Source organism: Taudactylus pleione, unplaced genomic scaffold (genome assembly GCF_031769625.1).
Source record: "Taudactylus pleione unplaced genomic scaffold, aTauple2 ptg001542l, whole genome shotgun sequence".
Lineage (NCBI taxonomy): Eukaryota > Metazoa > Chordata > Amphibia > Anura > Myobatrachidae > Taudactylus > Taudactylus pleione.
The window spans coordinates 656,246-782,360 of record NW_028285939.1 but is presented as its reverse complement, the minus strand read 5'-3'; the positions used below and the strand labels follow the sequence as shown (position 1 = coordinate 782,360).

Genomic DNA, 126,115 nt, shown 5'->3' with positions numbered 1-126,115 from the left:
ACAATTGTGTTAATGGACGCTCAGAAGAATTGCATTGCTGTCAGGTGCCCAAAAACAATTGAATCGCCCCCAAAGTTTGCAGTAAGTCTTTACACGTTACAGAAACTAGAACAATGTACACAATTCAATTGTTACTCCTCTACAGTGGCTTTGGATCGTATGTGGCTTTTTTCAGACCATATTGATCGTCAAATCAGTTGTTTTTAATGCGAGACCAGATGAATTTGATCTGCATATTTTAGATCTAATTGAATTGCTCCGTCTGACGCCCGTTACTTATAGTTGTGCCAAAAAAACGATTGAATTGCCATCGTTATAACAGGTTGTGCAGCCACCTGAGAATTGGTGCGACACATTTGGGAGACGGTTCAGTTCAGCGCGCTGTTGATAGTGCCGGGAAGTAGCTCTTTAGAGTGCAATAAGGAATCAGATTAAAGCAGGGCTTGACAAGTTTTTCTGAAATCTAGGAGCCAGGATGAGTGTAGGAGCCAGATCACTGTCCCCACAAAAAAATTACAGGAGTGAGCGAGGAGCACAGCTGTGTGTGTCATACACACTATACTAGTCCACAAATGGTCACAGTTGAATGGATATAGTAACATGGAGGCCCCCTCACTGCTCTGCACAGCTCCCCTGCTCCACACCCCCCCCCCCCCACCCCACCCCACCCTCCAGTAATAACGGACCACGTTTCATATAAAACAATGGTACCAGAAAGTACAACAAAACCCTCCTTCACTTGTGGTCACACCATAGACCCTACTACCGGGGAGCTCTATGCAGCCGGAGATAGGAGACAGTAGACAGGCGGAACGTACAGGAGGATCAGCGTAGACTGGGAAAGACAGCAGGGATCAGAGCAGGATGGAGAGGAGTCGTCAGTGCAGGCCGGGACGGACACAGACACAGCAGTCACCGCAGGCGACACTCAGCACATGCACTCCTGTGCATGATATGAACACCGCAATACTATAGGCACGAATCTCCGCCTGAGCTGATGAGGATCTGCTTCCCCTCTCACTGCAAAATCTGGTAGCCATGGTGACCTGGCCCCCGGGATTTGTCGAGCCCTGGATTAAAGTGCTGGCTGCAGGCTTAGCACAGCGCTAATGGCCTCGTGGCCGGCACATTAGTCAGAGAATGTCAGTTCTCGCAACCACACACCCAGGTTAAGTCACGAGAACTGTCTCTCTCTGACTTAAGTTCTAGTTGGACTAAACTGCACTGTGGATTGAATGGCTACAGGACCAACTTCCCAGCGCTATTCACCTCGCTCTGAATTGAATCGCCCCCTTGGTACAGTTCAATCATTCGGCTATTGAGCATAATAACCTAATTACAACGGAAGTCAACTATTGCCCTCAGGAGAAACTAATCTTACCCACACTGCATTGCTAAGTGTAATTGATCACTTATCAGTTGCCGGTCTCTGAGGACGTCTTACCCTTATTGGGCAGCTTCCCGGAAGCACGTTACACGCTGCAGTAATTAGAGTATGTGGCTCACGGTTATTTCATGGCTGTGTTGAAAGTGCAAACAAAGCTGAGCGGAAGCTGCTAATTATAGAGTACACTTTACATAGTCCCTCGTCCTATATAGATCTCCCCAGGTGCCCCATAGTCCCTCGTCCTATATAGATCTCCCCAGGTGCCCCATAGTCCCTCGTCCTATATAGATCTCCCCAGGTGCCCCATAGTCCCTCGTCCTATATAGATCTCCCCAGGTGCCCCATAGTCCCTCGTCCTATATAGATCTCCCCAGGTGCCCCATAGTCCCTCGTCCTATTAGATCTCCCCAGGTGCCCCCATAGTCCCCTCGTCCTATATAGATCTCCCCAGGTGCCCCATAGTCCCTCGTCCTATATAGATCTCCCCAGGTGCCCCATAGTCCCTCGTCCTATATAGATCTCCCCAGGTGCCCCATAGTCCCTCGTCCTATATAGATCTCCCCAGGTGCCCCATAGTCCCTCGTCCTATATAGATCTCCCCAGGTGCCCCATAGTCCCCTCGTCCTATATAGATCTCCCCAGGTGCCCCATAGTCCCTCGTCCTATATAGATCTCCCCAGGTGCCCCATAGTCCCTCGTCCTATATAGATCTCCCCAGGTGCCCCATAGTCCCTCGTCCTATATAGATCTCCCCAGGTGCCCCATAGTCCCTCGTCCTATATCAGATCTCCCCAGGTGCCCCATAGTCCCTCGTCCTATATAGATCTCCCCAGGTGCCCCATAGTCCCCTCGTCCTATATAGATCTCCCCAGGTGCCCCCATAGTCCCTCGTCCTATATAGATCTCCCCAGGTGCCCCATAGTCCCTCGTCCTATATAGATCTCCCCAGGTGCCCCATAGTCCCTCGTCCTATATAGATCTCCCCAGGTGCCCCATAGTCCCTCGTCCTATATAGATCTCCCCAGGTGCCCCATAGTCCCTCGTCCTATATAGATCTCCCCAGGTGCCCCATAGTCCCTCGTCCTATATAGATCTCCCCAGGTGCCCCATAGTCCCTCGTCCTATATAGATCTCCCCAGGTGCCCCATAGTCCCTCGTCCTATATAGATCTCCCCAGGTGCCCCATAGTCCCCTCGTCCTATATAGATCTCCCCAGGTGCCCCATAGTCCCTCGTCCTATATAGATCTCCCCAGGTGCCCCATAGTCCCTCGTCCTATATAGATCTCCCCAGGTGCCCCATAGTCCCTCGTCCTATATAGATCTCCCCAGGTGCCCCATAGTCCCTCGTCCTATATAGATCTCCCCAGGTGCCCCATAGTCCCTCGTCCTATATAGATCTCCCCAGGTGCCCCATAGTCCCTCGTCCTATATAGATCTCCCCAGGTGCCCCATAGTCCCTCGTCCTATATAGATCTCCCCAGGTGCCCCATAGTCCCCTCGTCCTATATAGATCTCCCCAGGTGCCCCATAGTCCCTCGCCCTATATAGATCTCCCCAGGTGCCCCATAGTCCCTCGCCCTATATAGATCTCCCCAGGTGCCCCATAGTCCCTCGCCCTATATAGATCTCCCCAGGTGCCCCATAGTCCCTCGCCCTATATAGATCTCCCCAGGTGCCCCATAGTCCCTCGCCCTATATAGATCTCCCCAGGTGCCCCATAGTCCCTCGCCCTATATAGATCTCCCCAGGTGCCCCATAGTCCCTCGCCCTATATAGATCTCCCCAGGTGCCCCATAGTCCCTCGCCCTATATAGATCTCCCCAGGTGCCCCATAGTCCCTCGCCCTATATAGATCTCCCCAGGTGCCCCATAGTCCCTCGCCCTATATAGATCTCCCCAGGTGCCCCATAGTCCCCTCGCCCTATATAGATCTCCCCAGGTGCCCCATAGTCCCCTCGCCCTATATAGATCTCCCCAGGTGCCCCATAGTCCCTCGCCCTATATAGATCTCCCCAGGTGCCCCATAGTCCCTCGCCCTATATAGATCTCCCCAGGTGCCCCATAGTCCCTCGCCCTATATAGATCTCCCCAGGTGCCCCATAGTCCCTCGCCCTATATAGATCTCCCCAGGTGCCCCATAGTCCCTCGCCCTATATAGATCTCCCCAGGTGCCCCATAGTCCCTCGCCCTATATAGATCTCCCCAGGTGCCCCATAGTCCCTCGCCCTATATAGATCTCCCCAGGGTGCCCCATAGTCCCTCGCCCTATATAGATCTCCCCAGGTGCCCCATAGTCCCTCGCCCTATATAGATCTCCCCAGGTGCCCCATAGTCCCTCGCCCTATATAGATCTCCCCAGGGTGCCCCATAGTCCCTCGCCCTATATAGATCTCCCCAGGTGCCCCATAGTCCCTCGCCCTATATAGATCTCCCCAGGTGCCCCATAGTCCCTCGCCCTATATAGATCTCCCCAGGTGCCCCATAGTCCCTCGCCCTATATAGATCTCCCCAGGTGCCCCATAGTCCCTCGCCCTATATAGATCTCCCCAGGTGCCCCATAGTCCCTCGCCCTATATAGATCTCCCCAGGTGCCCCATAGTCCCTCGCCCTATATAGATCTCCCCAGGTGCCCCATAGTCCCTCGCCCTATATAGATCTCCCCAGGTGCCCCATAGTCCCTCGCCCTATATAGATCTCCCCAGGTGCCCCATAGTCCCTCGCCCTATATAGATCTCCCCAGGTGCCCCATAGTCCCCTCGCCCTATATAGATCTCCCCAGGTGCCCCATAGTCCCTCGCCCTATATAGATCTCCCCAGGTGCCCCATAGTCCCTCGCCCTATATAGATCTCCCCAGGTGCCCCATAGTCCCCTCGCCCTATATAGATCTCCCCAGGTGCCCCATAGTCCCTCGCCCTATATAGATCTCCCCAGGTGCCCCATAGTCCCTCGCCCTATATAGATCTCCCCAGGTGCCCCATAGTCCCTCGCCCTATATAGATCTCCCCAGGTGCCCCATAGTCCCTCGCCCTATATAGATCTCCCCAGGTGCCCCATAGGTCCCTCGCCCTATATAGATCTCCCCAGGTGCCCATAGTCCCTCGCCCTATATAGATCTCCCCAGGTGCCCCATAGTCCCTCGCCCTATATAGATCTCCCCAGGTGCCCCATAGTCCCTCGCCCTATATAGATCTCCCCAGGTGCCCCATAGTCCCTCGCCCTATATAGATCTCCCCAGGTGCCCCATAGTCCCTCGCCCTATATAGATCTCCCCAGGTGCCCCATAGTCCCTCGCCCTATATAGATCTCCCCAGGTGCCCCATAGTCCCTCGCCCTATATAGATCTCCCCAGGTGCCCCATAGTCCCCTCGCCCTATATAGATCTCCCCAGGTGCCCCATAGTCCCTCGCCCTATATAGATCTCCCCAGGTGCCCCATAGTCCCTCCGCCCTATATAGATCTCCCCAGGTGCCCCATAGTCCCTCGCCCTATATAGATCTCCCCAGGTGCCCCATAGTCCCTCGCCCTATATAGATCTCCCCAGGTGCCCCATAGTCCCTCGCCCTATATAGATCTCCCCAGGTGCCCCATAGTCCCTCGCCCTATATAGATCTCCCCAGGTGCCCCATAGTCCCTCGCCCTATATAGATCTCCCCAGGTGCCCCATAGTCCCTCGCCCTATATAGATCTCCCCAGGTGCCCCATAGTCCCTCGCCCTATATAGATCTCCCCAGGTGCCCCATAGTCCCTCGCCCTATATAGATCTCCCCAGGTGCCCCATAGTCCCTCGCCCTATATAGATCTCCCCAGGTGCCCCATAGTCCCCTCGCCCTATATAGATCTCCCCAGGTGCCCCATAGTCCCTCGCCCTATATAGATCTCCCCAGGTGCCCCATAGTCCCTCGCCCTATATAGATCTCCCCAGGTGCCCCATAGTCCCTCGCCCTATATAGATCTCCCCAGGTGCCCCATAGTCCCTCGCCCTATATAGATCTCCCCAGGTGCCCCATAGTCCCTCGCCCTATATAGATCTCCCCAGGTGCCCCATAGTCCCTCGCCCTATATAGATCTCCCCAGGTGCCCCATAGTCCCTCGCCCTATATAGATCTCCCCAGGTGCCCCATAGTCCCTCGCCCTATATAGATCTCCCCAGGTGCCCCATAGTCCCTCGCCCTATATAGATCTCCCCAGGTGCCCCATAGTCCCCTCGCCCTATATAGATCTCCCCAGGTGCCCCATAGTCCCTCGCCATAGCTCGGCCCTCCGCCTATATAGATCTCCCCAGGTGCCCCATAGTCCCTCGCCCTATATAGATCTCCCCAGGTGCCCCATAGTCCCTCGCCCTATATAGATCTCCCCAGGTGCCCCATAGTCCCCTCGCCCTATATAGATCTCCCCAGGTGCCCCATAGTCCCTCGCCCTATATAGATCTCCCCAGGTGCCCCATAGTCCCTCGCCCTATATAGATCTCCCCAGGTGCCCCATAGTCCCTCGCCCTATATAGATCTCCCCCAGGTGCCCCATAGTCCCTCGCCCTATATAGATCTCCCCAGGTGCCCCATAGTCCCCTCGCCCTATATAGATCTCCCCAGGTGCCCCATAGTCCCTCGCCCTATATAGATCTCCCCAGGTGCCCCATAGTCCCTCGCCCTATATAGATCTCCCCAGGTGCCCCATAGTCCCTCGCCCTATATAGATCTCCCCAGGTGCCCCATAGTCCCTCGCCCTATATAGATCTCCCCAGGTGCCCCCATAGTCCCTCGCCCTATATAGATCTCCCCAGGTGCCCCATAGTCCCTCGCCCTATATAGATCTCCCCAGGTGCCCCATAGTCCCTCGCCCTATATAGATCTCCCCAGGTGCCCCATAGTCCCTCGCCCTATATAGATCTCCCCAGGTGCCCCATAGTCCCTCGCCCTATATAGATCTCCCCAGGTGCCCCATAGTCCCTCGCCCTATATAGATCTCCCCAGGTGCCCCATAGTCCTCGCCCTATATAGATCTCCCCAGGTGCCCCCATAGGTCCCTCGCCCTATATAGATCTCCCCAGGTGCCCCATAGTCCCTCGCCCTATATAGATCTCCCCAGGTGCCCCATAGTCCCTCGCCCTATATAGATCTCCCCAGGTGCCCCATAGTCCCTCGCCCTATATAGATCTCCCCAGGTGCCCCATAGTCCCTCGCCCTATATAGATCTCCCCAGGTGCCCCATAGTCCCTCGCCCTATATAGATCTCCCCAGGTGCCCCATAGTCCCTCGCCCTATATAGATCTCCCCAGGTGCCCCATAGTCCCCTCGCCCTATATAGATCTCCCCAGGTGCCCCATAGTCCCTCGCCCTATATAGATCTCCCCAGGTGCCCCATAGTCCCTCGCCCTATATAGATCTCCCCAGGTGCCCCATAGTCCCTCGCCCTATATAGATCTCCCCAGGTGCCCCATAGTCCCCTCGCCCTATATAGATCTCCCCAGGTGCCCCATAGTCCCTCGCCCTATATAGATCTCCCCAGGTGCCCCATAGTCCCTCGCCCTATATAGATCTCCCCAGGTGCCCCATAGTCCCTCGCCCTATATAGATCTCCCCAGGTGCCCCATAGTCCCTCGCCCTATATAGATCTCCCCAGGTGCCCATAGTCCCCTCGCCCTATATAGATCTCCCCAGGTGCCCCATAGTCCCTCGCCCTATATAGATCTCCCCAGGTGCCCCATAGTCCCTCGCCCTATATAGATCTCCCCAGGTGCCCCATAGTCCCTCGCCCTATATAGATCTCCCCAGGTGCCCCATAGTCCCTCGCCCTATATAGATCTCCCCAGGTGCCCCATAGTCCCTCGCCCTATATAGATCTCCCCAGGTGCCCCCATAGTCCCTCGCCCTATATAGATCTCCCCAGGTGCCCCATAGTCCCTCGCCCTATATAGATCTCCCCAGGTGCCCCATAGTCCCTCGCCCTATATAGATCTCCCCAGGTGCCCCATAGTCCCTCGCCCTATATAGATCTCCCCAGGTGCCCCATAGTCCCTCGCCCTATATAGATCTCCCCAGGTGCCCCATAGTCCCTCGCCCTATATAGATCTCCCCAGGTGCCCCATAGTCCCTCGCCCTATATAGATCTCCCCAGGTGCCCCATAGTCCCTCGCCCTATATAGATCTCCCCAGGTGCCCCATAGTCCCTCGCCCTATATAGATCTCCCCAGGTGCCCCATAGTCCCTCGCCCTATATAGATCTCCCCAGGTGCCCCATAGTCCCTCGCCCTATATAGATCTCCCCAGGTGCCCCATAGTCCCTCGCCCTATATAGATCTCCCCAGGTGCCCCATAGTCCCTCGCCCTATATAGATCTCCCCAGGTGCCCCATAGTCCCCTCGCCCTATATAGATCTCCCCAGGTGCCCCTGCTCCTCCATGTGCTGTATGTTGTGTGGGGAGACAGATGTTGTGCATTCTCCTTGTGGGTTTATGGACATTGGGTCTGATTCAGAGCCGGACGCTATTTGCGCTTACTCGTTCAGAAAAAGGGGTCGGATATTTAAATTGAGCGCTCGCTCTTTGCGGTCTGTTGGCGCCTCTGAGCGAACGAAAAATGCGCTCGCTATTTTGTAAAGACGCCCCCTGGCCGCTCACATCCTACGTCATCTCCTCTATTTATTAGATTAATCGAGTACATCGAAAGGCGTCTGAACTCCTCGCAGTGCTTGTGGTTGGATTTTCCTACCGCAATCATGCGAACAGTTCAGGCTAAGAAACAACCAAGTGACGTGGTCGATGACGCTGCTTTGTTAATTATGCACACCCTTAAAACGCCCGTTTTGACCGTTTGGCACGCCTGCGTTCGGATCTCCACTCCCCGTTTTCAAGCACTTTCCGCTGTTACCACCCACAAACGCCTCATCCTGTCACTGAAATTAGCAGGCACTCGCTATTTTGCGAGCGCTCGATTTCCGACCGCAATGACTGGTTGGCGCATGCGCATTACGACCCATACGCAGGCGCAGTTGTGCGAACATCGCTCGGAGCGAACGAGCGGCCGCTTACGAGCGGCTCTGAATCAGGCCCATTATCAGTCTAGACAACTTTGGCAGCTTTTGGATGTTACACTAGAATTGTAGTATTCTCCTTGAGGCCGTTGGGGTTAGCTGTGTAACTGCGTGGCTCCATTCTGTCCTGGTCGCCTTATTCTCGCATGACCTGAGCCTTACTAAAGACTGGTACACACTAGACGATATGTCAGAGCTGGCGGATTGGATGACATATCGTCCACATCGAGCAGTGTGTACCCGCTATTCCGTGGACGATGGGATGCATGCAGATCCGACAGACTATATCAGGGGTCTTCAAACTTGGCCCTCCAGCTGCTGTGGAACTACACATCCCAGCATGCACTGCCACCTTTTTGATATAACAGCATGCTAAAACTATGTGCAGTGCATGCTGGGATGTGTAGTTCCACATCATCTGGAGGGCCAAGTTTGAAGACCCCTGGACTATATAGTCAGCGGGGGGGCCATGTTGCCGAATGCATAACACTTAAGCAGCAGGGTGTCAGCAACCAAGTGTTAGTTGCTGTTGTAAATTAAAGTATAAATAAGGGAAGGAGGCCCTGCTTGTGAGCGCTTACACTCTAAAGGGGAGGGGCAGACAAACGGGTGACACAGATGGGCCGGATTGTAAGGAAGGAACAAGGAGTAGTGGGTAAGTATGAGCGCTGGAAAGCTTTAAGGAAGAAAGGGGTCAGGAGCCGGGAAGCAAAGTTATCAAGGAATTTTGGGCTAAGGGCAGGGGAACAGAAAAAGGTAGCTACTCGAAGAATTTGGAAGATGCAAATATGAGCATTGAATGGAGAGTTTAGAAGGTAAGAGTTGGTGGGAGTGACCAGACGATGGAAGTACCCCAACACCGTGGCAACCTCCAGGCCAGGAAGTGAGAGAATGAGGCCCCCAAAGGTGATCGCTGCAAGAGAAGTGGTGTCAGATGGGTAAATCCAGGATTTGGCGATGGCTGGGAGATTCAAGGAGGTGGAAATAAAGCTGACTGGGACCAGTTGATTATAGACAGAAGTGGCTTTCCAGGGGGCACAGGAGAGAGGGACAGAGTTAAGCCGCATAGCCAATTAAACAGAGGTTGAACAATAACTACATAGTTATCGTTTAATTGTTCATTCATTGAGCATGAAAATGTGAAACGACCAGCGATGCGCGCTTCTGCTGGTCTTTTTCGACATCAATCATAGCCTGAACATGCCGGTCAATCTGCTAATAACAACAGATTGGGCATGTACGGGGATGAGGGAGTGTGCCTGCACTGAACGACTGATCGTTCAGTGTAGGCACTACAGGGGAAGAGGAACGACTGATCGTTCAGTGTAGGCACTACAGGGGAAGAGGAACGACTGATCGTTCAGTGGTAGGCACTACAGGGGAAGAGGAACGACTGATCGTTCAGTGGTAGGCACTACAGGGGAAGAGGAACGACTGATCGTTCAGTGGTAGGCACTACAGGGGAAGAGGAACGACTGATCATTCAGTGTAGGCACTACAGGGGAAGAGGAACGACTGATCGTTCAGTGTAGGCACTACAGGGGAAGAGGAACGACTGATCGTTCAGTGTAGGCACTACAGGGGGGAAGAGGAACGACTGATCGTTCTGTGGTAGGCACTACAGGGGGGAAGAGGAACGACTGATCGTTCTGTGGTAGGCACTACAGGGGAAGAGGAACGACTGATCGTTCAGTGGTAGGCACTACAGGGGAAGAGGAACGACTGATCGTTCAGTGGTAGGCACTACAGGGGAAGAGGAACGACTGATCATTCAGTGTAGGCACTACAGGGGAAGAGGAACGACTGATCGTTCAGTGTAGGCACTACAGGGGAAGAGGAACGACTGATCGTTCAGTGTAGGCACTACAGGGGGGAAGAGGAACGACTGATCGTTCTGTGGTAGGCACTACAGGGGGGAAGAGGAACGACTGATCGTTCTGTGGTAGGCACTACAGGGGGGAAGAGGAACGACTGATCGTTCTGTGGTAGGCACTACAGGGGAAGAGGAACGACTGATCGTTCAGTGTAGGCACTACAGGGGAAGATCAACGACTGATCGTTCAGTGTAGGCACTACAGGGGAAGGGGAACGGCTGATCGTTCAGTGTAGGCACTACAGGGGAAGGGGAACGGCTGATCGTTCAGTGTAGGCACTACAGGGGAAGGGGAACGGCTGATCGTTCAGTGTAGGCACTACAGGGGGGAAGAGGAACGACTGATCGTTCAGTGTAGGCACTACAGGGGAAGAGGAACGACTGATCGTTCAGTGTAGGCACTACAGGGGGGGAAGAGGAACGACTGTACGATTACAATGTTGTAATTGTACTGTCGTTCCAATATCTGCAAGTGGATACGCACCTTTAGGAGTAGTGAGGAGGATGAGATTTAGAGTTGATGTAGTGTGGGGTTGAGATTGCTTTATAGCAAGGGGATAAGGATAGTTTGGGTATGTATGTGGTGGGCTTCAAAATGAGGAAAGGGGACAGCAGGTGGTGGGCAAGGTGGATGTTTAGTGTGGGTGGAGGAGAGGTAATTTGGAGAAAAGGGAGGGTGTAGGGCTTAGTGGTGGATTAGGAGTAAATAATGGAGTTATGGGAGATTTGGTGGAGAGTACTAGCTGGGAGGAAGGGGACAGAGGAGGGGGAGGAAACAATGGAGAGAGAAAAAAGATGGGAACTGGTGGTAGAGGAGAGAATTATGCAGCTGCTGAGTGAGGGGGAGCAGAAGAAGAGACGTAGTGTAGATGAGGGAATTGGGAGAGAACCGTTAGTAGTAGTGATGAGAGCGATACAGGAACAGTCCAGTTGAAATGTCTAAAAATCAGCTAAAAGGAAGAATAGTGCTGGTAGATGTAAAGGCACAACTACAATAGTATATAATAAACTAAATGAGTTTGGAACTTAAAGTTGCAGGACTTTAAATTTAGGATAAAGTATTCTTAAAGATGTATAGCTGTTAAGCAATGGTAAATAATAGTGGTATAGAAATAAATTGACAATGATACAGGAATGATTTAAACAGTGTTGAGTCGAAAAACATACATACAAAAATTAAAGTGCAGCAAACTATCTGGTAGTTGCTTGAAATGCTGAAGCTGGGTGTTGGCAAAAGGTGTATCCAGGTTATAATGAAAGGTGGCTGAGTTGCAGGGCCTCCAGAAGATCCTTTTTAATTATTTCCAATTTGTAAAGAGTTTTTGAAATGTTGTCGTCCTGTTTATCTCCTGTCTTAAGTCGGGTATCCACTACTAGATATACAAACGAGAGCACGATTATGACATTGCAATCGTGCTGTCGTTTGTATATCTAGTGATGTGCCTAGACTGAACATTCACCCGTTAAGTCCAGGCACATCCCTCATCCCCTCATATGCTGAACCTGGCGGGATCGTCAGGTTGCCCAGCATGTACGGGCGATGTCTGAAGCAACCAGCGAGCGCACGCATCGCTGGTCGCTTCCGACCAAAACATGCCTGATGCATGCGCTTTTTGCAAGTGATTGCACGATAACGCCGTCGTTATCGTGCAATCGCTAAGTGCATACCCCCCTTTTCTCATTAAATTATGCTGCGCATGTAATACCACTTTAAAAAAATAAAAAAAAACCCACTTTGAAATAAAAACCTATGCAGCATGTACCCTACTAAATATATAGTGAAGCATACATGTGTAGTGACTGATTGCACCCCCCTCCCCCAGTAACCTCACCCACATCAAATGCAAGTCATAAAATTCTAAAACGGACCCTAAACAGCATCCCATGTATCTGGGAGTTAATATATAGTTATGTAGCCAGACCTTAAGTCACTGGATTATGCCGGGCGGTATGCAGTTTTTGCCGGGCGATGCGCCCGCAGAAAATGGCCTGGGGAGAACACTGGACAGGTATTGCAGATACAAGAGGAGGACAAAGAACAAGAGGAAACAAAGACAGACTTTTGATTTTCCAGTCTCGGAAGAGCTAGATTCTCTTCTAACGTCAGCTTGGGAACATCTGGATAAAAAAATCTCAGATGTCCCGGCGGTTATCTTTTTATCCTTTTCCGGCAGATAACAGATAATTTTGTGAGACTCCCCCCTACAGTAGATCCATCAGTTTCACGGCTGTCTAAAAAGACTGCACTTCCAGTTTCTGGGGCCACGTCTTTGAAAGACACATCTGACAGGAGATTGGAAAATACTCTCAAGTCCATTTACACGGCTGCAGGGGTGACTCTGCGTCCAGCGATTGTAAGCTGCTGGACTAACAAAGCTATTGAGCTTTGGCCAAAACAATTGGCTGATGGAATGAGAAAACAGCTGCTAGTGGAGGACCTTATTCCTTTGGTAGAACATATAGGTGAAGCTGCAGCTCTGGTGATTTCAGCACGAAGGGCGCTGTGGCTTAAACTTTGGCAAGCAGACGCAAAATCAGAGAGCGCTGTGGAAGCACCTCTGTTCACGGGAAGTGTAGTATTTGGATCGGAACTAGAGAAGTGGCTTTCTCAGGCTACAGGCGGTAAATCCACTTATCTCCCTTCTGCGGCTCCTCCCCCTAGAAGATCTTACTCAGGACCCTCATTTCGGTCCTTTCGCACCCAGGGTCGTTCACGTGGTCGCTTCAGAGGAGGACCATCATCTTCCCATGGTTTCAGAGCTCAGGGCAGATCCGCAGCTACAACAATCTCTGCTCTGCAGGAAATTAAGTCCACTACCAAGTCCAGTGCATGACGGGCTTTCCTCTCACCTGGGAGACCCCAGAGTGGGAGCGTGTCTTTTGGGGCTTCAAAAAGTATGGATGGAAACTTGTACGGACGCTTGGGTCCGGGATCTCATCATTCGGGGATACAAGCTCGATTTTCAGTTTCAACCTCCACCTCGATGTTGTGGGTTTTTTTGTTTTGTTGTTTTAACAGGTTTACCAGTTTCAAATGACAGGAGTGTCGTTCTACAAGAAGCAATAGACAAGCTTCTATCCACGAGAGTGGTGGTCCCAGCTCCTGTACATCAGACTGGCAGGGGTTTTTAGTCCAGTCTCTCTGTGGTTCCGAAGCTGGACGGCTCGGTCAGACCTATTCTGAACTTGAAGGATCTCAATCCATAAATAAAGATTTTCAAGTTCAAGATGGAGTCTCTTCAGTCATTGATTGCGGGATTGGAGGAAGGCGAATTCATGGTATCTCTAGATACCAAGGACGCCTAACTTCACATCCCTATCTGGCCTCACCAGGTGTTTCTGAGATTCGCAGTTCGGAATTCACATTTCCAGTTTCAGGCCTTACCCTTTAGGCTTCTCATCGAGCCCGAAAGGAGTTCAGAGCCCGAAAGGAAGTTACTTCAAAGCATTACCACCATATTTGGAATGCTTATGTTTCATGGTGTGAACGTAGAGGATCTCCGCATACAGAATTTAACCTAACTAGATTTCTGCTTTTTCTGCAAGCAGGTCTCTCGGCAGGTCTGTTTGGGTTCTCTGAAAGTCCAATTTTCGTCTCACTGTTTTCTTCCAAAAGAAATTGGCCTTTATACCGGATGTGCAGACTTTTCTGCAAGGTGTGCTCAGGTTACAGCCACCCTTTGTTCCTCCTACAGCTCCATGGGACTTGGATCTAGTCCTTTCCTTCTTACAGTCCTCCCTGTTTGAACCTTTGGAGTTTGTGGAGTTAAAATACCTGTCGTGGAAGATTACACTTCTTCTTGCACTGCCATCAGCCAGGAGAGCATCAGAACTGGGTGCTCTATCCTGTCGTCCTCCTTTCTTGGTTTTTTGTTTTTTTTTTTTCTTGAAGATAGAGTTGTACTCCGTACTAGAATGGATTTTTTTCCTAAGGTAGTTTGGGCACTTCTGCGCTGCCGAAGGCACGCACGCCAGAAAAGGGGGCGTCACCAATGGAGAGGGGATGTGTCTTTATGACGCGTCCCCTTTTCGTTACTCTTGGGGGCATGCCCGGCACTTAAGGACATGCCGGGCAGTCCCCAAGCGCCGCGGTCACTGTGATTGGATGCCTGGTGGTGACTGCTGCTCTACCTGTTTCCCCACCCGCGGGACAATGTGGCCTGCGTGTGTAGGAAAGAACCCGCAGGCTGTTTCAGCAGGGTGCCACGCTGGAGGGCAGGGTTCTTTCTGACTTTCAGAAATAGGGTAGGGTGTGGCGCCCCGCTGAAACAGCCTAGTGGGAACGCTATGGCCTCATCTAGAGAGCCTCCACCTTCCATTACGAAAAATAACTGAGGTGGGTCATCTAGACACCCTCAGTTATCCTGGCGCTCAAGAGAACACTATTTTTGTTATTTAAATAGTATAATACTCATTCAATTGATCAAAAATGAAGTACACAGCGCTGCATAACCTGTATGTCAGTTGCTAGTCTGATAAAAAAACTTCACCCAGTGAATAAAAAAGAAAGAGGATGTAATGCGCTGCTGTGGACTATCTATTTAAGAATACTTGATTGATTTAAGGAAGTACTTGAGCCTCTCTGATTTAGAAATATTTAATAACACACTAACATAAAATATCCATAAACAGCTTCTAATGTAGATAAAATCGCAATAATATCTTTGTTGCAACAACTCTGAAGACCATTCAGATAATTTGTGAAAGTGTCTCCGCTAGTATTCTTGAATCCTTTAGCATAATCAATTGATAAAATTCATAATCATATGCTCACCACCGCTCTCACATATACGCTGAAAATATCTGGCAGCACTCTTGTGAGTAATGTCTAGCGGTTACTTGTAGTGCGCCGGAGCTCGTTGGGATCAGTGTGCAGTACCGCTCCCAAATATGTACCTGGATCTTTGGTGATAGTTCGACCGTCACTTATAATGTGCCGGAGCTCGCCGACAATCAGCGTGTGGCTGCACTGAGGTCCCTCAGCCCGGCGTGGCAGCAACCAGTGGAACCGTAGGTATCTCTTGGTACACTGGGGCGGACGGAAACCACAGGTGATCGGTGTTCGCCCGACAGCTGATGGTATAGAGCGGTCTCCTTCTTTCTCTGCCGCAATGGGTAAAACGGCAGATGGTCCCGTCTATGGTGCCGGCTGCTGTAAAGTTCAATCTGATCCGGAGCTCATATGTCAGAGCGCAGAGATGTGACCAGCGGTAAAGTGCAGCAACAATTGGAGAATTGTAGACCACAGCTCACAATGAGTGATTAACTCCTATGACGCGTTTCGCTCCCCTCTTGGAGCTTTTTCAAGATCCACCTTCCATTACAGCACATTCCACTTGCTCAGTGAGTGCCTCGTGGGCGGCTGCTCACGGGGTTTCCATGGAATCTCTTTGCCGGGCAGCCACTTGGTCGGGCCGGCATACCTTTGTTCGCTTCTACAGATTCGTGACCACTGCAGCGCAGTTTGGCCGGTCTGTAATGCAGGGTTCTCAGCGCTTTCCCGTCCATGATGGGAGCTCTGGGACGTCCCCACTGTCTTGATACCTCCAGTGTTCCCTAGTGGATGAAGGAGAAAACAGGATTTTGGTACTTACTGATAAATCCCTTTCTCTGATTCCGTAGGGGACACTGGACTCCCACCCTGCGCTGTTCCTACTTGCCAACCTTGTGGTTTTTTACGTTATGACTATTCGAGCCCTGTTTGTCGTCTCTTGTTGTTGTTCTGTTTTTTCAACCTGTTCAGATGTTTTGTGTACGTTCGCCGCCTCTTCTGTTTTGTCTTTTTTTCTGTGCTCCCCCTCAGGCACAGTTTCCTTAGACTGGGCTTGTAGGTGGGTATAGAGGGGGTGGAGCTAGTCACACTTCAAAAAAATTTAAAGTGCCAGCTCCACTCAGCACAGTCTATACCCCACTGTCTTGATACCTGCAGTGGTCCCTATGGAATCAGAGAAAGGGATTTCTCGGTAAGTACCAAAATCTTGTTTTAACTATCTCCTGTACTGCTTTGCTTTATAGTTCAATTTTTTACCATTCATTGGGGGGAGTTCAAAATCGACATGATTTGCTTTTCCAAAATGGGAGATCACCTTCATCCACATGGCAAGTTTTGTGTCTCACCCCATAGAGCTGTGCAGGAAACCAGCAGGTCTGTCTGTGTGGGTATCGCTGGCAATTGAATCCTCCAATTGTCAGTCATTTTAAGGGAGTGCCAAGTCATGAGGTGTGAGAGCTCCTTTCTGCACTGAGATCTAGATGCCTCAGGACTGCATGTGAGCTGTAACTTAATGGACTACCCCTCTGCGGTGCCAGAATTGTGAGGTCTGGAGAATTTGGATGGCCTTCAGCCTGACCCCCAACAAGCAGATCGGTGTCTGGGACCTTGGTTAAACTGGTCCTGACAATAAGAGCGTCTTAGGCAGCGCCAGCCGCCGTCGTTGTTGGGCGGCGGAGGGGGGTCCGGGCACTCACTGAGGGGTTCAGGCCACATGGTCAAATGTAAATGCTTTATTCTGGTCGTGTACAGTATAACTGGGGCGCCGCATACTGTAGAGATGCTGAATTTATATTCTAGTGACTCCCAATTGATTAAACTTGAATGGAGCCGCTGTAGTAAGTCCGGTATGGACTGTGAATTCTTTTCATGCTTCGTATCTAAACACCGATATTTGGGTTTAGCTATTGTGCAGCTGAGTGATGTCTCCTGTGACGGATTTTTAATGCTGGATGGCTTTGTACATTAGGGCCTCTGGTGTCCAGCCTATACCATGGTGAGATTTGGTGGGGGGTAATTGCAGCCTCTCTCCTTGTTGAAAGGACAGCGTGACTGCCCATCCAGTGCCGTAATGAAGCTGTAGGTAGTGTGTGACTTATCTGCCCAGAATTAGAAGATACCTTGCTACAATCATCCCTAGAAGAAACCTCACAATGACCTGTGTAGTACTGCAGATAGCATTCACTCCCCGAGCTGCACGAGGCACTATCAGGTGTGTTTGTCATGCTTAGACCTTCCAGCAGTCTGGTCAGGGTCAGTTTACATACAGATGTGATGAGTAAAGCAACAAGGTTCCTTTTTTTTTTTTCCTTCATGCCAAACACCACTCCCCAACACACGGTTAGCACGCCTCGATGATAAAAACACTCTGTTGCTTGCAATGACCTTCCCTTATAATTACAGCTAGCTCAGACCCCCAACAGCTATGTGGGTTTATTCTGCTTCCTTAGATGACTAATGTTCATGCTTTATCCTTTTGCGTCTGAATGCATAAAGTAGGAATTACAGCGTGTATTCCATAGATGTCTGCAGCTCAATGGCCAGTAGCTTGGTGATCCCTATACCGATAAATCAGTCCTTAATAACAAGCTGTGTTACTGTGGAGTCCTGTCCTGTGCAGGAGGAGTCTCTCGTTTTGGGTGACGGTAGTTTTTGAAAGTGGTGTAAACGTAACGGCAGCTTTCACTTCTCATATATTTCTTTACCAGCAGATAGCAGTGACTGGAGAATGTGGCTCTGTGTCCACCAACTCTGAGCGCCAGGCTCCGCTTGCTGGAGTTGGGAAGTGACACTAGGCTGGTGCCTGTAATGCCGCTTATCCACTACGTGATTGAACAAAAACGACATCGTTATCATTCAATTGCTTGTTAATTGTCCGCAAATCGGGCAGTTTAATGTCGAAAAACGACCAGCGATGTGTGCGCCGCTGGTCGTTTTTTGACATCTCTTTGCCCAAACATGCTGCTCAACCCTGACGACATCGTCAGTTTGACCATGTTTGGGGATGATTGATGCGCCTACACTGAAAGACTGACCGCTCAGTGTAGGCACATCAGACTGTGAACCGACGGCACGATTACAATGTCGTAGTCATCCACTCGTTTCACAGTCACCTAGTGGATGTGCGGCATAAGTCGCCCGTCTGTCTCGCTGTCCATAGGCCTCTCCTGAGGGTTTGGCGTTTGCAGCTGGCCGGTGATGGACTGTAATAACCCTGTATTTTAACGTTTTCCTTTTTTATAGACAATGCTTAAAATGCCTGTACCAATGGAATACAGCACATTGGGCCTTATTCTAAAGTCTCGCGCCATGCTGATACTCGCTCAGATATGTTTTTCAACCGCGTTCCGCATTTGCGAATGAGAAGCGCTGCATAAGAAACGTAATGGGTGGTGGCTATTCGGACCTGGTGGGATGCAGAAATGGTTCTGAATTGAGACTAAATATAATGACACCAGTAACAAGGGGATTGCTGTACTGCAAGGAAGGCATCACTGGTCTTACTGCGAATTAGACTCGCGGTGATCAGGGCATATATAAAGAGGAGCTAAGAGGCCTGGCTGATTGTGTTCCCTGGAGAGTCTGTGTTACTGGAGGTGTCAGGGTGTATGTAAGGAGGAGCTATGAGGCCTGGCTGATTGTGTTCCCTGGAGAGTCTGTTACTGGAGGTGTCAGGGTGTATGTAAGGAGGAGCTATGAGGCCTGGCTGATTGTGTTCCCTGGAGAGTCTGTTACTGGAGGTGTCAGGGTGTATGTAAGGAGGAGCTATGAGGCCTGGCTGATTGTGTTCCCTGGAGAGTCTGTGTTACTGGAGGTGTCAGGGTGTATGTAAGGAGGAGCTATGAGGCCTGGCTGATTGTGTTCCCTGGAGAGTCTGTGTTACTGGAGGTGTCAGGGTGTATGTAAGGAGGAGCTATGAGGCCTGGCTGATTGTGTTCCCTGGAGAGTCTGTGTTACTGGAGGTGTCAGGGTGTATGTAAGGAGGAGCTATGAGGCCTGGCTGATTGTGTTCCCTGGAGAGTCTGTGTTACTGGAGGTGTCAAGGTGTATGTAAGGAGGAGCTATGAGGCCTGGCTGATTGTGTTCCCTGGAGAGTCTGTTACTGGAGGTGTCAGGGTGTATGTAAGGAGGAGCTATGAGGCCTGGCTGATTGTGTTCCCTGGAGAGTGTTACTGGAGGTGTCAGGGTGTATGTAAGGAGGAGCTATGAGGCCTGGCTGATTGTGTTCCCTGGAGAGTGTTACTGGAGGTGTCAGGGTGTATGTAAGGAGGAGCTATGAGGCCTGGCTGATTGTGTTCCCTGGAGAGTGTTACTGGAGGTGTCAGGGTGTATGTAAGGAGGAGCTATGAGGCCTGGCTGATTGTGTTCCCTGGAGAGTGTTACTGGAGGTGTCAGGGTGTATGTAAGGAGGAGCTATGAGGCCTGGCTGATTGTGTTCCCTGGAGAGTCTGTGTTACTGGAGGTGTCAGGGTGTATGTAAGGAGGAGCTATGAGGCCTGGCTGATTGTGTTCCCTGGAGAGTGTTACTGGAGGTGTCAGGGTGTATGTAAGGAGGAGCTATGAGGCCTGGCTGATTGTGTTCCCTGGAGAGTCTGTGTTACTGGAGGTGTCAGGGTGTATGTAAGGAGGAGCTATGAGGCCTGGCTGGTTGTGTTCCCTGGAGAGTCTGTGTTACTGGAGGTGTCAGGGTGTATGTAAGGAGGAGCTATGAGGCCTGGCTGATTGTGTTCCCTGGAGAGTGTTACTGGAGGTGTCAGGGTGTATGTAAGGAGGAGCTATGAGGCCTGGCTGATTGTGTTCCCTGGAGAGTCTGTTACTGGAGGTGTCAGGGTGTATGTAAGGAGGAGCTATGAGGCCTGGCTGATTGTGTTCCCTGGAGAGTGTTACTGGAGGTGTCAGGGTGTATGTAAGGAGGAGCTATGAGGCCTGGCTGGTTGTGTTCCCTGGAGAGTCTGTGTTACTGGAGGTGTCAGGGTGTATGTAAGGAGGAGCTATGAGGCCTGGCTGATTGTGTTCCCTGGAGAGTCTGTGTTACTGGAGGTGTCAGGGTGTATGTAAGGAGGAGCTATGAGGCCTGGCTGATTGTGTTCCCTGGAGAGTTACTGGAGGTGTCAGGGTGTATGTAAGGAGGAGCTATGAGGCCTGGCTGATTGTGTTCCCTGGAGAGTGTTACTGGAGGTGTCAGGGTGTATGTAAGGAGGAGCTATGAGGCCTGGCTGATTGTGTTCCCTGGAGAGTGTTACTGGAGGTGTCAGGGTGTATGTAAGGAGGAGCTATGAGGCCTGGCTGATTGTGTTCCCTGGAGAGTCTGTGTTACTGGAGGTGTCAGGGTGTATGTAAGGAGGAGCTATGAGGCCTGGCTGGTTGTGTTCCCTGGAGAGTCTGTGTTACTGGAGGTGTCAGGGTGTATGTAAGGAGGAGCTATGAGGCCTGGCTGATTGTGTTCCCTGGAGAGTGTTACTGGAGGTGTCAGGGTGTATGTAAGGAGGAGCTATGAGGCCTGGCTGATTGTGTTCCCTGGAGAGTGTTACTGGAGGTGTCAGGGTGTATGTAAGGAGGAGCTATGAGGCCTGGCTGGTTGTGTTCCCTGGAGAGTCTGTGTTACTGGAGGTGTCAGGGTGTATGTAAGGAGGAGCTATGAGGCCTGGCTGATTGTGTTCCCTGGAGAGTGTTACTGGAGGTGTCAGGGTGTATGTAAGGAGGAGCTATGAGGCCTGGCTGATTGTGTTCCCTGGAGAGTGTTACTGGAGGTGTCAGGGTGTATGTAAGGAGGAGCTATGAGGCCTGGCTGATTGTGTTCCCTGGAGAGTGTTACTGGAGGTGTCAGGGTGTATGTAAGGAGGAGCTATGAGGCCTGGCTGATTGTGTTCCCTGGAGAGTCTGTGTTACTGGAGGTGTCAGGGTGTATGTAAGGAGGAGCTATGAGGCCTGGCTGATTGTGTTCCCTGGAGAGTCTGTGTTACTGGAGGTGTCAGGGTGTATGTAAGGAGGAGCTATGAGGCCTGGCTGGTTGTGTTCCCTGGAGAGTCTGTGTTACTGGAGGTGTCAGGGTGTATGTAAGGAGGAGCTATGAGGCCTGGCTGATTGTGTTCCCTGGAGAGTGTTACTGGAGGTGTCAGGGTGTATGTAAGGAGGAGCTATGAGGCCTGGCTGGTTGTGTTCCCTGGAGAGTGTGTGTTACTGGAGGTGTCAGGGTGTATGTAAGGAGGAGCTATGAGGCCTGGCTGATTGTGTTCCCTGGAGAGTCTGTGTTACTGGAGGTGTCAGGGTGTATGTAAGGAGGAGCTATGAGGCCTGGCTGGTTGTGTTCCCTGGAGAGTCTGTGTTACTGGAGGTGTCAGGGTGTATGTAAGGAGGAGCTATGAGGCCTGGCTGATTGTGTTCCCTGGAGAGTGTTACTGGAGGTGTCAGGGTGTATGTAAGGAGGAGCTATGAGGCCTGGCTGGTTGTGTTCCCTGGAGAGTCTGTGTTACTGGAGGTGTCAGGGTGTATGTAAGGAGGAGCTATGAGGCCTGGCTGATTGTGTTCCCTGGAGAGTCTGTGTTACTGGAGGTGTCAGGGTGTATGTAAGGAGGAGCTATGAGGCCTGGCTGGTTGTGTTCCCTGGAGAGTCTGTGTTACTGGAGGTGTCAGGGTGTATGTAAGGAGGAGCTATGAGGCCTGGCTGATTGTGTTCCCTGGAGAGTCTGTGTTACTGGAGGTGTCAGGGTGTATGTAAGGAGGAGCTATGAGGCCTGGCTGGTTGTGTTCCCTGGAGAGTCTGTTACTGGAGGTGTCAGGGTGTATGTAAGGAGGAGCTATGAGGCCTGGCTGATTGTGTTCCCTGGAGAGTCTGTTACTGGAGGTGTCAGGGTGTATGTAAGGAGGAGCTATGAGGCCTGGCTGATTGTGTTCCCTGGAGAGTCTGTGTTACTGGAGGTGTCAGGGTGTATGTAAGGAGGAGCTATGAGGCCTGGCTGATTGTGTTCCCTGGAGAGTCTGTGTTACTGGAGGTGTCAGGGTGTATGTAAGGAGGAGCTATGAGGCCTGGCTGATTGTGTTCCCTGGAGAGTGTTACTGGAGGTGTCAGGGTGTATGTAAGGAGGAGCTATGAGGCCTGGCTGATTGTGTTCCCTGGAGAGTCTGTGTTACTGGAGGTGTCAGGGTGTATGTAAGGAGGAGCTATGAGGCCTGGCTGGTTGTGTTCCCTGGAGAGTCTGTGTTACTGGAGGTGTCAGGGTGTATGTAAGGAGGAGCTATGAGGCCTGGCTGATTGTGTTCCCTGGAGAGTGTTACTGGAGGTGTCAGGGTGTATGTAAGGAGGAGCTATGAGGCCTGGCTGGTTGTGTTCCCTGGAGAGTCTGTGTTACTGGAGGTGTCAGGGTGTATGTAAGGAGGAGCTATGAGGCCTGGCTGATTGTGTTCCCTGGAGAGTCTGTGTTACTGGAGGTGTCAGGGTGTATGTAAGGAGGAGCTATGAGGCCTGGCTGGTTGTGTTCCCTGGAGAGTCTGTGTTACTGGAGGTGTCAGGGTGTATGTAAGGAGGAGCTATGAGGCCTGGCTGATTGTGTTCCCTGGAGAGTCTGTGTTACTGGAGGTGTCAGGGTGTATGTAAGGAGGAGCTATGAGGCCTGGCTGGTTGTGTTCCCTGGAGAGTCTGTTACTGGAGGTGTCAGGGTGTATGTAAGGAGGAGCTATGAGGCCTGGCTGATTGTGTTCCCTGGAGAGTCTGTTACTGGAGGTGTCAGGGTGTATGTAAGGAGGAGCTATGAGGCCTGGCTGATTGTGTTCCCTGGAGAGTCTGTGTTACTGGAGGTGTCAGGGTGTATGTAAGGAGGAGCTATGAGGCCTGGCTGATTGTGTTCCCTGGAGAGTCTGTGTTACTGGAGGTGTCAGGGTGTATGTAAGGAGGAGCTATGAGGCCTGGCTGATTGTGTTCCCTGGAGAGTGTTACTGGAGGTGTCAGGGTGTATGTAAGGAGGAGCTATGAGGCCTGGCTGATTGTGTTCCCTGGAGAGTGTTACTGGAGGTGTCAGGGTGTATGTAAGGAGGAGCTATGAGGCCTGGCTGATTGTGTTCCCTGGAGAGTGTTACTGGAGGTGTCAGGGTGTATGTAAGGAGGAGCTATGAGGCCTGGCTGGTTGTGTTCCCTGGAGAGTGTTACTGGAGGTGTCAGGGTGTATGTAAGGAGGAGCTATGAGGCCTGGCTGATTGTGTTCCCTGGAGAGTGTTACTGGAGGTGTCAGGGTGTATGTAAGGAGGAGCTATGAGGCCTGGCTGATTGTGTTCCCTGGAGAGTGTTACTGGAGGTGTCAGGGTGTATGTAAGGAGGAGCTATGAGGCCTGGCTGGTTGTGTTCCCTGGAGAGTCTGTGTTACTGGAGGTGTCAGGGTGTATGTAAGGAGGAGCTATGAGGCCTGGCTGATTGTGTTCCCTGGAGAGTCTGTGTTACTGGAGGTGTCAGGGTGTATGTAAGGAGGAGCTATGAGGCCTGGCTGATTGTGTTCCCTGGAGAGTGTTACTGGAGGTGTCAGGGTGTATGTAAGGAGGAGCTATGAGGCCTGGCTGATTGTGTTCCCTGGAGAGTCTGTTACTGGAGGTGTCAGGGTGTATGTAAGGAGGAGCTATGAGGCCTGGCTGATTGTGTTCCCTGGAGAGTCTGTGTTACTGGAGGTGTCAGGGTGTATGTAAGGAGGAGCTATGAGGCCTGGCTGGTTGTGTTCCCTGGAGAGTGTTACTGGAGGTGTCAGGGTGTATGTAAGGAGGAGCTATGAGGCCTGGCTGGTTGTGTTCCCTGGAGAGTGTTACTGGAGGTGTCAGGGTGTATGTAAGGAGGAGCTATGAGGCCTGGCTGATTGTGTTCCCTGGAGAGTCTGTGTTACTGGAGGTGTCAGGGTGTATGTAAGGAGGAGCTATGAGGCCTGGCTGATTGTGTTCCCTGGAGAGTGTTACTGGAGGTGTCAGGGTGTATGTAAGGAGGAGCTATGAGGCCTGGCTGGTTGTGTTCCCTGGAGAGTGTTACTGGAGGTGTCAGGGTGTATGTAAGGAGGAGCTATGAGGCCTGGCTGGTTGTGTTCCCTGGAGAGTCTGTGTTACTGGAGGTGTCAGGGTGTATGTAAGGAGGAGCTATGAGGCCTGGCTGATTGTGTTCCCTGGAGAGTGTTACTGGAGGTGTCAGGGTGTATGTAAGGAGGAGCTATGAGGCCTGGCTGATTGTGTTCCCTGGAGAGTGTTACTGGAGGTGTCAGGGTGTATGTAAGGAGGAGCTATGAGGCCTGGCTGATTGTGTTCCCTGGAGAGTCTGTGTTACTGGAGGTGTCAGGGTGTATGTAAGGAGGAGCTATGAGGCCTGGCTGGTTGTGTTCCCTGGAGAGTCTGTGTTACTGGAGGTGTCAGGGTGTATGTAAGGAGGAGCTATGAGGCCTGGCTGATTGTGTTCCCTGGAGAGTGTTACTGGAGGTGTCAGGGTGTATGTAAGGAGGAGCTATGAGGCCTGGCTGGTTGTGTTCCCTGGAGAGTCTGTGTTACTGGAGGTGTCAGGGTGTATGTAAGGAGGAGCTATGAGGCCTGGCTGATTGTGTTCCCTGGAGAGTCTGTGTTACTGGAGGTGTCAGGGTGTATGTAAGGAGGAGCTATGAGGCCTGGCTGGTTGTGTTCCCTGGAGAGTCTGTGTTACTGGAGGTGTCAGGGTGTATGTAAGGAGGAGCTATGAGGCCTGGCTGATTGTGTTCCCTGGAGAGTCTGTGTTACTGGAGGTGTCAGGGTGTATGTAAGGAGGAGCTATGAGGCCTGGCTGGTTGTGTTCCCTGGAGAGTCTGTTACTGGAGGTGTCAGGGTGTATGTAAGGAGGAGCTATGAGGCCTGGCTGATTGTGTTCCCTGGAGAGTCTGTTACTGGAGGTGTCAGGGTGTATGTAAGGAGGAGCTATGAGGCCTGGCTGATTGTGTTCCCTGGAGAGTCTGTGTTACTGGAGGTGTCAGGGTGTATGTAAGGAGGAGCTATGAGGCCTGGCTGATTGTGTTCCCTGGAGAGTCTGTGTTACTGGAGGTGTCAGGGTGTATGTAAGGAGGAGCTATGAGGCCTGGCTGATTGTGTTCCCTGGAGAGTGTTACTGGAGGTGTCAGGGTGTATGTAAGGAGGAGCTATGAGGCCTGGCTGATTGTGTTCCCTGGAGAGTGTTACTGGAGGTGTCAGGGTGTATGTAAGGAGGAGCTATGAGGCCTGGCTGATTGTGTTCCCTGGAGAGTGTTACTGGAGGTGTCAGGGTGTATGTAAGGAGGAGCTATGAGGCCTGGCTGGTTGTGTTCCCTGGAGAGTGTTACTGGAGGTGTCAGGGTGTATGTAAGGAGGAGCTATGAGGCCTGGCTGATTGTGTTCCCTGGAGAGTGTTACTGGAGGTGTCAGGGTGTATGTAAGGAGGAGCTATGAGGCCTGGCTGATTGTGTTCCCTGGAGAGTGTTACTGGAGGTGTCAGGGTGTATGTAAGGAGGAGCTATGAGGCCTGGCTGGTTGTGTTCCCTGGAGAGTCTGTGTTACTGGAGGTGTCAGGGTGTATGTAAGGAGGAGCTATGAGGCCTGGCTGATTGTGTTCCCTGGAGAGTCTGTGTTACTGGAGGTGTCAGGGTGTATGTAAGGAGGAGCTATGAGGCCTGGCTGATTGTGTTCCCTGGAGAGTGTTACTGGAGGTGTCAGGGTGTATGTAAGGAGGAGCTATGAGGCCTGGCTGATTGTGTTCCCTGGAGAGTCTGTTACTGGAGGTGTCAGGGTGTATGTAAGGAGGAGCTATGAGGCCTGGCTGATTGTGTTTCCTGGAGAGTGTGTTACTGGAGGTGTCAGGGTGTATGTAAGGAGGAGCTATGAGGCCTGGCTGGTTGTGTTCCCTGGAGAGTGTTACTGGAGGTGTCAGGGTGTATGTAAGGAGGAGCTATGAGGCCTGGCTGGTTGTGTTCCCTGGAGAGTGTTACTGGAGGTGTCAGGGTGTATGTAAGGAGGAGCTATGAGGCCTGGCTGATTGTGTTCCCTGGAGAGTCTGTGTTACTGGAGGTGTCAGGGTGTATGTAAGGAGGAGCTATGAGGCCTGGCTGATTGTGTTCCCTGGAGAGTGTTACTGGAGGTGTCAGGGTGTATGTAAGGAGGAGCTATGAGGCCTGGCTGGTTGTGTTCCCTGGAGAGTGTTACTGGAGGTGTCAGGGTGTATGTAAGGAGGAGCTATGAGGCCTGGCTGGTTGTGTTCCCTGGAGAGTCTGTGTTACTGGAGGTGTCAGGGTGTATGTAAGGAGGAGCTATGAGGCCTGGCTGATTGTGTTCCCTGGAGAGTCTGTTACTGGAGGTGTCAGGGTGTATGTAAGGAGGAGCTATGAGGCCTGGCTGGTTGTGTTCCCTGGAGAGTGTTACTGGAGGTGTCAGGGTGTATGTAAGGAGGAGCTATGAGGCCTGGCTGATTGTGTTCCCTGGAGAGTGTTACTGGAGGTGTCAGGGTGTATGTAAGGAGGAGCTATGAGGCCTGGCTGATTGTGTTCCCTGGAGAGTGTTACTGGAGGTGTCAGGGTGTATGTAAGGAGGAGCTATGAGGCCTGGCTGGTTGTGTTCCCTGGAGAGTGTTACTGGAGGTGTCAGGGTGTATGTAAGGAGGAGCTATGAGGCCTGGCTGATTGTGTTCCCTGGAGAGTGTTACTGGAGGTGTCAGGGTGTATGTAAGGAGGAGCTATGAGGCCTGGCTGATTGTGTTCCCTGGAGAGTGTTACTGGAGGTGTCAGGGTGTATGTAAGGAGGAGCTATGAGGCCTGGCTGGTTGTGTTCCCTGGAGAGTCTGTGTTACTGGAGGTGTCAGGGTGTATGTAAGGAGGAGCTATGAGGCCTGGCTGATTGTGTTCCCTGGAGAGTCTGTGTTACTGGAGGTGTCAGGGTGTATGTAAGGAGGAGCTATGAGGCCTGGCTGATTGTGTTCCCTGGAGAGTGTTACTGGAGGTGTCAGGGTGTATGTAAGGAGGAGCTATGAGGCCTGGCTGATTGTGTTCCCTGGAGAGTCTGTTACTGGAGGTGTCAGGGTGTATGTAAGGAGGAGCTATGAGGCCTGGCTGATTGTGTTTCCTGGAGAGTGTGTTACTGGAGGTGTCAGGGTGTATGTAAGGAGGAGCTATGAGGCCTGGCTGGTTGTGTTCCCTGGAGAGTGTTACTGGAGGTGTCAGGGTGTATGTAAGGAGGAGCTATGAGGCCTGGCTGGTTGTGTTCCCTGGAGAGTGTTACTGGAGGTGTCAGGGTGTATGTAAGGAGGAGCTATGAGGCCTGGCTGATTGTGTTCCCTGGAGAGTCTGTGTTACTGGAGGTGTCAGGGTGTATGTAAGGAGGAGCTATGAGGCCTGGCTGATTGTGTTCCCTGGAGAGTGTTACTGGAGGTGTCAGGGTGTATGTAAGGAGGAGCTATGAGGCCTGGCTGGTTGTGTTCCCTGGAGAGTGTTACTGGAGGTGTCAGGGTGTATGTAAGGAGGAGCTATGAGGCCTGGCTGGTTGTGTTCCCTGGAGAGTCTGTGTTACTGGAGGTGTCAGGGTGTATGTAAGGAGGAGCTATGAGGCCTGGCTGATTGTGTTCCCTGGAGAGTCTGTTACTGGAGGTGTCAGGGTGTATGTAAGGAGGAGCTATGAGGCCTGGCTGGTTGTGTTCCCTGGAGAGTGTTACTGGAGGTGTCAGGGTGTATGTAAGGAGGAGCTATGAGGCCTGGCTGATTGTGTTCCCTGGAGAGTGTTACTGGAGGTGTCAGGGTGTATGTAAGGAGGAGCTATGAGGCCTGGCTGATTGTGTTCCCTGGAGAGTGTTACTGGAGGTGTCAGGGTGTATGTAAGGAGGAGCTATGAGGCCTGGCTGGTTGTGTTCCCTGGAGAGTCTGTGTTACTGGAGGTGAGGGGGAAGCCCTACACCTCAGACGTGGCAAAGTAAGGATGGGTAACCTATACAAATCTGTACCACCTGGCGGGGTAAGGCCATCTGGCCACAGTCTGTGTTGACGCCTACAACAATTGCTGGCATTGGCCATAGCGCTGACAATGTGGAGCAGACTTTAGGGGGTGAACATTTTACCACCAAGTAGGTTTGCGGATTTTCTTTTGCTTTTGTATTAATGTTTACCTGGGAGCTCTGATTTGTGTAAACCACGTCCCCAGTGACATGGATATAATGGTCACATGAGTGGTAGCTGGCATTGGATAATGCAGATGTCGCAGCACAAGTTCCTGACCTGTTTGTACACGACGACCCGCGTCCTAGCTCTGTACATGAGGCTGCTCGCTTCTGTCTTCATACTCAGTAGTGGCGCTTGTGTTGCTAACTGACTGGTATATTTGTCATGGAAAATAATTCTGCAATATAAAACTATACTTAATGTGAGAAATATTACATAGTAAAAGTATAAACCGGTTAGAGTTTAGGTCAGGTGATTTAGATTTACATATTTTTAAAGAGCAAGTTAAAGCCTCTCCTAATCTATAGCAGCTGTTGTGCATTGTTGCTGTAATAACTGACCTACATGTCCCCATCACACGCGCCCAGTTGTGCAGCAAGCTGCCGTGTTGGAGGGGGGCTCTTCTCTAGTACAGAAAACAATATGGCCTGGCCAGTGACATTGCAGCTGCTTAAATGACTGTGGTTTAGGCTATTGGACTAGCATGGAATCCCATCAGTGTCCAGCTGATATAGGAGGGAGGGAAGTTACTATTGTACCACAGCAGTAATGGAGTGTTATACCCCTTTTACACCAAAATCCTGGGTCCGACCCTGGAATATGAACACTGGTCAATCCCGGGTCGAACTCTGCTTCAGACCCCGTTTACACTGCAACTCGACCTGGGTTATTCCCGAGTTTGCCCCGTTTACACTGAACCCGGGTAATCCCTGCTTTTCTCTATAGAAGTCATTTAAAATGGTCTGTTTTAAGGTCTGACAAAGATGGTCACTAAAGGCAACAAAAGAGAGGGGTGGGGACTGATTACAGCATTGCTACAGGCTGCAGTTCTGGCTGTGGCAGGCTGTGTATCAGCCTGTGTTTGTGGCTGCTGGTCAGGCTGTGGTGCAGGGTGCTGTTCTGGCTGTGGCAGGCTGTGTATCAGCCTGTGTTTATGGCTGCTGGTCAGGCTGCTGTTCTGGCTGTGGCAGGCTGTGTATCAGCCTGTGTTTGTGGCTGCTGGTCAGGCTGTGGTGCAGGGTGCTGTTCTGGCTGTGGCAGGCTGTGTATCAGCCTGTGTTTGTGGCTGTGGTGCAGGGTGCTGTTCTGGCTGTGGCAGGCTGTGTATCAGCCTGTGTTTATGGCTGCTGGTCAGGCTGCTGTTCTGGCTGTGGCAGGCTGTGTATCAGCCTGTGTTTGTGGCTGCTGGTCAGGCTGTGGTGCAGGGTGCAGTTCTGGCTGTCGGAGGCTGTGTATCAGCCTGTGTTTGTGGCTGCTGGTCAGGCTGTGGTGCAGGCTGCAGTTCTGGCTGTAGCAGGCTGTGTATCACCCTGTGTTTGTGGCTGCTGGTCAGGCTGTGGTGCAGGGCGCAGTTCTGGCTGTGGCAGGCTGTGTATCAGCCTGTGCTTGTGGCTGCTGGTCAGGCTGTGGTGCAGGGTGCTGTTCTGGCTGTGGCAGGCTGTGTATCAGCCTGTGTTTGTGGCTGCTGGTCAGGCTGTGGTGCAGGTTGCTGTTCTGGCTGTGGCAGGCTGTGTATCAGCCTGTGTTTGTGGCTGTGGTGCAGGCTGCTGTTCTGGCTGTGGCAGGCTGTGTATCAGCCTGTGTTTGTGGCTGCTGGTCAGGCTGTGGTGCAGGGTGCAGTTCTGGCTGTGGCAGTCTGTGTATCACCCTGTGTTTGTGGCTGCTGGTCAGGCTGTGGTGCAGGTTGCTGTTCTGGCTGTGGTAGGCTGTGTATCAGCCTGTGTTTGTGGCTGCTGGTCAGGCTGTGGTGCAGGTTGCTGTTCTGGCTGTGGCAGGCTGTGTATCAGCCTGTGTTTGTGGCTGTGGTGCAGGCTGCAGTTCTGGCTGTGGCAGGCTGTGTATTAGCCTGTGCTTGTGGCTGCTGGTCAGGCTGTGGTGCAGGCTGTGGCAGGCTGTGTATCAGTCTGTGTTTGTGGCTGCTGGTCAGGCTGTGGTGCAGGGTGCAGTTCTGGCTGTGGCAGGCTGTGTATCAGCCTGTGCTTGTGGCTGCTGGTCAGGCTGTGGTGCAGGGTGCAGTTCTGGCTGTGGCAGGCTGTGTATCAGCCTGTGTTTGTGGCTGCTGGTCAGGCTGTGGTACAGGCTGCTGTTCTGGCTGTGGCAGGCTGTGTATCGGCCTGTGTTTGTGGCTGCTGGTCAGGCTGTGGTACAGGCTGCTGTTCTGGCTGTGGCAGGCTGTGTATCAGCCTGCGTTTGTGGCTGTTGGTCAGGCTGTGGTGCAGGGTGCAGTTCTGGCTGTGGCAGGCTGTGTATCAGCCTGTGTTTGTGGCTGCTGGTCAGGCTGTGGTGCAGGTTGCTGTTCTGGCTGTGGTAGGCTGTGTATCAGCCTGTGTTTGTGGCTGCTGGTCAGGCTGTGGTACAGGTTGCTGTTCTGGCTGTGGCAGGCTGTGTATCAGCCTGTGCTTGTGGCTGCTGGTCAGGCTGTGGTGCAGGGTGCAGTTCTGGCTGTGGCAGGCTGTGTATCAGCCTGTGTTTGTGGCTGTGGTGCAGGCTGCAGTTCTGGCTGTGGCAGGCTGTGTATCAGCCTGTGCTTGTGGCTGCTGGTCAGGCTGTGGTGCAGGCTGTGGCAGGCTGTGTATCAGTCTGTGTTTGTGGCTGCTGGTCAGGCTGTGGTGCAGGGTGCAGTTCTGGCTGTGGCAGGCTGTGTATCAGCCTGTGCTTGTGGCTGCTGGTCAGGCTGTGGTGCAGGGTGCAGTTCTGGCTGTGGCAGGCTGTGTATCAGCCTGTGTTTGTGGCTGCTGGTCAGGCTGTGGTACAGGCTGCTGTTCTGGCTGTGGCAGGCTGTGTATCGGCCTGTGTTTGTGGCTGCTGGTCAGGCTGTGGTACAGGCTGCTGTTCTGGCTGTGGCAGGCTGTGTATCAGCCTGCGTTTGTGGCTGTTGGTCAGGCTGTGGTGCAGGGTGCAGTTCTGGCTGTGGCAGGCTGTGTATCAGCCTGTGTTTGTGGCTGTTGGTCAGGCTGTGGTGCAGGGTGCAGTTCTGGCTGTGGCAGGCTGTGTATGTGGCTGCTGGTCAGGCTGTGGTACAGGTTGCTGTTCTGGCTGTGGCAGGCTGTGTATCAGCCTGTGCTTGTGGCTGCTGGTCAGGCTGTGGTGCAGGGTGCAGTTCTGGCTGTGGCAGTCTGTGTATCAGCCTGTGTTTGTGGCTGCTGGTCAGGCTGTGGTGCAGGGTGCAGTTCTGGCTGTGGCAGTCTGTGTATCGGCCTGTGTTTGTGGCTGCTGGTCAGGCTGTGGTACAGGCTGCTGTTCTGGCTGTGGCAGGCTGTGTATCAGCCTGCGTTTGTGGCTGTTGGTCAGGCTGTGGTGCAGGGTGCAGTTCTGGCTGTGGCAGGCTGTGTATCAGCCTGTGTTTGTGGCTGTTGGTCAGGCTGTGGTGCAGGGTGCAGTTCTGGCTGTGGCAGGCTGTGTATGTGGCTGCTGGTCAGGCTGTGGTACAGGCTGCTGTTCTGGCTGTGGCAGGCTGTGTATCAGCCTGTGTTTGTGGCTGCTGGTCAGGCTGTGGTGCAGGGTGCAGTTCTGGCTGTGTATCAGCCTGTGTTTGTGGCTGTTGGTCAGGCTGTGGTGCAGGGTGCAGTTCTGGCTGTGGCAGGCTGTGTATCAGCCTGTGTTTGTGGCTGCTGGTCAGGCTGTGGTACAGGCTGCTGTTCTGGCTGTGGCAGGCTGTGTATCGGCCTGTGTTTGTGGCTGCTGGTCAGGCTGTGGTACAGGCTGCTGTTCTGGCTGTGTATCAGCCTGTGTTTGTGGCTGTTGGTCAGGCTGTGGTGCAGGGTGTGTATGTGGCTGCTGGTCAGGCTGTGGTACAGGCTGCTGTTCTGGCTGTGGCAGGCTGTGTATCAGCCTGTGTTTGTGGCTGCTGGTCAGGCTGTGGTGCAGGGTGCAGTTCTGGCTGTGTATCAGCCTGTGTTTGTGGCTGCTGGTCAGGCTGTGGTACAGGCTGCTGTTCTGGCTGTGGCAGGCTGTGTATCAGCCTGTGTTTGTGGCTGCTGGTCAGGCTGTGGTGCAGGAGGTTAGGTAGGCAAGCAATGGCTTCATGTGCGTCTCTCTCTGCAGGGAACTGACAAATTACATCATCTGCCAGTGCCCCAGAAGCTCCAATCAGCATCTTTCAGAGCTAGCCGAGTCAATTAATCAGGGTAGCACCCGTTTACACTGCCTCATGACCCGGGAACAACCCGTTTTCAACCCTGCTCTCAACCCGAGTAAGATTGCCGGGTAAATCAACCCGGGTTATTTTTTTGGGAGCCGTTCACACAGAGCCTCAACCCGGATCGACCTGGCAATAACCCGGGTTATTTGTTTGGTGTAAAAGGGGTATTAGACTAATGCACAATGATTTATGTTGTGCTTGGGAAATGGACTATATAGTATAATGAAATGAGTGGCATGAAGCCATTAACTAAATTATTATTGCATAATCGAATGCCATTTGTGTAACTAAATGAGAACACAGTTTGTAATTGTAATTGCTAATAGTGTAAATCAATGGTTCTCCACTTCAGTCCTCAAGTACCACCGACAGGTCAGGTTTTGTGGATTTCTTAAACTCACTCGTGCATTATTATTGTTGCTGGGTCAGTAATTGTACCACTTCCATGCACAGAATTCCTGAAAACATGAAGTGTTGGGAAAACTTGAGGGCTGAGGTTGAAAACCACCTGCTGTAAATAAAATCTGGTAGTATCCATTTCAACTTTGAATGAAATGAGTTTTGGTGACATGATTTAGGTAGAAATACAAACCATAACCAGGTGCAGAAATTAAATATATATATATATATATATATATATATATATACACACACACACACGCAGTAAATGCGGCGCTCTGGTTTCAATAAGACTGGTAACACTAAATTTCCTCGGGTCATTGTTTCTGTGCATTTTCGTCAGGACGGACATTGAAACGTTGACGCCAGGAAATTTGATTACTTTACTTAAAGCATTACATTATATGTGGTCTTTGAGGTCTGAATAAGCGCACCCTAAGGTGAGTAATCATTTTCAGTTCACCAAAATGACCTGATTTAGGTAGAAGCATGTATCCCTCCTTTTCCTCCCCCTCTGTATTCCCAGGCCCCCCACAAACTTTTCACGCCATCTTCCATAGCTACACAATGGTGGTTACTAATGGGTGTGATGTTGGGCTGCATGTAAGTCACAGGAGACGGCTGTATGTGTGTCTCCAATACTTGTAAGTCATATTTGTCAGTTCTGTTAATTACAGGGCAGATGTCTGTGCTCTAATTCCCCATACTGAGCCCTCATATACACGAAGCCTTGCACAATTCTCCTCCGTTCTATAAGAATAGGAATGTGGAATGCTGTCTCCTGGTAATGGAATGAGCAGGAAAGCTGAACATAATCTCTCTCCGCAGGTCTGATCCGCATGCCGAGTGGAGATGGGCAGTGGAGCGAGCTGCCATTATCTGCCGCTGGACCTGGTTACAGGCTCAGGTGTCTGATCTAGAGTTCCGGATACGGCAACAGACTGAGATCTACAAACAAATCCGTTGTACCAAGGTGAGAGCTGGAACTGACTTCAGAAGGATTCCTAGAGGCCGTGCCTAGCACATGGTGTACTGTGCTCTGTATAGTGAGTTAGTATGTGTCTAGCACATGGTGTACTGTGCTCTGTATAGTGAGTTAGTATGTGTCTAGCACATGGTGTACTGTGCTCTGTATAGTGAGTTAGTATGTGTCTAGCACATGGTGTACTGTGCTCTGTATAGTGAGTTAGTATGTGCCTAGCACATGGTGTACTGTGCTCTGTATAGTGAGTTAGTATGTGCCTAGCACATGGTGTACTGTGCTCTGTATAGTGAGTTAGTATGTGTCTAGCACTTGGTGTACTGTGCTCTGTATAGTGAGTTAGTATGTGCCTAGCACTTGGTGTACTGTGCTCTGTATAGTGAGTTAGTATGTGCCTAGCACATGGTGTACTGTGCTCTGTATAGTGAGTTAGTATGTGCCTAGCACATGGTGTACTGTGCTCTGTATAGTGAGTTAGTATGTGCCTAGCACTTGGTGTACTGTGCTCTGTATAGTGAGTTAGTATGTGTCTAGCACATGGTGTACTGTGCTCTGTATAGTGAGTTAGTATGTGCCTAGCACTTGGTGTACTGTGCTCTGTATAGTGAGTTAGTATGTGCCTAGCACATGGTGTACTGTGCTCTGTATAGTGAGTTAGTATGTGCCTAGCACTTGGTGTACTGTGCTCTGTATAGTGAGTTAGTATGTGTCTAGCACATGGTGTACTGTGCTCTGTATAGTGAGTTAGTATGTGTCTAGCACTTGGTGTACTGTGCTCTGTATAGTGAGTTAGTATGTGTCTAGCACATGGTGTACTGTGCTCTGTATAGTGAGTAGCACTTGGTGTACTGTGCTCTGTATAGTGAGTTAGTATGTGCCTAGCACTTGGTGTACTGTGCTCTGTATAGTGAGTTAGTATGTGCCTAGCACTTGGTGTACTGTGCTCTGCATAGTGAGTTAGTATGTGTCTAGCACATGGTGTACTGCGCTCTGTATAGTGAGTTAGTATGTGCCTAGCACTTGGTGTACTGTGCTCTGCATAGTGAGTTAGTATGTGCCTAGCACTTGGTGTACTGTGCTCTGTATAGTGAGTTAGTATGTGCCTAGCACATGGTGTACTGCGCTCTGTATAGTGAGTTAGTATGTGCCTAGCACTTGGTGTACTGCGCTCTGTATAGTGAGTTAGTATGTGCCTAGCACATGGTGTACTGTGCTCTGTATAGTGAGTTAGTATGTGTCTAGCACATGGTGTACTGTGCTCTGTATAGTGAGTTAGTATGTGCCTAGCACATGGTGTACTGTGCTCTGTATAGTGAGTTAGTATGTGTCTAGCACTTGGTGTACTGCGCTCTGTATAGTGAGTTAGTATGTGTCTAGCACTTGGTGTACTGCGCTCTGTATAGTGAGTTAGTATGTGTCTAGCACATGGTGTACTGTGCTCTGTATAGTGAGTTAGTAGGTGCCTAGCACTTGGTGTACTGTGCTCTGTATAGTGAGTTAGTAGGTGCCTAGCACATGGTGTACTGTGCTCTGTATAGTGAGTTAGTATGTGTCTAGCACTTGGTGTACTGTGCTCTGTATAGTGAGTTAGTATGTGCCTAGCACATGGTGTACTGTGCTCTGTATAGTGAGTTAGTATGTGCCTAGCACTTGGTGTACTGTGCTCTGTATAGTGAGTTAGTATGTGTCTAGCACATGGTGTACTGTGCTCTGTATAGTGAGTTAGTATGTGTCTAGCACTTGGTGTACTGTGCTCTGTATAGTGAGTTAGTATGTGTCTAGCACATGGTGTACTGTGCTCTGTATAGTGAGTTAGTATGTGCCTAGCACTTGGTGTACTGTGCTCTGTATAGTGAGTTAGTATGTGCCTAGCACTTGGTGTACTGTGCTCTGTATAGTGAGTTAGTATGTGCCTAGCACTTGGTGTACTGTGCTCTGCATAGTGAGTTAGTATGTGTCTAGCACATGGTGTACTGCGCTCTGTATAGTGAGTTAGTATGTGCCAAGCACTTGGTGTACTGTGCTCTGTATAGTGAGTTAGTATGTGTCTAGCACTTGGTTTACTGTGCTCTGTATAGTGAGTTAGTATGTGTCTAGCACTTGGTGTACTGTGCTCTGTATAGTGAGTTAGTATGTGTCTAGCGCATGGTGTACTGTGCTCTGTATAGTGAGTTAGTATGTGTCTAGCGCATGGTGTACTGTGCTCTGTATAGTGAGTTAGTATGTGTCTAGCGCATGGTGTACTGTGCTCTGTATAGTGAGTTAGTATGTGCCTAGCACTTGGTGTACTGTGCTCTGTATAGTGAGTTAGTATGTGCCTAGCACTTGGTGTACTGTGCTCTGTATAGTGAGTTAGTATGTGTCTAGCACTTGGTGTACTGTGCTCTGTATAGTGAGTTAGTATGTGCCTAGCACATGGTGTACTGTGCTCTGTATAGTGAGTTAGTATGTGTCTAGCACTTGGTGTACTGTGCTCTGTATAGTGAGTTAGTATGTGTCTAGCACATGGTGTACTGCGCTCTGTATAGTGAGTTAGTATGTGTCTAGCACTTGGTGTACTGTGCTCTGTATAGTGAGTTAGTAGGTGTCTAGCACATGGTGTACTGCGCTCTGTATAGTGAGTTAGTAGGTGCCTAGCACTTGGTGTACTGTGCTCTGTATAGTGAGTTAGTATGTGCCTAGCACATGGTGTACTGTGCTCTGTATAGTGAGTTAGTATGTGTCTAGCACTTGGTGTACTGTGCTCTGTATAGTGAGTTAGTATGTGTCTAGCACTTGGTGTACTGTGCTCTGTATAGTGAGTTAGTATGTGCCTAGCACATGGTGTACTGTGCTCTGTATAGTGAGTTAGTATGTGCCTAGCACATGGTGTACTGTGCTCTGTATAATGAGTTAGTATGTGCCTAGCACTTGGTGTACTGTGCTCTGTATAGTGAGTTAGTAGGTGTCTAGCACTTGGTGTACTGTGCTCTGTATAGTGAGTTAGTATGTGTCTAGCACTTGGTGTACTGTGCTCTGTATAGTGAGTTAGTATGTGCCTAGCACATGGTGTACTGTGCTCTGTATAGTGAGTTAGTATGTGCCTAGCACTTGGTGTACTGTGCTCTGTATAGTGAGTTAGTATGTGCCTAGCACTTGGTGTACTGTGCTCTGTATAGTGAGTTAGTATGTGCCTAGCACATGGTGTACTGTGCTCTGTATAGTGAGTTAGTATGTGCCTAGCACATGGTGTACTGTGCTCTGTATAGTGAGTTAGTAGGTGTCTAGCACTTGGTGTACTGTGCTCTGTATAGTGAGTTAGTAGGTGCCTAGCACATGGTGTACTGTGCTCTGTATAGTGAGTTAGTATGTGCCTAGCACTTGGTGTACTGTGCTCTGTATAGTGAGTTAGTATGTGCCTAGCACTTGGTGTACTGTGCTCTGTATAGTGAGTTAGTATGTGCCTAGCACATGGTGTACTGTGCTCTGTATAGTGAGTTAGTATGTGCCTAGCACATGGTGTACTGTGCTCTGTATAGTGAGTTAGTAGGTGTCTAGCACTTGGTGTACTGTGCTCTGTATAGTGAGTTAGTATGTGCCTAGCACATGGTGTACTGTGCTCTGTATAGTGAGTTAGTATGTGCCTAGCACTTGGTGTACTGTGCTCTGTATAGCGAGTTAGTAGGTGCCTAGCACTTGGTGTACTGTGCTCTGTATAGTGAGTTAGTAGGTGTCTAGCACTTGGTGTACTGTGCTCTGTATAGTGAGTTAGTAGGTGTCTAGCACATGGTGTACTGTGCTCTGTATAGTGAGTTAGTAGGTGCCTAGCACTTGGTGTACTGTGCTCTGTATAGTGAGTTAGTATGTGCCTAGCACATGGTGTGCTGTGCTCTGTATAGTGAGTTAGTATGTGTCTAGCACATGGTGTGCTGTGCTCTGTATAGTGAGTTAGTAGGTGCCTAGCACTTGGTGTACTGTGCTCTGTATAGTGAGTTAGTATGTGCCTAGCACATGGTGTACTGTGCTCTGTATAGTGAGTTAGTATGTGCCTAGCACATGGTGTACTGCGCTCTGTATAGTGAGTTAGTATGTGTCTAGCACATGGTGTACTGTGCTCTGTATAGTGAGTTAGTAGGTGCCTAGCACTTGGTGTACTGTGCTCTGTATAGTGAGTTAGTAGGTGCCTAGCACTTGGTGTACTGTGCTCTGTATAGTGAGTTAGTATGTGCCTAGCACATGGTGTACTGTGCTCTGTATAGGGAGTTAGTAAGTAGCGATGTGCTGCGCTCTGTATAGGGAGTTAGTAAGTAGCGATGTGCTGCGCTCTGTATAGGGAGTTAGTAAGTAGCGATGTGCTGTGCTCTGTATAGGGAGTTAGTAAGTAGCGATGTGCTGTGCTCTGTATAGTGAGTTAGTAAGTAGCGATGTGCTGCGCTCTGTATAGTGAGTTAGTAAGTAGCGATGTGCTGCGCTCTGTATAGTGAGTTAGTAAGTAGCGATGTGCTGCGCTCTGTATAGTGAGTTAGTAAGTAGCGATGTGCTGTGCTCTGTATAGGGAGTTAGTAAGTAGCGATGTGCTGCGCTCTGTATAGTGAGTTAGTAAGTAGCGATGTGCTGCGCTCTGTATAGGGAGTTAGTAAGTAGCGATGTGCTGCGCTCTGTATAGGGAGTTAGTAAGTAGCGATGTGCTGCGCTCTGTATAGTGAGTTAGTAAGTAGCGATGTGCTGTGCTCTGTATAGGGAGTTAGTAAGTAGCGATGTGCTGCGCTCTGTATAGTGAGTTAGTAAGTAGCGATGTGCTGTGCTCTGTATAGGGAGTTAGTAAGTAGCGATGTGCTGTGCTCTGTATAGTGAGTTAGTAAGTAGCGATGTGCTGTGCTCTGTATAGTGAGTTAGTAAGTAGCGATGTGCTGCGCTCTGTATAGGGAGTTAGTAAGTAGCGATGTGCTGCGCTCTGTATAGGGAGTTAGTAAGTAGCGATGTGCTGCGCTCTGTATAGTGAGTTAGTAAGTAGCGATGTGCTGCGCTCTGTATAGTGAGTTAGTAAGTAGCGATGTGCTGCGCTCTGTATAGGGAGTTAGTAAGTAGCGATGTGCTGCGCTCTGTATAGGGAGTTAGTAAGTAGCGATGTGCTGCGCTCTGTATAGTGAGTTAGTAAGTAGCGATGTGCTGCGCTCTGTATAGTGAGTTAGTAAGTAGCGATGTGCTGCTGATGGGATTGCCAGTGCGCTTTGCAGCTGGTTTAGGTACTGTAATGGAACATAAGATCCTTTCGCATGAGATTACTACTTTATAGGACAAATAAACTCTTCTGCTTATTATGAAATCAATTTGCCCTTTTTTTTAAGTTTTGGGCACTGATCTAGCTGCTTCTGGGACTGTCCAGTTTAGAACATGGGTATTAGTCCTTGCACACAGTACTCCATATATGCCAGTTTTAAACTTTTGGAGCAGAGGCCCACCTTTCTTTGACTTAGTTTTTGCCAAGCACCCGGATAAAACTAAGGACAGTCACACAATGTATAGCAGCTGAGTGATAGAAGTTACATAACTTGCGTCTCCCTGCGCTGCGCCTCTGCCAGCAATGAGATCTTCTATACATCAGGGAGCCCTGCCCTGGGGACATGGCATTGCCCTCACAGACGAGGCTCCTTCACAGCCCTTCTCCCTATTAGTTAGATTAGCAGCTGTGTGCTCAGACTCCTATATATTTATACAGTGGTTTAGTGTTCACTCTAGGTCTGGCGCCGGACCTAGAAAGGGCATTCTCTCGTGCCCGAAAAGGGCAGTATTTTTAAGACTTGCCCCCTTTTCTTCACTTTTGGGGGCGTGCCAGGTACTTACGGACATGCCGGGCTGCCGCCAAGCTCTCCTCACTGTGATTAGCTTCTGGGCACATGTGCACGGTATCTTTTCACCGGCAGTGATCCCTGCACCGCTATTTTCTTCTACCTGAGGGGCACTGCGGTCTGCGGGTGGGGACGGCGCCCTCCAGGTGGTTCTAACTAAACCAGCCTAGCAGGAACGCTAGTGGGTGATAACTGCTTGTCTGGGTTTAGGAGAATTTTTGGAGTAAAGAATCGCAAAGTGTTGTGATCAGTGTTTGTAGTAATTGTCAGGCAGGATGAATGTTTTGCGGTTTGTTTTACACGTGTCATCCGTGTAAACGCTAGAAACAAAGTGAGATGTAAGAATTCTGTCTGGGGTGAGTAACAAGCCTGAGTACCCTGGTCATGGTGCGACTGCTGAGGAGTCATGAGGTAATCCCCCCCCCCCCCCCTCCATCTGTCCTCTGTCTGATTCCTGCCACCGCGTCTAATTATAGACTACACCTTTCATTCCATCATTTTATTCTCCAATAATACTGCAAGTTCTCAGGGCTAAATGTAACACTTTGCCTAGAATCTCTCCTGCCTGGAATAAAAGCCTGGTCCAGACAGCCGACGGTGACCTGCACTGTTTGTGCTTAAACCCCTCTGTTTACGGGTATGAGACAGTGTATAGCGGGTCCAGTCATATAAAGCCCCCCAGTGTCACAGTAAGGAGAAGCTGGTGTACAGGTATGTAGTCATATAAAGCCCCCCAGTGTCACAGTAAGGAGAAGCTGGTGTACAGGTCTGTAGTCATATAAAGCCCCCCAGTGTCACAGTAAGGAGAAGCTGGTGTACAGGTATGTAGTCATATAAAGCCCCCCCAGTGTCACAGTAAGGAGAGGCTGGTGTACAGGTCTGTAGTCATATAAAGCCCCCCCAGTGTCACAGTAAGGAGAAGCTGGTGTACAGGTATGTAGTCATATAAAGCCCCCCCAGTGTCACAGTAAGGAGAGGCTGGTGTACAGGGCTGTAGTCATATAAAGCCCCCCAGTGTCACAGTAAGGAGAAGCTGGTGTACAGGGCTGTAGTCATATAAAGCCCCCCAGTGTCACAGTAAGGAGAAGCTGGTGTACAGGTCTGTAGTCATATAATGCCCCCCAGTGTCACAGTAAGGAGAAGCTGGTGTACAGGTCTGTAGTCATATAAAGCCCCCCAGTGTCACAGTAAGGAGAAGCTGGTGTACAGGTCTGTAGTCATATAAAGCCCCCCCAGTGTCACAGTAAGGAGAGGCTGGTGTACAGGTCTGTAGTCATATAAAGCCCCCCAGTGTCACAGTAAGGAGAAGCTGGTGTACAGGGCTGTAGTCATATAAAGCCCCCCAGTGTCACAGTAAGGAGAAGCTGGTGTACAGGTATGTAGTCATATAAAGCCCCCCAGTGTCACAGTAAGGAGAAGCTGGTGTACAGGTATGTAGTCATATAAAGCCCCCCCAGTGTCACAGTAAGGAGAGGCTGGTGTACAGGCTTGTAGTCATATAAAGCCCCCCAGTGTCACAGTAAGGAGAAGCTGGTGTACAGTTCTGTAGTCATATAAAGCCCCCCAGTGTCACAGTAAGGAGAAGCTGGTGTACAGGGCTGTAGTCATATAAAGCCCCCCCAATGTCACAGTAAGGAGAAGCTGGTGTACAGGTCTGTAGTCATATAAAGCCCCCAGTTTCACAGTAAGGAGAAGCTGGTGTACAGGTCTGTAGTCATATAAAGCCCCCCAGTGTCACAGTAAGGAGAAGCTGGTGTACAGGTATGTAGTCATATAAAGCCCCCCAGTGTCACAGTAAGGAGAAGCTGGTGTACAGGTCTGTAGTCATATAATGCCCCCCAGTGTCACAGTAAGGAGAAGCTGGTGTACAGGTCTGTAGTCATATAATGCCCCCCAGTGTCACAGTAAGGAGAAGCTGGTGTACAGGTCTGTAGTCATATAAAGCCCCCCAGTGTCACAGTAAGGAGAAGCTGGTGTACAGGTCTGTAAATGAGCAATGTACCGATTGCAGATAACGCACGTTCCGTGTATCATAATGTAGGGACCTCCGCTATTAGACATTGCTAAACATTTTATTTTTCTTCGTTAATATCTTCTGCTTGCTTTTAAGTCTTGGCTATTGATGATCCCTTTATCCTGTAATACAAATTGTCTGGGGACCTACATGCCCCTGGCAGCTTGTCGTGCACATATCGCCATTGATCGCATTGAGCGCGTATCAGTTGCCCCGCCCCCTTTCTGCTGTAACTGTTGGGGAATTGTCTGATTCTATTCACATAGTAAGTCTGGTGTACGGGCCATCTCATAGGGCGGTCGTTATTACTCCCTCACCAGCATAGGGCGGTCGTTATTACTCCCTCACCAGCATAGGGCGGTCGTTATTACTCCCTCACCAGCAGTGGGCGGTCGTTATTACTCCCTCACCAGCAGTGGGCGGTCGTTATTACTCCCTCACCAGCAGTGGGCGGTCGTTATTACTCCCTCACCAGCAGTGGGCGGTCGTTATTACTCCCTCACCAGCAGTGGGCGGTCGTTATTACTCCCTCACCAGCAGTGGGCGGTCGTTATTACTCCCTCACCAGCAGTGGGCGGTCGTTATTACTCCCTCACCAGCAGTGGGCGGTCGTTATTACTCCCTCACCAGCAGTGGGCGGTCGTTATTACTCCCTCACCAGCAGTGGGCGGTCGTTATTACTCCCTCACCAGCAGTGGGCGGTCGTTATTACTCCCTCACCAGCAGTGGGCGGTCGTTATTACTCCCTCACCAGCAGTGGGCGGTCGTTATTACTCCCTCACCAGCAGTGGGCGGTCGTTATTACTCCCTCACCAGCAGTGGGCGGTCGTTATTACTCCCTCACCAGCAGTGGGCGGTCGTTATTACTCCCTCACCAGCAGTGGGCGGTCGTTATTACTCCCTCACCAGCAGTGGGCGGTCGTTATTACTCCCTCACCAGCAGTGGGCGGTCGTTATTACTCCCTCACCAGCAGTGGGCGGTCGTTATTACTCCCTCACCAGCAGTGGGCGGTCGTTATTACTCCCTCACCAGCAGTGGGCGGTCGTTATTACTCCCTCACCAGCAGTGGGCGGTCGTTATTACTCCCTCACCAGCAGTGGGCGGTCGTTATTACTCCCTCACCAGCAGTGGGCGGTCGTTATTACTCCCTCACCAGCAGTGGGCGGTCGTTATTACTCCCTCACCAGCAGTGGGCGGTCGTTATTACTCCCTCACCAGCAGTGGGCGGTCGTTATTACTCCCTCACCAGCAGTGGGCGGTCGTTATTACTCCCTCACCAGCAGTGGGCGGTCGTTATTACTCCCTCACCAGCAGTGGGCGGTCGTTATTACTCCCTCACCAGCAGTGGGCGGTCGTTATTACTCCCTCACCAGCAGTGGGCGGTCGTTATTACTCCCTCACCAGCAGTGGGCGGTCGTTATTACTCCCTCACCAGCAGTGGGCGGTCGTTATTACTCCCTCACCAGCAGTGGGCGGTCGTTATTACTCCCTCACCAGCAGTGGGCGGTCGTTATTACTCCCTCACCAGCAGTGGGCGGTCGTTATTACTCCCTCACCAGCAGTGGGCGGTCGTTATTACTCCCTCACCAGCAGTGGGCGGTCGTTATTACTCCCTCACCAGCAGTGGGCGGTCGTTATTACTCCCTCACCAGCAGTGGGCGGTCGTTATTACTCCCTCACCAGCAGTGGGCGGTCGTTATTACTCCCTCACCAGCAGTGGGCGGTCGTTATTACTCCCTCACCAGCAGTGGGCGGTCGTTATTACTCCCTCACCAGCAGTGGGCGGTCGTTATTACTCCCTCACCAGCAGTGGGCGGTCGTTATTACTCCCTCACCAGCAGTGGGCGGTCGTTATTACTCCCTCACCAGCAGTGGGCGGTCGTTATTACTCCCTCACCAGCAGTGGGCGGTCGTTATTACTCCCTCACCAGCAGTGGGCGGTCGTTATTACTCCCTCACCAGCAGTGGGCGGTCGTTATTACTCCCTCACCAGCAGTGGGCGGTCGTTATTACTCCCTCACCAGCAGTGGGCGGTCGTTATTACTCCCTCACCAGCAGTGGGCGGTCGTTATTACTCCCTCACCAGCAGTGGGCGGTCGTTATTACTCCCTCACCAGCAGTGGGCGGTCGTTATTACTCCCTCACCAGCAGTGGGCGGTCGTTATTACTCCCTCACCAGCAGTGGGCGGTCGTTATTACTCCCTCACCAGCAGTGGGCGGTCGTTGTTACTCCCTCACCAGCAGTGGGCGGTCGTTGTTACTCCCTCACCAGCAGTGGGCGGTCGTTGTTACTCCCTCACCAGCAGTGGGCGGTCGTTGTTACTCCCTCACCAGCAGTGGGCGGTCGTTGTTACTCCCTCACCAGCAGTGGGCGGTCGTTGTTACTCCCTCACCAGCAGTGGGCGGTCGTTGTTACTCCCTCACCAGCAGTGGGCGGTCGTTGTTACTCCCTCACCAGCAGTGGGCGGTCGTTGTTACTCCCTCACCAGCAGTGGGCGGTCGTTGTTACTCCCTCACCAGCAGTGGGCGGTCGTTGTTACTCCCTCACCAGCAGTGGGCGGTCGTTGTTACTCCCTCACCAGCAGTGGGCGGTCGTTGTTACTCCCTCACCAGCAGTGGGCGGTCGTTGTTACTCCCTCACCAGCAGTGGGCGGTCGTTGTTACTCCCTCACCAGCAGTGGGCGGTCGTTGTTACTCCCTCACCAGCAGTGGGCGGTCGTTGTTACTCCCTCACCAGCAGTGGGCGGTCGTTGTTACTCCCTCACCAGCAGTGGGCGGTCGTTGTTACTCCCTCACCAGCAGTGGGCGGTCGTTGTTACTCCCTCACCAGCAGTGGGCGGTCGTTGTTACTCCCTCACCAGCAGTGGGCGGTCGTTGTTACTCCCTCACCAGCAGTGGGCGGTCGTTGTTACTCCCTCACCAGCAGTGGGCGGTCGTTGTTACTCCCTCACCAGCAGTGGGCGGTCGTTGTTACTCCCTCACCAGCAGTGGGCGGTCGTTGTTACTCCCTCACCAGCAGTGGGCGGTCGTTGTTACTCCCTCACCAGCAGTGGGCGGTCGTTGTTACTCCCTCACCAGCAGTGGGCGGTCGTTGTTACTCCCTCACCAGCAGTGGGCGGTCGTTGTTACTCCCTCACCAGCAGTGGGCGGTCGTTGTTACTCCCTCACCAGCAGTGGGCGGTCGTTGTTACTCCCTCACCAGCAGTGGGCGGTCGTTGTTACTCCCTCACCAGCAGTGGGCGGTCGTTGTTACTCCCTCACCAGCAGTGGGCGGTCGTTGTTACTCCCTCACCAGCAGTGGGCGGTCGTTGTTACTCCCTCACCAGCAGTGGGCGGTCGTTGTTACTCCCTCACCAGCAGTGGGCGGTCGTTGTTACTCCCTCACCAGCAGTGGGCGGTCGTTGTTACTCCCTCACCAGCAGTGGGCGGTCGTTGTTACTCCCTCACCAGCAGTGGGCGGTCGTTGTTACTCCCTCACCAGCAGTGGGCGGTCGTTGTTACTCCCTCACCAGCAGTGGGCGGTCGTTGTTACTCCCTCACCAGCAGTGGGCGGTCGTTGTTACTCCCTCACCAGCAGTGGGCGGTCGTTGTTACTCCCTCACCAGCAGTGGGCGGTCGTTGTTACTCCCTCACCAGCAGTGGGCGGTCGTTGTTACTCCCTCACCAGCAGTGGGCGGTCGTTGTTACTCCCTCACCAGCAGTGGGCGGTCGTTGTTACTCCCTCACCAGCAGTGGGCGGTCGTTATTACTCCCTCACCAGCAGTGGGCGGTCGTTATTACTCCCTCACCAGCAGTGGGCGGTCATGCGAGATGACTCCATTGTAATGGACAAGTTTTAAGCGTCTATAGTTGCACGGAGCGTCATTGTTACTGTTGGGAGTGTAAGTCCTGCTTCTCTTCCCGTGATGCAAACCTAGAATTGTCATTAATTACCACACGTCTATATTTTGGGCTGCAGTTATTGTCGCCCCACTGTAAGGCTTCTGTGAAGGGGAATCATTAATAAGGGTTTTATTTTAGGTGAAAGGTCGTGGATTTGATTGTGTAGAGTTTGTATATTCTCTCTGTGCTTGCGTGGGTTTCCTCCCACACTCCACATATATACTGGTAGGGTAATTGGCTCCCCAAAAACATTAACCCTAGTGCGTATGTGTTTGCATGTGGTAGGGAATATACATTGTAAGCTCCACCGGGGCAGGAACTAAAACAGTCTCTGTGAAGTGCTGTGGGCTCTGTGCGCTATATATAACTGGTAATATAAAAGGAACTGTTTTGCTGTCTATAAGAGGCCTCACACACATGAGCTGCAGATGGTTTTATGTCCTTTATCATTTCTTGCAGGGAAGTGTTGTGCTCGGAGACTCCCCACAGTGTGAAGATGCAACAACGCGACCGTTCCCCGGAACCTCAGCTGTGCTGAATACTAGAGGCAACCGGTTGCCTTCTGCCGTAAAAGCCCCATTAGGGGACAATCTGCGTGAAGTCACATCTAGCACCCCCACCCCTTCTCCACAAACCTTGGACAAACAGGTGAGAACTCTTTAGCTTGTACTTTGCTCAAAAACGGTTTCAATGATATTTAATTTTTTTTTTTTCAGAAGAGGGAAGGGGAGAGTAAATTAAGAGGCCAGAGTAGGGTAACTATCTTGACTGCAAGTGCGGATGGCTCAAAGGGAGGGCATAGGAAGCTGTAAACAAACGTAAAAGCTAATATACAGTGTCAGAGTTGCTGTCTAGGACTAGAAACACTGGTGGCATGGGGTAGTGCTAGGGGACGGATGTGAGGAAGGAGGGCATTATCACTGCTGGCATGGGGTAGTGCTAGAGGACGGATGTGAGGAAGGAGGGCATTATCACTGGTGGCATGGGGTAGTGCTAGGGGACGGATGTGAGGAAGGAGGGGCATTATCACTGCTGGCATGGGGTAGTGCTAGGGGACGGATGTGAGGAAGGAGGGCATTATCACTGGTGGCATGGGGTAGTGCTAGGGGACGGATGTGACGAAAGAGGGCATTATCACTGGTGGCATGGGGTAGTGCTAGGGGACGGATGTGAGGAAGGAGGGCATTATCACTGCTGGCATGGGGTAGTGCTAGGGGACGGATGTGAGGAAGGAGGGCATTATCACTGGTGGCATGGGGTAGTGCTAGGGGACGGATGTGAGGAAGGAGGGCATTATCACTGGTGGCATGGGGTAGTGCTAGGGGACGGATGTGAGGAAGGAGGGCTTTATCACTGGTGGCATGGGGTAGTGCTAGGGGACGGATGTGAGGAAGGAGGGCATTATCACTGGTGGCATGGGGTAGTGCTAGGGGACGGATGTGAGGAAGGAGGGCTTTATCATTGCTTTTATCGTAAGCTTTTCCATACATTATCAGGATTATTTACCTTAATCTTGTTTAAAAATTATTCCCGAGTGCTAGAATTTTTCTCTATTTATACTGTGGCTGAGTAACGGCTCCTTATAGGAAAGACGGCGGATGCAGCACAGGAAGGGTTAAACCTCAGCACTGGGGCGCCAGTTTGGGTGAATATCTGGGCTCGGATACATTTGTTTTAGATGTTATTTAAATGTGTTAATCAGTTTGGCACCGCAAATACCTCAGTGGCTGAGCCTCTCCGCACATTCCACCCGCTGCATCCGTGCCCAAACAGCACCAATTGAATTGCACCTTCGGGTGTCTATTAGTAGCAGCCGTGGGTGAAAAGATTGAATCGCCCATACAGATGCCAAACCTTACTTAGTCCATTTGTGCTGTAGGGATCTCCCCACCCTTCCTCGCAGATTCCTGCAGCTCAGCAATGTTAGGTGCCCTGAATGCTCTGCCGACAGGCTCCCGCTCTCTCCCCAGACTGGGTACAGTAAGAGCCGCTGTAAAGCTTTAATCTTTCAATTCCTACAAGCACCTCATGATTTTAAGTTGTCTCTGATCATTGTGTTGCTGAAATATAAATAATTCTGTCAGCTTAAGTGTTTTCACTGATACTTGGAATATAAGGTATATTTAGTTTCAGCCGTTCTTTACACCCAGACAATATATATTGTACCTCAGGATAACTTGCCACACCAATACCTTTTTTTTTTTTTTTTTTTTTTTTTTTTTTTTTAGAATTTTTTTAGAATTTTTTTTTTTTTTCGTTTTGGCTAAGAAATCGACGGTTTTATGAGTCCCTGAGTATTGTTACTACCTGCAGACAGAGGCTTGTGTTGGTCACAGAGGTTTATGTGGGGAGTCCTGGGCACCAATACACTCTTGTAGTCTTTCTGCAAGACCAGGGCAGTGATATTTGGGTTCGGCTTTACATGTCCCACCAGATTACAGCCGCTCCGTCGGGTTTTTCAGTTTTTGTCCTGTCCTCAACAGTTCCTTCAACGTCATTTATTAATGAATATTCCGGTGGTAGGAATATTTTTGAACGGTGATTAACCCTTATTCACAATTACCCCTGTTTCCAGGAACGCTGGCTGCCCCCGCACCGCCCCTTATAATGCCTCTGTTTCTACTTCAGGGTCCATAAGGGGTCCACAGGGTTGACCTTGGGGTGTATAGCTGGATCTGGATCCACGGACACCACGCAGTTAAAGCTTTGCTGCTCCCAGGATGCACTTGGGTCCGTCCTCTATACCCCGCCCCCGAGCCACAGGCACCTCAGTTTTAGTTGGTGCCCGGCCGGAGTCGGGTCACCCTGCGCAGTGGGGCTGCATAAGCAGCCCCTAAGCTTAATTTTTAAAAGAAGATTTTATTTTATTATTTTTTTTTTTTTACTCTAGAGTGGCAGCAATGGACTGTCCATCTGGACGTCCACGCTGCCGCTCCAACAGCCCCGCTGGCACTGCGACGCCGGTACTGATCCGGGGATCGCAGCGGGACCCAGGAGTCAGTACTAGCGTGGCTCCGGGAGCTCCCACTGACTGCTGCCGGACACAAGGGGCCAGGTAAGCCGCGTGCAGTGCTTCGCGCTGCGCTCGGGGACAAGTGCAGTCTTTTAGCCGCCGGTCTCTGGGGACAGACCTGCGGCGCTAGTAGCGGCGGCGGGCTCCCACCTCTGTGGATTATCCCGCGTGTCCGCTGGACCACCAGGGTGTAAGGCCGGCAGGGAACGTCCTTGGGGTTTCATACTAGCAGGGGAGGTAGCCTTCCCTGCTTGTGCGGCTCCTCCCCTCAGCCCAGCGCGCCTTCTCTCAAGCGTGCTGGCGTCACTGGGCTGTGCTCTCTCGGCCACTCCTCCTCAGAGCTCTCTGGCGGCCATCTTCATAGGCAGCAATGCAGAGCTCCCGGGCAGGCTTCCAGTGGACCGGTCCCCCTGCGTACCTCTCCCCTGAACAGGACAGTGTTCGCAGCGCTATAGCCCACCCAGACACTGAATCTGGGAGGTTGATTGTAGCGGAAGGTGCAGTGAGTATAACTTCCTGCATTGTATGTGACTATTGCTAGTGCTGCTGTCTGTGCTTTTTCTACTTACTGTCAGCTTTTTACCTATCCCTTTCCTTCTCCTACGGCCCGCAGGTGCGTGGGGGAGGGGTGTTCTTTCTGTGTAACCTCACTTATATAAATCTACGTATTTGTGAGGTCCGTCAGTACCAGATTGTGGGCTGTTTGTGTTGCATACTTGGGAGTGCGTGTGTGTTATATGCCTTACCTCGTTTCGGTGTTACACTTTTATTGCGAAAAGTTTGTGTCATGTCTGATGAGGAGAATGAGCACTCTGTGGCTCCTGTGTTGTTTTCCTGCCGACGCTGTGGATTTGTCTCAGGACGGTCTGTGCGGGCGGTGTCAGCTGGTACCTGGACCCTCTAAACTCCCGGTGGCGCAGGATCCTCCGGATGTTTACGCAAGTGCTGGCGTCGATCACGGGCCGGCTGGCGGTCCCGACTGCGGCCCCTTCTAGGACGTTGCCCCAGCCTACCATCCCCTGTTCCCCGGGTGTGACGCGTTTGGTGCAGTCTCCTCCCGGGTCTCAGACTGTGGGTCCTTATGCGGGTTTGCCTGTATTTGTGCAATCCCCCACGGTGCTGCAGCAGTCGATGGTACCTTTTCAGGGGTATCCTCAGGAGGTACCCCCCCCATGGGTGGATGTCCTCTCCAGCTCTGTTCAGAGCCTGGCGGCTTCGTCATCGGCCTTTCAATCAATGTTGCAGTGATTTGGCCCCACGGGCGTCCAAGCGACCCGTTCCGGCTTCACTGGTGGCTCAGTTCACTGACACGGACGTGTCTTCAGATGACGGGGAGATCCATGAGGACTCTGACTCGGATGCCGGGGCCCAGGAGGTGGAGGCTAAGTCTTCCATTAATGTGCCGGCTTTGGTTAGGGCGGTGCGGGCCATCCTTCACATTGAGGATGTGCTGGCCCCCAGGTCAAAGTACCCAAATTTTAAGAAGGCCAAAGTAGCTTCGACTGTTTTCCCCTGTCCGATCAGTTAACGGATCATATGGCAGGGGCCTGGCAGTTGCCCAGCAAGAGGTTCTGCGGTTGGCTTCAAACTATCCTTTTCCTGAGGCTCATTGCAGGAAATGGGAAACTCCGCCTGCGGTGGATTCCCATGTTACCCGCTTAATTAAAAGCGCTACGCTGCCTTTGCCGTCCATCTCCTCCCTGAAAGATCCCACGGACAGGAAAGTGGAGACTTGTTTAAAGTCGATCTACTCTCTCTCGGGGGCGGTGGCCCGTCCGTCCATGGCCATCTCTTGGGTGGCTAAGGCCATCGAGAGCTGGGCCAACGCTTTGGAGGATACCTTTCCGGAAGATGCTCTGGAGATCCAGAGAGTGTTGATAGGACAAATGAGGGATGCGGCTTCCTACATTGGGGAAGCATCGTTAGATGCAAGCCTGCTGACCTCTCGGGTGTCGGCTGCAGCTGTGTCGGCGCGTCGGTCCTTGTGGCTGAGGTCTTGGAGAGCTGACGCTGATTCCAAAAAGGGACTTACCTTTTAATGGGGAGTTGCTTTTTGGTCCAGACTTGGACAAAATTGTGGATACTCTGGCTAAGTCTAAATCAGCCTTCCTCCCTTCGGCTTCTGCACCTACCAAGGTACGGAGCTCTGCCTTTCGGGTTCAGGGCAAGGCCAAAGGTCAGTCCTTCCCGAGGCAGTCAGCGACCAAGGCCGCTTCTAAGCCCAAGAAGCAGGCCTGGAGTGCCAGGCGCCCTTCTTCCAAGCAGGAGGATAAACCTTCTGCCTGATGGGACGGGCCTCCCTCTGGGGGATCCCAGGGTGGGAGGCCGACTTCTTCTATTTGCCCAGTGCTGGCACAATACCACCACGGATGCCTGGGTTCGAGAAGTGGTCTCCCAGTGGTACGCCCTTTCTTTTCAGCACAGACTGCCCCACCAGTTTTTCTGCACGAGTCAATCTCAGGATACGACCAAGACTTCACAGATTCAGGAAGCTATAGAGTCCTTGCTGAAAGCAGGGGTCATTGTTCCCGTTCCTCAATTACAACGAGGGACGGGGTACTATTCTTCTCTCTCTTCTGGTGCAGAAACCCAATGGTTCTCATCGCCCTATCCTCAACTTGAAGTCTCTGAACAAATTCCTCAGGGTTCCCAAGTTCAGGATGGAAACGTTACGTTCCATCATTCTGGCGATGGAACCGGGGGATTACATGGTGTCCCTGGATATCCAGGACGCCTACCTCCCATGTTCCGATAGCACCTTCGCACCAGTGGTATCTGAAGTTCGCTATCCGTCAACATCATTTTCAGTTCCGGGCGTTACACTTTGGCCTCTCCACGGCACCGAGGGTGTTCACGAAGATTATGGCGGTCATGGCCGCACATCTTCGGAACCAGAATGTATGGCTGCTGCCGTATCTGGACGACCTCCTGTTGCTGGCGAGCTCCCCGGAGGTACTGCTTCAACATCTCCACCTGACGAAGCGCACGGGTGGCTGATAAATTGGAAAAAGTCCTCCCTGATTCCATCACAGCGGATGGTTCATTTGGGAGCCCTGCTGGATTCTCGTCAGCAAAGGATCTTCCTGACTCCGGAGAAGGTCTCCTCCCTGCAGCTGCGGATACACAGTTGCCTGAACAGTTGCCGCCTGTCTTTCCATTCGGCTATGAGAGTTCTGGGGTCCATGGTGTCGACATTCGACATGGTGGAATTTGCCCAGTTCCATTCTCGGCCCCTGCAGGGGCTGATTCTATCGGAATGGAACGGGTTACCTCACCGGATCCGCTCTCAGATGCTGGTGTTGTCCCCGGAGGTCCGGCAGTCTTTGGCTTGGTGGCTTCAGACAGCTCATCTGGTCGAGGGGCGCCCCTTTTGGATCCCGGACTGGGTCCTGCTCACAACGGATGCCAGTCTCCGGGGTTGGGGAGCAGTGACCGGCTCATTGTCGCTTCAGGGTCGTTGGTCTGCGTAAGAAGCACTTCTCCCCATCAACATCCTGGAACTGCGGGCAGTATACAGGGCCCTGCAGACGTCCGACACCACTCTTCACGGAAGGGCGGTTCAGGTGCAGTCCGACAACGCCACCACGGTGGCATATATCAACCACCAAGGAGGAACTCGCAGTCGGGCAGCGATGTTGGAGGTGTCTTGCATCCTTGCTTGGGCGGAGTGTCACATTCCAGCGATCTCGGCAGTCTTCATTCCCGGAGTCCTCAATTGGGAGGCGGACTTCCTCAGCCGTCACGACGTGCATCATGGGGAATGGTCGCTTCACCCAGAGGTGTTTCAGCTACTCGTGGACAGGTGGGGGCTGCCGGAGCTGGATTTGATGTCCTCCCGTCACAATCACAAGTTGCCCGTTTACGGGTCAAGGACAAGAGACGCAGGCGCCAGTCTGGTAGAAGCGCTGTTGGTGAAATGGACGTTTCACCTGGCGTATCTGTTTCCTCCAATATCCTTACTTCCTCGGGTTCTGCGGAAATTCAAGCAGGACGGCGGCACGCTCGTGCTGGTAGCTCCGGCGTGGCCCAGACGTCCTTGGTACTCCGATCTGAGGTGCCTCTCCATCGACGCTCCGTACCTTCTTCCTCAGCGTCGAGACCTGTTGTCTCAAGGGCCCTGCCTTTACCCGGATCTGGGTCGGCTGTCTTTGACGGCGTGGCTCTTGAGACAGCCGTCTTGAGGTCTAGGGGTTTCTCCAGTTCGGTCATTGGTACCATGCTTAGGGCACGCAAGCCTGCTTCCGCACGGATTTACCACAGGGTGTGGCGCACTTATTTTCAGTGGTGTGAATCCAGAAACTATACCCTCAGGTGTTCCGGGTTTCTAGACTCTTGGAGTTCCTTCAATCGGGTTTGGACCTCGGCTTACGCCTGGCCTCTCTGAAGGTTCATGTGTCTGCTTTGTCCGCGTGGTTTCAGCGACGGATTACTACACTACCGGATGTTCACACCTTTTTCCAGGGTGTTCTCAGGATCCAGCCTCCCTTCGTGCCTCCTGTGGCTCCTTGGGACTTGGCGGTGGTACTACGGGTCTTGCAGGGTCCTCCTTTTTGAGCCTCTTGAGTCGGTGGACCTAAAGTGGCTGACGTTCAAGACCGTTTTTCTCCTGGCGATTGCTTCTGCCAGGAGGGTGTCCGAGTTGGGGGCGCTTTCCTGTCGCCCCCCTTTTCTGATTTTTCACCAGGACAGAGCGGTGCTCTGCACTAGTCATGAATTTTTGCCCAAAGTGGTCTCAAAGTTCCACATTAATCAGGAACTTGTGCCAGCTTTTCAGTCACCTGATCTTCAGCTGGTGAGGCTTCCTTAGATGTAGTCCGGGCACTTAAAAACTACGTGGACCGGACGGCTTCGGTTAGGAAGTCGGATTCATTGTTTCACAAGGTTTTCACAAGAGGGGTTGGCCTGCCAACAAGCAAACGTTAGCCCGTTGGCTTCGTTCAGTTATTTGTGAGGCTTATGCACAGGAGGGTTTACTTGTGCCAGCCTCTGTTAAGGCTCATTCCACTCGTTCTGTGGGTCCCTCTTGGGCTGCTAGACGTGGCGCTTCTGCTGTTCAGCTGTGTAAGGCGGCCACTTGGTCTTCAATTCAAACATTTTTGAGGTTTTATGCGTTTGACACCTTCGCCTCTCAGGATGCATCCTTTGGGCGCCGGGTACTCCTTTCAGCACAGGAGCGTCCCCGCCCTTAGTTGAACTGCTTTGGGACATCCCCAAGGTCAACCCTGTGGACCCCTTATGGACCCTGAAGTAGAAAACAAGAGATATGGTAAGAACTTACCGTTCTCTGTTTCTACGAAGTCCATAGGGTCCACAGGGCGCCCGCCCTCATGCACCTGGCTTCAAATGGGCCGTGTGGCTGGTCACCGGTTTTCCGTCTCCCATTTCTGTGAGTATGGTTTCTTGTGTGTTCCAGTCTTCCTTCTCTCTGTTTAGTCTCCTCCTCCGGCCTTGGCTGCTTACCAACTGAGGTGCCTGTGGCTCGGGGGCGGGGTATAGAGGAGGACGGACCCAAGAGCATCCTGGGAGCAGCAAAGCTTTAACTGCGTGGTGCCCGTGGATCCAGATCCAGCTATACCCCAAGGTCAACCCTGTGGACCCTATGGACTTCATAGAAACAGATAACAAAGGTAAGTTCTTACCATATCTCTTGTTTTGTCAGTCAGGCAGAGGCATAGCAGGGGCTGTGTGATCACACAGGACCCGTTCTGTACATGCGCATATTTCCAATATTCTGGAAACTGCGTTCAGCATTGCACTAGCGCACAATGCTGTATTAGCCTCTTAGGGGCATATTTAATTGGGGCCAAGGTTTAGCGAGATATAAAACCTTGCGCCCAATTTTGGATTACAGTGGGTTTGCGCTCTCCCAATATCCGCTGTATCCAATTTGATAAAAATGTTTGCGGTGTTTTCACATCTGAAAACCCTGCGGCAACTAAAAAAAAATTACTACCCAGCCTCCGCTGCTCCCGGTGGCCTTCCCTCCATCTTGTCACTGGGAGGCACAAGGGCTGCTGGGAGATGTAGTTCTACCAGCGCTGGCTATACACTCACACGGAGGTAGGGTCACTCACACCGGGGGCTCACGCTTACTCGCACTGCTACAGAAGACCCAGCTCCCGATGCTGGAGGAAGACCACACCGCTTCGTAAGGTGAGTAATTAAGGACTAAGCGAATTGGACACTTCCAAATTAACTATTTTAGGATCTATCAGACTTGCTCTGGAGGTGTGAGAAAGACTCACTGCGTCCCATTTTGTCACCTTGTTGAATAGCAAAACCCCGCAGCTGCGTTAAAAATCCAGCGCCCGCAATTGGATTCCCCCCCTTAATGCGATAGGTGGTATCTGGAGATCACAGATTATTTTTGATCCCATTGGATCTTGGAACATTACAGCCTGTTACTAATTTAGTCTGGAAATGCTGGTTAGCACGCCTTAAGCCTGGTATTTAGGTGCGCTAACCGGTATATTCTGACTAAAGTGCCGGCCGCAATGTTGTGAGAAGAAAACATTTATTCAGGCTGACAGTGCAGCTAAGTAGCTTTGGGAGCCCCTTCCTGGTGCTGTTCACATTGCGCTTAAACGGCCCCCGTTGAGTCGGTGCCGGGGAATTAATTTCCCATTTTTGAGTTTTGAACATCTTACTGAAAACCGCAATCAAGGTAACTGCATAGTCAGTGCTGGAGCAGACGCCCCTGGACACTGCAACACTTGGGCGATTCAGATGTTCTGTGTGCCGGCAGGGGACGTCTATACGAAGAGGCGCCCGATGGAGCCCATTAGTTCAGGCGCCCATTAGTATTTACCGCGATTAAAAGCACCGGACGTGGCTAAAACTGTCTAAAGAAGTGGTTAGGGCCAAAAAACGGCATTTGCACGCAAGTCTTCACGCACCTCAGGCGGCTGCGAGAAGAAATGTCCCCTGCAGCTTTAGGTGTCTGAATGGAGCAACAATTGAATTGCTCTGTCGGCCGCCTATTCGTGTAGACACCCGGCGGGCGGCTTCTAAAACAACTGCATCGTCCCCTTAGAGACCCCTGATGTAGTTGGATAAGATCAAAAAAGATCAGTCGTAGGTTACACCTCTATACGGTGTTACTAATGCAGCAATACTATGGTGCTGGATGTGTGGGAACACTATACAATGCTTGTCATTTCCAGGGGAGTTACACTTGCCACCACTTTCCCTGCTCAGCCACGTTTTCAATGGTCCATGTGCCATACACACCATGGCCCCTTCTACAGTCTGATAGTGTGAATGGAGGTGCAGGACCTGTATATACACAGGAGTCATTTTGCTGGAGCCTCATTGAATCCTATGGAACAGTCTACATCAAAATGTCCTTCGGTTTGCAGGCAGTTAAATGTTTGCATTGAATATTAGGGTCATTGCATGGTAACTCGCAGTACAAAGTGACATAAATTCCTGTATACAGGTTTTTTGTTTTTTTTTTTGAAAGCATTACCTTATTATTTTCTCAGCAAATAAAATTAATTTAAAAAATTCCTTTTGCTGTTGATTTGCGGTATACAGTCTGTCACTTTGTAACGTGAGTTACCATGGAATGACCCGTTAGTTATGTAAAGAAAAATCTAGGATATCCTGGCTTTGATTCTGTGTCTACAGTGATGCCATGACGTGTTAGTACAATGCAGGGGGCTTACTGGATTGTAGAGTATCTTGAGTATATACCACATTTCATGTTGCGTTCTGAAATCTTTACTTCCTCTCTTATAGTGTTCCCGCCTTACACAGTCTGTTGAAAATGTTGCGTGTCAAAATCCACTCACCTCACCAGTGTGTGCATCCCCCGGATCCCAAAAACCATCCCGTCAAGTCAACGGATTCTTAAATTGGTTGGTGCCTTCAGGTTCTTTCTTACCCTTGAAAGTTACAATGTAGTTGACAATAGTAGCTGGCCACGGCTTGTGTTTGTCTCACTTGGGGGGTGACAATGGGGGTGATTAAATTCACCGGGAGTTGAACAGCGCCGTGAGGGAGCTCCCAGAGCTATTCATTTCACCGCAATTCTTCATCGCAGTACTTCAAAAAAGTACTTTCATTTTTGGGGCGAATAAGTAAAAAGTGGGGGGGACAAGCATAAAAACTAGCAGAATAGACTTCTTGGGGGTCTGCAAGGATGGGACAGGTGATTTTGGGATTGCAGGTGCATGCCTCAAGTGCGTTTTTGATGTTTTTTAAAAGATCACTTTAGAGACCTAAAAATATACTAGCGCCCATTTTCAAGTACCCCAAATTTGACTGGACTACTTATATTCACCGAAAAATACTGCTCTATGCCATTCTTCACCACTTTTACAAAGACGCTAATAGCAAGCAATTTAAACTACTTAAGTACCCAAAATAGTTTTATTATGGGGGTTAGTACACATCTATATTGATTCCCTATGTTATTAGGGCTATTAGTACACATCTATATTCATTCCCTATGTTATTAGGGCTATTAGTACACATCTATAGTGATTCCCTATGTTATTAGGGCTATTAGTACACATCTATATTCATTCCCTATGTTATTAGGGCTATTAGTACACATCTATAGTCATTCCCTATGTTATTAGGGCTATTAGTACACATCTATAGTCATTCCCTATGTTATTAGGGCTATTAGTACACATCTATAGTCATTCCCTATGTTATTAGGGCTATTAGTACACATCTATAGTCATTCCCTATGTTATTAGGGCTATTAGTACACATCTATAGTCATTCCCTATGTTATTAGGGCTATTAGTACACATCTATATTCATTCCCTATGTTATTAGGGCTATTAGTACACATCTATAGTGATTCCCTATGTTATTAGGGCTATTAGTACACATCTATAGTGATTCCCTATGTTATTAGGGCTATTAGTACACATCTATAGTGATTCCCTATGTTATTAGGGCTATTAGTACACATCTATAGTGATTCCCTATGTTATTAGGGCTATTAGTACACATCTATAGTCATTCCCTATGTTATTAGGGCTATTAGTACACATCTATATTCATTCCCTATGTTATTAGGGCTATTAGTACACATCTATAGTCATTCCCTATGTTATTAGGGCTATTAGTACACATCTATAGTCATTCCCTATGTTATTAGGGCTATTAGTACACATCTATAGTGATTCCCTATGTTATTAGGGCTATTAGTACACATCTATAGTCATTCCCTATGTTATTAGGGCTATTAGTACACATCTATAGTCATTCCCTATGTTATTAGGGCTATTAGTACACATCTATAGTCATTCCCTATGTTATTAGGGCTATTAGTACACATCTATAGTCATTCCCTATGTTATTAGGGCTATTAGTACACATCTATAGTCATTCCCTATGTTATTAGGGCTATTAGTACACATCTATAGTCATTCCCTATGTTATTAGGGCTATTAGTACACATCTATAGTCATTCCCTATGTTATTAGGGCTATTAGTACACATCTATAGTCATTCCCTATGTTATTAGGGCTATTAGTACACATCTATAGTCATTCCCTATGTTATTAGGGCTATTAGTACACATCTATAGTCATTCCCTATGTTATTAGGGCTATTAGTACACATCTATAGTCATTCCCTATGTTATTAGGGCTATTAGTACACATCTATAGTCATTCCCTATGTTATTAGGGCTATTAGTACACATCTATAGTCATTCCCTATGTTATTAGGGCTATTAGTACACATCTATAGTCATTCCCTATGTTATTAGGGCTATTAGTACACATCTATAGTCATTCCCTATGTTATTAGGGCTATTAGTACACATCTATAGTCATTCCCTATGTTATTAGGGCTATTAGTACACATCTATAGTCATTCCCTATGTTATTAGGGCTATTAGTACACATCTATAGTCATTCCCTATGTTATTAGGGCTATTAGTACACATCTATAGTCATTCCCTATGTTATTAGGGCTATTAGTACACATCTATAGTCATTCCCTATGTTAGTGCATCTTTGTTTGGGGTACTGACTGATTTCCCCACTTCTGACAGTACTTTCCGCATTCAACGCTTTCAGTTTTCATGTGTTTAGGAATTGAATAGGGCAAAAAGCTGGGACGCGCACTAAATGTTTTTCCCTCTGAAACAGGTGGAAAGTCAGACGGGCAAATCTTGTCCGACACTTCACCTCTAACTGAATACGGCCCTAAGTCGGAGAATGCCGATTATCGCAACTAAAGTATCGGCTTTGAGGCTGTTAGTGCCTCGCTATGCCAGAAATCTGCCTCGCCGCCGGCACTTTAGTCACCGAGGGTGCGAGGAAAAATCCGACTAAACAGCGCCCTGAATTTAATGGCTCCCAGCGAGACAAACCTTTCCCTTGTATCCGTTCAGATAAGTCAGCTGGTCTGTTGTGCACATGCCCACTGCACCACCTCCTGCATAGTCTCCAGGTTCACGTCAGTTGTCCACTGTTGATATAAATGTGAATATTATACCTTCCCCGCCAAACCTCAGAGGTTTTATGTAGAGGTTGGCCTATGCTAATGGTGAGTACACACTGGGCGATATTACTGAGCAACTGCACAATTACGACATCGTACTGGTGCAATCGCTCAGTAATCGTACACAATTCATGCACTCTTAAGTCGGAAACGACCAGCGATGCGCACTCCCGCTGGTCGTTTCCGACATTGTCCATCGCCTGAACACGCAGCACAATCTGACGACCTCGTCAGATTGCTGCATGTTGGGGAATGGGGGAGAGAGCCCGGCGCTGAACAATATCGTTAATGATATCGTTCAGCGGGTGTGCTCAATGTCATGAACGACATTGAGCACAGCCTGCCGGGGACAACACTACACGATATCGCTCAGGGAGCATATCGTGTAGTGTGTACGCACCTTAACTCTCAGTACCACTCTGAATTCCACTGCATGCTGCCATATTTCTTTCTGTTTCACATTACACAAGTCTGCATAAATATCCAGTGTGTGTCCCTGTTTTACCCCTGGAATATTTGGTAATTCAACATCAAAAGTATTTTTACCAGATGTGACTACCGGAGTGGCGAGCTGTCTGGCATATTGTAGCAGGAGAGCATGTGTTGGCTGTGTAGCATAGAATGGGACAGAATGTATGTTCTGTATAACGTCATTGCAGGGTCTGTGTATCGGCCTCATTGGAAGATCTCGTACTCTGGTTTCAGGCAGAAAACGCAGATTTGCTACATATGCTGATGGCTTTTCCCCAACACCTAACCAGCTGCTTTCCTCCCTTCACATTCCTGGTTTTTGGAAATTATTTCTAGATTACAGATGAGATAAGTGGTTCGGTTCTGCTCGGTTCTTTTCGCCAAATTAAAGCAAGTTCCGATTTATTCTATTGGCTATCCAGAACACCTGAGAGCTGGATAGCCAGTAAGATGCCATTTCTCAGATCCAAGCGTAACAGTGTAGAACCGAACCGCTCTCCAGATTACAGTGTACAGTGTGACCAGACTACAGAATGATGATTATTAAAGTGAATGTGATGTTCTGTGTGGCGCGTAGAACAGGGACTCCGTATTCCAGCGCTCATTGGTGCTGTTACAGACCAGATTCTCGCGTATAATGATGAGTTATTGTACCTGCATATCGGTCATCCCAGCAAGTGCTGTGCGGGTATTTCTCGGCTGTACAATTTATTATTACAACTTCTTACCCCAGGCGCTGCTCTTTCTGTGGGAATTTGTCACGCTGTGTGAGGCAGCACAGAAAGCAGGTAGACCAATATGCTATAGCTTTCTCTGCAGCAGCATACCTGCGGTTATAGGATAACTGATATACATGTATCCACTATGACTCTTTTGGGCATGTTGTCCCAGGAATTTACAATCTACAAGTGTAACCTGTTGTGGCAACTGGGTGCAGGAGACTCCCTGTACAATGAGACTCTGACCCTATGTATAGTCGCTGTGTGATTGCAAAGGTGAAATGTCTCCCCTCACCTGGTGATGCAGTGTTCACTCTACCACATTATAGCAATTCCAGGGAGGCTCTACCCTGGGACCATTCCTTTTATCAGCAGGAACTGGCCAGATGACCCTGTCCACTAGGGCAGATGTCTGGTGCCCGCTGCACTGTATTACATGGCTGATGTCTTAGTGTTTATGGTAAGGCACAGCTTTATTAGCAAAAATAAAGTACTCTAAAGGGTGTAGGTCTGCCCAGTGGGGAGCGTAAAATATTGGGTGTACTAAATGCGAATACCCTGAACGGAGGAATGTGCAGCCATTACAACTGTTAAATAGATATACACCCATCAGCCATAACCGTAAAACCACTGACAGGTGAAGTGAATAACATTGATTATCTGGTTACATTGGCACCTGTCTAGGGGTGAGATAGATTAGGCAGCAAGTGACCAATCAGTTCTTGTAGTTGCTGTGTTGGAAGCAAGAAAAATGAACAAACATAAGGATCTGAGCGACTTCCACGATGGTTAGATGACTGGGTCACAGCAGGTCTTGTGGGGTGCTCCTGGTATGCAGTAGTTAGTACCTACTAAACGTGTCCAAAGAAGGACGATCTGTGCTGGCGACAGGGTCATGAGCGCCCAAGGCTCGTTGATGCGTGTAGGGAGTGCAGGTTAGAACGTCTGGTCCAATCCCAAAGAGGAACTGCTGTAGCACAAATTGCAGAAAACGTTAATGCTGGCTGTGATAGAAAGGTGCCAGAGCGCACAGAGCATCGCAGCTTGCTGCGTAGCCGCAGACCGGGCAGTGCCCATGCTGACTTCTGTACATTGATGAAAAACTACAATGGGCACATGAGTGTCAGAATTGGACCATGGAGGAAGGTGGCCTGGTCTAATGAATCATGTGCACAGCTGGGTGCGATTGCGTTGTTTGTGACAGAGATGCACTATTGGAAGAAGGCAGTGTGATGCTGTGGACCCTTGTCCTGCCATACATGTGGATGTTACTGTGACATGTATCACTTACCTAACCATTGTTGTAGACCAAGTACCCCCCTTCATGGCAGCGGTATTCCCTGATGGCAGTGCCCTGTGTCAGCAGGATAATGCACCCGGCCACACTGCAAACACTGCTCAGGAATGGTCTGAGGAACATAGCAAAGAGCTTCCAAATTCCCCCGATATCAATCCGCAACCAATGGCATAATCCCCATAGGGGAAGCAATCGGGGAGCCGACTGCCTATATACCGGCTGCCGGCTTCCCGACACTCTTATCCCGGCAAGGGTGAAATGCCGGGCGTCTAGATGTAGGCTAGGGTTAGGCTAGGGGGTGGGAGGGTTAGGGTTAGGCACCCCCGGGGGGAGTTAGGTTTAGGCAGCGGGGAAGGGGGTGGTTAGGGTTAGGCACCCCTAAGGAGAATTAGGGGGGTTAGGTTAGTAGATACTCACCTATCCACGATCGGGATTTCCAGCGCTGTCGGGCTTCCGCTGCTCGGAACTCTGCTGATGTCGCGCTGACGGTATTTCATACCCATTCCTCCCCCTAGAATTAGAATGCCGCCTTCCTTTAGTGCTAAGAGGGGTAGGAGGCAGACAGTGACATGGATGTACAGCACATGTATGGGTTTACATTCCAATAAGAGTCTATCATTGTAGGAGCATGTTTGATACCAGACACAAGACATGTAGGTAATGTCAGTGCCTGTGTGTCACGCTGGTGGTTTAGCTGGGTCTGCTGCACTCAAGGTAATAGTTGTCTTCAATATAATTGATGTTTGAGACTCCAAACAGGGCTGCCAGGAGATCTCGTGCCCTGGTATTGGTAGCATGGTGGCCCCAAATTCCCACCCCCCACTTTTTGTTTTGGCTTCCTTGGGTTCAAAACTAAAGAGAGAGGCCCCGGTTTGGTCGCCCAAAGTGCTGACTTATCTCACATTTCTCACACCCAAAAGGAGCAACAATTGAATTGCTCCGTCGGGCGCCCCCAAAAGAAATATTGAATTGAAAATTGAATCGTCCCTTATATCTCCCTTATATAGAACTATAGTATAGAACTTTAGGTATCTGTCCCATCTTTAATAGGAGGCATCGTCCTGCCCCTGACCTTGCCTGTAAGCGGAATAAAGCACAGTAAAGGCACCCAGTGTAACTTGGCGTGGTCCCTTACTACTTATGATGTAGGATAATCTGGTTCCGAGGAACTCGCCGCCTTCCTAGTATTGTCCCGCTGTGACGCAGCCCATATAAAGCATCAAAGGTTGGACTTTGACAAATTCACTATTGTTTAAAAAGTTCCATGAAATGATTAGTTCAGACATTCGTGCGTGTGCGCGCGGTGGCCCAGAAATGGTGCATTGCTTTGACTGGTACGTATTCAAAACCAATAACCGTGAAACCTCTTGAGCTTAGAGATGGTTTATTCCTAGAGCAAAAAGATGGGGTGACCCCAGCAGATCCCCCTCCCCCACACTTAAAGCAAGGATCATAAGTAGCCATTTACCCTGACTTGGTCAGTGTAGACGGTCCATGTACCCACTTCAAAACCTGTAACCACCTCATGATCTCCTGCAGAGCAGGACCTTCAGTAACGCTGGGAACAGTCTGAATAAAAGCAGATAGGTCAGGCAAAGCCTTTGCTAACATGGCATTTACCAGGCTAATGGAAAATGATGATTACAGTGTCGTCATCTCCCCCCTCCTTCCAATGTAGCAGAGCCTTCCCGAGCATTGTCCCACCCTGCGGGCCTTTATCGCTCAGTAAGATCTGTAAGGCTGCCCTGCTGTGTCCTGCCCTTGGCTTACCCCGGTAGCTCTCCAGTGTTGTCGGTGCAGTGCGGGCAATTTGCCGGCCCTTTTCCCTTGCTCAAACAATCTCTGCTGTTAGTGGTTTGTTGCCATTTATCGAAAGCTTCTTAGTGTGGTGCTGCCACATCTGCCAGCTGCCGGCCGCCTTACACGCTTCTCACCACCAGCTAACGAGGAATCCTCACTGGTATGTTCTAGGTGTGTAGATATACCTAAGAACAGTCTGTGTGCGCGCACACGCGTGCATTCTGGTGGTATAGTCACCCATGTACACTGTAGAGAGTACGGAGCTGTCCAACATGTATTCAGCTCATTTCAGAAGAAATATATGATGTAATGTTGGCACGGCAGGAATGATTATTGCCCCTAATTAGTAAGCATTGTATGTCTGGCATGGTAACTATACCTGCCACAGGAGCTCGTCGCTGTCAGGGAGGCAGGGTACCTCTGGTGGTGATATACCAGTCTGTCCCTTACATTACAGGCTGTAAGTGTGAGGGTATGGATAGCCTTTATGTTTACCTTCTATCCGAGGTTCTTCTGGTTGCTGACAAATGTTGCTCACTAGATTATTTCTGTAGAACAAAGACTATAAGACTATAGTAAGATAACTAGTGACAATATGATGGTATCCGCACTTATGCAATGTGGGAGGTGTGGTATAGGTATCTTGGGGTAACTAGTCTATTGCACCTTCCAAATAGAAAGAGCGAGGTTGTATTTGTTGACTGTGGTAATCAGGATAGAGGGTCACCATACTTGATGAGCCTGATTGAAAACAAATAATTTACATTACCATGACAATAGCATTAGGGATTAAGGGACAAGCTTCTGTCTCCATGTGCACTTTTAATTAGTATCCAGCCTCTGGGACACTGTTCATGGCGGGCTTCAGCATAGTATACCTCAAGGTGACCCGGTATGTTTTGCATGTACATCCAATGGAAAGCGTCTCAGTGGCCACTGGGGTCTTCTGCAAAGGTGTGAGCAGGATAGGCTACACTGCGATGCCACCATAATGTATGAAGATTGGCAGCTGCCTACCTCCATTTTGAATTTGGCCATTGCTAGCTGTTGGTGTCCCCCGTGCCGGGGTTGTGTGATGTGCGGATAAGGGAGAACTTTGAAACTGGTTAAATGTGTAGTCAGAGGCGCCAATTGCACACACATCACTGGTCAGGCCGCACTCGGAGTATAACCTTGTTTACTGGGTGCGTTACTTGATAATGGTCTGAGACACCGTCATGGGAATACTGAGAGAGGGTTAGTGCACCAGCTGTTATATTTAGCATTGTCCTATTCTCTGCTCTGTTGTATATGTTGTGCATGGCCAGCGTTCCTGGAAGCGTGTAATAAGTTAGCCGAGTATTTATAGTTTCAGGATTTTTTGGGCTGCCGTGACTTCATTTGTTGCTATTCTTGCAGTGTACGTTCCAATCTGTCTTGTAATGGTTCCAGTGAGGATATGGATTCAGAGGATGTGCTGGGCAAGAAACGGCGCGTGGATGCTCTGTCTACATTACCAGCGGTCATTGACTCCACCTGCACGGCAGCCAGAATCCGACCCCTACGTGGACACAAGAAACGCCGTTTAGTCAGGTCCAGCGATGTATCATCTCTCAGTAGGAAGGTAATGCTCCATTCTGGCTTCTAACCAATGCATGGGAGCAGCAGGTGAAATGGGAAAGGGTAGAAACATAAACAGCAATTCCTCATAGTGCGCTGGGGTGCCGACGTGTGGCCGGGCGGTGCCTCTGGGGTGCCGACGTGTGGCCGGGCGGTGCCTCTGGGCTGTAGTGGCCGGGCGGTGCCTCTGGGCTACCGACGTGTGGCCGGGCGGTGCCTCTGGGCTGCCGACGTGTGGCCGGGCGGTGCCTCTGGGCTGTAGTGGACGGTGCCTCTGGGCTGCCGACGTGTGGCCGGGCGGTGCCTCTGGGCTGCCGACGTGTGGCCGGGCGGTGCCTCTGGGCTGCCGACGTGTGGCCGGGCGGTGCCTCTGGGCTGTAGTGGACGCTACTCTCCCTAACAATCTGCAGTCTCTTCTATGCTACTTATTGTGGTTACCCAGGCTGCGGGACCACCGTTGACCAACACCCCTTAATGCCACTTAAAATGCAATTATGGGAGAATTAATTTTTTATTTTTTTGTGGCGTTCTTAGTAATGGGCGCATGACTTAGCAATTAAAGTTGTTTCTCCGATTGGGTGTGAATGGCGCGAGCTCCCACATTTATGCTCACGGCCTCCTGATGTGGCGAGCAGAAATGAGGGAAAAGTCCAGCTTTTGGGCGCCCAAATAGCACTTTTTGCGTTGCGCCCATTAGTTTAAACAGGTTTAGCCTTTTTGCGCAGCTAAACCAGGTACTTTTAGGTGCAACAAGCGCAATAATTAATGGCCGCTCCCGAGACCCCCACTTCATTTATTACCGGCGTCCTTTCTCATCATTGTAAGTGTGAGCCTCTGCTGCAGAGTGACAGGTCTCTACTGCCGATAGTATGCCACCATTCCATCATAGCGCTCAATGTAGCCTACCTGCTGCGGGGTAGAACTGTATTAACCAACCAGACATAGTGTACCATGGGTGTAGCATGTGAAATAGTTCTTAGACAATCCCTTATTTATCCTGCAATAACAAACCAATCTGATCTTATTTAGCCACAGAAGCAGCTATCTACCAAGTGTGGCTGCGAGCCTCCCACTGCGTGTATCCTATGCGGGTGCAAGACTTCTGCGAAGGCCACACACCCCAGCACCATGACGCTGAGTGAGCGTATCGCACTAATAGATTCCAGCTACCATCCCATCCTCTCCTTCCCCTACGGTAAGATCCGACGTGAGAGTATCAGCAGTTATACTGGTAAACATGTCATTTATACATCTGTAGAAACTGGGAATGAGTGTTATGTGGTCCCAAATGGGACAGATCCTAGTTAGACTATAATACAAGCCAAGTTATCCTTGTCAGTGTTTGTGTCCTAAATGGTGACTCCTCATTTGCCCCCTGACAGACACCCCTCTTAACTTGCACTTTGAAGCGTTGCTGAAAGAAGACAGACAGTTCCGACTCTCTCACAGACTCAAGGCCATTAAACTCTCTCAGCTCGGCAGGAAACCACTGGAGCGAGTGCGGAGAGACTGCTCGACCCCGTCGTCAGACGTCACAGGCAGTAAGTGCCGCCGGATCCCGCTCTGTGGAATTTACATCTCTGCCTGGCTGCATCTTTCTGCGGATGTTTTCAAATCCATTAATTGTCGCTTGTTTTTCTGACTTTTTTTTTTTTAATTCTGGTTACTTGCCAATAAAATCCTCTAGCTTTTATACATTGCAAGGATACTGCATAGAATATGGTGCGTGGCTCTTTTCTTAACCTTTGTTTTTAAGAGGCAACTTGCTTGCAAGTCTTGGTTTCACCGCTAGGAGCTGAGCCATGTTTTCTTCATTGTGCAGCAGGTTGTGCTTATGGTAGGAATGACCCAGAGAGATTAAATCTGTATCGTGCGGAGGCTTGGCAGAGAAACGTCAGACTAATACCTGACTCGCAGCTGCGAAGGACACCTCCCAATCATTCAGGTGAGTGAGGCCCATCCTGCACAGGTTCTGGGCCTTATAAGGCCCCTTCTGCAATACATCCTAGGTGTATTGCCCTGCTTCCACCCTCCTGGCCAGCACTGAGTAGTGGATGTACCCCATGGGCTGCTTGCGCCTTGTCTGTGTGTCAGTGCTGATCTATAGTCTCTCTCCATCCTCCGTGTGAAGTCTGGCAACTTGTGTTGGTTTCAGGGCTGTACAAATATTTCTATTTTCTTTGTATAGAATTTCCTGGTGTATATTTTAATGTCTTTAACACTACGTCTTGTGCCAGGTAGGAGGTAATGTCTATTTCAGTGATGTTGTGAGGTGTGGCATTCTCTGTCCGTGTTTATAGTAGTTCTGTTCATGTCCCAATAAATTGTTTGTTTGCCATGTTGTACGACCTATGGTGGTTAATGGGCCTCTGTCCCTAATTTCTTCAGTAAATCTCGTGCGATCGCTGCCTGCGGATATTGTACGGAACTGAAAATTCCCTTTATTCTAATCCTTCAAAACAAGTACAAATCCTCTCTCATTGGTCACGGACTGCAGGGGGCGGGAGATGTCTCTTGTACGGGTTTCCTTGTGTTAGTTGGAATTTCCAGTAAAGTTTCACATTGATTCTGTGTGATCTCGGGACTATTTGTTGTGCTGTATCCATGTGCTTGGAAGATTTAATTACATTGTCGGTGCAGAGGAAAACGCTAGATGTTTAGTAAGAGTGGCAAGCGAATGGCTCAGGGTGTAACTTGTTTCTCTGAAGGTGGAAGCCCCTTTCAGGTTTCTTCTCCATGCTCTTTCTGATTCACCCCCCTCTTCCCCCTAGGTTACATCATTGTATTCTCATCACAATACATATCACTGGCTTAATGTTCTGATCGCAACAGTGTTAATCATGAAATCATTCACTGTTATGCACCCTGGCGCTGGTACATTATCTAGTAAACATTTCCTGCCTTGTTGTTTAGACAATTCCTATTAGTCTTGTTTGTTGCAGACTTGGATAAGAGCAGTAAGCTTGGCAGGGTCCATCCTTCCCTGTTAGACAGCTCCGTGTTAGACCTTCCCTGTTAGACAGCTCCATGTTAGACCTTCCCTGTTAGACAGCTCCGTGTTAGACCTTCCCTGTTAGACAGCTCCGTGTTAGACCTTCCCTGTTAGACCGCTCCCTGTTAGACCGCTCCCTGTTAGACCGCTCCCTGTTAGACCGCTCCCTGTTAGACCGCTCCCTGTTAGACCGCTCCCTGTGTGCCATCACCATGAAGCATCCGCAGAGCTTTTCACCTGCGCGGTGCTGACATTTGGTGCTAGGACGCCACCCTGGGCTGAGTGTGCATAATTTATGTATGTGTTTTTGGCTGCAGGGTTTCTGTTTCGAGAGGACAGGCAATACAAAGGCGTTCTGAGCCCAGTATACATGTGCCCACCTCTCTTACTCCAAGACCGAGCCCTCTGCTCCATCAGCTTCTTCCCTCACGGAGACCTCCCCTGCCTCATCGGTCAGCCAGCAGAACAGTGCCTCTGCGGTGAGTGTGCTGCTCCTCTTAGCTTCAATGTTTCCACTTTAGTTACGTTAGAAAAAGAAAAAAAAATGTAAGTAAATTTCTTCACTGCAATATTTTCACACACGTTTCAAGTGACATGTTACAATTTGCCTTGTGTGTAAGGCGTGCGCTAACCATCTGTCTCCTTGGGTGGCAGCGCTTGTCAGTATGGCTGTAATTGGCCACAACAGCAGAGCGAGGAAGAAGCGTGACGCGTAATCGGCGGTTCTTCCTTTTCTCTCCAGCTTGTGTCACAGTAACGCTCTACGCTCTGCCATCATTATTGTTTTTTTTTTTTTTTAGGCTCTTAAGCGGAGAAGATTGAAAACTCTTATGACATTGATAACATTGTCATTCCTATGTCTATGGCAGCGGTGGCACGGGTGGAGAAACTACAGTACAAGGAGATCCTGACTCCAAGGTAATGCTCCGTCCATCCCAAGCTCCAACACTGCCAGACTTCTACCATATAAGTGATGCAGATGTGGAAACCGTAGGACCCAGGCAGCTATTTCTGTTGCCTTTCCAAGTTACTTTAGTGATCCTTTATGAGCCATTAAACGGCGTGTCTGCGCCCAGCGCAGTCCTGTAGCCTGATCTTAGTGGGTTTATTTCATGGGCTTTCAGGCGACGGGTTGGAGCAAGTTCCTGTGTATGTAAAACATTATGTGAGCAGTAATGGAGGCCTTTGTTTCTTCCCCTTGTTCTGTCCTCAGCTGGCGCATCCTGGACTCTGTGGAGCGAGAAACTATCCTGAAAGATAACCCGCAGGTGAGTGACCGTGACCTCACTCCACCACGCCTGCATTTTCCTGCTAGATGCGTGTTTGTGCCGCTGGTGTGGATCCGCCATGATTCGTTAATTCCTATAAATTGTAATATGCTCTTCCTACTACCAGCAGCGGGATCTGAATGGCCGAATGTTCTAACTGTAGCATCGTGCATTTCCCTGCCATTAACAACCTGTAGTGCAGGAGTATCCAACATGCCGCACTGCAGCTGCTGTGGAACTACCTGTCCCAGCATGCCCTGCCACAGCTTTTCTATCAGGGCCTGCGGAAACTGTGGTAAAGACATGCTTAGATGTGTAGTTCCACGGCAGCTGGAGGGCCGCATGCTGAATACCCTGCTGCAAAGCACATGTGGCCAGAAGGGCTACCAGTGCGGAGTTTCCAGACTGCTGGCAGCTGACTGGAGTGAATGGGAGAAGCTTTCTACATGTAGCGCACAACTCCACTGGAATGAATGAGCCATAGAACAGGAAAACCTATAGCACAGTGCTGGCAACCCCTAGCGGCTGCCTGCCAAACACCCTGCCATAGAGACGGCATGAAGGCGGAGACAGGCCTTAAACGCACACACTGAACAAGCAGCGCCAATTAAACTGTCAGCAGTGCAACCTCAGCAAGGGAGGGGGGGGGGTGTGCATGTCCTCCTGGCTTTATTTTATCAGACGTGACTTAAAGCCAGAGGAGGCGTCTGAACACCCCTGGGTAGTAATCCTTACATATGCTATAAATGTTTTCTGGGGTAGGTGCGAATGATCTGTTACCAGTCAGTCTCTGTCTCCCAGAGCAGCTGGTTGCAGTGCGGTGACGTCAGTTTGTCACATGAGCTCCTGGTCGGTCGGCTTTGTTACTCATTTACCGTCTTAATGTCTCTCCTTAGTTGGAAGACCTGTCTGATGAAGCATATCTGAACCGTCACAGTACAAACGAGGAGATTGAGCGTTCCCGATGGGATTACTGGTCTTCAGCTGCCCCCCAGAGGCGAGGGAGCAGGTACATATATAATATATAGGCTCATGTTCTAGCGCACTGCGGGTCTAGTGTGATTACTTATATGGCACTCTGTTTTGCTACATTGTATTTCTGTTAATGGTGAGTATGTTTTTGTCTCTGTAATGGTGCGTACACACGGTACGGCGGGGGGATGATCAGATAGCGATAACCATCTGTGTCCTCCCTGCTGTGGGGGAATACCTCTCCTGCTCTCATCTGTGTCCTCCCTGCTGCGGGGAATACCTCTCCTGCTCTCATCTGTGTCCTCCCTGCTGTGGGGGAATACCTCTCCTGCTCTCATCTGTGTCCTCCCTGCTGCGGGGAATACCTCTCCTGCTCTCATCTGTGTTCTCCCTGCTGCGGGGAATACCTCTCCTGCTCTCATCTGTGTTCTCCCTGCTGCGGGGTATACCTCTCCTGCTCTCATCTGTGTCCTCCCTGCTGCGGGGAATACCTCTCCTGCTCTCATCTGCCTTCTCCCTGCTGCGGGGAATACCTCTCCTGCTCTCATCTGCCTTCTCCCTGCTGCGGGGAATACCTCTCCTGCTCTCATCTGCCTTCTCCCTGCTGCGGGGAATGCCTCTCCTGCTCTCATCTGCCTTCTCCCTGCTGCGGGGAATGCCTCTGCTGCTCTCATCTGTCCTCCCTGCTGCGGGGAATACCTCTCCTGCTCTCATCTGTGTCCTCCCTGCTGCGGGGAATACCTCTTCTCCTGCTCTCATCTGTGTCCTCCCTGCTGCGGGGAATACCTCTCCTCCTGCTCTCATCTGTGTCCTCCCTGCTGCGGGGAATACCTCTCCTGCTCTCATCTGCGTCCTCCCTGCTGCGGGGAATACCTCTCCTGCTCTCATCTGTGTCCTCCCTGCTGTGGGGGAATACCTCTCCTGCGCTCATCTGTGTCCTCCCTGCTGTGGGGGAATACCTCTCCTGCGCTCATCTGTGTCCTCCCTGCTGTGGGGGAATACCTCTCCTGCGCTCATCTGTGTCCTCCCTGCTGCGGGGAATACCTCTCCTGCGCTCATCTGTCTACTCTCTGCAGCAGGGAGGAGACAGAGGAGAGCAGGAGAGGTATTCCCCGTAGCAGGGAGGACACAGATGAGCGCAGGAGAGGTATTCCCTGCAGCAGGATGGGTGATGTGCAACTTGTTATAATACAACATGCCAACTAGCCCCTGCTCAGGACCCCCCTGGGCTTCCTTCTCACAGGTGTTAGCTACAATTGTGGACCGCCAAGCAGTCCCATCAGTAATTCCTCGGTACAGGCGATATCTTTGCCTCCTCCATGGGTAGACATGCTTTCTACCTCAGTGCAGAGTCTAGTGGCTACTTCTACAGCTCTTCAACAATTGTTGCAAAGTAAGAGACCCCTACCCAGTAAAACTACTAAGCGTACAATGCTATCCTCACAATCTACACCGCTGTTAGATTCCGAGGTATCATCTGGGGAGGCAGAAGACTCAGATCTCTCTCGCAGTCCCCCTCAGGGGGAGGAGGAGCCTCAGTCTAAAGTGAATGTACCTGCACTAGTGAGGGGCTGTCGGGCTGTCAAATCAATTCTTCAGATAGAAGATGCTGAGCCCACTCCTAAAACAAAACAGACACTTTTTAAGAGACAAAGTGGTTTTAGCGCAATTTCCTCAATCTGATCAGCTTTCTGAGCTCATGAGTGAAGCATGGAATACGCCAAGTAAATTTTTTTTTTTTTTTTACCCTATTCCAGCAGCTGATTGCGCTAAATGGGAAGCTCCCCCAGCAGTAGATTTTCATGTGACACGTCTAGTTAAAAGCTCTACCTATCCTTTACCTATCCTTTACCTATCCCTACGGCATCTTCGTTAAAGGACACGACAAATGGGAAGATTGAAGCTTTCCTCAAATCTATGTATTCTCTTACAGGAGCTATTACTCGTCCAGCAACGGCCACTGCCTGGGTGGCAACAGACATTGAGAGCTGGGTAGAAGCTCTAGAGGACACATTTCCCTCTGATGCCTCCCAGGAACAGCTGACCTATATCTCCCACATCAGGGATGCAGCCTCCTATTTGGGAGAAGCTGCTTTGGATTCTGGTCTCCTGGCTTCCAAGGCAATTGCTATTTCGAGCTCGCCGTATCATTTGGCTTTATTCATGGAAGGCCGTCACAAACTAGTCCTTGGAATCACTGACTTACACTGGGGAGATCCTGTTTGGCCCAGAGTTGGACAAGATTGTGGCTACCTTAGTGGCTTCTAAGACTGCTTTTCTGCCCTCAGCATTTACACCGAGGCCTCCGATGTCATCCTTTAGGTCCTTTTGTCCCCAGGGAAAATCTAAATGTCAGTCCTTTCCTCGGCAGTCATTATTCACAAAGGCCTCCAAGCCCGGGACCAACCATTCCTGGGCCACCAGACGTCCGGCTGCTAAATCGTTGGACAAACATTCAGCCTGATGGGGCGGGCCCACCTAGAGTGGGAGGCCGACTTCTTCAGTTCACCCAATTCTGGCGTCAGACCACCACAGGCGCCTGGGTACAAGAAGTGGTCTCTCATGGTTATGCCCTCCCATTCCTGAGAAGTTTTTTTTTGTTTTGTTTTTTTTCCCCCCCACCCCAGCAGTTTTTACACAGGCCCTCCATCAGACCCGAGCAAAGCCCTGCTCCTCCAGAAGGCCATTCAGTCCTTGCTGTGCGTGGGGGTAATAATTCCAGTCACAGCGTGGGAGCGGTGATTATTCCTCCCTTTTCTTGGTTCAGAAGCCCAATAGGTCTCATCGGCCAGTCCTCAACCTCAAGTCTCTGAACAAGTTTATCAGGGTTTCGTATAGCAATCATCAGCTCTATTGTCCTAGCTATGGAACCTGGGGACTAAGGTATCTTTGAACATTCAGGACGCTTATCTACATGTACCTATAGCGCTCTCCCATCAGCGGTATCTCTGGTTTGCTGTCCCTACAGCAACATTTCCAATTTCAGGCACTGCCCTTTGGGCTTTCTATAGCTCTGCGGATCTTTAATAAAATCATGGCAGTTATGGCAGTCCACCTGCGTCACCAGGGAATCGGGCTATTCCCATACTTGGACGACCTCTTGCTCTTGGCACGCTCTCCGGATGTCATTCACCGCCATCTTCAGGAAGCCATTGCCTTTCTACAGAGGCACAGCTGGTTGATGGAGCCTCTGTAGAAAGCCTTCTTGGACTTCTTGTCAATGAAGTGGACCTTCCATTTGGCGTACCTTTTCCTCCAGTGTCCTTCTTCCTCTGGTCCTTCGGAAATTCAAGCAAGAAGTGGGCCCGGTCCTGTTTGTAGCTTCGGCTTGGCCCAGACTCCATTGGTACTCCAATCTTCAAAGTTTCTCCATAAATGTCCCTTTCCAACTTCCTTAACGATTGGACCTCTTGTATCAGGGTCCCTGTCTACATCCGGACCTGACCTGTCTGTCTTTGACAGCGTGGCTCTTGAGAAATCCCTGCTAAGGTCCAAATAGATTTCTCCCTCTGTGGTCCAGACCATGCTCTGAGCGCGTATGCTGGCCTCCGACTCGATCTATCACCTGGTGTACTACCAGAAGCTTTGACACTCAGGTTTTTCGGGTTTCTGGAATCTTTGCCTTTCTACAAGCTGGTTTGGATTTCTGACTCCACCTGGCCTATCTGAAAGTACACGTCGCTGCTCTGTCCATCTGGTTCCAGTGCAGAATTGCTTTACTACCGGGTGTTCATGCCTTTCTTCAGGGAGTCCTCTGTATTCAACCCCCCCTTTGTCCCTCCTGTGACTCCGTGGGTTATGTCAGATGTTCGCCAAGCACTTCAGAACACTCCGTTTGAACCCCTGGAATCAGTAGACATCAAATGTCTCATTGCAAAGACTTCCTTATGGTTATCGCGTCTGCCCGTAGGCTGTTGGATTTAGGAGCGCTTTCCTGCTGCTCCCGATTTCTGATCTTTCATCAGGACAGTGCTGTTCTTGGACTCACCCTGGCTTCCAAGGTAGTTTCTCGTTTCCACTTTAAGGAGGAAATTTTAGTTCCAGCCTTCTTATAACCAGACCCCTCTGCATGTGAGACCTTGTTGGTTGTGTCCTTGCTCTGAAGATCTACGTGGATCTTACAGGTTCCATCAGGAAAACTGATTCCCTCTCTGTCCTATATGGATTGCATATGAAGGGTTGGCAAGCTAATAAACAGATGGACCAGATGGCTTCGCATGACTATTTCACAGGCTTACTCGCAGGCTGGTCTTCCTGTGCCAGCTGTCTCTGCTCATTCTACTCACTCTGTGGGTCCCTCGTGGGCAGCATGCCGTGGCATGATAGGCCACGTGGTCTCCTGTCCATATCTTTCTTAGGTTCTATGCCTTTGATACACTTGCCTCTCGAGATGCCGTATTCTACTCAGGAGCGTCTTCTCCCTTGAACAGCTGCTTTGGGACATCCCCATTGTCTCCCATGTGGAGCCATATGGCCCCTGAAGAAGAAAAGGAGAGTTACGGTAGACTTACTTCGAAGTCCATAGGGTCCACAGGGCACCCGCCCTGATACACCTGGCTTCTATGGGTTTCTTCTTTTGGTCACTTGTTTCCTTCTCTGTTGTGTGAGTGTGATTCTTCAGTGTACCAGTCTTCCTTCGCACCTGTCCTTCTCCTGCCTTGGGCTTGTTGACAGAACCGATTGCTGTGGGCGGGGTATAGGGGGGAAGGACCGGAGCATCCTCGGATAGCAAAAGCTTTGCAGTTTGGTGTCCGGTCCTCTTATCCACCATCTACACCCCATTGTCTCCCTGTGGACCCTATGGACTTCGAAGAAAGAGTTAATATAGGTAAGTCTACCATAACTTTTTATTTATTTTTTTTTATTTTATTTTTTTATTACCATTGTTAACTTTCTACCTGTGCATTATATATTGAGAAATAAACAAATATTCACTTATTTATGATTTTGTTTCTCTTTTTAAACATTTGAGCAAATATCACCATTTTTTCCCCCTCTGCAAATGGTATTCCTGCATAGGTTTCAAAGTGCACGTATTTTAACATTTGGTCACTTCCGCGTCATAAGAAAAACACAACTTCCTTCTGGTTTTTATTGTTTTGTGGTTTCCTCCCAGTCACTGGCGGCAGCAATGGCTGATATTGCTCTTCAAAGTTGCCCAGAAATCTGTAGTGCCTACAGTCTCTCTGTAATGGCCACAGGGCACAACACTGTAGGGACAGGTGGCGGCCGCCATAAGTTTCATAAAGTGCCACATTGGTATAAGGCAGAGGTTCCCAAACGTGGTCCCCAACAGTTCAGGCATTAGAAATATCCATGGTTGAGCACAGGTGGCTTAATTAGTAGCTCAGTCATGGATATCTTTAAAACCTGAACTGATGGGGAGCCTCGAGGACCGCGTTTGGGAACCCCTGGTAGAAGTCTTATGATAGGATTAAGGCAGCTGCTTGTTTTATCAATTTAAATAATTTGATCCTTTGTCTGATAAATGACCCATTCAGTACAATTTAATGAATTCAAGCAAAATGTTCTTAACAGATCCTCCAACAAATCCGATGGTCGATGGACGCCGCAGCCTCCTACAAACAGCCAAGGGTCCCTGCAGCCAGCCTCTCCAGACTTTGGATGCCACAGCCTTAATGATGTCCCACTATCCCTGTCATCTGCTGCAGCTGACAACATGGAGCCTTACAGCACAGTCCAATGCCTCTCTGTCCACAGCCGGCAGCGGGTGTTGTCCTGGAGCGAAGACACCAGATCTTCCACACCCGAGCTCCCTGATGAAGAGGAACGGGTATGTGGTCTCCCATACATTCCTCCATTTCAGTTGAATACTGTGTATCATTGTACTGACATTGGAGCGTTTTTTTTTCATTAGACTGGTCCCTACACTGCTTAAACATGCTCATTTTTTTTTTTTTCCATCTCCTCTTACAGACTGTTCCACCATGGGATACCCGCTCGTTTCCCCTTGCAGACAGAGACCATCGAGCTCTTCAGACCTTGCCAGTCACACCCAGCAGAGGCAGGAACAAACCACACCAAGATGTCTTGTGGCATACAGCAAATAAGCTTGGTGCACGAACTGAGAGCATAGACTTTGGCATGTCAACAGAAAACCTCGCCCCCACCTCCAAAGAGCCCCCTTTACCCAATAGCATTTCAGTAGTTCGATTCCGTGCACACAGTGGTGAGAAAATTGCAAGCCTGGAGTACTTTCCAGCTAGGTCGGTCAACAAGAGATGAAAGCTCCCCCCTTCGATCACAATGTGTGTGACCAGAGAACACAAACCCATATACTTTATTCAGTATCAAGTGCTTGGCTGGCTTGCAGGCCCGAGTGGAGCAGTAGGGTGCACCATAACGTAGGGGGTCCTGGGCTCAGCAGCACGCTGAAGGCCTGTGGCGAGGTACAGCACAGCGCACATGCTGAACCTCACGCACTGAGCAAGGGCCGTAGGAAAGTCTTACGCGGATGACGCAGGTTTCCTATGGGTTCCTGAGGTGTGACGGCTGTGTAGGTACATGGAGCCGGCTTGTGTAGCTGGATGGAAGGCGAAAGATTTGGAAATATTGATAGCGTATTCTAAATGAAAATATTATGAGTCTGAAAGTTGGGGGGGAAGGGAGAAAAAATAATCAGGTTTAGACCCTTGACTGCCAGAGGAACGAGCTCGCGGAATTGGAGGCTACGTCTGGCAGCGAGGTTACAAGACACTGTTCGGGTGTCCAGTCACTAATTCTAATAACTCATCACTGTGTATTGGTTGCAAGAGGATAAGCAGGGTAACCCGGCATCTGTAGTATGATGCACAGGACTGGTGTTTCTCCCCATGAATGCACAGAGTTTGCGTAGGATTGTGACGTCTGTTTTTTGTAAAGATCCCGTGGTCTGAAAAGATTAAATGTTGCAACCGGACTGATTTCCTCACCCCCTCCTCCCTTTCCCCCGGGAACAAATTCTGTAATTATTTAATGAATGGGAAGAAGTCTGAGAATAGCCTGGTGTATATGGATATATGGAGTTAGATTGCTAAATAAATTCTAAATCATATTAGACAACCTGGTGTTTGTGTTGATTTGTGTGGTCTCTGGATGTTACTAGATGAACCATATACATGTCCCAACCATTCTGACCAGGTCTGCGTTAGAAGGTTGGAATTTCATCTCTAAATTCATTCACTAAATGTAGCACTTAAGTGTTGTGTTTTATAGGTGGTTTCCGCCTTCAGGTAATGAATGTACACTTACTGTGACAGGATGGGCTTCTCTGCTTCCAGTGGTTGTACAGATTACACTTGAGGCTTGGTTACCTGCCATAACTCACCACTCCTGTTGTTTCTACTTCAGGGTCCATAGGGGGTCCACAGGGTTGACCTTGGGGTTATAGCTGGAACAGGATCCATGGGCACCACACAGTTAAGCTTTTAGCTCCCAGGATGCACTTGGGTCCTCTATACCCCGCCCCCGAGCCACAGGCACCTCAGTGTAAGCTGGTGCCCGGCCGGAGTCTGTCACCGCGCAGGGGGGCTGCAGGAGCAGCCCCCAGAAGCTTTTTATTTTAAGTTAGATTTTATTTATTTTAATCTTTTTACTACAGACGGCAGCGAAGGGCTGTCTGTACAGACGCCCACGCTGCCGCTCTGATCCCCGACTGGCGCCGCGACGCCAGTACTGATCTGGGGATCGCGGCGGGAGGGCAGAGTCCGTACTAGCCGGACTCTGTCTACCTCCCAGGACTGCTGCCGGAGTCGCCGGGGATTCAGGTAAGCCGCGCGTCGCTGGCTAGCGGCGGCGCGCGGAATGCCTTAAATGCAGTCCTTTAGCCTCCGGTCCTGGGGACAGACCGGAGGCTGCTGGCAGTGGCTGCGGGCCCCCCCCATAACCCGTGGGACCACTAGACCACCAGGGATAAAGGGGCAAGCGGGAAGCCAGCATCCCTGGGGTTATGGCCAGCCAGGGGAGGAAGCCTTCCCTGTCAGCGGCTCCTCCCCTCAGCTCAGCGCGCCTTTCAGCACGCATTCTGGCGTCGCTGAGCTGCAGTTACACGGCCACTCCTCCTCTGAGGTCTCCAGCGGCCATTTTCCCAGTGGCAGCGCAGATCTCAGGGAGCACGCGGACCGGTCCCCCTGTGTACCTCTCCCCTGATTAAGGACAGCGTACACAGCACTATAGCCCTCCCAGACACTGAATCTGGGCAGGTTGATTGTAGTGTAAAGGTGCAGTGAGTATATCTTCCTGCATGGTATGTGACTATTGCTAGTGCTGCCGTCTGTGCTTATTTTCTACTTACTGTCAGCTTATACCTATCCCTTTACTTCTCCTACAAGCCCTACAGGTGTGTGGGGGAGGGGCGTTTCTACTGACCTCACTTATATAGATCACGTATTTGTGAGGTCCGTCACATACAGTTGTGTGCTACTCAGTGCCATATTGTGGGCTGTTGTTCAGCACACCGGTGAGTGCGTTTTACTTCTACCCTGGTGCCAGATATATAATATATTCTGTCATGTCAGACGAGGAGGTTGAGCGCTCAGTGGCTCCGGTGTTGGCCTCCTGCGGACGCTGTTCTGCAGGAGTGGATAGGGAGGATTTGTCACAGGATGGCCTGTGTAGTCGATGCCAGGTGGCTCCTGGCCCATCCAGACCTTCTCTGGCGCAGGAACCACCGTGGGCGATGTTTTCTCAAGTGCTGGTGTCTATTGCGGACCGTCTGTCGGTCCCGACTGCTCTCCCTACTAGGGCGGTGCCCCAGCCGACCATCCCCCGGGTGTCCCGCAGTTATTGCGGAGTCCTCCTGGGTCTCAATCAGTAGGTCCCTATGCGGGGTTGCCTATGTATATACAGGCTTCCCCTGTGCCGCAGCAGCCTGTGGTACCTTTTCAGGCCCCTATGGCGACTCCTCCACCATGGGTGGATGTGCTCTCCAACTCCGTGCAAAATTTGGCAGCCGCTTCCTCGGCTTTTCAGTCAATGTTGCAGACTGACATGCCTTCTAGGATTTCAAAACGCCCACTCATGACACGGGCTGCTCAGGTATCGGACTCAGAGGGTTCCTCAGATGATGGGGAGGTCCCTGATGACACTGACTCGGACGCCTCGGTCCAGGAAATGGATACCAAGTCGTCCATTAATGTGCGAGCACTAGTTAGGGCGGTGCGAGCTATTCTTCTTATAGAGGATGAGGCACTGGTTCCTAAGTCGAAGTTTCCTAGTTTCAAAAAAACTAAGGTGGCTTCTGCGGTGTTTCCCCTGTCGGATCAGTTCACGGATCATATGGCGGTAGCTTGGCAGGCGCCCAGTAAGAGATTCCTTCCTCAGAAGCGGTTGGCTTCTAATTACCCCTTCCCTGAGGCACATTGTAAAAAATGGGAAACTCCACCGGCGGTGGATTCCCATGTCACCCGTTTAACTCGGGGCGCCACCTTACCATTACCGTCGATATCCTCGCTGAAGGATCCCACGGACAGGAAAGTTGAGACTTGCTTAGTCTATTTACTCCCTCTCCGGGGCGGTGGCCCGACCGTCCATGGCCATCTCCTGGGTGGCCAAGGCCATTGAGGGGTGGGCCAATGCATTGGAAGATACCTTCCCAGACGACGCTTCGGATGTCCAGCGGGCGTTGTTGGGACAAATGAGGGACGCTGCTTCTTACATTGGTGAAGCTTCTTTAGATGCTAGTCTGCTGACCTCGCGGGTATCGGCTGCAGCGGTGTCTGGCCGCCGATACCCGAGGGTCTGGAGGCCTTACCTTTCAATGGGGAATTACTATTTGGTCCGGACTTGGACAAAATAGTGGACACCCTGGCTAAATGCAAGTCGGCCTTCCTCCCTTCGGCGGCACTGCCGGCTAAGGTTCGGAGTTCGGCTTTTCGTTCCTTTCGGGTTCAGGGTAAGGCGAAAGGTCAGTCCTTCCCGAGACAGTCTGCGAGTAAGACGGCCTCTAAACCCAAGAAGCAAGCCTGGAGTGCTCGGCGCCCTTCTTCCAAGCAGGAAGATAAACCTGCGGCCTGATGGGACGGGCCTCCCTCTGGGGGACCTCAGAGTGGGAGGCCGACTTCTTCTATTTGCCCAGTGCTGGCACAATACCACCACGGATGCCTGGGTTCGAGAAGTGGTCTCCCAGGGGTACGCCCTGTCTTTTCGGCACAGACCACCCCACCAGTTTTTCTGCACAAGTCCTTCTCAGGACAAGACCAAGGCGTTACAGGTTCAGGAGGCTATAGAGTCCTTGCTGAAAGCAGGGGTCATTGTTCCCGTTCCTCTATCACAACGAGGGACGGGGTATTATTCGTCTCTGTTTCTGGTGCCGAAACCCAATGGTTCTCATCGCCCTATCCTCAACTTGAAGTCTCTGAACAAATTCCTCAGAGTTCCCAAGTTCAGGATGGAAACGTTACGTTCCATCATTCTGGCGATGGAACCGGGGGATTACATGGTGTCCCTGGACATCCAGGACGCCTACCTCCATGTTCCGATAGCATTTTCACACCAGCGGTATCTGAGGTTCGCTATCCTTCAACACCACTATCAGTTCCGGGCGCTACCCTTTGGTCTCTCCACGGCACCAAGGGTGTTCACGAAGATTATGGCGGTCATGGCCGCACATCTTCGGAACCAGAATGTACGGCTGCTGCCGTATCTGGACGACCTCCTGTTGCTGGCGAGCTCCCCGGAGGTACTGCTTCAACATCTCCACCTGACGATCGCTTGCCTGCAAGCACACGGGTGGTTGATAAATTGGAAAAAGTCCTCCCTGATTCCATCACAGCGGATGGTTCATTTGGGAGCCCTGCTGGATTCGCATCAGCAAAGGATCTTCCTGACTCCGGAGAAGGTCGCCTCCCTACAGCTGCGGATACACAGTTGCCTGAGCCGTTGCCGTCTGTCGGTCCATTCGGCTATGAGAGTTCTGGGGTCCATGGTGTCGACATTCGACATGGTGGAATTTGCCCAGTTCCATTCCCGGCCCCTGCAGGGGCTGATTCTATCAGAATGGAACGGGTTACCTCACCGGATCCGCTCTCAGGTGCTGGTGTTGTCTCCGGACGTTCGGCAATCTTTTTGGCTTGGTGGCTTCAGACAGCTCATCTGGTCGAGGGGCGCCCATTTTGGATCCCGGACTGGGTCCTGCTCACGACGGATGCCAGTCTCCGGGGTTGGGGGGCAGTGACCGGCTCTTTGTCGCTTCAGGGTCGTTGGTCAGCGGAAGAAGCACTTCTCCCCATCAACATCCTGGAACTGCGGGCAGTATACAGGGCCCTGCAGTTGTCCGGCCCCGCTCTTCACGGAAGGGCGGTACAGGTGCAGTCCGACAACGCCACCACGGTGGCGTATATCAACCACCAAGGCGGAACTCGCAGTCAGGCAGCGATGTCGGAGGTGTCTCGTATCCTGACTTGGGCGGAGGGTCACATTCCGGCGATCTCGGCGGTCTTCATCCCCGGAGTCCTCAATTGGGAGGCGGACTTCCTCAGCCGTCACGACGTGCATCCCGGGGAATGGTCGCTTCACCCAGAGGTGTTTCAGCTACTCGTGGACAGGTGGGGACTGCCGGAGCTGGACTTGATGGCCTCCCGTCACAATCACAAGTTGCCCGTTTATGGGTCAAGGACAAGAGACGCAGGCGCAAGTCTGGTGGACGCGCTGTCGGTGAAATGGACGTTTCACCTGGCGTATCTGTTTCCTCCGCTATCCCTGCTTCCTCGGGTTCTGCGGAAATTCAAGCAGGACGGCGGCATGCTCGTGCTGGTAGCACCGGCGTGGCCCAGACGTCCTTGGTACTCCGATCTCAGGAGCCTCTCCATCGACGCTCCGTACCTTCTTCCTCAGCGTCGGGACCTGTTGTCTCAGGGGCCCTGCCTTTACCCGGATCTGGGTCGGCTGTCTTTGACGGCGTGGCTCTTGAGACAGCCGTCTTGAGGTCTCGGGGCTTCTCCAGTTCGGTTATTGGTACCATGCTCAGGGCACGCAAGCCTGCTTCAGCACGGATTTATCACAGAGTGTGGCACACTTACTTTCAGTGGTGTGAGTCCAGACATTATGATCCTCAGGTGTTCAGAGTTTCCAGGATCTTGGAATTTCTTCAGTCAGGATTGGATCTCTGCTTACGCCTTGCATCTCTGAAGGTTCATGTGTCCGCCTTGTCCGTGTGGTTTCAACGGCGGATTGCAATACTACCAGACGTTCACACCTTTTTCCAGGGTGTTCTCAGGATCCAGCCTCCCTTTGTGCCTCCTGTGGCTCCTTGGGACTTGGCGGTGGTGCTACGGGTCCTACAGGGTCCTCCGTTTGAGCCTCTTGAGGCGGTGGAGCTCAAGTGGCTGACATTTAAGACAGTTTTTCTCCTGGCAATTGCTTCTGCCAGGAGGGTGTCTGAATTGGGGGCGCTTTCCTGTCGCCCTCCTTTCCTGATTTTTCACCAGGACAGAGCGGTGCTCCGCACTCGTCCTGAGTTTTTGCCCAAAGTGGTCTCGAAGTTCCACATTAATCAGGAACTTGTTGTGCCAGCTTTTCAGTCCCCTGATCTTTCAGCTGGTGAGACTTCCTTTAGATGTGGTCCGGGCGCTTAGAATTTATGTAGACCGGACGGCTTCGGTTAGGAAGTCTGATTCCTTGTTTATCCTCTTTGGTTTTCACAAGAGGGGTTGGCCTGCCAACAAACAAACGTTAGCCCGTTGGCTTTGTTCGGTTATTTGTGAGGCTTATGCACAAGAGGGTTTACCTGTGCCAGCCTCTGTTATGGCTCATTCCACTCGTTCTGTGGGTCCCTCTTGGGCTGCTAGAAGTGGCGCTTCTGCTGTTCAGCTGTGTAAGGCGGCCACTTGGTCTTCTATTCAAACGTTTTTGAGGTTCTATGCGTTTGACACCTTTGCCTCTCAGGATGCTTCCTTTGGGCGCCGGGTGCTCCTTTCAGCACAGGAGCGTCCCCGCCCTTAGTTGAACTGCTTTGGGACATCCCCAAGGTCAACCCTGAGGACCCCCTATGGACCCTGAAGTAGAAAACAGGAGATATGGTAAGAACTTACCTTTGTTATCTCTGTTTCTACGAAGTCCATAGGGTCCACAGGGCGCCCGCCCTGACGCACCTGGCTTCAAATGGGCTGTGTGGCTGGTCACCGGTTTTCCGTCTCCTATTGCTGTGAGTATGGTTTCTTGTGTGTTCCAGTCTTCCTTCTCTCTGTTCCATATTCTCCTCCGGCCTAGGCTGCTTACCAACTGAGGTGCCTGTGGCTCGGGGGCGGGGTATAGAGGAGGACCCAAGTGCATCCTGGGAGCTAAAAGCTTAACTGTGTGGTGCCCATGGATCCTGTTCCAGCTATAACCCCAAGGTCAACCCTGTGGACCCTATGGACTTCGTAGAAACAGAGATAACAAAGGTAAGTTCTTACCATATCTCCTGTTTTCTCAGCTGTCAGGAATTCAGACTCTGTACCAGTTGTAGGAGAATAGTCGTTACCACCACCTGTTTCTGCTTACTTCTGGGTGTTGTATTTAGCTGACGGCTGAGACTGGAGAGCCTGCCTCACTGCTTACTTTCTACCAAGGTGCAGCATAGCAGGCAGAACATTGAGTGGACACACAGTTAAAGCTTTTGCTATCCCAGGATGCTTCGGTGACCTGTGCTTAAATAGCCACAGGTCTCCGGGAACGCTGGGTCCAGTCTCCTCACATACCTTTCCTAGGAGCCAGGTTATGTAGCGCTATTTCCTACCAGCCACTGTGGTCTGTGTAGTTGAATTTAGTGCCCATTGCAGTTCTATTTATTTTATGCATTGTATATATGACTTCTGCTAGCATTGTTGTCTGTGTTTTTCGCTCTGTCAGCTTATGCTTTTCCCTTTTCTTTTCCAATAACCCTGGAATACCGGTCTATAAGGGGGTTCACTGTACTTCACATCTATTTGTTTTTGTGAAGGGCTGTCACATACTGTGGTTGCACGCTGCTCAGTGCCATATTGTGTGCTATACTCCGTGATCTCGCTGAGCCAAAAAAAATGTTGGTCCCAGGGACCCCTCACTTTCAACAATTGGGGTCCTACTTGACTTTTTCTTGGTCCCATCTAAATGAAGGTTTTCTGTAAATCTAACAATTTAGCAGAGAAGGAGCTGGGCGCACCGCTACTTTTATACATTGCAGCGGCCAGTGAGCGGTAGGCAGTCAGTGGTGGCGGTGAATACACGCTGTTTCTACTTCAGGGTCCATAGGGGTCCACAGGGTGACCTTGGGGTATAGCTGGATCCTCGGGCACCACGGAGTTAAAGCTTTCAGCTGCTCCCAGGATGCACTTGGGTCCAACCTCCCCTATACCCCGCCCCCGAGCCACAGGCACCTCAGTTTTAGATGGTGCCCGGCCGGAGTCGGGTCACCCTGCGGGGTGGGCTGCTGGAGCAGCCCCCTAAAGCTTTTAATTTTTTATTTAACTTAGTTAAATTTATTTATTTATTTTTTACTATAGTTTTTCTACAGAGCGGCAGCGCTGGGCTGTCTGTACAGACGCCCACGCTGCCGCTCCTTCTCCCTGCTGGCGCCGCGACGCCAGCACTGAACTGGGGATCGCGGCGGGGGAAGCCAGAGTCTGTACTAGCCAGACTCTGGCTTCCCCCGGGACTGCTGCCGGAAGACGCCGGGGAGATCAGGTAAGCCGCGCACCGCTGATTAGCGGCGGTGCGCGGGTTCCTTTCAAATGCAGTCCCATGCCCCCGGTCTAGGGGACAGACCGGGGGCGCTAGCGGTGGCGGCGGGCCCCCCCTCCAGCGGAGGCATACCCCACTAGACCACCAGGGTAAATTAAGCGGCAAGCGGGATGCCGGCAACCCGGGGGTTAAATATGCTAGCCAGGGGAGGAAGCCTTCCCTGTCTAGCGGCTCCTCCCCTCAGCTCAGCGCGCCTTTCAGCTCGTAGTCTGGCGTCGCTGAGCTGCAGCTACACGGCCACTCCTCCTCTGAGGTCTCCAGCGGCCATTTTCTCTGTGGCAGCGTGGATACTCTCAGGGAGGATGTGGACCGGTCCCCCTGTGTACCTCTCCCCTGCAAAAGGACAGTGTACACAGCACTATAGCCCTCCCAGACACTGAATCTGGGCAGGTTGATTGTAGTGGAAAGGTGCAGTGAGTATATCTTCCTGCATGGTATGTGACTTTTGCTAGTGCTGCCTGTCTGTGTCTTTTTTCTACTTACTGTCAGCCTGTACCTATCCCTTTCCTTCTCCTACAAGCCCTACAGGTGTGCGGGGGAAGGGTGTTTCTACTGACCTCACCTATATAGATCACGTATTTGTGAGGTCCGTCACATACAGTTGTGTGCTACACGGTGCCATATTGTGGGCTGTTGTTCAGCACACTGGTGAGTGCGCACGTTTTCTTCCTAAGTCATGTCTGAGGAGGAGATTGAGCACTCCGGGGCTCCAGCATTGTTCTCCTGCAGGCGCTGTTCTGCAGGAGTGGATGGGGAGGATTTGTCACAGGACGGCCTGTGCAGACGGTGCCAGGCGGTCCCTGGTACGTCTAAACCTCCCATTTCGCAGGAGCCACCATGGGCGATGTTTTCCCAGGTGCTGGTGTCCATCGCGGACCGTCTGTCGGTCCCGACTGCCGCCCCTACTAGGGCGTTGCCCCAGCCTGCCATCCCCCATTCCCCGGGTGTCCCACAATTATTGCAGACTCCCCCGGGGTCTCAGCCTGTTGGTCCCTATGCGGGGTTGCCAATGTATATTCAGTCCACCCCTGTGGCACAGCCGGCTGTGGTGCCGTTTCAGGCTCCTGTGACAGCTCCTCCACCCTGGGTGGATGCGCTTTCCCACACTGTCCAAGATTTGGCGGCAGCATCTTCGGCTTTTCAGTCGATGTTGCGCAGTGACGTGCCCTCAAGGGCGTCTAAACGCTCAGTCATGGCACAGGCTGCGCATCTTTCGGATTCTGAGGGGTTCTCGGATGATGGTGAGGTACAGGATGACTCAGCCTCAGATGCCTCAGTCCAGGAGGTAGACACTAAGTCTTCCATCAATGTGCGGGCTCTGGTTAAGGCGGTGCGGGCTATTCTTCTGATTGAGGATGAGGCACCCGCTCCCAAGTCAAGGTATCCTAGTTTTAAAAAAGCTAAGGTTACTTCTGCAGTGTTCCCCTTGTCTGATCAGTTGACTGATCACATGGCGGTGGCCTGGCAGACGCCCAGTAAGCGTTTCCTGCCACAGAAACGCTTGGCGTCCAATTATCCATTCCCGGAAGCGCATTGTAAGAAATGGGAAACTCCGCCTGCAGTCGATTCCCATGTAACACGCCTCATCAGGAGTGCTACTTTGCCATTGCCGTCTATATCCTCGCTGAAGGATCCTACGGACAGGAAGGTGGAGACTTGTCTAAAGTCTATTTATTCTCTCTCAGGGGCTGTAGCCCGGCCGTCCATGGCCATCTCCTGGGTGGCCAAGGCCATTGAGGGGTGGGCCAACGCCTTGGAGGACACGTTTACGGATGAATCTCCGGACGTCCAGAGGGCGTTGTTAGGACAGATGAGAGATGCCGCCTCCTACATTGGAGAAGCATCTTTGGATGCTAGCCTGTTGACCTCTAGGGTTTCGGCGGCAGCAGTGTCTGCTCGTAGATCCTTGTGGTTGCGGTCTTGGAGAGCAGACGCGGATTCAAAGAAAGGCTTGGAGGCCTTACCTTTTAATGGGGAATTACTATTTGGTCCGGACCTGGACAAAATAGTAGATACCCTGGCAAAATCCAAGTCAGCCTTCCTCCCTTCAGCTACTACACCTGCTAAGGTCCGGAGCTCGGCGTTTCGTTCCTTTCGGGTTCAGGGCAAGGCAAAGGGTCAGTCCTTCCCGAGGCAGTCCGCACCCAAGACCGCCTCAAAGCCAAAGAAGCAAGCCTGGAGTGCTAGGCGCCCTTCTTCCAAGCCAGAAGATAAGCCTTCTGCGTGATGGGACGGGCCTCCCTCTGGGGGACCCCAGAGTGGGAGGCCGACTTCTTCAATTCGCCCAGTGCTGGCACAATACCACCACGGATGCCTGGGTGCGAGAAGTGGTCTCCCAGGGGTACGCCCTGTCTTTTCGGCACAGGCCGCCTTGCCAGTTTTTTTTGCACAAGTCCTTCTCAGGACAAAACCAAGGCCTTGCAGGTTCAGGAAGCCATAGAGGCCTTGCTGACAGCGGGGGTCATTATACCCGTACCACAGTCTCAACGTGGGATGGGGTATTACTCTACGCTGTTTCTGGTGCAGAAACCCAATGGCTCTCATCGCCCCATCCTCAATTTGAAGTCCCTGAACAGGTTTCTCAGGGTTCCCAAATTCAGGATGGAAACTTTGCGTTCCATCATACTGGCGATGGAACCGGGGGATTATATGGTCTCCCTGGATATCCAGGACGCCTACCTCCATGTGCCTATAGCAACATCGCACCAACGGTTTCTGCGGTTTGCTATTCTCCACAACCACTACCAATTCAGGGCTCTACCCTTTGGTCTCTCCACGGCACCAAGGGTATTTACCAAGGTGATGGCGGTCATGGCGGCTCACCTTCGGAGCCAGGGGATACGGTTGCTACCGTATCTAGACGACCTCCTCTTGCTGGCAAGCTCCCCGGAGGTACTGATCCAGCATCTCCACCTGACGGTCGCTTGTCTACAGGCGCACGGCTGGTTGATCAACTGGAAGAAATCCTCCCTCATCCCATCACAACGGATGGTTCATTTGGGGGCCCTGCTGGACTCTCGTCAGCAACGGACTTTTCTGACTCCAGAGAAGGTCTCCTCCTTACAGCTGCGGATTCACAGTTGTCTGAGCAGTGGCAGAGTGTCGGTGCACTCAGCGATGAGAGTTTTGGGGTCCATGGTGTCGGCATTCGACATGGTGGAGTTTGCCCAGTTCCATTCCAGGCCCCTGCAGGGGCTGATTCTTTCAGAATGGAACGGATTGCCACACAGGATCCGCTCTCAGATGCTGGTTTTGTCCTCGGAGGTGCGTCTGTCCCTAGCCTGGTGGCTGCAGACAGCGCATCTCCTGGAGGGGCGCCCCTTTTGGATCCCGGAATGGGTTCTGCTCACGACAGATGCCAGTCTCCGGGGTTGGGGGGCGGTGACAGGCTCCTTGTCACTTCAGGGTCGTTGGTCGGCGGAGGAAGCGATTCTTCCCATCAACATCCTGGAACTGCGGGCAGTATACAGAGCCCTGCAGTCGTCCGGCACCGCTCTTCACGGAAGGGCCGTTCAGGTGCAGTCGGACAACGCCACCACGGTGGCGTACATCAATCACCAGGGAGGGACTCGCAGTCGAGCTGCGATGTCGGAGGTGTCCCGCATCCTGGCTTGGGCGGAGCGCTATCTTCCAGCTCTCTCGGCAGTTTTCATCCCAGGAGTCCTCAATTGGGAGGCAGACTTCCTCAGCCGTTACGATGTGCATCCCGGGGAATGGTCGCTTCATCCAGAGGTATTCCAACTACTCGTGGACAAGTGGGGGCTGCCAGAGCTGGACCTGATGGCGTCCCGTTACAATCACAAGCTGCCTGTGTACGGGTCAAGGACAAGGGACGCAGGCGCAAGTCTGATAGACGCGCTGTCGGTGAAATGGCTGTTTCAACTGGCTTACTTGTTCCCTCCGATATCTCTGCTGCCTCGGGTCCTGCGCAAGTTCAAACAGGACGGAGGCACACTGATCCTGGTGGCCCCAGCGTGGCCCAGAAGGCCGTGGTACTCCGATCTGCGGAGCCTGTCCATCGACGCTCCGTACCTCCTACCTCAACGGCGGGACCTGTTGTCTCAGGGGCCCTGTCTTCACCCGGATCTGGGTCGACTATCTTTGACGGCGTGGCTCTTGAGACAGCCGTCCTGAGGTCTCGGGGCTTTTCTAGCTCCGTTATTACCACCATGCTGAGGGCGCGCAAGCCTGCTTCCGCGAGGATCTATCACAGAGTGTGGCACACTTACTTTCAGTGGTGCGAGGCCAGAAACTATGATCCCCAGGTGTTCCGAGTTTCGCGTATTCTGGCTTTCCTTCAGTCCGGTTTGGATTTAGGATTACGTCTTTCTTCACTGAAGGTACACGTGTCTGGTCTGTCGGTGTGGTTCCAGCGCAGGATCGCTGCTATGCCGGACGTGTACACCTTTTTCCAGGGTGTTTTGAGAATCCAGCCTCCCTTTGTGCCACCTGTGGCCCCGTGGGATTTGGCGGTGGTTCTTGAGCCCTTGGAGTCAGTGGAGCTCAAGTGGCTAACTTTTAAAACTGTTTTCCTCTTGGCAATTGCTTCTGCCAGGAGGGTTTCAGATTTGGGGGCGCTTTCTTGTCGTCCCCCTTTTCTGATTTTTCATCAGGACAGAGCGGTGCTTCGCACTCGTCCTGATTTCCTGCCTAAGGTGGTTTCCAGGTTCCACATTAATCAGGAAATTGTTGTACCAGCCTTTCAGTCACCTGATCTTTCGGCTGGGGTAGACGTTGTAAGGGCACTCCAGGTTTATGTGGACCGGACTAGTTCTGTGAGGAAGTCGGATTCTTTGTTTATCCTCTTTGGTTTTCACAAGAGGGGTTGGCCTGCCAACAAACAGACTCTAGCCCGTTGGCTTCGTTCTGTTATTATTGAGGCTTATATGCAGGAGGGTTTACCTGTTCCAGCCTCTGTTAAGGCTCATTCCACTCGGTCCGTGGGCCCTTCTTGGGCTGCTAGCCGTGGCGCCTCTGCTGTTCAGCTCTGTAAGGCGGCCACCTGGTCTTCCATTCAGACCTTTTTGAGGTTCTATGCGTTTGACACCTTTGCCTCTCAGGATGCATCCTTTGGGCGCCGGTTTCTCCTATCAGCATAGGAGCGTCCCCGCCCTTAGTTGGACTGCTTTGGGACATCCCCAAGGTCACCCTGTGGACCCCTATGGACCCTGAAGTAGAAAATAAGAGAGATGGTAAGAACTTACCTTTATCTCTGTTTCTACGAAGTCCATAGGGTCCACAGGGCACCCGCCCTGACGCACCTGGCTTCATATGGGCTCTGTGACTGGTCACCGGTTTTCCGTCTCCCATTTCTGTGAGTATGGTTCTTGTGTGTTCCAGTCTTCCTTCTCTCTGTTTCGTCTCCTCCTCCGGCCTGGGCTGCTTACCAACTGAGGTGCCTGTGGCTCGGGGGCGGGGTATAGGGGAGGTTGGACCCAAGTGCATCCTGGGAGCAGCTGAAAGCTTTAACTCCGTGGTGCCCGAGGATCCAGGATCCAGCTATACCCCAAGGTCACCCTGTGGACCCTATGGACTTCGTAGAAACAGAGATAACAAAGGTAAGTTCTTACCATATCTCTTGTTATATGCTGGGAAATGTCCTCCATGTTATAACACTTACAGGCCCATTTATTAAGGATCGCATTTTGCAATGCGATCAGGGCATGCAGTACCGCCCATGATCGCATTGCAAAATGCGATCATACCGGCCGAATGTATGACCCGGCACATGCACGGAGACGGGCTCCGAAAAGAGCCCGTCCCTGCGATGTGGCCGGAGCGCATTCCGGGCTGCTGCGCAGTCCCACGGACTGCACATGAACGGCGCCCATTGCCGGCGGAGGGATCTGGGAGATCCCTCCGACGGCTGAAATGCAGGTAAGTGCCCATAGGACACAGCGGCTAACGCTATCTGCAGATGGCGTTAGCTGCTGGGTCAATATCGGGAATGCGAAGCATTACCAATATTGATACATTTGGCAGCATCACATCCCCCATAGAAACCAGTACAGATCTGGGGATCGTGGCGGAACCCCAGAGTCTCTACTCTGGGGACTCCCACGAATGCTGCCTGAGCGCCGGGGATCATGTAAGCCACGGGTCACCCGCGTGTATATGCAGTCGCATGCCTCCGGTCTCTGAGAACAGACTGGAGGCGCTAGCAGTGGCGGCAGGCTCCCCCTCTCCGGAGGAATACCCCGCGGGACAACTAGACCACCAGGGAGTAATTTGCCGGCAGCGGGAACCGGCGTCCCGGGGATTAAATGCTACCCAGGGGAGGCAGCCTTCCCTGTCTAGTGGCTCCTCAGCTCAGCGCGCCGCTCTGCTCTGGCAACGCTGAGCTGCTTCCTCCTGCGGCCACCCCACCGAGGTCTCCAGCAGCCATCTTCTCTCCAGTGGCAGCGCATATCTCGCAGGCAGTGTGCGGTCGGTCCCCCTGTTAGGACAGTGTACACAGCACTATAGCCCTCCCAGGCACTGACTCTGGGCAGGGTGATTGTAGTGACAAGGTGCAGTAAGTATAACTCTCTGCATGGTATGTGACTATTACTAGTGCTGACTGTGCTTTATTTCTCGTTACTGTCAGTCTATACCTATCCCTTTCCGTCTCCTTCGACCCTGACAGGTGTGTGTGAGGGAAGGGCTTTTTTCATACCTCATATAAATTCACGTATTTGTGAGGTCGGTAACATACAGTTGTGTGCTACACTGTGCCATATCTTTGGGCTTGTGGGTGCGCAGGAGTCGAACACTGAACTTCCCTATTGTGTTATATAGATTTGTATAATATATATTTTGTCATGTCTGATGAGGAAGATGAGCGCTCCGCGGATCCTACTTTGTTTTCCTGCCGACGCTGCGTCCTAGGAGTAGATGAGGAGGATTTATCACAGGATGGGCGCTGTGTGCGGTTCCGGCAGTTACCTGGTCCCTGTAACCCCCCAATTTTGCAGGATCTTCCTTGGGCGATGTATTCCCAGGTGCTGGCTTCCATCGTGGCCCGTCTGGCAGTCCCCCATAGGGGGTCGCCCCAACCAGCCATCCCCCCATTCCCCGGGTATACCACATTTATTGCAGTCTCCCCCTGGGTCTCAGACTGTTAGTCCATATACAGGGTTACCTATGTATATTCAGTCTCCTCTGGTGACACAGCAGTCATTCATTCCCTTCCAGGGTCTCCCTCAGGCGACTCAATCACCATGGGTGGATGTGTTTTCCTGTTCAGTCCAGAGTTTGGCGGCCTCATCTTCGGCCTTTCAAACTGTTACGTAGTGACAAGCCTCAGGCGTCTAAACGCCCTGTTATGTCAGCCCAGTCTGCGCAAATATCAGACTCGGAGGCGTCCTCGGATGATGCAGAAACGTTTAGCGTCTAGTTATCAGTTTCCTGCAGGTCATTGCAAAAAGTAGGTAACCCCGCCCACGGTGGATTCTCATGTTACTCGCTTAATCAAGAGCGCTACCTTGCCTTTGTCGTCCATTTCATCCCTAAAAGATCCCACAGACAGGAAAGTGGAGACTTGTTTAAAATCGATCTATTCTCTCTCAGGGGCGGTGGCACGTCCGTCCATGGCCATATCTTGGGTGGCAAAGGCCATTGAGAGCTGGACCAATGTACTGGAAGATACTTTTCCAGAGGATGCTCCGGAAATGCAGAGAGCTTTAGTGGGACAGATTAGGGATGCCGCTTCCTATATATGGAGAAGTGTCTTTGAATCCCAGTCTTCTGACTTCGAGTATCGGCTGCAGCGGTGTCTGCTCGCCGGTCTTTGTGGCTGCGTTCTTGGAGAGCGGACGCAGATTCCTTACCCTTTAATGCTGTTGCAATACAACCACGGTTGCCTGGGTATGAGAAGTAGTCTCTCAGGGGTACGCCCTTTCCTTTCGTCACAGACCTCCCCCTCAGTTCTTCTGCACAAGTCTTTCTCGGGATAAGACCAAGCCTTGCAGATTCAGCTCCAAGGGTATTCACTAAAATTTTGTCTCATAGCCGCCCATCTACGGAGCCAGGGTATACGGCTTCTGCTGTATCTGGACGACCTCCTATTGTTGGCAAGGTCTCCAGAGGTACTTCTACATCATCTACACCTGACTATCGCTTGTCTGGTAGTGCATTGGTAGCTGATAAATTGGAAGAAGTCCTCCCTGATTCCATCACAACGGATGGTTCATTTTGGGAGCCTTGCTTTTGTCTTGCTTTAGTCTCATCAGCAAAGGATCTTTCTGACTCCGGAAAAGACTTCCTCCTTACAACTGTGGGTGCGCAGTTGTCTGAAGAGTTGCTGAGTTTCTGTTCACTTGGCAATGAGGGTTCTGGGGTCCAAGGTGTCTGCATTCGAAATGGTGGAGTATACCCAGTTCCATTTCAGGCCCCGGCACGGGCTGATTCTTTCCAAATGGAACGGGTTATCACACAGGATCAGGACTCAGATGCTTGTGTTGTCTTCGGAGGTGCGCCTGTGGCTAGCTTGGTGGCTTCAGACATCTCATCTCTCAAAGGGTCGCCCCTTTTGGATCAAGGACTGGGTTCTGCTCACGACAGATGCCAGTCTCCGGGGTTGGGGGGCAGTGACAAGTCCACTTTCACTTCAGGGCCGATGGACTACGGAAGAAGCTGTCCTCCACATCAACGTTTTGGAACTTCAGGCCGTGTACAGTGCCTTCCAGTTGTCCGGTCACGCTCTTCAAGGATGGGCCGTGCAAGTTCAATCCGACAACGCCACCACAGTGGCGTACATCAACAATCAAGGGGGGGACTCGCAGTCAAGCAGCGTTGTCAGAGGTGTCACGCATCCTGGCTTGGGCGGAGTGCCACCTTTCGGCCATCTCGGCAGTCTTCATTCCAGGAGTCCTCGATTGGGAGGTGGACTTCCTTAGCCGTCACGACGTGCATCACGGGGAGTGGTCGCTTCACCCAGAGGTATTTCAACTACTCGTGGACAGGTGGGCCTCATGGCCTCCCGTCACAATCACAAGTTGCCCGTGTACAGGTCTAGGACAAGAGATGCAAGCCTGGTGGACACTGTTGGTGAAATGGACCTTCCAGCTAGCGTATCTATTCCCTCCGATATCCCTGCTGCCTCGGGTCCTTCGGAAATTCAAACAGGACGGCAGCATGCTTCTGCTGGTGGCTCCGGCTTGGCTCAGATGTCCTTGGTACGCCGATCTTTCCATCGACATCAGAAACTGTTGTCTCAGGGGTCCTGCCTTTACTCTGATCTGGGTCGTCTGTCTTTGATGGTGTGGCTCTTGAGACATCAGTCTTAAGGTCCCGGGATTTTTCCAGCTCTGTCATCAGCACGATGCTTCAGGCGCGCAATCCGCCTTCCGCCAGGACTTACCACAGAGTGTGGCATACTTATTTTCAGTGGCGAGTCCAGAAACTACGATCCGCAGGCATTTTGTGTTTCTAGGCTTTTGGCATTCCTTCAGTCTGGTTTGGAACTAGGCTTACGCCTAGCGTCTTTGAAAGTTCGTGTCTGCACTATCTGTGTGGTTCTAGCGTAGGATCGCTACTCTGCCAGATGTCCCCACCTTTTTCCAGGGGGTTCTCAGGATTTAGCCTCCGTTTGTTCCCCCTGTGGCTCCGTGGGATTTGGCAGTGGTGCTTTGGGCCCTACAGGGTCCTCCTTTTGAACCTCTTGAGTCGGTGGAACTCAAGTGGTTGACGGTTAAGACTGTTTCTCCTGGCAATTGCTTCGGCCAAGAGGCTGTCGGAATTGGGGGCGCTTTCCTGTCGTCGTCCTTTTCTGATTTTTCACCAGTGCTTCACACTCGTCTGGGTTTTCTACCTAAAGTGGTTTCTAAATTCCACATTAATCAGGAAATTGTTGTACCAGCCTTTCAGTCACCTGACCTCTCGGCTGGTGAGGCTTCTTTAGATGTCGTCCGTGCTCTGTTTGGTCCGGACTAGTTCCATTCGGAAGTCTGATTCCTTGTTCGCCCTCTTGGGCTTTCACAAGAGGGCTTAGTGTGCCGGCAAACAAACTTTGGCCTGTTTGCTTCGTTTTGGTTATTTGTGAGGCTTATGCACAGGAGGGTTTTCCTGTTCTGGCCTCAGTTAAGGCTAATTCTACTCGGTCTGTGGGTCCTTCATGGGCTGCTAGCCATGGCGCCTCGGCTGTTCAGCTGTGTAAGGCGGCCACATGGTCTTCCATCCAGACTTCTCTGATGTTCTATGCGTTTGGCACCTTTGCCTCTCAGGATGCATCCTTCTGGCGTCCCCGCCCTTAGTTGAACTGCTTTGGGACATCCCTAAGGTCAACCCTGTAGACCCCCTATGGACTCTGAAGTAGAAAACAAGTGAGATGGTAAGAACTTACCTTTGTTATCTCTTTCTACGAAGTCCATAGGGTCCACAGGATGCCCACCCTGAAGCACCTGGCTTCATATGGGCTATGTGGTTGGTCACCGGTTTTCCGTCTCCCTTTCTGTGAGTATGGTTCTTGTGTGTTAGTCTTCCTTCGCTCTTTTTTTCCTCCTCTGACCTTGGCTACTTACCAACTGAGGTGCCTGTGGCTTGGGGGCGGGGTATAGATAAGATGGATCCAAGTGCATCCTGGGAGCAGCAAAAGCTTTAACTGCGTGGTGCCCGTGGATCCAGATCCAGCTATACCCCAAGGTCAACCCTATGGACTTCTTAGAAATAAAGGTAAGTTCTTACCATATCTCTTGTTTTTCTTCTCCTTTCCACATCCCACACTGTGCTCCCCTTCCCCTATCCACATCTCACTGTGCTCCCCTTCCCCTATCCACATCTCACTGTGCTCCCCTTCCCCTATCCACATCTCACTGTGCTCCCCTTCCCCTATCCACATCTCACTGTGCTCCCCTTCCCCTATCCACATCTCACTGTGCTCCCCTTCCCCTATCCACATCTCACTGTGCTCCCCTTCCCCTATCCACATCTCACTGTGCTCCCCTTCCCCTATCCACATCTCACTGTGCTCCCCTTCCCCTATCCACATCTCACTGTGCTCCCCTTCCCCTATCCTCATCTCACTGTGCTCCCCTTCCCCTATCCTCATCTCACAGTGCCCCCCTTCCCCTATCCTCATCTCACAGTGCCCCCCTTCCCCTATCCTCATCTCACTGTGCTCCCCTTCCCCTATCCACATCTCACTGTGCTCCCCTTTCCCTATCCACATCTCACTGTGCTCCCCTTCCCCTATCCACAGCCCATGCACTGTGCTCCCCTTCCCCTATCCACAGCAATTGTGTTGTGTCAGTCCACTGATCATTGAAGCAATGCTGAAGATTTTATTCCTCGTTGCCAGGTTTAAGTCTGTGACTTATATTTTAATAAGGGTTTCTTAACAACTTAGACACTGAGTGAGCATGCTTCTTTACTGAAACACTGCAGAAACCCAAAGACAAAAACTAGAGCTTCCTACGCCAACTAATACAAACAAATAATAAGATCCGTTGTAACCTTACACCAGAATACATACACAGCAATGAGAACTATATACATCACAACAACGTGACCCCAACACCCACTCCAGACAAAGAGGTGCATGATCAGACCTCGTCATAGGAAGTATAACTGCCTTCCGGACCTGTTGTAAAGTCCATTAATCTGCCAAAGCTAAATCAATACTGGAACATGACCTGTGGACATGTGAGTAAAAAGTATAGTCCCGTACTCTCAGGTGTTTTGCCCTCCAAATATCAAACAAATCATATTCCATTAAAAAAAGGTAGCCTTCACCCTAATCGTGGGAGAAGATCGATCAACCTTGTGATCAAGAACCATATTAAAATCACCTCAAACCATAACCGCTCCCTTACAACATTTTTGCACAGCAGTACGGAAGTGTCTACAAAATGCCACCTGCTTAGTATTAGGGATGTAGACAGATGCCAAAGTGACCAATTGGTCTTCTAAATTGCCAATTAAAATCAAATAATGCCCATACACCTCCGTATATTGAGATTGTAGAGTAAAATTACAGGAGCGAGAAATTAAAATAGCTACTCCAGCCTTTTTCTCCGACCCGTCTCCAGTGTAACAGTGAGGATAAGCATGGTCAGAGAACCTAGGCGGAGAAGATGCAGCAAAATGGGATTCCTGTAGAGCTGACACATGGCCTTAGCCTTTGCAAAGTATCGCAAGGCAAGATGTTTTTTATTTGGGGAGTTTAAACCCTTAACATTCAGTGATGTATAACCATAAACAATAGCAATTAAGATATTGCATATCAGTATATAAAACAATACATACAAAATACAATGGGGTCGTTCCTATTAGCCGCGATGATCGCACTTTACGGCAGACTGGATTTGTGGGATTTTGTTCGCTGCCCCATAGGTCTGCGAGCAAAATTCCGCAAATTCGGGCTCAGTGGTCCGCAAAGGGTGTGAGGTGCCGGTCCATTGCCGGCGTTTTAATGCCGTTGCTATGGCAACTCTCACCCCTCGCGGCTAATTGGATTGACCCCATTAAATGTACCCAATAAAACAAAACAGGAAAAAAGGGGAAAGGAAGAATTAAGAAATAAAAACAAAAAGCAATACACAATAAACAAACTGAAATAGCTCCCATGGGTAACTAGAGGAGGCCACCAATTAGGATGGCACTAACTAGAAAGGGGGGGTAGAGGCCCCTCTTCCACCACTCCTAACATAAAAACTACACATTTAAATTAAATTGTGTAATAGCACTATTATTCTGAAAAAAACAAAGGTAAATGGGAATTCGCATTAATTGAACACACACAAATCACTGAGTCCTGGAAACCCATTGAAAACTACCCGCTTAAAGGACTTAACCTCTATAAATGCATCTTACCAGGACAGTCCATAGTCCCATGGTCACTGATACCCATAGAGTGACAGTCCAGTAAACAATAGAAATAAAACAGCAAATCATGCAGAAAGAAAGCTGGCCCTCAATCATTCGACCCCACAAGGGACCGTTTCTTTTGGATACGAGGACTTCTGTACTGGGTTGTCAGACAATGTTCCAAGAGCAAAGTAATTGAAGACCGTCATCTGTTGTAGAAACCGTAACTGGATCCATTACGAGATATGATCAGCTTTGTTGGGAAGCCCCATCGGTACAAGACCTCTGCCTTCCAGAGAGCACTTGTAACTTGATGAAACAATCGGCATTGAGCTAAAGTGGTTGCAGAGGTATCTCCAAATATTTGTAGATCTCTCAGCACTACAGCGGAAGAGTCAGTCGCATGTGCAGCTCAAAGTATGGCCTCTTTGATGTGGAAATAATGCAGTCGCATTAGTGTGTCCCGAGGTACCCCAGCCGGGGCATTTTCTGCACGAGGCAAATGATGGATACTGTCACAAAACTAGGAGTGATAATTGTAGCTGTGGAGTTAGAAGGTGGGAGTTTAGGATGAGGAAGGTACCGGAGGTGAAGAACCTGTATGTATGTCTTCATCCACTAGCACCAGATGTTGACAAAACCTGGTCAAAGGCGCGAAGTCTAACCTATCAGGAGGTATTCACCAGTGACCCCTCAAATCAGGATATGGGTTTTTAGCTGCACCCGATAGGCAGGTTGCTGTCCTTTGGTCAGGTGTCTGATGCTAATGGGGACAAATGGAAGAATGTATATACAAGCTAGAGGACACAGGTGGACGTGCTGGTAATTGTAACTTGATCCGTGAAGAGAGCTGAGAACACTGGGAATTAATGAGAGAATTCACTAGTACTAGTATCAGACACAGAAATAAAAATATCCTCAGTGATTCAAAGTGGAATACAGGTAGAGAGTGTGATCGAATCTAGTACTAAACTTTTTCTTATACTCCTGGCAATTTCCTTAGCTGCAGTAGTTATGGTTGCTAGCCAATGACGTACAGAAAAAAAGGGAAGAGCTATCGCGGTTACAGGAAATGTCAGATAGGAAACGATAAAAACAAAGGGATAAGTACCACATCAAATGTAAAAATAAGACAGATGTTAATTTCTAATATTTAAAGTAGAAGTGTTATAAAATCAAAATGGTAGGGTGGGATGCCAGGAATTATTTGTTTCTTTGTTTGATTTGTCAGTCGGTTTTAGGAAGCTAGGGGCCAATAGATTCTTTAGATTCTGATTCTTCTTAAAAATGACTAATGGTTCATCGGCAATGATGCCTTCAGAATAGGGTCTCTTGTTAGTAATGGATAATTCTTCTTGATTCAATTTTTTTATCAGATAAGCTGATTTATTATATTTACATATATAGGGTATATTCAGTACCCCTCATCTTTATCTGGTTAATATTTTGAAGATTTATTTATATTATTTATTGATGTCGATTTTAAGAGATCTTTCCTATCCAGTTATTTTACTTTCAATAGAGGTTTCTCTAATAAATCCATGGGATACCACCTTTCCAAAAAATTTCATTTCTCTGGATTGCTCTAAGAATGTTTATATCAGCGACAGTTACGTGTCAATCTCATGAGTTGCCCCTTTGGGATATTGTCTCTCCAAGGTTTGTAATATGCACTTTTGTAGTGTAGAAAAGTGTTGGTATCAGATTTTTTACAGTACATTATTATCTCTATGTAAGTTAAGGTCCAGGAAGGAGATGGAGGTACTGTGAAATTGGTGAGTAAATGTTAAATTATAAGAATTATTATTAAGTGAATCAACAAAAAGAAATGCTTGTGCTTCATTCCCAATCCAATTTATAAATAAATCGTCGATGTAACGGCCATAGAAGACGAGGTCCATGCCAAAGTTACCACCCCAGATAAGTTGGTCTTCTAAGTCACTCATACAGATTTGCCTAACTAGGCACGAACTTCGTCCCCATGGCCGTTCCCATTATCTGTAGAAAATGTACACCATCAAACAAAAAGTGAATGAGGATAAACCAAATACTGTCTAGGATGAATTTTTGATTAGCGACTGGTAATGTACTGTTCTTTGTTAGAACTTTAGACATCACAATGAGTCCTTTCTTATGAGGAATATTAGTGTAAAGAGATTCCACATCTAGTGTTAAACACTTTTGAATGGAAATCAAATAATTTTTTTATTATAATAAGTATAGTAGTGGAATCCCTGATATAAGATTTAAGGGAAAAAATTAAAGGTTGAAGGTGAGAAACAATAAAGTGAGACAAATTACTAGTGAGGGAACCTATACCTGAAATAATGGGATGCCCCGGGGGTGCAGTGAGGGATTTGTGGATTTTGGGCAAATGATAATATATGGGAATAACAGGGAAAAAAAAATATATAGAAACAGCCACTCCTCCCTGGAAATCACACCATTTGTAGTAGCCTGATCAAGTAGATGTTTTAACTCTTTTTGATAGAGGGAGGGGAGGGGCTGTGACTCAGCTTAACATAGAACTTGGTATCTAATAATAGCCTATGGGCCTCAGTTTTGCCATCTTCTATGTCTTGTATCACAACCCCCCTCCCTTATTGGCAGGTTTAATAATGATGGAGGGGTTTTCTTTAAGTCCTCCTATGGCTTTCCTTTCGCCAAATGACAAATTATGATGTGGATCTGTTTTTTTTCTTTGTGCAGACAGTTTTTAGACCTTCTAGGGTGCTTTTTCTTTTAGAGGAAAAAATTCAGATTGTACTTTGAATTTTTTAGTCTGTTCATGTGGATCATTAATATTAAACAAAGGAATAGTTGGGTTTTCCTGTGAGGAGATTCTCTCTCTCTCTCTCTTTCTCTTTCTCTCTCTCTCTCTCGTTATCCAATAAAATGGGGATTGCAGTTTCATCTAACGTCTTCAGTTTTTTCTTTGCAAAATATTTTTTTCGACAAAGTGTACAAGTAAATCTGTTAAGCTCCACAAAGAGATAGAAAATATTTGCTTCTGTCGATGGAGCAATAGTAAGTCCGCTGTTAAGTAGCCTAATTTGAGAAGAATTTAATACTTTTTTTTGAAAGATTGAAGACCCCTTTTTGGACACCTACCACCTTTTTACTTTTTGTCCTCCCCTCTTTCCTCTATAGTTTCTCTTGGTCTTTTTGTGTACCCTGGTGACAGTGGTTGATATGGGTTTGGATGTTGTTATTGATTTAGATCTAATTGTGGGCCCTGTTCTAAAAAAAAGGGGAAGTGGTCATTCCTATTGAGACTTTTCTCATAGTTTGCTCTAAGGGGTAAATTTACTAAAGTGAGAGTTTTTAGAAGTGATGTTGCCCATAGCAACCACTCAGATTCTACTTAACATTTAACTAGCACCTCCGAGAAGTTAATAGCATTTTTAAAACTCACTTTTTTTTTTTTTTTTTTTTAAACATATGTTTATTGTTTTTTCAAGTAGAAATAACATATATCAAGTAAATCAGATATACATGTTAAAAAAAAAAACTTTTGCATTTTTCTTAGTTAAAGCCAAATACAATAATCATCTGTTTAGATTACATATACATTCCAACATGTAGACCATAATCAAATATATTGTAAGTATAGAGTATAGGGGAGACATCGACAAGGGAGAGGAGGGGAGGTTAAGGAAAACGAAATCAAAAACAAAGAAGGAAGATATTGAACATATTCAACACAGGTCTAGTCAGGTTTCCTGGGTTTCTTAATTTGGAGTTGACGGAGTATTTAGGTCTAATTGTCGAAGTAGGAACCATTCGGTGTTTTAAAAAAATTTAAACACATTGGTTTGTAGTTCTGGGTCTAGTGTATCTATAAAGACTCCCCATCTACGATAGAAACGTCGAATCCCAGTCTCTACTTCTGGAATAGAGGAGTACCGATCAAAATACATTAATTGGAGTAGGGCTTGTTTCACCTCGGAGACAGAAGGTTTGGAACTAAAGATCCAATGTCTTAAAATCACTTTCTTTGCCACCATTACTGCAATAGGGAAAAATGGGGTTAGATGTGTAATAGTCGACCCAGAGGTCCAGGAGGCAAAGTTCACAAACAAGAGTGCTATTGGATCGGGGTAAGTTTTAAGCCAAATAATCTGTTGAAATATGAAATGAGCTTGTTCCAAAATTTCTTTATCACCCCGCATTCCCAGAAACAGTGTATAAATGTTGCTCTGGAGTGAGTACATTTCTTACAGACTCCAGTATCGGAGGGAACCATAAATGAACGTTGATGAGGAGCAATGTATGCTCTGTTAATAACCTTAATATGTATTTCTTGTAATGAGGAGGAATTTAAGATCCTTAATGTGTTATCAAGCTTATGAAGAAAAACATTCTCAGATTCAACAACAGCCAGGTCTGAGCTCCATGCTTCTACTGATTTACTCCATAGTTTAGGAGATGAAGCGGTAATCAGTTCTTTATATAGACTGCCAATCTTATAGGCCTTTTTGGTCGCAACCTAATCAGTGTCATCAGGACGTCTGGACTCCCCGGGACCTCGAAGGGGGGAGGTATCGATTGTACAAAGTGTTTGATCTGGAGAAAACTGAAGAAATAAGATTGAGGAATATCAATCCTGCTTCTCAAATCTGAAAATGTGAATAAATTACCCCCAGGGTTGAACACATCTGCTGTCGAACATATTCCCTTACTCTTCAGACGAAGGAAGGTCGCGTTTTCCATGGCTGGTATAAATTGTGGGTTTCCCCAAAAAGGGATATAATCTGAATGTCTAGGATTTTGTTTAAAGATTTTATTAATCGCCCACCATGCTAAATAAGTGTCGTGAAACAGTATATTTTGTAGAATATTCAGGGGTATACTTTTCTTGGGAGAATGTAATAAGGCTTCCGGAGAGTAAGGAGATAAGAGGGCACAGTCGATGGGGAAACATGTATAGACATTGCGGTTGAGTAGCCAATCTAGAATATACCTGAAATGAATAGCGTTAGTAAAATGAGTCAAATCAGGAAACTTTAGCCCGCCCTGTGATCTCAAGGATCGTAGTTTATAAAACACTATCCTAGGCTTCTTTTTGGACCATATAAATTTACTAAACAGTTTTGAGAGAAGCGCAGTGTCTGTTCTAGTTAACCTAACTGGGAGCATTTGGAGAACATATGAATGTTTTGGGAAAATGACAGTTTTTATTATTATTATTATTATTAATTTATTTATATAGCGCTTTTCTCCCATAGGACTCAAAGTCACTTTACAGACATCAGAAAACATGGTACATTGTACAAGGATTTGGTGTTGCAAAAAAAATAGAAAACCACACCGAGATAATTACAATCAACCGAAACCTAGAGAGCACAATAAGCATATTGCAGGGTTGGTGCAGACATTTTGGGAAATAACTTCCATGGGTTATATATTCCACCCACACAGGTACCAAATGAGGCAGCCGTCTTGGACGCACTACGTAGGATTACCCTGGGTGGAATAAGTTACGCCTAGAAGAGACGACACAAAATGGGTGGTTGCAGCATCCTGATGCTAGGAGTAGGGTCCCAACATAATAGTCAGGTCCATGTATTTTTCATTCCATCCACAAGTGTACCAGGTGAGGCAGCCATGGTGGGCGCACTATTAAGGTTGCACTGTGAGTGATGAACCATACAAGGACCCAAGGAATAAACATGGCGCCCTAGAGTATCAGCATTGTTTTCACGGCACCCCTAAGCCAAAAATGTTTTATTGAGAAATTCAGAAAATTTTTATAAAGTAGTAAAGTGAAGTAAATTGTGCTGGACTGCAGCATAGATGTATAAGGACACATCTGTATGAACATTAAAAGGAGATTCTCAAATTCAGGCCTGGAAATCAGGGAACGGTGCCAATGAAAGTGGTGGAGTCTTATTTCCCAGTCACAATCAAACAAAATGCTGAGACCAGAGCAACCTTTGCTGCCCCTTCATTTGTACTCCTGGTTTTAGGTAGCCTTTAATGTCTACATTACGCTCAGTGGGAGTCATTACTTACCTTTCCAAACAAATGATATTCAAATTCATAAATCTTGTTAAACTTTAAAGCTACCCTTCCCAATAGCGAGAGAGGCAATAACATCCATCTATCTAACATGTTACTTATTGTTTGAATTATAGGGGAATAATATAGAGTGTATAACTTAGAAAGTTTTGCTGGGATCTGGATTCCCAAATATTTAATATGGGTCGACAAAATTTTAAATTGAGTTAGCGAGGGGTCTTGCGATGTAGAATGTATGTCACCTGAAATAACTAATAACTCTGATTTGGAAACATATATTTTGTACCCTGAAAATATCCGAGATTATGGACATAATTATGCGAAGAGTTATGGATGGAGACGACAGAAAAAGCAGCATGTCGTCTGCAAAAAGGGCAACTTTCAGGTCAATTTTAACCACCAGTATACCCCTAAATATGGGAGAGTTACGCAATGCAATTGCGAGTGGCTCAAGAGCAATCGCGAACAATAATGGCGAGAGTGGACAACCCTGTCGAGTCCCTCTTTTAATCTGAAAAAGGTTTGATATATACCCACCCGAAGCAATTTGAGAGCTAGGATTGGTAGAAAGTGTATTAAGTATTCCTATGAATTTGTCCCCAAATCCAAATCTCCTCAAAGTTTCATATAGATGAGGCCACAAGACCATATCGAAGGCCTTCTCGGCGTCCAATGATAATATTGCCTTATCCAATAAATCCTTCGATGAACTTGCAGCTATAATAGTTGACAAAAATCTGCGGATGTTGACCACCGATTGTCTGCCAGCTATGAAACCAGTTTGGTCTTCGTGGATCACTGAGGGCAGCACCTGTTTTAAACTCTCCTCGATTATCTTAGTTAGGATTTTGTAATCTAAGTTTAAAAGCGATATAGGTCTATAAGAACCTGGATCACTTAGGTCTCGATCCGGCTTTGGTAATACTTTGAGAATAGCTGAATTAAAATGGGCAGGCATAAGATCAAAATGTAATATATGGTTTAACGCTCTTGTAAGCGACGGGTAAATCTTTTTATTTAGAATGTGGTAATAGTCCGCCGATAAGCCATCAGGCCCCGGGGCCTTACCTTTTTTCATAGCTTGGATAGTTTTCTCCACTTCCAGTTCAGTTATAGGGGCTGTCAAAAGGTCAACAAAGATCGGGGAAATCTGTGGGACAGGCAGATCCTCCCAAAATGTATTGGACTCTTCCGGGGAACTAAGAACCAAGGTTTCAGAATATAATTTCTTGTAAAATGCCCTCATCAGCTCCACCACCTCAGCTCCATTCGAGGTAAGAGGACCATTGGGGAGCCGGAGAGGGTGGATCAGCGAAGGGGGTCTACTGCCATTAAGAAGGTTAGTTAATAACGCCTGACTTGTTCCCAAATCTGTGAAATCTGTAATTTTTTTTTAAAAGAATATCTACTTTCCATTTTAGCAAGGGTACCTTCAAAATGGGTCAGCCTTCAAATAATCATTTTTAAGATGGGGAGACGGAGCAGAAGAGTATGTCTGGTAAGCATTAGTAAGGGACTGTTGGGCCTCTAAAAAATTCTTTGGCTATTTGTTTCTTATGTGAAATAGAGTAAGAGATGATGAAACCTTTAAGTACTGATTTAGAAGCTTGCCAGAATAAGGATGGGTCTGTTTCCATATGTTCTGAGTTGTTTACTCTGTAGTCTTCCCATGCTGCTTCCAATTTTGCTCTAAATTTCAGGGATTGAGCTAGATATGATGGGAATTTCCAGACAAAACTCCTACCTTGATCGCAATCTGATTTCATATCAAACCATACCAAAGCGTGATCTGAAATGGCAATCGACTCCATCTCTGTTTGTATTATCTTGGGAAGTAAAGTGGCTGAGGTCAGAAGATAATCTATCCTTGAGAGAGATCCGTGCGCTGCTGAAAGGCAGGAGTAAGATTTCTCTAAAGGATGGAACACTCTCCACACATCTGTCAAATTGAAACTAGAAGCAAACGAGGGTACCCCAAATTTTGGCGGTTTGCGAATCCTCCCAGTTGTACCCAGAGAGTCCAGACCCCCCGAAGATATCAAATTGAAGTCTCCACACACCAACATGGAGTCTCCCTGAAAAGGGCTAAGCAGTGCCGTAAGTTGTTGCATGAAAGACCTCGAGTAAGTGTTTGGGGTATATGCATTACAAAGGACATATTTTTTCCCAGCCAATAAGATCTCACAAAAAAGATATCTGCCTCCTGGATCACTTTTCGTGGATATTAATTGAATCTGCAAATGTTGCTTGACAAGAATAAGGACCCCCCTAGCTTTGGAGTTATAGGGTGCTGAGGCTAGTACCTTCCATTTTAGTGTGTTTAATTTTTCTATCTCCGAGGGAACCAAATGAGATTCTTGTATAAAGACCAGGTCGACTTTTAATTTATTTAAATATAAAGTATTTTTTTCCTTTTCTGGGGTGACTTAAAGCCTCCGACGTTCCAGGAACCTATCCTACATTCCGAACCCATAGATCATTAGAAAATAAGATATGACATATTTTCTCCTTCGCTTCAAAATAAACATAAAAAATTAGGGATGAACAAGAGGAAAAGGGAAAGACACCAACAGGGGAAACAAAAGGTAAAATTCCAAATAATGAGGAAAACAGCAAGACTATGCAGAGAGAGCAATGTCACATTTTGGGATATCGGAACCAGTGCAAAGTAGCACCAGCTGCGATATAGACTTCCTAAAATTTAAACAGGATAATAACTGAACATAATATAGACGTTCAAGCTCCTAACCGAACCCGATATTGACATAATAAAGACATCAAGTGGAGCACCCCCGTCTCGCCCAAATAGAAAAACATCAACAGCATGGGCCAATCTTAAACAGAGTGAGGGTCAAGCAGTATTAACCTACATATCATGTGCATTCCCTCCCACCCCACTGCACATAGCGTAACATCATGGAAATAACATTGTAGATCATATCACGTATAAAATACAGTTATGTGTTCCATACGACCTGCCACTGGGGACCTAAAACCAGATTCCACAGCCAGGATTGCCTGGAGTCACTTTAGTAGAGAAACAAGTTTAAGACTATGGCAAAAGTAATTCTCCATCATCTTGAGAAGATCTTCTTTCTTTATTCTGTCCTTGCAAGAAGATTTCTGCCTCGGACACAGACGTAAAATCTTTAGACGACATCCCATCAAACAGGCGCAGGCGAGCAGGGTAAAGTAGGGCGAATTTCTTGCCGTCCTTTGCCAGTCTGAAACATAATGCAGAGAAATTCTTCCGGGCTCTTGATAAATCAGCAGAATAATCCTGGAAAATAAATAGCTTGTTGGCTTCCCAGGTCAGGATTTTCTGCTTTCGATATGCCGACCATATGGCTTCCTTTATGGAGGTAATTAAGGCATCTGAATATGACCACACGTGGACGCATCACTTCGTCTGTGCGTTGGGGACCTATTCTGTGTGCGCGTTCTATGATTAATCCCTGACACGCATCTTGAATGTTTAGTAATGAGGGGAGAGTGTTACAAACGAAGTCGTATAGCCCAGGTCCTTTAACTGATTCCGGAAGACCTACTATACGGAGATTATTCCTCCTCGACCTGTTTTCAAGGTCATCCATTTTGTTCCAGAGACGTGACTTCTCCATTTCTCCCACTGATTTTTTAAGGTTAGCTACATCGTGGAAAATCTCTCCTAGCCTCTGTTCAGTGTGAAGAACTCTGTGGGTTAGCTGAGATATCTGTGCTTTAATGTCAGCAGTCTGGGCTTGCAGTAATGGACCCATCGCTTCTCTTACAGCCTGGACCAGGGCACTGTAGGGAACAGAAGTGTCACCAGCAGCATGGTGCTCAGCGCCATTAGTGTTTTGTGAAGGAGCAGTGTGCTCTGGAGGATAGTCGCGGCTCTCTGTTGTTTGCGTGGAGGGACCATCTGTAGTCTCCGTTTCTCTAGCGCCCCCGATCAGAGGAGCACCAGAATCTGGGAGTGCAGAGGCGTTGCCCACAGCAGCCGGCGCCATGTAATCGCCCAGCGTGCGGCGATCTGTGCGCTGTTTTTGCGTTTTCCCCGGCGCAGGCGTCATGAGAGGCCTCCTTCCGCGTGCCCGGCGATGCACCTGATGCTGGGGGGGCGAGAAGCGGCTGCAGAGAGGCTAAAATATAGCCGTGAAAGCGGTGATTGTCGGGGGGATACGGAGCCGCTCTAATCAGTGTCCGCTCATGCCCAAGCCGGAACCGGAAGTCTAAAACTCACTTCTAAAAACTCTCACTTTAGTAAGTTTACCCCTAGGTCTAGCCCCTAATTCTCGCGGGAGAATTCGTTGTTTGTATGGTTTTTGCTTTCTGAAGTTCTCATTTATTGAGGGAGAAAGATTTCTCCGTCCAATATAATGTATTATAGGTCTATATTTAGGTGTATTATAATTGTTTTGATATTTATAGTTTGAGTGCCAGGGTCTCCTGTGAGTTATTAGGGCTCTTCTTCCATTTTGTGGTTTCACTTCTCCTTGTTGAAACGGTTTATTGAATGTGCGTACATGGTTTGTTTTGTAATCATTTATATTGCTTTTAAATTTCTGGTTCTCTTTTGTATTATTGATTTCCATTTGCTTCACCAACGATTCTCTCTCTTTAAATGAACTAACGTCTTTAAGTATCTATTGAGAACTGTTTAGGAAAGAAAGAAAAAGAAAACAATACTTTGGATCATTTATTATTATGTTTTAAAGAGCCAGATACGGCTACACAAAATCAAAAATGAAAAACCTTATGGTTTTCCACTATTAAAGACCTCACAGTGGCAACTGTTGAAATGTGATTGGTTTATATAAAAAGAGAAACATTTTGCTTATATACAAGAAGAAACATTGGCCCTGATTCAGAGCCGGACACTCTGACCAGAGCGCTCGCTCTGAATCAGGGCCCACCTCCATTAAAATGGAGACCACCCACAGCATATACGAGCGTGCAAAAAGATGGTCGCGACCATCGGAACTGCGAGTGAAAGCCTGCGGCCCAACCGCAAGGCCAGGAGTGATTTTGGCTCGATCAGAGCCAAAATCACTCCCACTGACATCACTAGTGATGTCAGTGGGGCCGGCTTCAGACGGTAGGCGTTCCCTTGGGAATGCCTCCGTCTGGCAGGCACGCCCACCAAAGGGGGTGTGCTGTCAGCCACCATCGACAAAACGCCCCCTTTCATGAGACACTCCGAGCGAAGGAAAGTCCTTCGCTCGCCGGGTCTTGCGCATGCACACGACGGAGCTCCCTCCGTCGTGCGCATGCGCAGTGGGGAACATCGACCCACTTGCGAGCGTACTGCCGCTCGCGAGTGGGTCTGAATGACCCCCATTGTTTTTACACTGTAACCAGAGAGTCTTTAGCAGCTGTTTCTGAGCTGTGATTCAGTTTATCTTTAAATAATCCTGCCAGGGCCGGACTGGCCATCTGGCAGTTCTGGCAAATGCCAGAAGGGGCGATGCCAAGATGGGCCGGTCCGGCTACTGAGATGCCCGGCGAGCATGTCTACACACCAAACAAAAATCCCTCCCAAAATGGCCGCAATGTACTAACCAGGGGGAGCTCTTGTGGGCTCTTGTGTCTGTACGAGAGGTGGAGCTATTCCCTCGGTGCTGCAGATCACTGGTGCACCCCCCCACAGTCACAAGAGCGCCAACTCGCCCCACGATCACAACACCCCCAGCCGCATGTACACCCCCCCGCGATCACAACAGCTGCTGGTAACACCCCCTGCGCATGCCTGCTGCTGCTACCACAACACCCCCCTGTGGGTATCCCCCCCTATGATTACAACAGCCCCCGTGTGTTCACCCCCTACCGCAATTACAGCAGCCTCCCCACGAGATCACAGGAGCACCCTGTCCGATGATTACAGCTGCACCGACCTGCAGGTAGGTACTGAGGCTGGAACCCTAGTGCAGTGCTTAGTTGATTGAATATGTATATTTGTATATGTGTATGTATGTATATTTGTGTATATATATATATATATATATATATATATAATCAGTGCTTGACAATTTTTTCTAAAATCTAGGGGCCACGGTGAAAGTGTTGAAGCCAGATCACTGCAACAAAAAAATACAAAAATGACAGGATTAAGGAGCACAGCTCTATGTTTTATGCAACTGCTACACACACTCTGCTAATCTACAAAATGGCCAGTTGGATGGACGTAGCAAAATTTTATAAAATGGAGGCCCCCCCACTCTTCACAGCTCCCCTGCTCCACCCCCACCCCAGAAATAACAGACCACGTTTGTACATATTCAAAAGTGCAAGAAATTACTACCCCCGGCAAACCCCCCCCCCCCCCTCCTCATCCCCGGGGCCACATTACTTCGCACCTACCCCCCCTGGCAACCACATGGCGCACAACTAAGGGGGTACACTCAGGCAAAACACCCCACCGCACCACCCCCCCTAGGGCCACACCACTACCCCCCGAAGCCGCAATCCCTGGCCACGCATAGACCCTCTTACTGGAGAGCTGCAGCCGGAGTTAAGTGACAGCAGACAGCCGGGACGGACGGCAGAAGGCAGCGCCGACCGGAACGGACAGGAGGAGTCAGCGCCAACCAGGACACACAGGCACAGGAGGAGTCAGCGTCAGCCGGGACGGACAGGAGTCAGCGCAAGCCGGGACACACAGGCACATGAGGAGTCAGCGCCAGCCAGGAAGGACAGGAGGAGTCAGCGCCAGCTGGAATGGACAGGCACAGGAGGAGTCAGCGCAAGTCGGTACACACAGGCACAGGAGGAGTCAGCGCAAGTCGGGACACTCAGAACATGCACATCTCTGCTGGGGCTGACAAAGATCTGCTTCCTCCCTCCCTCTAAAATCTGGTCGCCAGGCAGCAAAATCTGGTCGCCATGGTGACCTGGCCGCCGGGATTTGTCGAGCCCTGATATATATATATATTTATTAGTGTGTATATCGAGTAAATGATCCCAGCACCGGAACAACAGCAGCATATTACTGTATGGATATGTGTCCCGCTTGGGACACATCTCTAATCTGTACTGAGGAGCATCGGGTTCCCGGCGCGGCCAGGGTTGAATGCGGCATCCCCCCTTGCCTCTGCCATGGGCTTCTTCGGAGCTGAACAAAGTCTCTGGACATCGTGCTGAACAATGTGGAGAGCCACTGGTGGGAGGAGCATAATACGGAGCACAGCTAGAAGGAGAACACGTTTTTGGTTAGGTTACTGTCAGCCTGCGGAGCCAGGGCAAGTGACTGGAGCACTCGGGCCTGAATGTCAAACAGGGCCGGCTCCAGGTATGTTCGAGGCTGTGCGATCGCATCGGGGCGCCGGTGTCCGGCAGTACGATAGCCCCGTTCCCTTCCCTGACTGTAGTATTGCAAAATGTAAGCACAAGGGGAAGGGGCGGGGAGGGACACGGGACGGCGCAGGGTGCCGAGACACCTAGCGCTGGACCTGATGTCTAGTTCATGGGGCATATTGGTGAGATGGGGTCGGCCAACTACTTACTGCGGGATGGAGGAGGGGTCACTTCGGAGAATGGCTTCTCAGCAGTGAGCAGTGGTAGTCCCAGCAAGCAGGATGCCTTGTGGCATAGGATGCACTACAAGTGCCAGCAAGCATGACAGAACTTGTGATACCCTACAAGTCCCAGAGTTTTGGCATTTGCTCTAAACACACGTAGTAGTTCACATGGCTAATCTGCCCAGGACATCGGGCAGGTGGGCTTGGGTGTCTCCAGTAGTACAAAGTTATACCATAGGTTATAGAGGTGCATGTAGACTATTGGTAAGTCCCGTTTGCTCGTGTACCGGCAGTCAACCAGAAGCAGCAGCTTCTCATTGGCTAATGGTCCACTTAAGTGGACCGGCACCTAATTCAAAAGACCACCTGTCTAAGTTTAAACTGCAGTGCCGCTGCATTCTGCACTGGCCAACACTAGGACCCAATGCTTCTTACCAGCGCAGATCAGAGTTGTATCCCAAGTGGGACACATCTCCAAGCAATGCCATAGCTGAGGGTGAGAGAGGGAACCAGTTAGTGAGAGGGGCAGAGGGATGGTAGTTAGTGGTGCAGGGGGTGAGAGATGGAATCAGTGAGAGGGGCGGGGGGTGAGTAACTGCCTAGGGGTATTTAAGTCTGTCTCCTGCAGCAGGCAGTTGCCTGCACAACTTCATTCTCCAGTGATTACTACTGTGTCTGCTTCCTGGCTTCACTATTGTACAATCCATTTCCCAGGCTGTCTCCAGTTCTCAGTGAGGATCACCTGTGAGCTTTCATTGGACACCATTGTACCCAGTATTATTTAAGCCAGTGTTTCTCAACCTCGGTCCTCAAGGCACACTAACAGTCCTGGTTTTAGTGGTTGAACACAGATGTTAAATCAAAATAACTGAATACTAATTAAGTCACCTGTGCTCAAGTTTGACTAGCCTTAAAACCTGGACTGTTAGTGTGCCTTGAGGACCGTGGTAGGGAACCCCTGATCTAGACTGTCTCCAGTCCTCAGTGTGGTTTATTCCTTTACTCTTCAGCCTTCAGTTGTTTATAGTGAGCTATTCAGTTCCCTGACTTTTTCCTTGTGTTGCTGTGGTGTCAGCTTTCATGCTAATTGCTAATTAACTCTCAGCTGGAGCTATAGCATTCCTAGTACATGTCTGCATTCACAGCTCTCTGCTTCTCTATACAAATGCTCAGTATCCTACTGTGTTTAGCTCCAGCCTCCACGGCAGATACCAGTGCTCCGGTCAATTATCTTCGTAAGCATCTAATTACTAGTATTATTCTTTCCATATACGATTGGTTATCTGTATTTATTACCATCTCCTATGTTTGGATACTAGTGCCAGTGAAATCCTATCAATATCTCATGCATCTGCATACCAGCTTTTATTAGCATTCCATGTTACCAGGATTCTAGGTTTATTTTAGTCTTCTGCGTCTGATAAGAGGGAAGAGCTACCACACTTACAGGAAATGTCAGATAGGAAATGATAAAAAAAAAAGGGTAAGTACCACATCAAATGTAAAAAAACGATGTTAATTTCTAATAAAGTAGAAGCCATAAAAGTATAAAAAAACTGCAAAATCTTTTAATAATAATAAAATTAGTATTAAAGACAATAATTACCCATTATATCACAGTACTGCTTACTTTAGATCAGGGCTGGACTGGGACTAAAAATAGGCCCTGGCATTTAAAGAACACACAGGCCCACCTTGGCGTCAGCATTTGGCCCCAAGCATTGACTCCTCCCCTTACTATTTCTGACTCCTCCTACTTCTTAGTCTATGCTTTTATCAATATAATATCATTAATAATTAACAACATACAAGTATACATCATTCTCTGTATTAAAATATATACAACACACAGCTTTTCCTGCAGAGGATTCACTGTAGGAATTTTTTAGGGTAGGGGAGCTGAACACGAAGGAGGACACATCTGTGCCACCAAAGCAGAGCCGAAAGTACATATTTTGGTGCTCTGTGTGCATAAAGAGCATTGGTGCCCACCTCCACACCTAAAGGAGGGAAAGAGCATTGGTGCCCACCTCCACACCTAAAGGAGGGAAAGAGCATTGGTGCCCACCTCCACACCTAAAGGAGGGAAAGAGCGCGCACCGAAAAAAAACAGGATGTAGTCTCGCTTGGTGCCCGAAGTGGGGGTATGGAAATTTTAGTTCACCCTCCCCCGAAACTGGAGGGATTTTGAAAATGAGTTTGATTCCATCTGCTTATCTGTGTCTGATCATCAGCAACTCTCTCACCATACCTACCCCTTGCACCTCTCACTACATGCTACTCTTTCAGCCCCTGCTATCTCAGCCCTTGCACTTCTCAGTCCCTGACACCCCCTACCCATCTCACCAATTCCATCTCTCTTCAACTGCCCCTCACCCCCTGCACCACTAACTACCATCCCACTGCCTCTCTCACTAACTGATTCCCTCTCTCACCCTCTACCCATCTCACTGATTCCCTCTCACACCCTGCACAACTAACTACCATCCCACTGCCCCTCTCACTGATCCCTCTCTCACCCCTACCATCTCACTGATTCTCTCTCACCCCCTACCCATCTCACTGATCCCCCTCACCCCCTGCACCACTAACTACCATCCCACTGCCCCTCTCACTGATTCCCTCTCTCACCCCCTACCCATCTCACTGATTCCCTCTCACCCCCTGCACCACTACCATCCCACTGCCCCTCACTGATCCCCTCACCCCCAGCACCACTACCATCCCACTGCCCCTCTCACCCCCTACCCATCTCACTGATTCCCTCTCACCCCCTGCACCACTACCATCCCACTGCCCGTCTCACTGATTCCCTCTCACAACCTGCACAGCTAACTACCATCCCACTGCCCCTCTCACTGATTCCCTCTCTCACCCCTACCCATCTCACTGATTCCCTCTCACCCCCTACCCATCTCACTGATCCCCCTCTCACCCCCTGCACCACTAACTACCATCCCACTGCCCCTCTCACTGATTCCCTCTCTCACCCCCTACCCATCTCACTGATTCCCTCACCCCCTGCACCACTACCATCCCACTGCCCCTCTCACTGAACCCCTCTCACCCCCTGCACCACTACCATCCCACTGCCCCTCTCACCCCCTACCCATCTCACTGATTCCCTCTCACCCCCTGCACCACTACCATCCCACTGCCCGTCTCACTGATCCCCTCACCCCCTGCACCACTAACTACCATCCCACTGCCCCTCTCACCCCCTGCACCACTACCATCCCACTGCCCCTCTCACTGATCCCCCCCTCACCCCCTGCACCACTACCATCCCACTGCCCCTCTCACCCCCTACCCATCTCACTGATTCCCTCTCACCCCCTGCACCACTACCATCCCACTGCCCGTCTCACTGATCCCCTCACCCCATGCACCACTAACTACCATCCCACTGCCCCTCTCACCCCCTGCACCACTACCATCCCACTGCCCCTCTCACTGATTCCCTCTCTCACCCCCTACCCATCTCACTGATCCCCTCACCCCCTACCCATCTCACTGATTCCCTCTTTCACCCCCTACCCATCTCACTAATCCCCTCACCACCTGCACCACTACCATCCCACTGCCCCTCTCACCCCCTACCCATCTCACTGATTCCCTCTCACCCCCTGCACCACTACCATCCCACTGCCCGTCTCACTGATCCCCTCACCCCCTGCACCACTAACTACCATCACACTGCCCCTCTCACCCCCTGCACCACTACCATCCCACTGCCCCTCTCACTGATCCCCCCTCACCCCCTGCACCACTACCATCCCACTGCCCCTCTAACTGATTCCCTCTCTCACCCTCTACCCATCTCACTGATTCCCTCTCACCCCCTACCCATCTCACTGATTCCTTCTCACCCCCTACCCATCTCACTGATTCCCTCTCTCACCCCTACCCATCTCACTGATTCCCTCTCTCACCCCCTACCCATCTCACTGATTCCCTCTCACCCCCTGCACCACTACCATCCCACTGCCCCTCTCACTGATCCCCACTCACCCCCTGCACCATTACCATCCCACTGCCCCTCTCACCCCCTACCCATCTCACTGATTCCCTCTCACCCCCTGCACCACTAACTACCATCCCACTGCCCCTCTCACCCCCTACCCATCTCACTGATTCTCTCTCACCACCTGCACCACTACCATCCCACTGCCCCTCTCACTGATTCCCTCTCACCCCCTACCCATCTCACTGATCCCCTCACCCCCTACCCATCTCACTGATTCCCTCTTTCACCCCCTACCCATCTCACTAATCCCCTCACCACCTGCACCACTACCATCCCACTGCCCCTCTCACCCCCTACCCATCTCACTGATTCCCTCACCACCTGCACCACTACCATCCCATTGCCACTCTCACTGATTCCCTCTCTCACCCCCTACCCATCTCACTGATCCCCTCACCCCCTACCCATCTCACTGATTCCCTCTCTCACCCCCTACCCCTCTCACTAATCCCCTCACCCCCTGCACCACTAACTACCATCCCACTGCTCCTCTCACTAACTAATGCCCTCTCACCCCCTACCCATTTCACTGATTCCCTCTCACCCCCTACCCATCTCACTGATTCCCTCTCACCCCCTGCACCACTACCATCCCACTGCCCCTCTCACTGATCCCCTCTCACCCCCTGCACCACTACCATCCCACTGCCCCTCTCACCCCCTAACCATCTCACTGATTCCCTCTCTCACCCCCTACCCATCTCACTGATTCCCTCTCATCCCCTACCCATCTCACTGATCCCCCTCTCACCCCCTGCACCACTACCATCCCACTGCCCCTCTCACCCCCTGCACCACTAACTACCATCCCACTGCCCCTCTCACTGATTCCCTCTCACCCCTACCCATCAACTACCATCCCACTGCCCCTCTCACTGATTCCCTCTCACCATCTACCCATCTCACTGATTCCCTCTCTCACCCCTACCCATCTCACCGATTCCCTCTCACACCCTGCACCACTACCATCCCACTGCCCCTCTCACTGGTTCCCTCACCCCCTGCACCACTAACTACCATCCCACTGCCCCTCTCACTGATCCCCTCTCACCCCCTACCCATCCCACTGATCCCCTCACCCCCTACCCATCTCACTGATCCCCCTCTCACCCCCTGCACCACTACCATCCCACTGCCCCCCTCACACCCCCTGCACCACTACCATCCCACTGCCCCTCTCACCCCCTGCACCACTACCATCCCACTGCCCCTCTCACGCCCCTACCCATCTCACTGATTCCCTCACCCCCTGCACCACTACCATCCCACTGCCCCTCTCACCCCCTGCACCACTACCATCCCACTGCCCCTCTCACGCCCCTACCCATCTCACTGATTCCCTCACCCCCTGCACCATCATCTACCATCCCACTGCCCCTCTCACTGATTCCCTCTCTCACCCTCTACCCATCTCACTGATTCCCTCTCACACCCTGCACCACTAACTACCATCCCACTTCCCCTCTCACTAACTGATTCCCTCTCTCACCACCTGCCCCTCTCACTGATTCCCTCTCGCCGCCTACCCATCTCACTGATCCCCTCACCCTCTACCCATCTCACTGATTCCCTCTCACCCTGCACCACTACCATCCCACTGCTCCTCTCACTGATTCCCTCTCTCACCCTCTACCCATCTCACTGATTCCCTCACACCCTGCACCACTAACTACCATCCCACTGCCCCTCTCACTGATTCCCTCTCACCCCTACCCATCAACTACCATCCCACTGCCCCTCTCACTGATTCCCTCTCACCATCTACCCATCTCACTGATTCCCTCTCTCACCCCTACCCATCTCACCGATTCCCTCTCACACCCTGCACCACTACCATCCCACTGCCCCTCTCACTGATTCCCTCACCCCCTGCACCACTACCATCCCACTGCTCCTCTCACTGATTCCCTCTCTCACCCTCTACCCATCTCACTGATTCCCTCACACCCTGCACCACTAACTACCATCCCACTGCCCCTCTCACTGATTCCCTCTCACCCCTACCCATCAACTACCATCCCACTGCCCCTCTCACTGATTCCCTCTCACCATCTACCCATCTCACTGATTCCCTCTCTCACCCCTACCCATCTCACCGATTCCCTCTCACACCCTGCACCACTACCATCCCACTGCCCCTCTCACTGGTTCCCTCACCCCCTGCACCACTAACTACCATCCCACTGCCCCTCTCACTGATCCCCTCTCACCCCCTACCCATCTCACTGATCCCCTCACCCCCTACCCATCTCACTGATCCCCCTCTCACCCCCTGCACCACTACCATCTCACTGCCCCCCTCACACCCCCTGCACCACTACCATCCCACTGCCCCTCTCACCCCCTGCACCACTACCATCCCACTGCCCCTCTCACGCCCCTACCCATCTCACTGATTCCCTCACCCCCTGCACCATTACCATCCCACTGCCCCTCTCACCCCCTGCACCACTACCATCCCACTGCCCCTCTCACGCCCCTACCCATCTCACTGATTCCCTCACCCCCTGCACCACTACCATCCCACTGCCCCTCTCACTGATCCCCTCACCCCCTACCCATCTCACTGATCCCCTCACCCCCTACCCATCTCACTGATCCCCCTCTCACCCCCTGCACCACTACCATCCCACTGCCCCTCTCACCCCCTACCCATCTCACTGATTCCCTCACCCCCTGCACCACTACCATCCCACTGCCCCCTCACCCCCTGCACCACTACCATCCCACTGCCCCTCTCACTGATCCCCCTCTCACCCCCTGCACCACTACCATCCCACTGCCCCTCTCACTGATCCCCTCACCCCCTACCCATCTCACTGATCCCCTCACCCCCTACCCATCTCACTGATCCCCTCACCCCCTACCCATCTCACTGATTCCCTCTCACCCCCTGCTCCATCAACTAACATCCCACTGATTCCCTCTCACCCCCCTGCACCATCAACTACCATCCCACTGCCCCTCTCACTGATTCCCTCTCTCACCCTCTACCCATCTCACTGATTCCTTCTCACACCCTGCACAACTACCATCCCACTGATTCCCTCTCACCCCTACCCATCTCACTGATTCCCTCTCACCCCCTGCACCATCATCTACCATCCCACTGCCCCTCTCACTGATTCCCTCTCTCACCCTCTACCCATCTCACTGATTCCCTCTCACACCCTGCACCACTAACTACCATCCCACTTCCCCTCTCACTAACTGATTCCCTCTCTCACCACCTGCCCCTCTCACTGATTCCCTCTCGCCGCCTACCCATCTCACTGATCCCCCTCACCCTCTACCCATCTCACTGATTCCCTCTCACCCTGCACCACTACCATCCCACTGCTCCTCTCACTGATTCCCTCTCTCACCCTCTACCCATCTCACTGATTCCCTCACACCCTGCACCACTAACTACCATCCCACTGCCCCTCTCACTGATTCCCTCTCACCCCTACCCATCAACTACCATCCCACTGCCCCTCTCACTGATTCCCTCTCACCATCTACCCATCTCACTGATTCCCTCTCTCACCCCTACCCATCTCACCGATTCCCTCTCACACCCTGCACCACTACCATCCCACTGCCCCTCTCACTGATTCCCTCACCCCCTGCACCACTACCATCCCACTGCTCCTCTCACTGATTCCCTCTCTCACCCTCTACCCATCTCACTGATTCCCTCACACCCTGCACCACTAACTACCATCCCACTGCCCCTCTCACTGATTCCCTCTCACCCCTACCCATCAACTACCATCCCACTGCCCCTCTCACTGATTCCCTCTCACCATCTACCCATCTCACTGATTCCCTCTCTCACCCCTACCCATCTCACCGATTCCCTCTCACACCCTGCAGCACTACCATCCCACTGCCCCTCTCACTGGTTCCCTCACCCCCTGCACCACTAACTACCATCCCACTGCCCCTCTCATTGATCCCCTCTCACCCCCTACCCATCTCACTGATCCCCTCACCCCCTACCCATCTCACTGATCCCCCTCTCACCCCCTGCACCACTACCATCCCACTGCCCCCCTCACACCCCCTGCACCACTACCATCCCACTGCCCCTCTCACCCCCTGCACCACTACCATCCCACTGCCCCTCTCACGCCCCTACCCATCTCACTGATTCCCTCACCCCCTGCACCACTACCATCCCACTGCCCCTCTCACGCCCCTACCCATCTCACTGATTCCCTCACCCCCTGCACCACTACCATCCCACTGCCCCTCTCACTGATCCCCTCACCCCCTACCCATCTCACTGATCCCCTCACCCCCTACCCATCTCACTGATCCCCCTCTCACCCCCTGCACCACTACCATCCCACTGCCCCTCTCACCCCCTGCACCACTACCATCCCACTGCCCCCTCACCCCCTGCACCACTACCATCCCACTGCCCCTCTCACTGATCCCCCTCTCACCCCCTGCACCACTACCATCCCCCTACCCATCTCACTGATTCCCTCACCCCCTGCACCACTACCATCCCACTGCCCCCTCACCACCTGCACCACTACCATCCCACTGCCCCTCTCACCCTCTACCCATCTCACTGATCCCCTCACCCCCTACCATCCCACTGATCCCCTCACACCCCTGCACCACTACCATCCCACTGCCCCTCTCACCACCTGCACCACTACCATCCCACTGCCCCACTCACCCCCTACCCATCTCACTGATTCCCTCACCCCCTGCATCATCAACTACCATCCCACTACCCCTCTCTCACCCCCTGCACCACTACCATCCCACTGCCCCTCTCACTGATTCCGTCTCTCACCCCCTACCCATCTCACTGATTCCCTCTCTCAACCCATGCAAGATGGCGCTGCACGTGACACGCTAGGACCGGACAGGTAAGCAACGCAGCTTTACAATGCTGTGATTGTTTATTATATTAATAATAATGTTTTTTGTCACATTTTTAGTCACTTATCTTGAAAAAAGGGCCAGTGAGCTAGGGTGACATATCCTGACCACACATATCTATTCCACTCATCTTATACTGAACACCCGGGTTTCACTCTCAGTGTAAATACAGTGGAAGGATTGTTTTCCATCTGGTATGGATATGTTTTCCCAAATTTTAATTGTGTAATAATAAATATCTTTTATAACATCTGATATATACATTGTGAGCTCTCTTTATTCTCATTTGCATGCTCACATATGGGAAAGAGAAATTTATGAGGACAAAGATACCTTTTATACTCTTCTATCTAGCCTTACCTATGTAAGCATACAAGTAAGCAGACATATCTGCCTCTATTCATAACACGGGTGTTGCCATTTCTCTTCAGCCACCTTCTGGGCGTCTCAATGGTGAACATTAAAGGACTATTGCTATCTTAAAATGGGATTTTGGTACCTACCGGTAAATCCTTTTCTCTGATTCCACAGGGGACACTGGAGGTTGCTTACGCTGGGTATAGAGGCGTGGATAACTGGAGCTGGCACTTTAAATAATTTTGAATTGTGAAGCTCCTCCCCCTCTATGCCCCATCAGCCCTCCAGTTTAGAAAATGAAGACCGAGAGGAGATGGAGAACAAGCGGAGTAAAAAGGAGAGAAGAACACACAATAACCAAATCATACGGAACAATCCGAACAGGCAGGCTAAGAGCGCAGAGGTGGGCGTCCAGTGTCCCCTGTGGAATCAGAGAAAAGGATTTACCGGTAGGTACCAAAATCCCATTTTCTCTTTCATCCACTAGGGGACACTGGAGATTGCTTACGCTGGGGACGTCCCAAAGTTTTCCTCCACGGGCGGAAGCGCTCTGCAGAACAAGGCAGACAAAATGTGATGCCGAAGCAACGTATCAAATTTTGTAAATTTTACAAACGTGTTAACCGAAGACCGAGAGGCCGCACGGCACAAATATGACGTAGAGGCGCCCTTACCGGCCGCCCATGACGCACCCACAGAACATGTGGAATGAGCCGAAAAGGACGAAAGAGGCCTACGGTCAGCACTAACATAAGTGTGATGAATAGGCAACCTAAATCGAACGTGCCAGAGTCTGCTTAGACGCTGGCCAACCCCTCCGACCAACATCATAGAGGACAAAAAACGACTCCGACTTCTGGAGGGACGCTGTCCTGGCAACATAGATGCGGAGAGCCCTAACCACTTCCAAGGTGGAAGAATCACCAGAGTCCTCCACCAATGACGGTACCGCAATAGGCTGATTGATATGGAAAACAGACACGACCTTGGGAAGGAAGACTGCTACCACCCTGAGTTCCGCTCAAACAGCATGAAAACCCAACGTAAGATGGCTTCTAGGACAAAGCACCTAGTACAGAAACTCTACGAGCCGAGGTTAGAGCCAGGAGGATGACCGTCTTCCAAGACAAGTACTTAATATCAACCTCTTCCAAAGGTTCAAACATGGGCGACTGAAAAAACAGAAGCACTAAGTTTTTAAGTCCCTGGGAGCGATCGGAGGTACAAAAAAGGAGGCTGTACACGCAAGACCCCCTGAAGGAACGTCTGCACCTCAGGAATGAGGGACAATTCCGTTGAAAGAAATTGGGAAGGGCAGAAACCTGCCCCCTTATGTTCTAAGGCGAAGGCCAGAATCCAGTCCCGTCTGAAGAAAAAACAAAAACCGGGACAACGTAAAAGTCCTAGACGGAAGACCCAGACTGGAACACCTAGAGATATAAGAAAACCATATGCTATGATAATGTGCAGCCGAAACAGGCTTCCTGGCGCGCTGCATGGTGGGAATAACCAAGTCTGGGATGCCCCTGCATCTTAACATATCTATTTCAAGAACCACCTTGTTAACATTAATGCAGTTGCGCTAAGATGGGGTGGACAAAAGGACCCTGGACGGGTCATCTACCAATAGGGACCGAAGGTCCTAGAACCAACTTCTCTAAGGCCAGTTAGGAGCCACGAGAATGACAGAGGCCGACTTGTGTTTTATCCTTTTTAGAAGACGAGGGAGAAGTGGAATCGGAGGAAAAAGGTAAACGAAGTCGTAGATCCACGGAAATGTCAGTGTGTCTACTGCCTTTGTCTGCAGATTCCGAGTGCTTCACACGTGTACTGGGAACTGATGATTAAATCATGATGCCATGCAGTCCACCTGAGGACACCCCCATTGACATATCAGCGCATTTAACACTTCTGGATGAAGCTGCTATTCCCCAGGATGGATATCCTAGCGATTTAGGTAATCTGCTACCGAGTTGTCCACACCTGGGATGAATACTGCCGACAGGATTACCGACTGGTTCTCGGCCCACCAGAGAATGGGAGTTACTTCTCGCATGGCCATGCAACTTCAAGTCCCGCCTTGGCGGTTGATGTAAGTGATGGGCCGTCGCGTTGTCGGACTGAACTCTTACCGGACAAGACTTTAGAAACTCTGTTGCTTCTATCAGAGCATTGTAAATCGCTCTGAGTTCCAACACATTTATGGGCCACTTCTGTTCTAGAGGGGACCATCGACTCTGAAAGTCATAATCGAGGACTACTGCTCTCCATCCTTGAAGGCTGGCATCCGTTGTTAACAATGATCCAGTCCCACACTCCGAATCTTTGGCCCGCTAACCGATTGTTGGGTTGTGTCCACCAGAGGAGGGCCACTTTGGATACTGGGTTCAGACGGATCTGACAATGTAGAAACAGATGAGACCCTGACCCCTGCGATTGCAGGTTGCTGATCCGAACTGTAGTGCCTTGCAAGCAGCTACCATCTTCCCCAAGAGGCGCAGACAAAGAAGTAGGAACACCTTGTTTGATCTGAGGACCAGCTGAACTAACAACCGTATAACCCGGACTTTGTCTATCGAAAGAAAAAACCTTCTGTGATGCCATGTCAAGGAGCATGCTCCGAAACAGGATGTTTCTTGAGGTTAATTCTCCAACCGTGTTGGATTAGAGTTTGATATGACAGTAAGGCATGACTTGAGAGAAGGGGTACAGATGGAGCCTTGAGTAACAGGTCATCTAAATAAGGGATTATGTTCACTTCCAGATGACTGAAGGCGAGCAATCATGACGAACACGAGTTTGGTGAAAAAACGGGGAGTCGCCCAAACAGCAGTGCCCGAAACTGATAGTGGTCTTGCAATATGGCAAAACACAGGAAGGCTAGATGCGGTTTCCAAATGGGAACATGGAGATAGTCATCCTTGATATCCAGGGATAAGAACTCCCCTGGTTCCAAGCTCGCATTGACAGACTGCAGAGGTTCCAGTTTGAAAAGAAACATCTTCAAATACAGGTTTAAGGACTTCAGGCTTAAGATGGGCTTGACTGAACTATCTGGTTTGGGTACTACAAACAGGTTTGAGTAAAATCCCATACCTTGTTGATATTCTGGAACCAGAACTATCACAAATAATACTATTATAGACTGATTAGCCTCTTGTAGAACCCCGGCCTTGTCTGCAGGTATTGGCAGACTTGTAGTGAAGAACCAAAGTGGAGGGGGGACTTCGAAGATTATTCGGTACCCCAGGGAAATGAGACTGCGACTCCACGGTTCTGAAGAGGTCTGGTTCCATACTTTTTTTTTTGCAATTGGGCTCCCACCGCAGGAGACATGGGGGTGGGACGGAAGACCATCATGCCACCTGTTTCTCAGCTGGCTTAGGCTCCTGTCGACGTGCAACAGTGTGTGGGTGACCTCCAGTGTAAGATCTTCTGGGAGCTGGAGTAGTAGACGGGAGGAAAGAAGACTTACCCCCCCCTGCTCCACTTGTCCAAAAAAGCATGTCACGAGTGAATGGTAAACCCTCCACCGCACGCTAGGATACTGTGTCCGCTTGCCAAGAGCATAACGAGAGAACTCTGCACCCGAAATAGCAGATGCAGATATGCGAGCACTGATCTGACTAATAGCCTTAGAAGCTTCTCCCAGGTAATTTGCAGACTCACGAATGTGTTCTGCTAGAAGACGTAATGCTGCTCTGGAAATACCCGAGTCCAGCTGTAATCAACTAGTCAGCCCAGCAAAGCACAGCCTTGTTAACCCAGGCAGTAACCAGGGTAGGTTTAGTACAGTAGTTCCCGGTACTGGAAGTGCCTTTTTCTTAAGAGAAACGGGAGACAGACGCATCTCCAAACCACTGAGAGCTGCTGCTGATTTCGAGAATGGAGAAACAGCCGAGCTCTTTGAATCTTCACGAAATATTTCACACTCCTGGGATGCAGGAATAATATCCGCAGGTAATTAGGGATATTTCTGACCACCAGAATTAGAGACTCCACCCCGGGAGAGGCAGACTCTAACTCTTGAGGGCTACAGTTCAACTCTACGGTATCCTCCATTTTGAAGAATACTTAGTCAGACTGTTCCGCTGGAGAAGTCGTTAGAGTACGCTTTAGTAGGAAGTGGAGGGTGCAGATACCGCTGCACCCATAACGTGTACCAGGATGTCTAGGGACTTCGTTAACCCAGCCACCCATGGAGGATGGCTAACTCTGACGTCAAGTCTGTCATAATTCCTATCATGTCAGCGGCCCATGGGGGGGGCAGGTGAGTCAGTAATGGCCATAGATGGATTCATTGCTATACCAGCATTACATAGCGTGGAGCCAGTGGCATGCGGCTTGGTTTGTTTGGTATTACACTTCAAATAGACAAACATCTTTAAAGACTTTGTTCTGTTTGACATTGATATACACAGTCACTCAAAAGGGACACAGTATACTGTACATATATAAGAATCAGAACTGAGACAGAACTGAAACCAGAAGGCTGGTTTGGGATGCAGAGGAGGAGGTACACTCCACTCCCTTCCCACAGATTTGATTCCCTGCACTTACACCCCAGTGATTTCTGTACCAGGGATGTAGTCAGGAGAATCGGTTATAAGATACTTCACTGGGATCTGAACCCAGGACATCTACACTGTGTTATGGAGCATTAGCCCATTGAGCTATGCTTCTTGTATGTGCTGCACACTACAGCACTTTGCAAAGGTTTTGTAGCCTAGCAGCTGCACTCTGCCTCAGGAGAGAATACCGGCAGTTAGCACAACAAATGGCAGACACGCTGTTTGTAACAGCTCTGTGCCGCTAGTGTGGAGTGAGAGAGCCCGCGCTGTTTTGGCTCCGCCCCCCTTCATCAAGCCTGCTATAGAAAATGGTTGCCCCCGTCTAACGGTGGAGCCTACTGACAGCCTGTCCCTCTCAATTAGCCGCGAGCAGGGACTGAGGAACAGATGAAGCAGCGCTATGTACATGCCGGGAGGCCGGGCGTCGCAGGGGGGTGGAGCGGGGAATGGCTGCCACCATCTAATGGAGGAGCCTACTGACAGCCCCGCTATGCCTCTGTCCCTCTCCATTAGCAGCGCTATGTACACGCCGGGTGTCACGGGGGGGAGCGGGGAATGCACAGCATACTCACTGCGCTCCCCGGAGGCTCTCACAGCTGCAGCACACTCTTCTTCTTGTTGGAGTTATGCTGTGGTGGTAAGGAACTGTCAGTGCTTTTAGCATAAGCACTGTGCACTCCTTCCTGTTTTTCTAATAAACAGGGCGCCAAGTACCCGGACCCCACCTTTAGAGAGGTGGCGAAGGGTACCTAATATAGTGTAAAAGATGTAGAAAAAAATAAACCTAAATAAAATTCAATGTACTGCTGGAGCACAGCAAACTGTGACCAGCTCCATGAGGCACATTTTCTAAACTGGAGGGCTGATGGGGCATAGAGGGGGAGGAGCTTCACAATTCAAAATTATTTAAAGTGCCAGCTCCAGTTATCCACGCCTCTACACCCAGCGTAAGCAACCTCCAGTGTCCCCTAGTGGATGAAAGAGAAAGATTCTTTAACTCATTATACAGTTAATACTTGATCTCTATTGACAGAGATTTACTGTTTATCTCATTTCATATACACATATCTGTTTTGGATAACATTGTGAGAAAAGTACCACTTCATCCGAAAAACACCTATGAGGAACAACTTCTAAGCGCAAATTACTGACCCTCTCATTATTACACTTGTATGTAATGTTTATGTATGTTTTTTGATATCTTTATGT

General features: G+C 50.2%; 1 pseudogene across 1 annotated transcript; it reads left to right on the top strand.

Moving 5' to 3' along the window:
• The first annotated feature begins 12,465 nt into the window (after window positions 1-12,465).
• On the top strand, window positions 12,466-77,129 carry LOC148442406 (KAT8 regulatory NSL complex subunit 1-like; annotated as a pseudogene). The gene is made up of 16 exons (XR_015875813.1): window positions 12,466-12,913; window positions 13,311-13,396; window positions 15,914-15,990; window positions 33,585-33,729; window positions 45,923-46,111; window positions 56,217-56,335; window positions 64,635-64,839; window positions 65,865-66,030; window positions 66,218-66,376; window positions 66,658-66,780; window positions 68,145-68,306; window positions 68,628-68,745; window positions 69,041-69,095; window positions 69,992-70,104; window positions 75,606-75,861; window positions 76,005-77,129. The product of XR_015875813.1 is annotated as a KAT8 regulatory NSL complex subunit 1-like (transcript).
• The last annotated feature ends 48,986 nt before the right edge of the window (window positions 77,130-126,115 follow it).